At 36.0% G+C, this 144179-nt stretch overlaps 1 protein-coding gene across 1 annotated transcript; it reads left to right on the plus strand.

Annotated features, from left to right (window-relative positions):
• The first annotated feature begins 8352 nt into the window (after positions 1–8352).
• Positions 8353–59696, plus strand: LOC145681187 (E3 ubiquitin-protein ligase SIAH1B-like). Its single transcript, XM_081752670.1, has 3 exons — positions 8353–8469; positions 46308–46359; positions 57125–59696. The coding sequence occupies exons 2-3, from the start codon at positions 46336–46338 to the stop codon at positions 57956–57958; spliced, it is 858 nt and encodes a 285-aa protein (XP_081608796.1). The 5' UTR covers positions 8353–8469; positions 46308–46335; the 3' UTR covers positions 57959–59696.
• The last annotated feature ends 84483 nt before the right edge of the window (positions 59697–144179 follow it).

The following is a 144179-nucleotide window of genomic DNA, read 5'->3' on the forward strand; positions in this document are numbered from 1 at the left end:
GTTTCTCTAAACAAGAAAAGGAGAAAAGCGTGAGGTCTGCAACTCTGGATCATGACGCATTTCTGAAGACGGAAATGGATTGGTAGTCACGTGACGTGTTCGCGCACAGCCGGCATTAGTTCAAGGCTACCAGTTCGCTGCTCTTGACAATAAACAAGTCTAGAGCGTAAAAAAATCGGGAAATTCCCGACTTAGTCTGCGTTTAACACCACATAATGAAACGAGAGAGAAAAAGTATTGTATGTTCAAAGTAGATAACGGATGTACCTAAAATAATATTAAAATAAAAGAATATTTATAATGTATTAACTCTACGAACATTCAGAGGCAATTTGAGACCAGTCGCAGTGCTACAGGGGGCGAGGAGGGGCAACCGCCACCCCAATTTGTTTCTCGCTCCCCATATTTTTGCATGTACAATCGGTGAATAATAACGATAATAACATATATAACCATAATAATATTCAAAGGGAAACAACTGTTGTTGCCTTGTCTCCCCAAATTTTTTCTTGCCTCCCTACTATTACAAGCCTAGCGCCGCCACTGTTTGAGACTTATTTGTGCTAAGAGTGGAGACCGAGCGGTCAAGTGGTACAACGCTCTCCTGTGGTGCAAGATGTCTCTAGTTCGATTCTACGCCATACAATTTTGAAAAAAATGAAATCAAATCTTTAAGTTTTACATCCAACGGTTATGCCGGTTAGGCTAAAGAAATGAAGAAAGTGGGAGGAAACGGGAGAACCCCGAGAAAACCAACGAGCACGGTGAACCCCCCCCCACAAGGTCCACACGGCGGGGGCTGGGATCGAACCAAGGACCCGGAGATGAACGCTCTACCACTGAACCATCGCGCCCCCACCATGCAATTTTGAGGTAGACATAATCGTGTCTATTAACTTTCTCAGATTCACGTTCCTCTTACATTTTCATTCTACCGATTCTTACACTATTACTCCCTTTCGTCAATTATTCTTTTCCTTTAGCCTAAGGGGCATAAACGTGGGACATTAAATGAGAAAATTAATTTAATTTTCCATTTTTTCAATTAAGAGTAGAAAACTCCATTTTAGAAAACCACAAATAACGGCAATGCATGGCTATGTTCTGACCACATAATCACCGAACCAATGACCACATCCAACTGTATAACTGAGAGTCATTTTCGAGAAAAAATCAATTTCAAAAGAGAAACGAATGTATCTTTTCTCGGAAGATTTCATTTTATTCGAAAGTGGGAAATTCATCTGTACTGTTCGCTATAGCCTAGAACAGCCGTGTGCAAAAGCCGGCCCGCGGGCCATATGCGGCCCGTCTAAGCCTGTCTTCCGGCCCGGTGGTCAGTTATTGAAAACAACAATAATAATAATAATAATAATAATAATAATAATAATAATAATAATAATAATAATAATAATAATAATAATAATAATAATAATATTACAAAACATGTTAAGAGTGAACTGGAAATTTTCCATCGATCACACAGTGCAAAACGTGGTAACGCCCTAAAGACAAGTACTTGGCAAGCGCAGGTACTTGCGGGAAATTTCCTTCGGTATAAGGATTGCTAGATGTACCAACAAAGTTCTAACTACATTATTCTGCTCCTCTTTAGTGAGTAAATATTTTGGTTACCAGCATAACAGTAATTTTGTGTTATTGTGATGTAAATTACGATGAACATATTCCAACATTTAATATTATACTATTCAATTGTCGTAAAAATGATATACGTACAGTGAGGCCCCCGACGGCATTTAGTGCTCTGTGGTTGGCCTTCCCACTGTTCGAAGTTGCACACCCCTGGCGTAGACCCATTTAAAAGGCAAGCTAAAAGGCTTCAGTTCTACGCCCTAAGATATGTCTTTACGTTTTATTAGGAAGTCATAAGTATTTTGCTTTTAGCTTTAGTTTTTTTTCGACTTTTCAGCTGTGCTAGTTATAGAAAAAAGAAAGAAAGAAAGGAAAGGGAAACACTTGATATACATTTTTAATTTAACAACAAATCATCCTACCCTTTTCACTTTCGGTAGAGAGCATCATCGATATGGGGCCGAGATATTTTGATTAATTCTTGTTGTAATCGACCAGACAAACATAACGATAGCAAGAATTTTGAACTCGGAGCTCAGAAACACAGAGCAAATCGATTTTAAATGTGGGGAGCGGGGAGGAAAGGAATCCATATGGGGCTCGTGATGTTTTGATTGATTCTTGTGGTATTCCACGAGACAAACACAGTAGCATGCTTTGGAAATTTGTGCTTGGGAACGTAAGAAACATCGGTGTTGAATATGGGCAGGAGCAAAGGGATATACAGTATACAATGACTCTACCATACAATGACTTTTTTTGAGAAGTCCAATCGCTTCCTTTAGCGTCTTCTATTTATTTATTTATTTATTTATTTTTAGCAACATTTAAAAAAAATGAAATGTGCAAGTCTTATGTTGAACTCTCTCCCGCTCCTTTTTACCTCAAAGAAAGCATCTTTTAAAACTGAAATCTTTCAGTTTAACGTCCCACGATTATGCCCATTAGGCTAAGGGAGATGATGATTAAAGGAAGTGAATGATGATAGAAGAATTGTCGGGATAAGAGAATGGGATTTTATGATTTATGATTTAGATTTCTGGGTTTTTGGCATCTATGACCATTTAGCCCGTCACATACGAGGGATGACGTCACTCGGCGGGCACACTATCTAGGGAAAGGGAAGAAGAGAGGATTGAGAGGCCTGGGAACTTTAAGTTAGATACCACCCCAGCATTTGCCTGGTGTGAATGAGGAAATCCCAGGAAACCTAATTCAGGACGGCTGGCCTGAAAAAAGCGTTTTTTAACACTTTTTCGACAGATTGCCCCATCGGGAATCGAAGATGAGAAACTGGGAGGAAACGGGAGTACCCCGAGAAAACTCACGGACACGATGTTGTCAACCACACATTTACTTGGCAAAGGATCGAACCAGGGATCTTACGCACCAGAGGGAAGCGCTCTACCACTGAGCCACCGTGCCCCTCAAAAGCGTTGAAGTTTCTCTTAGTCACTGGGGAAGGGAGGGGAAAAATGCCCATTTTATTAGAATTTTACTTAGTACCGGTACCGCCATACAATAGGGCATGCGCAAAGAAAAATACAGCAAGTGAAAGATACTTCAATGTTGTTGGCTTAAAGTTAGAGATGCATGTATAATAACGGATTATTCGAAAATTATATAATCGGTTAAAACTGAGCAAATCACTCTAGTGTGTGGGAAAAACGCCTACGTCACGAAGGTTAAATGCCAACTATAATACACATAGGGCCTTTGCGACCAAGACAAAATTTCGACCCGATCAAAGTGACTTTTTGGCGACCCTCTAGTCCTAGCCTATAATTTATTTTACATTTTATTACAGTGACTTTAATATTTTAAATCCATTTTTCCAAAAGGAAAATTAATACTCAAATATATGATATAGGTATATTTAGTATTTAAAAGTTTTACGTCCCACGGTTATGCCGGCTAGGCTAAAGAAGAAGACGGTGATGATGAGAAATGAATGAAGTGGTGGCATGAAGAGAGTGGGACGAAAGGGGAGAACCCCGAGCAAACCCACGCAACGGTGTTTGTCCACCACAAAATTTACTTGGCGCGAGCTGGGATCGAACTAAGGACACCATGTACCAGAGGTGAACACTCTACCACTGAACGACCCGCAATTTGTTACAGAAAATCTTGAAGTGTAATGGAAAGGGAAAATAGTGTACAGCAGGGGCGGATCCAGAGGGTCGATCGCTCCGCCCCCTCAGAAGAGGAAACTTTCTTATTTTATATATATAAATAAAACCCATCCCAGAGTTTGGAGCTCTTAAAAGTAACTCTAAGTAGCAGTATCACAAACCACCGCTCTCCCATAAGTCCATCCTGGATCCGCCCCTGGTGTGCAGGAGGTTTTCAGCCCTTGTAATTCAAGAAAATGTGGTAAAAATTTGGGAATTTTGAGCTGAAAAGTCCATCCCAGGATTTCGTAAAATAATAATGTAGAGGAAAGGTCTTTGGATCGAGATCTGGATTGCTTTGAGAAGTGAGATTACGACACTTTTATAGAATACAAATTCTCATGTTTGTACGTTGAATAGAAGATGAAGAAGAAAGAAATCTCATAAGGAAATTGATCTGTACAGAGTCTACCAGGCTTGAATGACGATCTTTCATCCATGTTCCTCTCAGCATATTGATATCCATCCTCTGGAATATGAAATCTTTGCTATAGACAGCCTTTGAACAAAACTCGGCGCGGAGGGAATCCAATCAAAATAAACTTACTGTAGCTCTATAGTGGGAACTCTATGAATTTATTGAATACGGATACTTTCAAATAATATAATCATTGTTGCCATTTGAAAAAGAGAAGCCTACACAAACTTACAATGTGCTGCTCTTTCACCTGGAACGGTCTATGCGTCAAAAATCGTGTACCTTTCTACATCGTAGTCGTCGTCGAAAGTACATCTGAGGCGACGTGTCCTGTGGATCTGTTAAAGAACATAGGTCACTGAATTCCTAGTTCATTGCATCTATGACAAGCTGGTGAAATGATGTTCGTGTAGATTGACAAGATGGAAAGTGATCTTAGTAATGTGGATAGGGTTGCCAGATTTGTAAAATCAGAAAGGAGGACACTGTGACTTAAAAAAAAATCCCTAAACATATAACTTATACTGAAACTTAAATTAGCTTCCAGATTATATCAAACAGCACATTTTAAAGAATAAGAAAAAAATATAGAGATTAATACATTATTAAAGTAAACATACAAAATGTAAACTAGAAAACGATGACTCACTAGCAGGCAGCAATACTAATGATAGAGACCTGCACGGGCCGAAGTTTTCGGCCCGAGCCCAATCCAGCCCGAATGTGCCTAGGCACGTTCCAGCCCGGGCCCGAAAAGTTTTGGAGATTTTCGGCCCGAGCCCGGCCCGGCCCGATAATGTTTTTTTTTTTTTTTAATTCTTGCCCAAGCCCGGCCAGGGCCGATAAACCTTAAAAGTTTCATTTCTAACATTTTTCATGAGCACACTTCTTCAACGTTTGCTTTTATTCTAATTATCTTTTAACGAAAGTCAATAATTATTAAAGAATTGCAATTAATCGGCCCCAGCCCAACCCGACCTGAAAAGAAATCAGTGTCGGCCCTCCCATGTGCGGCCCGGCCCAAAGAAATAATAGAGTCGGCTCGCGGGCCGGTCCGGGCTTCGGGCCTCGGGCCGAGCCCGGCCCGTGCAGGTCTCTAACTATTGATACTTTTTGTCCGTTCGATCTGCTTCTATCAATGATTTGTCAATTAAGAAACTATTATACATTGTGGCACACAAACATGTTCCAGAATCACCATCACTGTTATAATTCATACAGATTTGAATTTCAGCCTTCACAGTACCAACACTAAGTCTATTTCTAACATCCGTCCAAAGCAATTTCTTTCTGGAGAATATTCTGTCACATTCTGAATTACAATTCGATATGGAGAAAATGTAAGATAGTACGAGTTTGAAATTCCTCAAATTTGTAGGAGACGAACAATCCTTAGAAATTTGTGCATACTTTTCTTCATTAGATACAAGTTCTCGAAGATTTTCAGACGAAATTATTTCCTTCGTATGGAAGAAAATATACATTAGGTTCACCAAATACGTTAGTGTAGTGCCTCGCGATCAAGTATTTAATAAAGTCATTGTACTAATAACTTACTTATCCTATCTCAATTCTGGCAACGTTTCATGCATCTTGAAACTTCGTTGACCAGTTTTATTAATTAGTCTCCAAACTCGAAACGGAGGACAAAAGTGCGTCCGGCTTCGGTACAAAGCCGGACGTCTGGCAACCCTCAATGTGGATGGAGAGAAACGATCTGCAAGCAAGGGCGCTGATTTCTCTGTAAATTTGGAGGGGGGCCATTCAGATGCGGAAGGTATATATATATGAGGATTTTAAGACAAATTGCACTCAAATTATGCCAAATATTGTATATTCATAAATACAATAGGGGGCCCACATGAGCTTTGGAGGAAGGGCGGCCCCCCAGGATCGGCGTCCTTGTCTGTAAGTTTATTTAGAAGTAAAAGGAAGAGAAAAGTTAATATAATGGAAAAGAGCTGTTAATCGTTTTGGAAAGAAAGTAATATATAAATTAATATTGGTCAGGTTTAAAATAATGCAATGTGTATCACACCAAATTCATAATGTTTCTTGATTCTGAATAAATTCATTCCGGTATGTCACAAGTCTAGACTTCTTCTTCTTCTTCTTCTTCTTCTTCTTATTATTATTATTATTATTATTATTATTATTATTATTATTATTATTATTATTATTATTATTATTATTGATTCACAAATCACATCATTTATCGTATTTAACCCGGTCTTCATAATAGTATCACTAAATGCGGTGCATCTATTATAGCTAATAGCTGAGTGGTTAATCCCCTTGAAAACTCGACGTGTCTGTTTAGGTGTCTGTTCGGGTCTTTAAAGGCTAAGAATCAAATTACTGGAAACTGGACGTAGAATTGACATATTGACAACAGAAACTATATCGTCTTCAATATTTTACTTTATCTGTTAAATGTCTCAATGGACTCTCAATAATAATACTAATACTAATACTACTACTACTAATTAGGGATGCGCACGAGACAAGATTTGAGGCTGTCTCGTCTCGAAAATGTGCTGTAAAAGTGAGGTCTCGACTCGAAAAATGTATTCTTTTCTATTGGAAGAGCTGTCTCGACTCGAAATTTGTCAGGAAAATTCTGTCTCGACTCGTCTCGTGCGCATCCCTACTACTACTACTACTACTACTACTAATAATAATAATAATAATAATAATAATAATTATTATTATTATTATTATTATTATTATTATTATTATTATTATTATTATTATTATTATTATTATTATTATTATTATTATTATATTTGGTTTCATTGCAAGTTGAAAATTATTATATAGCTAATGCATTTGTCAAAGAATTGGATACAAAACTTCGCGGTCAGAACGTCGCGGACCAAAACGTTGCTTTGCCAGATACTCGCCGCCCAAAATCTCGCAAGGCGATAAACCTCGTCTTGGCAAAACCTCGCTCCACAAAACTTGGCCGGTGAAAATCTCGCCAGACCAATATTTGGCCTGACTAAAATCATCGCTGCCGAATACCTCGCGTCCCAAAATATCGCCTGATCAAAACTTCGCCGTCCAAAACCTCTTTGCCTTACTCAAAATCTCGCCCGCCAAAACCTCGCGGTCCTAAATCTCGCCTGGCCTAAATTAAGCCTTTTCTACCAAAGCCAAAGATAATTGTTGTTCTTGTATTGAGGTGGGGGGCACGGTGGCTCAGTGATAGAGCACCTGCCTCTGGTGCTTGGGGTCCCTGGGTCGATCCCCGGTCAAGTAAGTTTGTGATAGACAATATCGTGCTCGTGCGTTTTCTCGGAGTAGGCTATTTCCTTTTCTTTCCACTTTCTCATTCCACCAATTCTTCTATCATTATTCAATATTGCTTTAATCATCGTCTCCCTTACCCTAAAGAGCATTATCGTGGGACGCTAAACGTATATAAAGTTTGTCGGTTATTTTATTCAGTGTAGTCACCCAAATTTCAAATCCAAGGATTTGAAAAAAAAAATTGGAATCTTTGAGTTTTACGTCCGACGATTATGCCGGTTAGGCTAAAGGAGACGGTGATGATGAGAAATGAATGAAATGGTGGAATGAAGAAAGTGGGAGGAAACGAGAGAACCCCGAAAAAACCCACGCATACGGTGTTTGTCCACCACAAAGTTCACTTGGCGGGAGCAGGGTTTGAACACGGGACCCCACATACCAGAGGTGATCCAAGGATTTGAGATTATGGATTTATTTTACATATATATGTTCATTCATGTTAAACCTCTCAATATTTTTACGCTTCTAACCTCTAAAGTAAACATGCTACTCAAACTTTCTTCTTCTTCTTCTTCTTCTTCTTCTTCTTCTTATTATTATTATTATTATTATTATTATTATTATTATTATTATTATTATTATTATTATTATTTGTAATAGGGAATTGAATATTAAGGAACTTATTGGGTAAATTTTATGGAGAGGTTTCGTTCCGCAAAATTTTGGCCAAGCGAGGTTTGGGCCAGGCGAGGTTTTTGGCCAACGAGATTTTGGCCAACGAGATTTTGGCCACGCGTGGTTTTGGCTTGCGAGATTTTGTCCGTATCGCTTTGCCAATACTCAATACGAGAAAAAAAAATCTGTCGCTAAATTTGTAGGTTCTTGCAACGCTGAACCTTTTATCAACTTCCAAAACGCTCGCGTCCCCGTTGTGACCTGAGAACTTCGTCTGTGCACGTGCAAGCAACGACAGTGCAGTTGGAGGCAACCGTACCAAAGTGTTGGGAGTTCCTACTGGTGCTTGTCTAAACTAAGGTAAGATTATGTTCGTGTATTACCATATTCTTCTGCTATACACAATAATTTAACGTTTGTGCGTGTGCTTTCTGTCTGCAGTACGTATAGTTTCTGTTCTATGTATGTTTTATGGACTGAATCCTCTTTAATTCAATGCATAGTGTAGATAAGTTGAAATACATAGCGGCAATCGAGAAAGACAGGGAAAAATCAGTGTGTGCTGGTTACGTAGCGGACGCACATGACCGTGAGTGGGGGAGTCTCTCAAATTCCGATTTTTCTTTTACAGTTTGTATGATTTTATGGCATCTTACTTTACTGCCGTTTATACCATAGGCCTACTTGCTGTCCGAATTCGATCATTGTAGATTCTTGTTTTCATAACGACTGCTGCAGTGAGAAATCTTAGTGTGCATTGCTCGTTAACCTGGAAGTACTATTTTATACGTATGTTTAGTTGGCTGATTTGGGATTTAACGTTCTGTTCAGCACCGAGGCTATATGAAAAATGAAATCTTTGAGTTTTACGTCCCACGTTTATGCCGGTTAGGCTAAAGGAGACAGTGATCATGAGTAATGAATGAAGAAAGTGGGAGAACCCCGAGAAAACCAACGCACACGGTGTTTGTCCACCACAAAGTTCACTTGGGGGGGGGGTGCTGGGATCGAACCCGGGACTCCAAGCACCAGAGGTGAACGCTCTACCACTGAGCCACCGCGGCCCCTCTGAGGCTATATGAGACGTGGACTTATACCTATCGGGTTCCGCACCACATAATTTCCAACGGAGATTCGAACCCGGATCACTCTTAAGCATTCTATTTTTGTGTTTTCTACTAACATGACAAGATTTCAAGCAAATCGGAACTTCTAGATACAGTATATGCTATAATTTTTATTTATTTAGTTGTTATCAGTATTTAAGGCAGGGATGCAAATAAGCAACAAAATTTTACTAGCCCACGAAAAAAGCTACTAGGCCACATCCCACTCCTTACAGTTTGAAAAAAATAACAGTGATATTAAATACTCGCCCGCACCGATGAACCACTCGGAGTGGTTATTTGCATCCCTGATTTAAGGCCTACCAAGTAATTTTTCTATCCGACAAGATGGTGTAACAGTTAACGTTTTAGTCAAACGCTAAGGACGGTCACGCCATGGACGTCTGTGGCGGGGGATCGAGGGGGACGCATCACTCCAATATTATGAGGTTGAAAATATTCAATATTTTATTCTAATTTAAAGTAATTACTAACGACAGAATAACATATAAATGACAGTCTAATAATCATGGGCGTCTCTGGCGGGGGGGGGACGAGGGGGAACACGTCCCCCCAATATTTTGAAGTACAAAATATTCAATATTTTATTCTAATTTAATTTATTTAATAACGACAAAGTGATATATAAATAAAATTATGTTTATTTGGAATATAATATTCAGGCTGTGAAATGATTATAACAATAGTTCTTAATATTACTGAGGGGGTCCGTGAAGGTAAGCAGAAAGGTAACAAATAAAATCGAAAATAATAAGCAGGTTGGGCTAGGTAATACCATTTAAATAACTTTCTTTGATGTCCTCCCCAAATTTTACATGCCAGAGACGCCAGTGCTAATAATTATATTTATTTGGAATGTAATATTCAGGCGGTTATGTGAAACGATTATAACAGAGTACGTGATACACCTTAGGAGGTGCGTAAAGATAAGCAGATAGGTAACAAATGGAATCGATGATGATAAACAGGTTGGGCTAGGTAGTACCATTTAAATTACTTTCTTTGATGCCCTCCCCCCAAATTTTACATATGAAAAACGCCAGTGGGTCACACAATGGATGATTTATTTATTTATACATATTTGTAGGCATTTTCAGCATCTATGGCCTATAAGCCCGTCACCGTCACGTATGAAGGAGACATCCCGCTCACGTGTTCCTTGCCACGACTCGATTTTGTTGTTGTTTCCGACGGTATTGTTCTTTCTGATTTATTTTACAATCATGAAGATTTACACAAAATCGACTCATAAGCTGAGGGTTGCCAGATGACCACAGGGCCGGATTAACCCATCTGGAGGCCCGGGGCTAGAAAAAATATGTGGCCCCTTCTGACTTCGTCTAATAGGCTACATTTCTCGTGGGTTTTCTCGGGGTTCTCCCGTTTCCTCCCACTTTCTTCATTCCACCATTTTCACTCATCTCTCATCATCACCGTCTCCTTTAGCCTAACCGGCATAATCGTGGGACGTAAAACTCAAAGATTTCATTTCATTTTTTTCCTAATACATTTCTGTAAAAATAAAGTAGGAAAGTTGAGGGAATATGTTTCATATTTTTGGTCATTATTTTACTTTACGATGATGATTCCATCTTTTTGAGTTTTTGTTTAGACACCAGTTGAGATTTTGATCAGAGTGGAGGCTCCTGTCCACCTCGAAACCCAGGGCTACAACCCCCTAAGCCCCGCCGTTAATCCGGCCCTGGATGGCCATATTATAACAATCAAATATATTTATCTATCTAAATAGAATACATAACAGTCTCAAACACATTATTCGGTTACTGTGGTATCGGCTGTTAACGCCACAGTTAAATTTATTCAAGTTCAAGCATTCAAGGGAATCATTTGTGCGCTTACAAACTACCCAAATGCATGTTGACAATTGATGACGTATAATGTGTGGGTTGGAATGTGTAGCTGGTTTAAAAAAAAAAACTGGTTTAAACCAAAAAACGAAAAATGCTCGTAACAGTGTAAGTGTTCGTAAAATCTTGATGAACACACATTTGTGGGTTATCACGTATTATATTCAGACCTAAATTTCCCATTCATTACTCAAAGAGATTATAATACAAAAGCAACTTTTTTTTATAAGTTTATGAATGTTTCTTTTGTGATTTTTAAAATAGTTTGTTATTATTGTTGTGCAATTGCAAAGAAAAATTCTACATATTGTTTCGTTTTAATAATGTTTACTATTGATAAAATACATGGAAATACCATACTTTTTGGGGGAGGGGTCATATCAACACCACGAGAGGCATTTATTGAAATCAGAAGTATCTTTGGTATATCTAGACCCTATGTGTAAATGGGTCAGAACCAAAGTGGACTCAAATAATTCTTATCTTTATTCACTTTTCTTACTGATATGCACATTCAATAACTTGGACTAATAAAAGTCGTAGTCAAGTAACTTGGATTCAATTAGTACTTCTGTACTCTGCAGTATTTTGAAATTGCCATATGTAATTCTTTATAATGGTTTCACTTGTGCAACTGTTTATCTTTGTGTCCTTTTCAAATGACTCTTGACATTTAGACAATATATTAAAAGTATGTAAAAATCAGTACAGCGTATCAGGAGTCCTTCGTGAGTGAGTCGGCAGACGTATCGCATTTGTTGCCAATTAGTCCCGGTTTCGAGTTCACATGGAGGACAATTTGTTTCGGATATAAGTCGAGAAACGGTTTGGACTCCGTTTTAAGCTTATGTGAGCCCTTCCAGCATTACCCGGTTGTTGCATAATAAGACGAAGGTGAAACAAACTTATTTCTGTCCATATGTGATATAAATACATAAAGCAAATTATTTAAACAAAACAAAACAAAAAAAAGGGTTTAAACAAAATAAACCGTTTTTTTGGCTTTCTCAATAAAAACCATGGTTTTTGCCAACCCTGGTGTAGCCAACATTGAAATGAAATGAAATGAAATTTTTAAGTTTTACGTCCCACGGTTATGCTAAAAGAGAGGGTGATGATGAGAGATGAGTGAAATGGTGGAATGTAGAAAGTGGGAGGAAACGGGAGAACCCCGAGAAAACCCACGAGCACGGTGTTTATCCACCACAAAGTCCACACGGCGCGAGCTGGGATAGAACCAAGGACCCCAAGCACCGGAGGTGAACGCTATGCCACCAAGCCATTGAATGTATGTATATCGTCAGAACCACGCATAAGTGGGTGGTAATAATCTCGGCAAATGTGGACCCGGACCTTCGGAAGGGTCGTGATTTTTTTTCTTTTAATATTTCCTAACTTTCCTAGAGATTAAATTAAACAAAATTAGATTGAAATATATGGATATGGATTTAGCAATGTTGTAAACAAATTTGGTGACAGGAAGGAAATTTAGTCTATTGGTAATACAAAAATTTAGTGACTATTGTATTGTTGTTTGGCTACTATTAAGCCCACAAAAATTATTAAAATACACGAGTGGGCTATTGCTCCATAGTCTTTCTGAAACAAGATGGAGTGTGCACGAATTGGAGTGAATTTGAGTTAAGCGTTTCGTTGAGTAGCAGGCTATACGAAACCTAGACCTAGAGCCAGGTCCGTAGCCAGGGAGGGGCTAGAGTGGGCACTGCCCCTAAACAATTTTTTGCCCCCTCTAAAAAATGACGCTAAAGAAAAGTTTCAAACTGACTCAAAAGCAATGAAATTCTTGCAATTTCGCAAATTAAATTTAACTTTGCGAATTCTACTCATTTCTGTGAAAAATTATATGTTTCTTGCTAGATGCACCAAACATCTTCTATCGCCTTTAACCATTTCAAGAATTTCAAACTGTATCCTATTACTGCAACCATTACAAACATCCCAAGATACCAGGTGCACTACCAAACAACAATATTATAGCCCACAATAGTGAATATAAATAAATTGTAGTGCCTCGCTTATTTTAGAAGTTAGAAAATTGAGTGCAAACATTGAATAAAGCATGTTGTAATATGCAACACACAAAAATGAAACAAAAGTTTACGCATTCGATAATTCAAAAATAAAATACATATTATGTAAATAATAAATAAATATACAATTTTATGGTGTTTTTTGATGTCTTTAGTAGTTATGGGGCATCTTTTCGACATTCATAAATATTCATGAGTTCATGAGAAGTGAAATTTCTCGAGTTGCTACTCGCCAAATTTCACAAGTTTCGTGGATACGAGTTTCTTCTTTTCTGGCTTGAGAGCAAAGCGAAAACACTTATTCTGGCAAGTAGATCTTTTTTTCTGGCCTGAGAGCAAAGAGAAAACATTTTGTTCTGGCATGAGTCTTATATACTCATCTACTCGAGAAATTTTACAAGTAGGCAACGTTGAATGGTTAATGATTGTAAAAATGTTGAATATGAAGAAAGTGGTAGGAAATGGAGAACCCCGAGAATATCCACAGGGTGTTGTCCATCACAAATTGTCACGGTCTTGGGATTGAACTAGGGATCTTCGTGCCAGATGGGTGCACTCTACCAATGGATCAAACTTTTTCCATTTAAAGAAGTATTCCGTACAGTGATAATTATGAATGTTGTCTAATATTTTTCTTGTAGGTTTTCGTGCTCATGTTGTTAAATAAAACATTTTTTTCTACTAACATTACAATGGACAAATGATGAAAGCGAATATGTATAAGAAATAATAAAATATTAAATGGTCGTATAAAATAATCTCTAATATTAAAAGTTAAATAAAATTGAATTACTCGCACACAACTCGTATTCAAAAATCAATACATAAACTTTTCATCCACACCCGTATCGCCCTCCTATAATGCAACTAGATAGTTCGTTCGTTTATTATAGTTTAAGTTGAATGCTTGTTCCGATGAAATTTCAAAAAAGTATTAACAGTCCAGATAAATAAACATTTCGTCTTTTGAAAGTTCATGTATCGTTAATTTTAATACCAACAGATATTTCGTGAAGTTGTTGTTGTCCACCAGCCCCACTACCCATGGAATTTTTGTCCATCACAATTGCACATGTTCTGAGATTAAGTCACACCAGTGGACAAATGTGTTGATGGCTGGCTGCATTAGTCTGTTGATACGTTGGATAGTACGAGCCGTTGTTAGAAATCCTGTGTCGTCAGCGAATTGATAGACTTGGACGTGAGGAGATACATTTTGCAAACACTACCTGGTTCACTTTTCCAGTTTTAGCTACTGGCATAAGCATACAAACTCATCATCTGAGAAAAATAATCGTTATATTTGGTGGTCAATCTCAACCATGGATAGTCTCAGCTTGAAAACAGAGGCTGTTTTCCTTAATTCTTTTGCACGGTGGGAGTTTTCAAGTTTATTTCACCTCAGTATGTTCTTACTTTCTTCATTATGTTTAAAGTTTTACATTAAATTTTAAAAAAGGTTCCAGCGAAAACATTTATTCCAACAAAAGTCTACCCAGGTTCGATTCCCGGCGGGAGCTCATGTGGTTCGGATTCCACGTTAATCAGTAGGTCCACGTCTCATATAGCTTCGCTGATGAAAAGAGACGTTAAACTCAAATCAAATCAAGTCCAACAAGAATCTTATACAACCATCTAATGGCCATATAATTTTGAATGCATGTGTATAAAGCTGTAAAATTAAAACTGTAATCCTTGAACCATAGGTGGTTCTTGAAATCTATCCTTCTGGTCCTCTTAAACATTAGTTCAAAAAGAACAAAATAAAATTCGTGTAACCTGTGTATCACATAGTATACTAAGAATCTCAAACAATTATTAATACTACTGTGGGATTATAAAATATTCTTCATCGCCTTCAAATCGTTCACCTCTGGCGCGTGATGGGTCCATGGTTCGATCTTAGCCCGCCAAGGGCTTATTATGTTTGGCACACAGCATGTAAGCAAGTTCTCATGATTCTAACGTTTCCTCCCTGAGAAAACAATCCATCTCAAGCAAAAAATTTTTATTGTTCCAAAGAAATCATGAAGTAAATTAAACCTTCAATAAGGATTATTTAATAATAATTATAAGGTATGATCATAGCCTTGCAATGATTCTATTACAAGAGAGAAAGATCGGATAAGCTATTTAAGCCAATAAATAAATGTAGGAAATGGAAGTACCAGGAGAAAAGAGATGTTGTCCACCACAAAGTTCACTTGCTCGGTTTTTAAATCACAAACATCAAAATCTCTTCTACCACTGAGTCACCGTGCCCTCCCCCATATCCGACTATACTTCACTGTGGGTCTACAAGTTTCAAGAGGTTACCGTACAATGTTTATTCTTTTTAAAATCATATACCAAGTAAGGGTCTGCTCATCCTGAAAATTGTTGGAGGGTGGATTCTGCACTAACAGTGACTGCGTTTAAGCATTATTGAAGTAACATTATTCTAGTTGCAATAAAACGGCACGTAATTTTACAATATTGTCATCTATATTCTCAGCAAAAGAGTACACTAACTTCTTTTTATAAGACATAAAGAGTACAAGGGTACTGTAATATCGAGTTTTCTACAGTATATCACACATTTCTCTCCTACTGCAACCATAATTCTCTTAAGAAAGTGTTGAAATGTTTGTTGGGTTATAAAGTTTTAAATGTGATCCGCATCCAATGAATCCCTCGCGTAAGTATGCCCTTAATTCAATCCATTCTGCATACAAGATTATATGTAGTATTCATTTAAAAGTAACTGTGTAAAGAAAAATGTTACAAGTCTTCATATCATAAACTAAACACAAGGTATCAACCTCAGTGATTCCCGTTCAATCGACAATAGTTCATCATTTACTTACGTTGGTAATGTCTCTAAAAAAATCTAAAATAAAGTATTAAATAGTTTAAGTTTTCTACCATATTCTTCTTAAACACTAGTTTCTTCATATAGCATACAAACAACTAAAATTATTTTTTCTAATATCAGTTTATTTCTTTAAAATACATTACTCTCACTGACAATTCAGTTGCTAGTAATTCAGTATTTTAGCTCTAACTATTATTTACATGTGTTAGTCCAATGTTTGTAATCTATTAAATTCTTAATATTACAATACTACAAATTGATCCATTTATAAAATAATATAGATAACAGTTCAATTCTCTGTAACAATTTGTAATTTCTCAACTTACATCAAAGTATTTAGCCCTAATATATATATATATGAGGTTAAATATGTTCTTCTATTCATACACAATCAAATGCATATGCTACAGTGTCTCAGTGTTCATTTACAGAATTAAATAATTGTTTATCTTTCTCTAAAAACATTTCTACTATTTCTTTGATATAACAATCACACTCTGTAATGTATTCATATACCAGATGAAATTTTTTCTCCAAAGTATAAGTGTTCTTAATATTATAACATTTAAAATGTTTCTTTAAATAAAGTTTATAGATTTTCTCTCTCATTTCACGTTTAATTAAGATCGTCCACACCTTTTGCAATAATTCGTAATCATACTGTAGCAAACAGTTGTGATCTTTTTCATTTTCATTATGTTCAACACATGCTTCACATAATAATACTGAATTTGGTGTGTACTCATTAAATAATTGTATAACACATGTATCACTAATAGTTTCACTAGTACACTCGCAGTCATTAGCTTCCAGTTCAAAACAGTTAATATTTAAAACACTGTCATCATCATCACTTTCCGGGAGTATTTCATCATTATATCTATTATAGCGTCTAAAATAATACACTTCTTCTATTTCTTGTGATGGATATATAATTCTCACTTTATCACGTAATTCATCTGGCAAATCGGGGTCAGACGGGTGAATTAACAGTATAGGTTTTTCGTTTTCACGCTGAATTTCTTTTTCTCTAGGTGAAACATAAACAGTCTCCATGTTACTCATTTTTTCTGCTCTTCAGCAAAAACAAAACACATAAATACTTTTTTCAAGTGTGATACATCTATTTATATACCTACAATAAAAGCTTCTGCGCATGTGTAAAACACATTTTTTTCCTTACATTTAATAAAGTGTTCTATGCATTCTGTGTCTTATATTACAATCAAATAATATTTTATTCGAATTTTCTGTTTAATAATATGTTTCAAGGCAATACAAAATAAATCTTTTCCAAGAAACAATTCGTTAATATAACATCATGATGTGTGTTCTATTATTTTCCAAATATACTCCATAAACTTATATTCCATTATAATAAAATACATAAATGCAAAATATATATTTGTCTTATTGTTATTGGCAATATATTCTACACTCTGCTTCAATATAAAAATCTTTTACTCACACTAAGCTTACTTTTAACGTACTTTCGTACATTCTTCTTGTACATTTTTTACACCATATCAGTATATTTCCCAAAATCTTTTTCTAGTAAAATTTTTAATAGAGTGGGCCTGTATTCAAAGTCACACACAAGATCTCGGAAACGTTCAATAAAGTTCCATGTAATCAAAAACAAATGTCCATGCTTTTTTCTGTAAATTGATAATAATTCTTTACGAACCTCAAGTTTTGTTATGGTTTCTATAGCTTTCCGTTCAAGACATTCCGTATTCAACATCAAACAATCATGCTTTAACTGTCCACCTTCCAAAAAACCGCATGCAATACAAATACAAGTATCGTCTGGTTTCCAATATATTATATACTCTTTTATACAATCCAATGATGTACGTTCCACAGTACACTCACATGGTAACTTCAAAAATTCTTCCAACTCCCAATTCTGCACCGGGGAATTACTCACTGTTGGTGAAGGTGTAGGGGGATATTCTTCTATTTCGTTTTCAACATCAAGTAACGGAAAAACTTCTGTTTCCAGTGGCGGAGGTTGCGGGCTCACCATCGGTTGGGATGAAAATTCTGTTCCCGATAATACATCCAAGTTGGCCGGGGTAACTTCTGTTTCCAATGGCGGAAAGTGCGAAATCACCACCGGTTGGGATAAAACCTCTGTCCCCGGCAAAGATGATAATTCTGCGAGATCACTTTCACCTCTTGTACTAAGATCCAACGGTTTCATTGAATCCATGCTTTAAAACCAATCTATAACTCCTTTTCACTAAAAACACCGCTATATTTCAACAGCAAACAATTCAGGAAAATAAGGTTTGTTCTCCAGTGTTTCTATTAAGATTTTTTATTTCCTTCACCACCTAAAACAATAAAAGAAATTAAGAATTAGTTATTTGATGTATTACGACTTCCAATTACAAAATATAAGTTCCCTTTCAACTTCACTACTACATTTCGTCCTGGGTAATATGTTCAAACAATCTCGGATCTCTTTTTATTGCATTAGTTTTCAACATGAAAAACCCGTAAGTTCAATCTGCGGTAACGTTAAACGTTCTGTCGCCATATATCCTCATTGTTACACTAGCGTTTATGAAATAAAACACAAAAGTTTACAATGATAATTATAATAATAATAATAATAATAATAATAATAATAATAATAATAATAATAATAATACTTACCGAATATTAATTTATCTCTGTTTAAGTGATAATTCAATTCAAATCCACGCCTTTCGTGCTCTCTGCTTTTTCTCGCTCCTATCACTTTATTATTTGCTTCAGCACCTAAAACAGAAAAGAAAAAATGCAATTAGTTACCGTATTACGACTTTTCAAATTACAAAATATGATATTCAACGTAACAATAACGTTCCCAACCATATTGGCTTTGCATGTAAGAGAGCCATGGTTCGATTCGCGATGCAGATTCTGTTAACTACCTATCCAATATAAGTTTGTTCATACACAGTAAAAAATATACCATTTATAACTGAAAAAAGTCTACAATGCAAGCAAGCGTGCGGTTCTCCACGTAAGATAGCCCTGGTTCGATTCCCGGGGGCGCATTCTGCTAACTTTCTGTACAATATAATTTATATATACCTGTTATATCTTACACAATTCATAGCTACATATAAGTAACAACATCTGCTAAGCAAAATGTTTGTCGTACGGCTTTCACGTGGAAGAGTTCTGGTTCGATTCCCGGGGGCGCATTCTGCTAACTTTCTGTACAATATAATTTATATATACCTGTTATGTCATACACAATTCATAGCTATATATAAGTAACAAGTTCACACTGCAAGCATAAAATTTAGCGTACGGTTCTCCACCTGGGAGAATACTCATTCGATTCCTGGGGGCGCATTCTGCTAACTTCCTGTACAATATAATTTATATATACCTGTCATGTCTTACACAATTCATAACTATATATAAGTAACAAGTTCGCACTGCAAGCAAAATGTTTGTCGTACGGTTCTCCACGTGGGAGAATAGTAATTCGAGTCCCAGGGGCGCATTCTGCTAACTTTCTGTACAATATATTTTTATATACCTGTTATGTCTTACACAATTCATAGCTACATATAAGTAACAACATCTGCTAAGCAAAATGTTTGTCGTACGGCTTTTCACGTGGAAAAGCTCTGGTTCGATTCCCGGGGGCGCATTCTGCTAACTTTCTGTACAATATAATTTATATATACCTGTTATGTCATACACAATTCATAGCTATATATAAGTAACAAGTTCACACTGCAAGCATAAAATTTAGCGTACGGTTCTCCAACTGGGAGAATACTCATTCGATTCCTGGGGGCGCATTCTGCTAACTTCCTGTACAATATAATTTATATATACCTGTCATGTCTTACACAATTCATAACTATATATAAGTAACAAGTTCGCACTGCAAGCAAAATGTTTGTCGTACGGTTCTCCACGTGGGAGAATAGTAATTCGAGTCTCAGGGGCGCATTCTGCTAACTTTCTGTACAATATATTTTTATATACCTGTTATGTCTTACACAATTCATAGCTACATATAAGTAACAACATCTGCTAAGCAAAATGTTTGTCGTACGGCTTTTCACGTGGAAAAGCTCTGGTTCGATTCCCGGTGCAATCATTAAAGATGATTCCCTCTACCCTCCATATTACATTATACTATATCTTAGTCACGTTATAATTCCATAAAAGTACACCGAGTCATATCATTTTCAATGCCGGAAAATCCGCAATCAATTCCCGATAAAACCAAACAGTTCCGTCCCCCTTATACTCCAAACAATTACAATATGTCCCTTTCTCATATAAAAGTAAACAAGTATAATACAAGAAAACTACAACGTTATTACTTACCAATCTTCCAATCTCTCCTAGTAGTAAAATATCTTCTTCGCAAACTTAACACTTGATGTTCCTGCTGTATTCTTTCTAAATATACACATCATGCAAATGCATCAGTATTTTTTTATACCCTTCAATCTTTCCAGAAGTTTCGAGTGTGTTCTTTCCCCTATTCCAACGATAATAAGCGTAAAAAAAGATCTGGAAGTTTCCAGTGCTTTCTTTCACTCATTCCAACGATCACAATTTCTAGAATATTCTCCAGCAGCTGCCGCGTTACATGTGCTGCATATTAATGAATTACCTTGTTCTACGTGTGTGATCTGCATATTTTATTTCCGAAAGGTCTTTTCTGTATTCTGCTTGTACAATTAACATTTCTTTTAACCGGAAACATTTATTATGTGTCATGTTACCTCCGGCCGCACCTGGATACATTATGTGTCATTAATATGCGGGGAAAAAAGGGTGTATCCATTTTTTTTCAAACGTGCATTAGGAACTGCTAAAATGTCAGAAATATCGACACTCATGAATATTTATGAATGTCGAAAAGATGCCCCATAACTACTGTCTTTGTCATTGCCCCCTCAGTCTTCATTTCTGCCCCTCCCCCCACTAATAAACCAGGCTGGCTACGGGCTTGCCTAGAGCTTAACATGAAATCCGAATCACATCAGTTTCTGCCAGTAATCGAGCCGCCTAGGAGTATGAACCAATTATGATGTGGTGTTATAGTCATTACTTTAAAATGAAATGAAATGAAATCTTTGAGTTTAACGTCTCACTATTATCCCTGTTAGGCTAAGTGAAACGATGATTAAAGCAAGTAAATGATAACGGAAAAATTGGTGGAATGATAAAGTTGGAGGATTCGGGAATACCCCGAAAAAACCCACAAGCACGATATTGTGCACAGAAACTTACTTGGCAGAGGATCGAACCACGAACTGCATGCACCAGAGGTAAACGCTCTTCCACTGAGCCACCGTCATTTCTTTATTTCATGCTTCTGTGCGCATAAATTCGATTCTATTGTATGTAATCTCTGTAGAAACCCTACTGAGGGATATTAGGAACGAGTTAGAAATAGTAAAAGGGCTATATGATATCAACTTTGAGCTTCGTATACGTGTTACAGTAACACGTAACATATATGTTACACGTGTGTTACAGTTGACATTTCATACCGTTTTCTATTATTGGGACCACATGGACTAATATTTATACAGGATCTACAATTCTTAAGTATGTAGGGACAAAGGTGGCTCAGTGGTAAAGCATTCACCTCTGGTGCTTCGGATCTCTGGTTAGAGTCTTGCTCGCGACCCTAACAGCACAAGATGTGTTAGTCATGTGCCATTTAAGTCTCTCAGCTACGTTTTAGGTACCCGACACTTGGCACATATGGTATTCATGTGCTAAGTATGTACTTCAGCTATTTAAAGTTTTAGGTACTTGTTATACTTAATTGATATTTGCGACTATGTACCACAAACGTAGCATTTATATACCTGGTTCAGTTTCGCACTGTGACAGTCATTTGTTTTTCTATGTCATTACTTGGGACATATATCTTTCATGTTCGAGGCACTTCCTTTAGGTGCATACTCTTTCGGATACTTGACACATAATTGATATCTGCAACGACGTACGAATGACAGTCAACTGTTTGCATTTGCTCATGCGCAGTAACATGCAACGGTTTCTCGCGCTTTCTGGCCAATTTCGTGTGCCTGTTTCAAATGGGAAGTGATAATACGTATCTGCAGTAGTTATGTACACTCATGTCCAAAATGATTGTCGCATATCTATAACTGTCTTCTTGTAAGAATATAATTTGATAATGAATTTGCAGTGTACTTTTAATACTGATACTATGTGTGTAATCGGGAAATGTATATTTGTGGTAAATTTCATAGGAAAAGAATTATAAATACGAAAATTAGAATGAGTAAAAGAAAATGTCACTAAATGGACAAAAAAGTTTTATTTTCGTTTTATTCTTATTCAGGGGAAAGTTGTACAAAATGGGGACCCTTATATATTTTAGTACATAAAACCAAAACTATCAATGATAAAATTGCTAGATGTAAATCAAAACATTTAGTGGAATGTTGGCTACCATGAAACGGGCCTTTTTGTATCATAAGAACGTTTATTTTAACAAAAAGTAAGGGAAACTGAAAAACGGTGAAAGTCCCCGTTTTATACTACCAGTCGGGTAAAATGGGGTTGCCTTTAAAAACTTACCAAATACTTTCAAAACTTACAAATATCTTGCTCAAAACTTTTTACATCTTGTTTACAACTTGTTTATATCTTATACACATATCTAGTTTACAAATATCTTGATTATAATTAATCCAAAAAGAAATAAAAGTGAGATTTTCGTACTAAATAAAACTAATTAGAAATAAAATACTTTTGTCTAGTAAGCAACAATTTAAACTTTACGTGCTACAAAAGTCACAAACAGATATATCTTCCTTTTCGTCCACGTTAGAACAGGCATCGTGTGCCCACCCATTGCAGCCAGAACACCTAATGCATCCTTCTTTTGCTTTTGAATGACTATAGAGTCCGTTGCAAAAACACAAGCCACGTCAGAATTCTCTTCCTCTTCTGACGATGAAGATAGTATTGTTTCCGTCTTGAGTTTAATTTTCTTTGATTTCGGATCTCTAAGAGTATAACCCTTATCAGACAAGATCTCACTTTTCATTCCAATACACTTGCTCACTTTTTGTTCTTTACTTGTAGATCCTAGGATTAGCCTTATTTAGCAAACTTTCTGTAGATTTTTCTTATTCTCTTCCTTTCGTTTTTCTTCTGCTTCTAATTCAACTTTGTATGGTGAGGAAGTGAGAACTACCGTCTTACCCCTTCTTTTATTATTTTTATGTTTCTTAACTCTGTTCAGCTCTTTAGGTGAAGGTATGAGCAATTTTGATGAAATGCGAAAACTTGAAAAACTTTCCACCGGATCCCAATTAATCCCAGATATTGAAGGTTGAGAAGGTTTAACATTTTTATGTCGGAGAAATTGCAGCCGCATACGTGGAGTGTTGAGATAGTTCTGCAGCTGGTGGCAGGACACAAATGTGCACAGAGGTAGAAAGTTGAGAAAGCTCAGCAGTTGTTGTGGATCCGCGTGGTCTTTCGCCCTTTCGGTCTTCTCAGATAGAGTGAATAAATGATCAGTAAATGCATCTCTGTTTAAGGGGTATATTCCAGTTTTCTTAAAGCAATTTACTGCCGTTTGCACTGAAGCTGCTTTACGAAAGCTACATTGAAAAGTTTTTCCGACTTGATAAATGGTTACTTTCCGGCCAGGATGATTTATCAACCATTTCCTTACTTCTCCAGAATAGTAGTTACTTAGAGGTGCCATGAAACTAACATCCAGAGGTTGTAATCTGTGGGATGTGTAGTGGAAAGCAGAACAAAATTACATTTCCTTTTCTTTGCTAGATTTGATCAGTTATAAGCTCTTGACATGTTCATTGTGACCGTCTAATAGAAGTAGCACAGGTTTCTCAGAAGTAGGATTTGCGAACTCTAAATATTTATTAAACCAAACCAAAAATTTTTCTTAATTATCCAGCCACTCTCGTGATACACAACAAATAAACCAAGAGATGCATCATCCATCAACATATGATATTTCCTTTTCCTGGGGAAAACAAACATGACAGGCACAAAATTATCAGTCGCGTTTATACATATTTTTTTAGTCATTAAAACCCCTTTTTCAGATGTCAAAGCACCTACTTTTATTTTCTTTCAAAGAGCGCAAGCACTTTAGACGGCTTATTCGGTACCATCATGATACCTGTCTCGTTAATATTATAAATATCATTTGGAGATATTGTTCATAAAAATACTAAAATAGATCAAAAACTTTTTGACAATCTCTTTAAATCCCTTTGACCTAACCATAGATGTCTTCTCAGGATCACGCGAAGAAAGGGTAGGGTGCATCAGAGAAAACCGTAAGCCAGTGTTTTCCAGCAATTTTCTTATCCCTGTTAAACGAGTGGGAAATACGGTTCACTTCAGTTAACTCGAATGCAAGAGAACGTAAATCGGTTAGTGTCAGGCCAAAAATACTTTCTTCTAGTGTTAGTATGTGCTGGACTAATACGCAGCCTCAAGCGGACTGTAATACGCGAACTACAAGTAAATTGTAATGATGTTACATGTCGTCTAAAATGGGGACATCCCCAATTTGTACTATCTTCTATGTCTCCGTTTTCGCAGAATGTGACATACATGGAAAAACATGGCGCCCATATGCTCATAGGTTATATAATCAAATAAGTGAAACGTGTAAACAATAGCTTAAACCTAATGAATACATATTAGTGTATTTACCAAATTTATTTCTACACGTAATCAGGGAGTAAGTCAAATAGTAGAAAGGCGACTCATCGAAAAATATCTCGCCAAAAACTTGATGTTTTTATTCCTGCCCAAAATAGTGTAATCGTTGTCTTGAACAATAATGCGTAGCGTTGCCGCTGTAAGCAGCGCCAACCATGTGGAAACACCATGTCCCCGTTTGAACCGCCGTCCCCGACTTATACAACTCTCCCCTACTGCTCTTTTGACATGAAATTTACTACATACATGTCTATGCCGATTATACACATACTAACATTATAAAACATACCACGCGAATTCGTTATCAAATTATATTCATACAACAACATATTTATAGACATGCGACAATAATTTTGGACATGAGTGTACATATACGGCATGTTAACTGTTCTATTTTTTTTTTTAATATTGTTAGGTGGTATAATTTGTCGATGAGATGCGATGGCGAAATTTTATTTGGGACTATTGAATACACTGTGAATGGCCTTTGCGCCGTTGTTTCTCTGTTTTATTTTTGCAATGTCAACTTAAATTACTCTTACACTCAGGTACGTAATTGGGGGCGCCGTGGCTCAGTGGTAGAGCGTTCACCTCCGATCATTGGGGTCCCTGGTTCGATCCCAGCTCGCGCCGTGTGGACTTTGTGGTGGACAAACACCGTGCTCGTGGGTTTTCTCGGGGTTCTCTCGTTTCCTCCCACTTCCTTCACTCCACCATTTCATTCATTTCTCATCATCACCGTCTACTTTAGCCTAACCGGCATAATCGTGAGACATAAAACGCAAAGATTTCATTTCATTTTTATTTTTAGGTACGCAATTTCTACAACCATCTAAACCACCCGAACCCCTTTCCTTACATAAGCAGTGCTCTTGATGAAATTGATAATTTTGAGTATGTTCATATTCTTTATCCCTAACTTACGTAAATAATTAATTGATCATATATGCATGAAAGATTCATCGTAATTTTTCATCATCAGTTATTTCATGTCTTTCTTCTAAATTCATCTCCCAAATTTGATGCATTTGTTGCATTTTCTTTTCTAAGCGATTGTGTAGTAAAAGCAACAAACACATCAAATTTGGGAGATGAATTTAGAAGAAAGAGATTACATAACTGATGAATTAAAATGAAGATGAACCTTTCATACATATCTTATCAGTTAATTATTTACATATGTTAAGGATAAAGAATAAGAACGTACTCAAAATTATTAGTTTTACCAAGGTTACTGATTATCTAAGGGGGTATGATATGCAGGTGCCAAGTATATTCCTTTGAGGTACTTGAGGTACATAAGTACATGCCAGACACATGTATAGCATGTACTAAACAGAACCAACACATGCTCTGTAGGTGACTGGAATGTGCCTAAACCTATGGACGATATTCGCTTCTGCCAAGAACATACCTAGAACATACTAAGCCCGTCCTCCAAATACATGTCAGGCATGTGCCTAGGGGCGGACATAGATTGTGACTATCACTTGCCATTTATTTGATTTCCCTCTCATAGATACATAAGATATTAGGGATATTTCCATGTACCTGAGGGTACATGATAGGCATATCCGTGTAATGTAATTGTGCTGTTAGGGGAGAAGTGGGCTTTGTGGTGGACAAACACCATCTGCGTAAATTTTCTCGAATTTTTCTGTTTTCTCCCACTTTCTTCATTACACTATTTTTTATACATTCTCATAATCACTATATCCTTTAGCTTACACGGCGTAACCGTGGGACGTATAACTGAAATATTTCATTTTATTTTCTTAAGTATATAAAATGCTGTTCTTTAATGGCGTAGCATAACGGAAAATCGAACGTTATAGGCCTATAACAGGAGATCAGTGGCGGCTAATGTTAGTGTTGCAGCGTTGCGCAACGACCGAAGTGTGGAGTCGCCCCTTGTCGGTCTGAGAGCTCAGATGATGTGTTAGTAATTGACGTGTTTGGGGATGTCAGATCCGACAAGTTGCGCCCAGGATTTCGTAAATATAGAACTTAACAAAACATGAGGTACGGGATCCAACCTGGGTTGCATTTAAATGAAATCCAACACGTACAAAAGAAACAGACTGTGATGTTAAAGGGGGTGAAAAGGGGCAAGAAGGGAGTAACTTTCGGGATAGGGTAATCTACTCGCACTTACTTGCAGGTCTGATCGTTGTCCTCTCGACGATTCCTCCAATAGGCTGATGTCCATCCATCTCTCTGCTTGGCTGGCCGTTCATCCAAGTAACCAAGGTTAAGGGTCGGCGAAACCCGAACTGAGAAACCAACTTTGCGAAGACCGCAAATTTAGATAAACTTAAAAGTAATACATCGTCGTTGAATCAAAGGTGCTCTCTAAGACAGAGCAAGGCTATCAATCGTAAATTTCAAAATGAAGCTCGCGGTTTACATTCTAACTCGTCCCTCGCTCCATGTCGACTGTCCCTTCCAATAGTCTCTCAATCGATTTTGTATGGCGTTCTTTCCGGGTTCATGTCCTGGGTTATTCACTCTGATTTGCGTCTCGATGAAAAAAGTGCATGCTCGTAGATTAACCAAGGTAAGGTGATGATAGGAATGCTGACGGGGAAGCAATCTGTTATTTTATTAATTAAGAAATTACAACGTAAGAAATGAATGACAGACAGCAAAGGCAAATGAACTTAGAAAAAAAAAGTCGATAGGTGATTTAACTTGAAACGAATGATGATTCTTTTGACTGAAATGTTCTTTTAAAATAAAATGTCCCATTGCTCAAAATAAGAAACTTTTCCATATGTCAAAATACACATATCTTCACATCCCCCCCCTGAAATCAAAGTCCCGAATGAAAACATTTCGGAGACAAACAAAAAAAAATCACTTTTTAGAATTTCTGTTTAAAAAAAAGTTAAGCATCTTTGTAGTTTCATTCAATGTTCATGATAAAAACACAGCAGCAAATATAGTCTGGAAAGAATCATATGATAAGAAATGATGAGTACAGCAGAAATTTTTACACACTAACACAGTTGATAGCAGAACAGTCAATGCCAAATGACGTAAGCACAGCAACGTCGATGTTGTAAACACAGCATCACTAAGCACAAGATGTAGGTCTGGAAATCACAGGTACAATGTCCTTATACATCACATAACTGGAAAGTTCATTCAGTACAAGTAGATTATAGGAGTAGGGTAGACAGGTATATGATAGTAACATCACAAAATTTAGGGGATACAGTCAATGACTGCCCAAAACACGGAAGATATGAGAATAGGGACAATAATTGGATAAAATGATGGAATGAATAAAAATCGACGAAAAATCAGGGAAAAAAAGCAAAAGTAATAACTAAACCATAATCCATACGTATATATCTATATATAGTAAATAAAAACTCCAATTCCAATAAAATTGTAACTCTATAATCAAAATAATCATTACGCGGTAGAAGAAAAATTAATCTAGCTACCCATAGAAAGAACAGATAAAACAACATAAAAGAATGTTGATTTCAGGTTTTAGAAAAACGAATTGTGGAGAATTTAGTTCCACAATGACCGACGTATTGGCAGAGTTATAGCCCTCTGCACTGGCTATTAAAACCTTAAAAGAAATCAACATGACAGACTATTACCAAACATATTCCTAAATCCAATAACTAAATATGCGCGAAAAGAAAAAAAAAACTTCTTTCTTCTTACATGAAAGTACAAGTACGTATACCCACAGGAAAATGTGGAATCAAGTCAAATCTACAAATATACAAAAGTATATATCAAATAAGCACAAATCTTCGTCATACATAAATCCCAAGTCATCTTCATGATGAAATACGCAAGTTTACTATATACACTGCAGGCGAAAAAGATCACTAAAATCACACAAGAGGTTATAACAGTGTATATTCCTTTGAAAAGAATACATTGACTGAGTATGTTCCCAATAACTAATAACAAATCGTAGTATCGAATCAAAAATCCAGGGAAAGGAAAACTTCATTCTTCTTTACATCCACATTTGGGTTATAAAATGCATCTTGAAAAATGAAAAAAAAAACGTAGGAATTCCTTCTTCATCACTATCATAACATAGATAGTATACAAATATCAATTCATAGTCGCGTCTATCTCCCTAGTTTTCTTCTGCAAAACATAATGTATCAATAAGATGTTGATCTGGCGCCTAGATACTAATTTATACAGTTTATAAGCTGTTGATAAAATGACTAGGAAAAAGAACGTGTTCTACAAAGTTAACCAAGAGTTCTAAGTAACTAAAGAAACAATGATGTCTATATGAGTACTCCTTTTTCTTCTTCCTCTTCGTTGTAATAGTTATTGCCGGCAAGACTTAGAAATACAAACAAACCAAAACAAATTCCATAATGACATGGCCAGTGTCAAAACAAAATTCGTCACCAACTTCACAGATGTTCCTAATCCATCAAATCTTCCTTTGAGAACCGTCTTCTTTTTCCTTTTTTTTCTAAAAAAGTAAACTTCATTGCAGAGAAAAAGCTTCCACTTCTTTTCCTTCTTCCAAGGGAAAATACACAGGTAAAAAATACTGATAGAGATCCCAATTCTCCTTGTCGAAAATACACAATACAATACGGTCTACGTTGTCCACATGATCCTCTAAAAATTTTCGTGTACTCAACAATGCAATTCTCGCAGCAGGTTCCTTAGGGAAATGAAATGCACCAGCAGCGATGCAAGGAAAAGCCACAGTTGCAAACTGATTTTTCAACACAAAATCAAAACAATTGTTATAACAATTTTCCAAAGTCTTCTTGTTCGCATCTCTGGGACCACACGTCAATAATACATGATCAGCGGGGAGATTATAGCCTGGAGCAATCTTCACTTGTCCTGCTTTTAAAGAACGTATTTTCTCGCAATCTTTACGAAATTCTTCTCCTGCAGCTTCTTGGATACTTCTGTCTGCTCCTCCTAATGGAATGAGTAATTCATTCGTGGGGTTGACAACGGCGTCAGCTTTAACCATAGCGATATCTCCACGAAAAACACTGATTTTCTTGTTGATTGCAGAATTGGCACCAAACTTCGGTTTCAAACCGGAACAATTCTTCCCTGTTTCAGCCCAAGTAGGTAATTGGTTGGCAATCACAACTTCACGAAGATTCACAGATGGAATATTTACTTCTTTTTCTATCATGTTCACCGCAGGATTAAAAATAATCTCATAGTGTTCTTCTTTTTCTTTCTCTCTCTTATTTCTTCTTTTCTGTTCTTCGGCACAGCAGGCATTCGCAGTAGCATCCTCGACAACGTCTTGTATATCCAAGTCAACATCATCTTCTTCCTCGCCCTCGTTTTCCTTCTCCTGTCTCTCGTAATACTTCTTCAATCTCTGTACTGCAATGGAATCAACCTTAAATCTTCCTCGCGCAGTTCTGAACTTAACAAAATAGGAATTTGGGTGGTCAATATCCTGAATTATTCCTGGACCAAAATAACGTCCACTGAAAGCTCTGGTGGATCCTTTCTTCATGGTGCTGTCCAAAATCCATACCTTGTCTCCGACTTTGAAATTGGGTTTCGAATGACGTTTGTCATAAAATTTCGTTGCCGTCTTATGTCTCTGGAACCATTTATCATGGGCTTTGTCTCGTATTTCTCCAAGTTGCTGTAAACGTTCAGCATTGTCCTGAAATTGACAAGGGGTGTCCAAAATTGCTTCGTGTAGCATTATACATCTGAATCCATGCAAAAGTTCAAAAGGGCTGTATCCAGAGGATAAGTTAACAGTTAAATTGTGGGCTAACACAATAGATGGAAGCAGTTCGACCCATTTTCCTTGATCTTTATTACACAACGCAGATTTCAGTCTCTGTTCAATGTTTCGGATAGCTATCTCAGAAGTCCCGTTAGCGTAATGAGCTTGAACATTTACAAATCGAATCTTAGCTCCAATCATTGCACACAACTCCTTGAATAGGTTACTTGTAAAACATGGACCTTTGTCTGTGACTAATTCTTTGAAAATACCGTATTTCAAAATTACATTTTCATAGAGAAAACTACTTACAGAAGACGCTGTTATATCTGCTAATGAACCACAAATACTATACCGAGTAGCTGCATCGACTACGACAATCAAATATTTGTGTCTCAAAATATTACTCGAGGAGTACACCCCTCCAATGTCTACGAAAATGCGATAGAAGGGCGGCACTTGAGGATACGTTTGCAATGTACCATAAGCAGAACCAGGTTTATTTTTGCTGGACTGGCAAATTAAACATTCTTTGCCTTTCTGATAAATATATTGTTTCATATTAGGGAAATACACAGATTTCACTAAAAGATCATATGTCTTAGAAAAGCCTCCGTGACTTGAACCAATGGCAGAAGTATGACCCGCATCAAAAACTTTATAGCGTAATGAAACAGGTACAGCAACTAAAAATTTCATACCACTAGATGTTTTTTGTTTTCTATACAAGATTCCTTCTTTAACCGTAAAATAAAATGCTTGTCTTTCAATTTTGGGATTTTTCTTTTCCTTGTTTTCTAACCAATCAAAAATATCCTTATAAAACGGGTCCTTCATTTGTTCATCTCTAAGAGAAGGCTCGTCACTTAGCATATTGTTACACTCTGTAACAGTGGAAGAAAATACTCGAGGGTCTTCCTCATTTTGTTGCTCATCTGAAATGTCCCTGGGGGCACGAGAAAAACGTGAAAGTGCATCGGCTTCTATGTTAGATACCCCAGATATGTGTGTCACAGTAAAGTTATACTGTTCAATAAAACTAAGCCACCTAGCAAATTTGCCTACATTTTTTGTCTGCTTTAAGAACAAAAGACTCTTACAATCGGTTTTCAAAAAAAAAAATGACGTCCTAGTAAAAAGTAACGAAAGGATCTAAAGGCATATATGATACTCAAAAGTTGAAGTTCATAAGGGTGTCTAGACTTCTCGCTTTTATTTAAGCTACGGCTACAATAAGCAATGGGTGCTAACTCTGGGTCATCTGGAGAAGATATAGGTTGTTTGAGCACGGCAGCAAGACCACGAGTTGATGCATCACAGAACAAGTATACAGGGTGTTTCGGATTATAATGCATCAAATATGGCGATTTTATGATAAGATCTTTAATTTTCTCAAAAGCATCTTGTTGTTTTTGTGTCCACTTAAACGGTACATCCTTTCTGAGAAGTGAATTCAAAGGCTTCGCAATTTCAGAAAAATTAGGTAAGAATCGTCTTACAAAGCTAGCTAATCCTAGAAAACTTTTCACATGTTTTTTCGTCTTCGGACGTTCATAATTAATAATGGAGTCAGTTATTTTCTTGGAAATTCGCAAGCCATCGTACGAAATATCGTGTCCCAAAACTGTTAATGAAAAATAAGCCAATTTCGTTTTTTCTGGTGCAAGTTTAAGACCACGTTCTCTAATTCGTTGAAATAACTTCTTGGTGAGATTGATAACATCCTCAAAAGTGTTCCCACCCCCAAAAAAATCATCAAGGTACCCGAAAATTTGTTCAGATTCTAATCCTTCCAATGTCATTTTCACTAATCTGTTTAAACCAGCGGAACTAGTGATAAGGCCTTGAGGAAGTGCTGTAAAACAAAAAGAACCCGCTCCTGGGATTGAAAAGGCAGTGACGTGTTGGTATTCTTCCGCGATTTTCACTTGAAAAAAACCACTGAGCAAGTCCGAGCAGCACAGGTAGCGACGCTTACTAAGACGCGAAAGAATGTCTTCTATCGACGGTACAGGAAAACTGTCTGGTGCAATGTGTAGGTTAATAGCTCTACAATCCAAACAAAATCTATAAGATCCAGACTTCTTTTTCACGAGAAGAATAGGCGAGTTATAACTCGAGATGCACCTCCTAATAACCTTTTGTTTGAGCAAAGTATCAATCTGTTTTTTAACTTCTTCTCTTAAGTGGAAGGGGATAGGAAACTTATTGGTGTGAACTGCGACGTTATCTAGCATTTTAATTTCATGTACGTAGCCCTTGGCCACTCCAAAATCATCCTCTGACCAAGAAAAACAATCCTTATACTCCTCTATAACAGAATAAAACATTTGCTTCTGATCGTCCGAAAGTTGAGGGTTAATGTCCACACGCTTGACATCAAAACCAGCAGGAAAGTTATCGTTGTCTTGTTTACTGGCTAAACCATTATTTTGAACACTATCTGTATCATTTGGATAATGTGCACCCGGCCTAATGTCAATGGCTTCACCTAAATGAAGATTTTTCTCTAAACACAACTTTTTATTGGTTGGGTTGACTACTCTAATGACAGGATTAACAGAATCCACTCTAGACTCATTAACAAAAATTTCGGCTTTAGAACAGATTTTCTCATTGGGTTGCAAAACATTTTTAACTCCCACTAAATCATTAATTTTACGAACAGGTACTGAAACACTGGAATTTGGTGGTAAAGTAACAGATTTCGCCGTTATGAAATACGCTTGCATAAGGTTCGCTGTTTGTTCGGAAACTGTGCCTATCGCATGACTTTCAGGTAAAGCGTGATCAGTAGGCTTCCCAAACCTAACTATGTGAACTACGTGAATATCCTGGTTAATAGTGACATGTTGAGGAAGTAACCAATCATTCCCCAACAAAACAGAAGATGCAAATTTGTCAACAACTCTAAAAGTATGCGTAAATGAATAGCCGTCAATTTTGAACTTCAGCACAGCTAACGTGTTAGTTTCAAGTCCTTTACCCGAGATGCCACGGATAATAGTACGTCTTTTAACAAGTCTAGTGTTCGGAGGAAGGAGCTCTCTAGTGCAAATTGAAATTTGACTCCCAGAGTCCAACAACGCTTTATACTCTTTGTTTCCAATAGTAATTTTGATACAAGGCAGAATCCTATCCCTAACAATAGGCGTAGTTATCGTGTGAGTCTTAAAAGCAGGTCTCTCACCATTCCCTGAACTATTTCCGCTATGTAAAACATTACAATTATTACTTCCCTTGAATTGTGCCATGTTGCACACTAATGCTTTGGCCGGACAGTGTATTTTATTATTCACGTGAGACGTACTATGATTCTGTTTGCGCTTGTTCTGTTCGTTCTTAACCATAACAGAAGTATTCGTCGCAGAGCCCATTCTATCATGCATATTATTATTATTCTCGGCACTTTTACATTCAGAGGAACAAAAAGAAAAAAAAAGAGTTACATTTCTGTTGATGAGACGGAATAGAATCTACTGACTGTTGATCACCGCATTCTTTCTCAGCGGATAAGATGTCATAATGCAAACATGCAAGCATTTCTTTTTTTTCCCGTTGTTCTTCGAGAGGAAATGAAACATGAGAATTATCGCGCAATGAAACATCAGCTATCTTAGCGATAAATTCCGGTGTACTATACAGCAAGATTTGTTCTTTCGAATTAGATTTAATGAGCGTCTTGTAATTTACTATTAACTCAGCTGACTGTTCTTGTAATAAAAACTCACATAATGCATCAACAGATGGAAACGATTTGTTGCATGTAAGCTTAAAATACTGAGGCAATAACCCTTCAATAAGGAAATTAATTTGTTGTTGAATAGGCATGGCTTTATCAAAACTAAGTATGAGATCTAGCTTCTCATAAATATATGTCATAATAGGTTCCCCCTCTTTTTGATCTCTAGAACGAATGGTGTATTCCGTCACCTTCTTAACTACAAAACCACAAAATAATGTGATCATTCGTCTCTTTATGTCTACATACGACAAGTTCACAAATTCGTCTGTCCTAGAAACCACGCTAAGGCTCCGTCCCTTAATAGATATGGGAGCAAATGACGCTTCTTTACTGCATTGAACTCATAAATGACGCAGTAAGATTCGAAATACTCAAAAAAACGAATAACGTCTTCCCCATACTTGCCGTGAAAAAATGTGGGGCGCACAATAGAATCTAGAGACGTAAGACGAGCTTGTGCCATAATGCTAGTATTCACCATTTTCACTAAATATCTCTAAATAATATAACTAAAAGCACATAAAACAAAATAATACAACAAATTGAGAGGGTGGAGGGAGGGTGGTAAAACAAATAGAATTTCATCAAATTCTAACAGTGGGCGGCAAACAAATTAATGCAAAGTGAATCGAGGGTCGCAGACATGTGTGCATTCACACAAGTTAAAACCACATCTCCGCCATGTGGAGTCGCCCCTTGTCGGTCTGAGAGCTCAGATGATGTGTTAGTAATTGACGTGTTTGGGGATGTCAGATCCGACAAGTTGCGCCCAGGATTTCGTAAATATAGAACTTAACAAAACATGAGGTACGGGATCCAACCTGGGTTGCATTTAAATGAAATCCAACACGTACAAAAGAAACAGACTGTGATGTTAAAGGGGGTGAAAAGGGGCAAGAAGGGAGTAACTTTCGGGATAGGGTAATCTACTCGCACTTACTTGCAGGTCTGATCGTTGTCCTCTCGACGATTCCTCCAATAGGCTGATGTCCATCCATCTCTCTGCTTGGCTGGCCGTTCATCCAAGTAACCAAGGTTAAGGGTCGGCGAAACCCGAACTGAGAAACCAACTTTGCGAAGACCGCAATTTTAGATAAACTTAAAATTTCTTCTTAAAAAGTAATACATCGTCGTTGAATCAAAGGTGCTCTCTAAGACAGAGCAAGGCTATCAATCGTAAATTTCAAAATGAAGCTCGCGGTTTACACTCTAACTCGTCCCTCGCTCCATGTCGACTGTCCCTTCCAATAGTCTCTCAATCGATTTTGTATGGCGTTCTTTCCGGGTTCATGTCCTGGGTTATTCACTCTGATTTGCGTCTCGATGAAAAAAGTGCATGCTCGTAGATTAACCAAGGTAAGGTGATGATAGGAATGCTGACGGGGAAGCAATCTGTTATTTTATTAATTAAGAAATTACAACGTAAGAAATGAATGACAGACAGCAAAGGCAAATGAACTTAGAAAAAAAAGTCGATAGGTGATTTAACTTGAAACGAATGATGATTCTTTTGACTGAAATGTTCTTTTAAAATAAAATGTCCCATTGCTCAAAATAAGAAACTTTTCCATATGTCAAAATACACATATCTTCACAGAAGTATTTCAAGAAAAAAATATTATTAGCAATAGTAGTAAAGAACAGAAAAAAATACTTTCTAACACTCCCATATATATACTTTAAATAACATATTTTTTTTTACTTCTGTAACTGTCCGTTTCGTTAATCCGTTTTAAAAAGCGAAAAATAATCCGTCACAGAGTCTCTAATTTATATTGTGTTGCAGCGAGCATACAACGACCAGATTCCTTCAGCGCGGGAATTGGAGCAAATGTTAAGTCTCCTTTCCCCTATCTCAGAAGTTAAAGGGTCTGGTCGTTGCAGTGCTTGTGCAACACAGCACGGTTTCCAGTGAATGAGAAGATTTTTCGCGCTAAATGAGCTTTCTGAATTTCTTCATTAGCAATTAACAAATGAAATTTGTTTTTATGCATTCATATTTTTAAATTACGGTACTTGTACTGAAGCAAATCAATATAATGACAAAAAAGTGGTAACAGAATTACAAAATAAGAAAGAAAATACGTATGTAGTAGAGCAGAAATCAAATTTAAGTAGATCCGCATTTACAAGTTAATTCTTAGCTTATATATATAATGAAGGTTTCTTCTACAGTAATTTGTGAACCAAATATTAATAAGTAAATATGCAGAATTTCCCCCCTGTCTGTGGATAGTATTTTAGTATATACATATTTCTTTTATAAAATAAGTATATTTTATACTCTTGATAAAACTGTATGGTCGGGAACGCCACATTGAATTTGGGACTATTGCAGATTTCAGATGAGAAACAACATGGCCTTGAGTTGGCTTCACACGGCGTCCAATTGGCATTGAGCGGTGTCGACAGTTCGCGACAAGCAGTTCTGCACGCTGTCTTCTCGCGCTACTGCGAATCTTGACAATATCACAGGCTCTACTTAGAAATATTGTACTAGCACATTAACTGCTCACTTTACCAAGTAGAGAAAAGTATTACGAACAAATACGTGAAAACTACATCTTTCTATGTCAACTGGTTGTCATGATAGACGCTTTGAAAGGTTTCCATATAAAACAATTAGTAAAACGAGCGTTGAGTCCCACGTCTAATTTCCAGTGGATTTTGTTTCGATTTGCAAATAGAACTCACAACTTTTATTACAGGATAATCAGGGGTGTAGCCAGCAGGTTGTTCTAGGAGAACATTACTTTCAGGGGGAGGAAAGCTTTTCACATATTAAAAGCAGAACAAATTACGTGTTTCACAACATGAAAGCATTTTAACTCACCATATATACCTACATACTATGCGCATATTATATTTTCACAATGCTTTCTTATCAAAAGACGGATCTTGACAGTACTGAAGTTAAAAACCGGAGTGTAAAAGATGAATCAATAAGCTATTCATAAGAAAATAAATGCTGTTTATAGCAGTCTGTTTATCTGACTTTGTGTTTATGTAGGTTAAAATGCAAAAGGGAAAAAACTCGAAAAAACTCCGATATTATTATGCAATAATATAGTAGTGAGTTCACAGTGCACCCAGTCAGGGAAATCAGAATATAAAGCATATGATTAATTTTAGTTGCTTCAAGTAGGTATAGAAACCGTATTGATGATGATTATTTTTTTTTTAAATTTTCATATTTTATTATAAAGTCCTTCATTTGCATTAACTGTTAAATAAGTTTATTAAACATATATCAGACGAACCTCATTTTGGAGCTGGAAATAGTTCGGAAAGATAGAGCCCCCTTTTCCCCCTTCGCTACATACCTTTGCAATCTGATTCATATACTATATATACGCCTAACATCGTAAGAATAAAGCATGGGAAGTTTGTAATTTGTTTTGAAATTTACTTCAAGATAGACCCTTTCTTATTCGATAGAAGGAACGCAGTATGTTTTCTGTTTCTTTTTTTCTTTCACGTTTCACTGCCTTATTATGTGCGACTTTTAACACCCTCTTTTCTCCTCTATAAGGGAATCAAAAGCATCAGGCGTCTGTATGGTGTCATAAATTATCGTAACCCAAAACAAACTCGAGCATATCGAGTTGCTTAGGAATCATATGGATTACTTTCGTGGCACCTACACCAAGCACAAGCGTGCTACTTGTTATGAAAACGGAGAAGGAAACAAAGATGCTAGTTGTGTAGGAACTAACTTAAGAGAATTCATCAGTGTCTCGTTGCTTTCTTTCGTGGTAGTTCGTTTATTCTCCAAAATTGTAGTTAACAATGTCTTTAAGCAAACCGAGTACAGCAAAAGTTTTATTTTCTGTTTTCGTTTTTTTCTTTTTCTTTCAAGTACTACGAAGTCAAGCTCGAAGAATTATTTTTTGTGTTTACAGTTTTTGAAACCCATAAAAATAAATTTACAAGACAGATTCAGATAAAGACGAAATATTAACTGACATAGATGATAGTAAAAGTAGTGTTGAAGACAAGTGTTTAGCATTTCCACTGGAAAAGTTAACATGTAAGTAATTTAGTTGCTATATATACTTCTAGGATGCACAGTCAAAATTCTTGAGTTTGCTGGAATAGTACATTTACATTGTGAATCATGTTGCCAATGTATGTGTCATAATCTCAACTGGAGGAAGAGCGAGAAGGGAAAGGGGAGCCCGAAATCCGGCAACACCGCGCGGAATAACGTGCTCCATTGGCCACTGCCCGTGATGCTATACATTTGAAACACACAGTGGTTAGCAATGCTCAGAGGCGTAGCCACGTGGGGAGTCCACCGGGTCCGGACCTCCCAAAAATTTCGAAACTCGACTAGCATTTGTAGACTTTCTTAACGAACTGTACTTGTTTAACAGAGAAATGATTGATGAAGCTAAATATTTTATTTTACGCCTCATCATGTACTCTTTCTTTTCTTATAGAAATAATCGTTCTATCATTTTAAAAAAAATAAAGGTGACAGTAATTAAGAATTACGTATCTTTCCGGGTACAGTATAAGACAGGTTCGTTATTACGTACATGTATTGGACCTTCCTCAAATAGTTTGAACCCCTCCCAGCTAACATGTTGTTCCTATATCTGGTGGGTTTTAAGTTTGCTTTCCAAAACGTATGACATTGATAAACATTATTACGCCTCATGTGGAAGCTGGTCCGTATCCACGGGGGGCAAGAGGGGGCCGGCCACCCTAATTTTTTCTCCCCCCCCCCCGTAAAATTTTCATGGAAGGCTTGCAAAAAATCTCGATTAATTCTATGTGTAAACAGTAAGAATAAAATGCAATGTAAAAGAGATTATTCCAAGAATTTTTCCATTTTAACTATTTGACGAACACTTCTAAACAGATTTTAAAGAAGTTAAAGTAAAGTTTATCAGTCTTCTCGAATCTCGATATGAAATGACACAATACATATTGAAGCAAGTTTTTACGAAAAGAAGGAATACGTTCATAATACTTCATGCCACAGTTGTAGCGATCTGGGAGGTAGAAGACGAAGTGTGAAGTGCTTGCTTCAAGCCAAATCATAAAAACAGGAACAGGAACAAAGCGTTTATCTTTTGTCGATTGCAGTAACGGCGGTAGGTTATTGTTATTCTATTGTGTAGTTGTAGTACTTAAATGCATTGCAAAATCCTCGTCAACAGCTAACCTTATATTAAAAAATGAAATGAAATCTTGGAATTTTACGTCCCACGATTATGCCGGTTAAGCTAAAGGAGACGGTGATGATGAGTAATGAATGAAATTTTGGAATGAAGAAAGTGGGAGGAAACGGGATAACCCCGAAAAAACCCACGCACACGGTGTTTGTCCTCCACAAAGTTTACTTGGCGGGGGCTGCACTGTAAAAAATTTCGCCTTAAATTTACTAACCGATTACCATCAACTCTCGCTGCCATCCGATTGCCCTAAATTTTACGGACCACCGTTTTTTCATAAAAACGGTAGACCGTAATTTAGAAGCAAAATAATATTGACCGTGTTTAGAAACAAATTTGGTACCGTATATTTTACGGTAATTTACCGTAAAATTTAGGGATCGTTTTTTTTTTAAAAAAAAGCACAGGTGTGTTATTACCGTACAAGATTTACGGTAATTATCACACCGATTTCCTATCTAGAGGTCCTTGCCGGTCCAGCGTGCCCTGTTGCTAGATCCAGTAAGAATTCTTGCTGGGCAATATATATTGACCCAAGTTTCATCGAGTTGCTGGAACTGTATCAGTACACACACTAGCTAGCAATAATTTTTCCTGGATGGATGCAACTAGAGTGCACGCTGGTCCACTGGTGTTAAAGACTACTTAACTAAAGAAAACACAAAAGTGAACGAAAGAAGCGTTGCACCTACGACGTGCATAATATCCATAAGAATAAAAGTTGAAATTAATTCTTAGTTTGTAATGTCGAACCCTTGTTCTGATATCATCTTGAACATACATTGCTTTTTCTTTTCAAAATTACCAATTTTGTCATGTATTGAACAAAACACCAAAAGAGAATTCGATATTACATACCAAAAAAAAAAAAAAACTACTTGAATTTTATAGCTGAGTTTTCGCACGCTTTGAAAATGTAGTTGGAACAAACATCCATGTCCATATTCATAAATCGATATTTTGTTGCAGTGTTAAGACTCGCTTTATCGCATGTATTTTCGCTATGAGTACCAGTAGACTAATATACCTCAAATATTCTAATCAGCGATTTATTCGATTAGTCGCATTATTAGGGTTTCAGATAACCAAGCAGGCACCCGACAACATAGCTTAGAATGACCAGAACTACGACTAAACAAGTGTAAAACCATATGACTTCTCACAACACTGCCTACAGTATCCAGTATCCGCTATCCCAAATTAATAAATACGTGTTTGCATAATTATGTAACAGTGGCATCAATGCTCAAAAAAAAAAAAAAAAAAAAAAAAACTTCCAGAGTATCGAACTTTTTCATATTTATTAAACGCTCAAATGTATCAACAAGACACCAGAACAGATTATAGGTACTCAGAACAAAACTAAAGATAAAAACATTTACAGAAATATTTTTCAAATCTAACAATTCATTTATCCAGAAAAAATAATGACAGCATGGGCGCCCGATGAAAATTTTCTAGGGGACTCATCTCCCTGGTTACTATATACCCTATTACATTTGATATTTTTTATTTGTATTAAGAAATTTAATACGTTTTCATTATCTAGGGGAGCGACCCCCTGCTCCTCCTTCGGGCACACATGAGTGACAGTATTCTTTTATTTCTGTAACATGAAAAATTGCAACACAATTTGCGTAATGCTGTACTAAGTATGGTAAACTACGAAGCACTTTTCCTATTTTTTTCTTTTCTTTTTCTTTTTTTTTTAAGTATTTCAACAGTGTGATTCTAATTCTAGCTTCACCACCACTCGTAGTTGGCTACATTATCATAAGACTTTAGTTTATACATCGAGCAGCTTCTTGGTTTCGAATCGTTGCGCTTTGGAGCGATCTGCTTGCCACGATAGCCAACTAAAGTTTTGTTTGTCACAGAAAAAAGTTCAAATATTAACATGGTGCTTTCCCATACATTACCTTGCTTAATGTTGAATTTCCAGGATATCTTCAATAGCACACTACTGTATATATCACACCAGAAAACCACACACTAAACAAACAAATAAACAAACAAAAGAAAGAGACAAAACAAAACAAAGCACAACACATCCGAACCTACGCGCCATCAATCCTCGCTTCGAACATGTGCTTTTTCTCTCCAATGCGCATGCCCGACACAAGCATCTGACAGGAAAACGGTCTCCTACCATTATTTTAGAAAAACGGTAAACCGTATATTTTTCATGGTAGGAGGCACTTATTTTCACGGTTATTGGTTACAGTGTGGGATCGAACCCGGGACCCCAAGCACCAGAGGTGAACGCTCTACCCCTGAGAAACCTTATATTAACTATGGAACAATTAGTAGTGAATTGAATTATGAGCTCCGAGTTCCGTTAAAGGCGACTGATTCTAGTAGGGTCCAAATTATTGTAAAACAAGAACTGCAGTGGAACAGTCACCGAAAAAGTAATGGTTGCAAACACTTTCATATGTTTGTTCTCGTAGAAGAATAAAAACTAAATTACCTTAATTAGATGAGTAACTGAACAAGTGAACATATTTTAACGTTTAAGTTAAGAATTAAATTCCGGGTTGTGGAGCCAGGACTAGTAAAAATTTGCAAGGTTTAGAGGAGAAATTAAGTAGCAAAATGTTTTGTATTGTACTTGGGGTGGGGGATCCCGTGGAAGTAGCTAGTTTTCATATAAAAACGTTGTAAATTGGAATTATTTCTTAATCGCGTACGCGTAATAATGTTGTAATTCAACATGAAAGAAGCAGTGATGCTTTTACTCGATAGTAGATGGCCCGGCGGGAGCTCATGTGGTTCGGATTCCACGTTAATCAGTATGTCCACGTCTCATAAAGCCTCGCTGCTGAACGGGACGTTAAACTCAAAATCAACTCAAATCGATACTAGATGGGTGTAGCGTTTAATTACATTGAGAAAAATCCGTTCTCCAGGCACTGCCCTTAGGTGTTATATCATGTCATTGCAGGATGTCTGATGTCTAACAGCCTTCCTTATATTATACATATATGTTTACCTTCGTCACCTATATGTTATATACGTCCATTTGTATGTGAGATCCTGACCGCCTCTATTGTTTCATGCGGAAGGTATGTATAGATGGAACACGTACACACAGTGGCGTATTTAGCGGGGTGGCTTCCGGGCTTAAGCCCCCCCGAAATCTTACCTAGTATAGTAAAGTAAATGAAATATCATGCAGAATTTTCACATTTCCAGGCAAAGCCCCCCCCGAAAGTTAGCAAAGCCCCTCCCGAAACAAAATCGTAAATACACCACTGCTTACACAGAAAGTATTATAAAACATGCATTTTCAGTTATACGCTTGCTGTACGTTAAGTCCAAGAACTACAGGATTTACAAATGTAACATACTATATTATGTATGCCGCATACATTTTTTTCTCAGTGTAGCTTTGAATAACATTATATATTTTTTTTTAGCTGTTTTGGTATGTGTCTTCTTCGTATAGTGTGCAGGTGGTTCATTTATATTAAACTAATTTAATTTAAGATTTTCAATAAGAACTTAGTATAAGTATTTTTTAAAAAATACAAGTGTAATTGTAAACAAGGGAATTACTTCGAAGTTTCCCGTCCACCTAATTTTCAAAAAAAAAAAAAAAAAAAAAAAAAACAATAAAATCTACAATCATCAATTTCTACTTAAACTTTACTCATTTTATGCTCTGTTACGCTCGAGGTGTGAGTACGGAACAACAATTACGCTATCTCGAGGGGGGAGGAACAACAATTACATATGGAAATCCATTATTAACCTAAAGGGGAGACTGGCGGGCCGCGCGGAGCACGGTTGTGGGTAGTTAATGGGGAGTGCGGAGGTGAGAGGGAAGAACGAGCGAAGCGAGAAGCCGAAGTAAGGGATAACGCACTAGTTTTAGGTTAGGTTATGTCTACTTCGCACTTAACTTAGTACCTACTTAGGTTTGTTGAGCTCTCTCATCTCAAGCAGAAACTCCTGAACGATTGTTGGTGGTCTTTGTTCTTTCATTCTTTAAGCCATGAATATTCAAAAGATTAATCTCATTATCAACATCATGTTTTACAAATGTTCGTACTGTCAATTCACATCCAGCGCAAAGGCCCTGTACACTTGCAGGCATGTTTACTCGAATATTGTACACAATTCAACCGTCCTGAACCTAGAGACAAGTAGTTCCCTCTACTTGCGAATTAGTCCCGTTTTTATAACCGCTTATCAAAAGATATTACATATAAATTACGCTTCACTTACATGTTATCAAGCACACAAGCAATCAAATTATCAATTTCTTCTAGGTAAATTTTCAAAATTTTGATAAAAACGGAAGGGCAACTTCGCAAGTTAACCCTAAACAAGAGCCTAAGTAAAGTTGAATTTCCTTATTTCACAGTAGATCATCTCTCGTTCTTCATCTTAATGTTAGTACACATGTGGGACTATTAAAACATTTATATTTTAATTCTAATTCGTGCAGTTAGTAATACCCATTTAATAAAATTCACCTTTTTTCATGTATATTACAGAATGTTAATGTGTGTGTGTAGAGGGGGGATAATAGAATTAAGTAGAAGCAAAATACTTAAACATTCAAGAGCAGATATGATGAATTGCTGATGTTACTATTTGATGAACTATAATATGGGTGGCTCGAGCCCCCCTTAACTTCTACCGGGCCCCTCTACATTTTTGGGCTGGCTACTGGCCTGTGTGGAAGTATATTGTGTTCGTCGTGCATTGAGTAACAACCAAGACGGATGACTTGGAATGTAGTTTTTTTTTCTTTTATGCACATGTGTGTGTGTGTTGTGTGTTGATGTATGAATAGGGTTGCCAACTCTGTAAAATAATAATAAAAAAAACGGCACTTCCTCAAAACTCTCTATGATATAGGTCTCAGCGTGAAGTATCTCTGTTCGGACCTATCCATGGAAATGAAATGTACTATCGTGAACAAAAGTGCATTAACACATATATTCTGTATGTCCTTAAAACATTCACTAATAAGCTTAATAGATACATTGTGCTATTAATGAGAAACTGAAATTGATCAATCGGCATTGATCAACTTATTGTATTTACCAGTAAGTACCATTTCTTTAAAATTATCGAAACACATGAACAAAAGTATAATAATCTTTACAATTTTGGGTTTGGAAAAATGAAATTCACTCTTTAAACATATAGTCTCTACTTTAACTATAGGATATTGCTTTAAGAAGTCCTTTTCCACTCTTAATAAATGTATAAAATTCCTTGAAAGTAAATTTCAAATTTTCCCTGATACAGTCCCTGTCATCTCTCTAAAATTTTCTAAACAGGTGAACAAAATATATTAATCGTTGATAGATGGTGAAAGGTAACAGTTTTGAGTTTACGGAATGACAGCTACTTTTCAATATCTATACTTCGAACTAGATACAAATTTGAAAAAAAAAACGGTTATAAAGGGGCTGGTGAGAAGTTTGTACTCGTCCCCGGCTTTAATCAAAATAACAGCAATTCTTCCGGCCAGACTAATCAAAAGCCGGACAGTTGACACCCCTATGTATGAATATGTGGCATTCGCAATTCATATACCAGTATCTCTTTTGTATCAGCTGTTTTGGTTATTAGTTATTAGATTTAATTTTATTGTGTGTGCTTTAATTCTGTACATAACTTACAAATTCTGAATGAATTGCATACCATGACTTCTGTAAATAACTTACCAAAAAAAAAAAAAAAAGCCCAGCTTTCAACTGAGGAAAAGCTTACAATTAAGGCTTAGACTAAACAAGCAAAGTGCAATTCAGTAGAATGTTCGAAAAAAAAAATGATTTAAATGTGCAGGACATCTTATGGCAGTAATGTTGTATGCACTAGATACATTTCCACAATTTATTTTAAATTTTCCTAATAAATTGTGAATAAAGCGTGTTCAATGTACATTTTTTTATATATAACATTAATCTTTGCTACGAACTCTCTTCAGTCTACACTGAAGAGGAATTCGGATTACTGTCAGGGACTGAGTTTGCTAGAATGAATTGTTCACAATAATCTAGAAAAAATATTCAGTGAATCTACAAAGCTTCTGAAATTAATATTAACTGTTCCTATGGCGTCAGTAAAAGAAGAAAAGTTCTTTTTCACATTAAAAAGAATTGACACTTTCAAGAAATTGAATGTCCCAAGAAAGGTTATCACCATTGGTTATGCTTTCCATCGAAAAAGACCTGACAATAAGAATACTAGAATTCAACCAGCATGTATTAGGCAGATTTGCTCCCATCAAAGAGAGAAGAATGAACTTACTAATTAAATAAGGTGATTAATCGGATTAAATGTTCCGCGTTTTTTATTTTTTAAAAAATAAAATTTTATTTAATTTAACATGTCACATGGCATTTGCATCTAAAGTTATGCTGATTAGTCAATGAATCCACTTTATATCTTCTGTCTCCGATCGTTCCTACAGCAACAGCCGAAACCTCAATCCACTGGCCGCCACTGGAATCATGTGTATTAAAATCACGTTAGTATGATACTAAACCAACCAGAGGGATAGAGTTCAGTGATAACAAAGAGAAGAGTGTACCAGCTAAAAATGTTGACAATTTTTAAATAGGTCATTCGATAGGACAACATGTTTTTCACTCTTAGCTGCCACGCTGCACAAATTTGACTTTCGCAATGCAATAATAATTAATGGAAGTATAAAGCCAGAAATGTTTGGGGTATATAATTTAGTATTTTGTAATCGTTTCATTATTAAAGCTAACTCATTTTTTTCATTATTCTTATAATGTCTATCAGATGGATTGACATGAAATGTTTTATCTGCCGAAAGTATTATGTAATAACAATCCAAACTTTATCAATCTCATACAGAGTAGAATATGTTTTGTTATTTTATACACTGTAATTGATGATAGTTATTGATTTGCTTCTTCTCGTTTCTTACAGGTTATTATAAAATCTAAGGCCTATCATCATGGATACGTTTTCTTCCTCAGAGGTATTTTTTTATTTTCAATTTGTTTAATTATTTTAGAATTTAATAATCGAATATTATTCACTGTTTCAGACGTTCTTTCCTCAGAGACATGTTTTCATTTTTAATTTGTTTTAACCACTTCTGGAATATTCCTCTGGCTTCCCTCACATTAAGGTGAGAGACGCCAGAGGAATATTCCAGAAACTTTCATGCTCTATTTTCCCGCTAACCTTTTCGTCTTCAATTACAATTTTTCTACTTTGATATCGTCTATCAATTGTAGTTTTTTCGGCCCCTCTTTCTCTTCTGCCATCATATCTTCTAGCACGTACTTCATGATACAATTTGTTCTTAATAGTAGGGGAGCTTAAGGCAAAAAATGGCCAAACCCTGCACTTTGTGTTAAAAAGATGGCACTCGGATATGTTGTTCTCCTGATCCAACTAAGCAGGAATCGAAGTGGCCCCACTCCGACAGGTGGCCAGAATCCAATGTGGCGTCTATCAAAGATGGCCGCCTCTGCGAATTCATAGTGTTGGATTTAGAGGCCTATATCTCATTAACTAATAGTCCAATCTTCACGATTCAAAAACTAAACGATGAAGAAGATAATAGGGTCTATTAAATTAGCAAAAGGTTTCACCTAACACTGAAATTAACACCTACAGAAATTATTTAATTTGGAACTTTGCATTTCTTATGATGGAGTTTACTCATATTTTTTAAAATAACAAGTAAACGGTTGGGATTATCGAAAAAGATGTCGTATAACGTACTAGCATCGTTCACCCCGCTTCGCTGGGGTCACCCCGGAACGCAATAAACTTTGTTACTTAGATAATTTTTACTTTTTCGCTTTCAAGTGATATGATAAAAACCATAGAAGATTGCAGTAAATGTTAACATTATATCGCCTGTCATTTATGTTAACCCGCCGAGTGACACGGTCATGTGGGTTGCATATAAATACGGTTAGATTTAGCTATGATGAGCTAACAAAGGATTTCTACGTTATGGACACTTCAATGGTCAATTATCTCAAGACACTGGTAATTGAAAATTAAAGTGATATGATAAAAACCATCTAGGGTCCAAATCTTAATAACCCCCCAAAAATGAAAGAAATTGGTTCAGCCGTATTAGCGTGATGAGCTAACAAAGGATTTGTACGTTCTCTTTTATATATATAGATTAAAGAGTGTTAAATTATATTTCGTTTGGTGTATAGATCATTCAGATTGGTTAATAAACAACGAAGTTATGAAAATTTAAAGATTCACGTTGAGTCGATTGATTTTCCCAAATTTCGAACAAGAGTTCATTTACCGTAATAAAACATCACTGGATGCTGCATTGTACGAAACAAATCATTCTCTTATGATGTGTTCTTCATAAGTCCCATTTTCACCAGAGCACAAGACAGCCTGACCCAGTCCGCTTATATGAATCCAATATGGCGGCAATTAATTATGATCCATAAAGATAAGTCTTTTTCGAAATATTGATTGAAGTATCTAGATCAGGGATGCAAATAAGCAAGAAAATTTTACTCGCCCAAGATGAAAGGTACTAGCTACATCTTAAAATAGAAATAATTTACGTACTTTCTGTGTGATATTAAATATTCGCCCCGGGCGAGTGGTTATTTTCATCCCTGATATAGATTTATAATGAAGTACGACAAAGTAATAACAAACGTTTTTCTCTCCCCCATTCTGCTGAGTAAGTATGGGAAGGAATGAACTCCAAATCATGTTTCGAAATACATCAAAGAATCTGATAGAACTGAGTGTTTAAAAAGCTTGAAGTATTAACAACAGCACTATTCTCGAAGTATTTCTATTGAAAGTAACAATGACGTCTCTGGCATGTAAAATTTGGGGGGGGGGGGAGGAGAACTCAAAGAAAGTTGTGTAAATGGTACTACCTAGCCCAACCTGTGTATTATCTTCGATTCCATTTCTTACCTCTCTGCTTACCTTCACGGATCCCTTGAGGTAAATCAAGAACTATCGTTTCACAGTCTGAATATTATATTCCAAATAAATATAATTATTATTATTTATATGTTATTCTGTCGTTAGTATATAAATTAAATTAGAATAAAATATTGAATATTTTCTACTTCAAAATATTGGGGGGACGCGTCCCCTCCGCCAGAAACGCCCATGGACGTAAATCTTGTGTAATGTTTCGGCGAGAATAGTTCAGAATCACACAAAAAGGCAAAGTTTGGGGCGCCTACGCAATTCTTGTGTTACCAAGAAGTCGCCGATTAGCCTATTGTTTTGTCTCGATGAGTGGACTGACATCTTCGGCTGCAGTCAGATTAATTTAGTTGATGACAGTGAGTGTGTTGAAACTGCATTTGATCAGTACAAAGAAGTAAGAAGTAAAGCTGTTCCTGCCTATTCTAGTTCTAATAGATTGGTTATTCAGGAAATTTTATCACTGTAGATAATACAGATTGTTATTATCTAATGTACCGGTAATTAAGATTTCTTTTACTTTGTGTGATTTCTTGATGCTTGGTGATTGAAAACGTCGTTGGGTAATAATACATAGACTGACTGGAGATCGAACCCGGCGTTTTCCAAACAAATTTATTTTCTTTAGTATTGAAAGCGAAAGCACTTCACTGCAAGAAATAAATCTCTTCGACAGTCTTAATTCTCTTATAAATATCGCTTTCAGTTTAGTTTTCTAATGTAGGTATTGTGCCAAATATTTTGATAAACTAGTAATTTAATATTAATTTTGATAGTACTAAGTGTACTTTTTGTTTATTTGAGTTTAACGTCCCACGTGTACGACTTGGTGGCTAAAGAAGACGTGGACCTAGGGAATCCGATTATAGTAGAACCACTTTCGTTCAACCCTACCCGCACTGGGAATCGAACTCGGAATTACGTGCACAGAAGACAAGCGCGCAAGCCACTAGACTAAGCATGGGTCCTAAATGCACTTTTCTATGTAGGTATAAAATATCATAATTATTGTAATTAAAGCATTGTAAATTAATTTATTGACTATGTAAGATAAATAGTCTCAAATCAAGTGGGTCTAAATTGATCATGTTTAATGATCGTAGGAAAATGACAACTTCCTCGAAAAAGGTAAAACTTGTTGGAAGTAGTTCAATGGAGATGAGTTTTGTAATAGATTGGAATAAGTGTGTACTCTGTCAAAAGGATGATACCAAGTCTCTTGTAGTTCCCAAAGACAATAAGGATCCAAGCAGACGAAACTCAGCATATTCTACCTTAGGTAGGAATCTGGAAGCCTTTTCAAAATTAACTACTTTACCAACTTATTTGCACCCTTTCATAACGGAATCCACAAGTGGTGATGATGTGGCAAACATTTTCGAGAAATTCCAGGCAAAATATCACAAAATATGTTATAAACATTACAGTAAGGACAAATTAGACAGACTTGAGCACAAGATTTTATCATCCACGGAGAACAGAAGAATAAGAGTCATCTCCCTTAAAGAAAAGGACGCGTAAGTCCGAAAATAAATCACTGAAAGATGAAATCTGTTTTTTTTTTTTTCTGTGAGCGTGGTGCTAAACTTGCGACAAAATTGTGCTTAGTTGCCACAAAGAGAACTTCTATTCATGTCGCAGAGTGCGCTGAGAAATTAAGCGATGAAAGAATTATAGGAATTTGTAGTGCCGGGGATTTGATTGCTCAAGAGGCTTGTATCACGCAAACTGTTTATCTAGCTTTCATAATAAGGCAGAAAGAAAAACACACAGAAGATGAACTAGAGAACGATCGGACATTATGTAAAAGTTTTGCTTTTGCCGATGTACTTACATATATTATTGAATCTATTCGAGAAAGCGATTCCAAAGGACTTGTTTTCAAAATGAGCGATCTTCTTAACCTGTACGAAACACGGTTAATGACGATTATGAAGAAGCCTGAATCAGAAGAAATAGAATTTCATAGTACAAGATTTCGTGAAAGGATTCTTCATTACAGGCCACAGGTAACAGCTCATCTGTCCGGCAGAGAATATGTTTTACTTTCAGAAGGATCTGACATAATAAGTGAGCTGGAGAAAGACATTGATGAAGATGCTATGGCACTAAGTCGTGTTGTTAAGATGCTTCGAAAGGATATCGCAAACCACAAGAGTCATTTTGTAGGAAGATTTGAGAATCACTGCCAGGAAGATTCTGTTCCTCCTTCACTAATAGCTGCTCTGCTGTTAATATGTTACTTTATGGTTCATCTGTCTCATCTGATAGCAACGCAAGTCAAGCAACTTCAACTATTAGTCAACTTATATTTTATAACTTCAATCAGAAAGCAGGCGATATTGAAACAGAAGCAGCCAGACATAAACACAATTGCGAGCCACCTCTTCCTCTCTATGTTGGACTGATCGTTTATGCTAAAACTCGTAAAAAAAATTCTCGTAAATGAATTGCATTCACTAGGCATTTGTATATCGTCTACACGTGTACCGGAAATATCTTTATTATATTTTTGAAAATTCAGTTGATCCACAGTAAATTTACACCACGCGAACCAAATGTTTGCGTTGTGTTTCTGTTCTTACAATACAAAAGAAATTATTTACATTCCAATTTATAACAATACTAGCAGCGTTCACCCCGCTTCGCTGCGGTCACCCCGGAACGCAATAAACTTTGTTACTTAGATAATTTTTACTTTTTCGCTTTCAAGTGATATGATAAAAACCATAGAAGATTGCAGTAAATGTTAACATTATATCGCCTGTCATTTATGTTAACCCGCCCCGCTTCGCTGCGGTCACCCCGGAACGCAATAAACTTTGTTACTTAGATAATTTTTACTTTTTCGCTTTCAATTGATATGATAAAAACCATAGAAGATTGCATTAATGTTAACATTATAGCGCCTGTCATTTATGTTAACCCGCCGAGTGACACGGTCATGCGGGTTGCATATAAATACGTTTATTTTTACCTATGATGAACTAACAAAGGATTTGTACGTTATGGACACTTGAATGGTCAATTATCTCAAGACACTGGTAATTAAAAATTAAAGTGATATGAAAAAAACCATCTAGGGTCCAAATCCTAATAACCCCCCAAAAATAAAAGAAATTGGTTCAGCCGTATTAGCGTGATGAGGGAACAAAGGATTTGTACGTTCTCTTTTATAATATAGATATTGCTTCATGTAATTTTCTTATAATATTGTAAAGGATATAAAGCCAATGTCTATGGTTTAAAGACATGAACTTACTTGTTAGCCTTCCTGTGCAGTTCTCTTTTAATTCAGATGATAGGCCTACCATAAATCTTTTCTATCGTGAAGCTACGCATGTAATTTCTTAAGATATTCTTAAACTTGATTCATGTGTAAAACTAAATGGTAAATTCATGTGTAAAAGTGAATGGTAACAGAGTAGGTGATATTGCTTTGTCCGTATTCGTTTACAAATCTAGATACTTCAATCAATATTTCGAAAGAAACAAATGTTTCTTTATGTTTCATAATTAATGATAGCCATATTGGATTCATAACTGGGCTTGGTCAGGCTACTTTGTGCTTCTGGTGAAAGTGGGACTTATAAAGAACACATCACAAGAGAATGATTTGTTTCGTACAATGCAGCATCCATCAGTGATGTTTTATTATGGTAAATGAACTCTCGTTCGAAATTTGGGAAAATCAATTGACTCAACGTGAATCTTTAAGTTGTCATAACTTCGTTGTTTATTAACCAATTTGAGTGAACTATACACCAAACGAAATATAATGTAACACACTTTAAAAAGTTATACGACATCTTTTTCGATAATCCCAACCGTTTACTTGTTATTTTAAAAAATATATGAGTAAACTCGATCATAAGAAATGCAAAGTTCCAAATTAAATAATTTCTGTAGGTGTTAATTTCAGTGTTAGGTAAAACCTTTTGCTAATGTGTTAGACCCTATTATCTCCTTCGTCGTTTAGTTTTTGAATCGTGAAGATTGGACTATTAGTTAAGGAGATATAGACCTCTAAATCCAACACTATGAATTCGCAGAGGCGGCCATTTTTGATAGACGCCATATTGGATTCTGGCCACCTGTCGGAGTGGGGCCACTTCGATTCCTGCTTAGTTGAATCAGGGGAACAACATATCCGAGTGCCACCTTTTTAACATAAAGTGCAGGATACTTCCCGTTAGCTCCCCTACTATAATCAATGTCCCCACCAGTTCTTTTTTTCAAAAGTTTTATGTCCGTTAGTTCTTTTTATGTCTTTAAAAGTGAATCTCATTTGTCAATTTCAAAACCATTCGTCTGTTAAAATCCTACGTGTATTGTCATATCCATTTATAGTATGTCAACTTCTTTTACTTATATCTCTCAAGTCTCTAAAATGTACTATATGTATTAGAAAATAAGGAAAAGTTTGTATCACGAATTTGCCAACTCTGTCCCCTGTTGTGTAAGTTTTGAAAGACGTAATCGCTCCAAACACTTACCATACATTGTGAGGCATACCGATTTTCCTTTGAGTTTTTCCGTGATGTATCTTCACTTACACATTGAGGATACGCTGTCTTTCGATTTTACTGGCGTTTTTCCCTTTCGGTAGGTCTGCCCATCACTCTTTCTCTGTAGCACATGATTCGGTGTCTGGGGTTTTCTCATTTTCTCTCAAGCTGCGTCAACGCTTATATGGCGGATGCATCTTGGGTTTCCGTTCCTCTTGCTGTAGTTGAGTTTTTAAATTGCAAGATTTTGCAGTTGGGGAAAAAAAAAGCTTTCACAATTTTTGTTTAAGAATTTGTTTCAATATTTGTTGTAAAATTTTTAGAATGTATAATATCAGAACCCGCTAGACTCTATCAAAATCGGAAGTGTGTGAAAAAAACTAGTTGTTGTGGTTTCAAATCTGCTTTCTATGGAGCAAAACTGGTTAAAGATATCGAGAAAGTTTCTTGCAGTCGATTCAGCTTTCCTAGAATAGATATCTTCTCCTTTAAACCTTTGTTGAAACGAAAGTGGTAGAACAAGTCAACCATTTCCGGTTCCAACGTTTGTTCCATATTGAAAGAACGGTAACAGATAGATACTAGTGCTCTTTCTTTCTTCTTTTCCTCCTATTGCTTTCTTTCTTTGCTATTTCAATTGAATCAGAGTCTCTGGAAACATATCGAGGACATTCACAACACTCTATTAAATTAAAATTTAGAAATAGTTTCTTTTCAAAATTGACTCCCAGAGAGCATAAATGATAAGAGACATCGAGTATTGGGAATAGTAGAAACAATTATTTCATTTGAAGTAAAATATTCCGAAATGTCTATAAAATATTGCGCTTCTTTACCAGCAATATAGAGTCCATGAAGGAGTGAAAGAAATTGAACAAAATCTAATACTGAAATTGGATAAAAATCAATTACTCAATTTATATACAACAAACTTATAAAGGTAACCAACAAAGTTCTGTCGCTTATTCACCACCACTTTTTAACATCGATATGTGCCCTAAGACGTACCTGGAAAAGTCAAAAATAGTCCCCCATCAGCATTGACAACCTTCTGCCAACGTTCTGGAAGTCCATGGATTCCATCGCGGTAGAACTTGGTGGACCGTGAAGCGAAGAAGGTATCAAGTACATTTTGCAACTCTACTAGGGATTTGGACTGGCCTACTCTAAGGTGATTGTCCAAGGAATGGAACAGGTGATAATCGGATGGTGCAATGTGCGGAGAGTATGGCGGATGCAATAGTGTTTCCCATCCAAGGCGTAGAATGGTGTTCCAGGTCATCCTAACCACGTGGGGCTTAGCGTTATCCTGTTATAGGAGAACCCCTTTGCGATTCAGAAGTGTTCGCTCCAGTTTTGAGTTTTTCTTGAACAAGGATCAACTGCTGACAGTACACAAGCGTATTGATACTCTGACCAGCTGGTAGCAGTTCCCAATGCACGATGTCGCGAGCAGTCCACCAAACACACAGGAGGACCTTCTGCTGTAGTTCTAGTTTTGGCTGTTTTGGAACCGGTTCATGGGATGCAAAAAAATGTTTATGGGATGTTTCTTTCTCAGACGAGACAGCAAAGAAACACAAGTTTCTTCTCACTTTATCTTCTGGCACGGAGTCAAATTATGTGGTACCCATCGACCCAACTTGTAGTGCTTTCCAAGGTGATGGTGCTGCTGCGGAATGGTTTCTCCACTCACACTGAATTGTAGTCCCAGTTCTGCAGATGTCTGGCCACTGTTCGCCTCAATTGCTGTATGAAGATCTTCATTTTGTACATGTGTTGGTCTTCCAGCACGTAGCGAGTCTTCGAGTTTTTCATCATCGTCCTTAAACTTGTTTAAGCACCATCACACTGTCCGCGTATAGTCACATTGCCCTCAGCGAAGACCTGGCATATCTTCTGCAACGGCGTTATATGCTGGCTTGACCTTCGACTTATCTCCATTCACATTCAACTCACGGTGTGAGGGTCAATTGAACACAGAAGTCCACAAAAACTTTCTTGGTTACGTTTATTAATCTTGAGGACATATTGTCATTTATATATTGGATTTCAGAAGGATTTAGGATTTAGATTTCTGGGCTCTTGGCATCTAAGGCCATTTAGTCCTTCACGATTTAAGGGATGACGTCACTCGGTGAGCACACAATCCGGGGAAAGGGAAGAATGGATAGGGGAAGGAAGGAAGCGGCCTGGGACCTATAACTTAGGTACCACCCCGGCATTTGCCTGGTGTGAATGCGGAAAAACCAGGAAAACCATTCAGGGTGGCTGGCCTGAGAAATCGTGTTACACTTTTTCGACCGAGTGACCACCGGGAATATATTGGATTTCACTTTCATAGTCAGGTAATTAGAAATTTTGAAATATAATAATTTATATTATTTGGGTAGGATGGGTTAATCCATTTTATTGGAATATTACTAAAGAATTCATTATTATATTATTTATTAATGTCAGTAGTAGTAGTTCTATTTTATTTTTAAAAATAGTAGTAAATTCACAACTGTGTGCACCCAATTAGGCAAATAAGAATATAAACTTCACGATTTGTTTACTGTTCTACCCGTTTATTCTTAGTTCAAACTTTTCTTCTACCTGATAAGCACACAAAAATGCCACTCAGTAGAAGGATTATTCAAATAATTTAGTGATAAATAGAGTAAAGTAAAGTTTAAAAGAAGGTATTGATTTTAATTTAATGACGTAATGGGATTTAATATAAAAATATCTTCATTTCTTTCTGTAAAATATTATTTCCTAATTGTTTTACTATTAAAAAGTCTTCAGAAAAATGTGAATATATTGTAATGTCCCACGTGGTATTGTGTACAAACAACTCTTCACGACCATGTTTACAAACATCACCACATGGTTTTACGAGAGGATACTACATACCACGTGGATCCACTACGACCTGCAGACGACGGGCTTCTGGCTCCTCCTGCGAAGCAGACGACGACAACGGAGCAGCAGCGCCACCGCAATCTCGGGACCCTATAAATTTGATGGCCAACAGCGGATCTGTACCAGTTCTCTGATGCCCCTCCTATTGTTTGCTTCGGAACATTAGGAGTAACCTAACCCCAAGCCTCTAGTCTGCTTCAGGACTCTTGGCTTTTCCTTTCTCCTGGCCTAGCCTGATTCAGGGCTTTGTCGGGAATCCTAACGTCACTCGCTTAGCCTGCTTCTGGGCTCTGTGACCACTTAACCAACCCACTGCTTGCATCGGAGCTTTGGGCCCCTTATCGCCACCCTGCCTAGCGTGCTTCGGGGCTTTGTAGAGACCCTGTCTGCGACTTCACGGTCAAAGACTACGTATATTTAATCTTACAAACTTAGATAAATTATCTTTGTAGTATTTTTGTAAAATACAGTTTTTAGGGCAATTTTATAAAACCCGGTAGTGGGAGTCGATTCCCGACGCTCTTTTTATTAACGCTCTACCTACAACCTATATGGGACAGAGTTTTACAATATAGAATGAAAGTAAAACATTTATTTCAGAAACAAAGTACGAGATTACTTTTCATTTGAAGTTAAAATAATAAAGATTAGAATAAAACTTCAAGACCATCCTCAGTTTTTGTTCACAGTACGTTGGCGTATCTGTTCTGAGTTGTTCACATTACGTGACTAAATTGTACAATTCAAGTAAGAGTGTTTTATGGTTCCTGCAATATCTGCAGCATCTTTCCTTCTTAGTCCATTGATTGATGGTAATAATAATAATAATAATAATAATAATAATAATAATAATAATAATAATAATAATAATAATAATAATAATAATAATAATTATTATTATTATTATTATTATTATTATTATTATTATTATATGTATGCTTTGAAATGAATTGTGACTGTAGTGTTTTGATTGTACTGATTATCCCCCCCTGAAATCTATTTAAATATTTATTTCTTGATCATTCAAATTTTGGTATCTATATTTTAAATATATTATAATCAAATTTACTGCATTTCTGCAAACTTTACAGATAGCATAGAATCAATTTGAAAAAATGCAAGGGGTATTTACGTAACAAGTAGAAATCAGAAATAATATATATAATAAAAATTCTAGTTCATTCAAATGAAAAATAAAAATTCACACATACATGTAAAGGATAAAAAGTAAAGTTAGTGTAGATACCCAATGTCGATAGTGCAATAATAAAATTAGAACTCAAATATTAAAACCACAATTTGAAAATTATTTTCACGCTAACAATGGCCGAATATATTTTCAGTTTAAATGTATTTCTCTTCTTTCCTTTCATTTCTTTGAAGGAAGAGGAAACAAGTTCAGAGGAGGAAGAATCAGAGGATTCAATGACTATGGATGAATTATTACAAATACTATGGAAGGAACTAGAATGTCCAGTATGTCTTGATACACCATCGCCTCCCATAATACAATGTGTGAATGGCCACCATATATGCAGCAAGTGTAAACCTAGGATAGCTACTTGTCCAGTGTGCCGAGGGCAACTCTCAAAAATAAGAACACACATTAGTGAATCTCTTGTAAACAAAATACCATTCCCATGTCAGTATAAGGATAAAGGATGTCGAGCTGCAATGATCAGTACGAAGAAAGCGAAACATGAGAAGAACTGTAATTTCAGACCATACGCATGTCCTGTAACAAATTGTAATTCTCTATTATTTTCTGACGAAATAGTAGAACATATCAGGGCACGTCACAAAGACGTTGAGATTAGATCATTTACTAATAAAGTTGAATTTGGTTATAATTTATTAAGACCTATAAGACCAAATCTATATATATTTGAACTACATTCTGTAGATGGTCCGTTTGTGTTAAGTTCTCAACGACGTACCGATGGAAATATGTGTTTTATAGTTCAAACAGCGAAACCACAAGCAGAGGCGAAGAAATTTTCCTTTACAGCTAGGCTTTGCATTGGTCACAGTAAGGAAATCTCTTATAAAGGGCCAGTTTTATCTCTTCACGTTGATACCAATACAATAATTGCAAAATCAGAATGTCTAGTGTTAGAAAAATCTTTGGAACGAAACAAGACTTATAGTTTCCATTTAGGTATTACAAGTACACAAACATCACAAGACAGTTATGACTCTGAAAACTCTGGTTTTTAGTAAATGTTTTTCTTTCTTTCCTCTTTTCCCAAAATTCTCCCCAATAATATCATATGCAAATCGTGCTCTAAACCTAGTTGTGTGCGCCCCGACTCGAGAACATTCTTGGAGAACCACCCGAGCTTACCAATCATCACATATTCCACTCAAAACTGTTAGAAGGATTGCCAGGTACTTGGATTGGCCCAAGATAAGAATAGAACTAAGAAATATATAAACAGTGATGTGTTTGCTGTGAATTATAATACAACAAAGCATATTATGAAGTACATTCACATGAAATATATAACGTTTTGAAAAGTTACATGAAATCGTATGACGTGATACCTAGAACTTATGATAACGTACAATGTATGATATAATATCTGACTGCGTTTATCAATAAATCACAAGGACATTTAAAACATTTTGTAAGGTCATTGTAAAATTTGTTTAGGCTATTGTAGCACTTATTATGCAATGCATGTTGGAGGTAATTATTATTTCTGACGTAGAAATAAGTGACACATTATATCAGATGTTACAAAAAGTATCCGATAATTTCAGTACTCTGAGCAAACAAGCAAACTCCCTCCGTTGCTTGTGTCTTGATATGTATTTCAACTGGCAGTCTGTTAAGTAGCATTGTTATGAGGGAACGCGTTTGTTAGTCACTGTTTCCTTACAACGTGTTCCGTTGTATCTACGATTTTGCGAGCATGAATTTATCATTAACCACAACAAAAGCATATAATCTATGATGTTTATAAGAGAATTGAACTATGTACTGAACATAAGAAGAATTGCAAGGATGTTTATTCGTCTTCTTTTGAACGACATCGACGAAACTATCGTGTCCAGGTCAAAATGCAGTGGTGGAATGGAGGGTATAGGGGGTATACAATGTACACCACCTAATGATTTTATAGTTCAGCGTATATCCACTTTAAACCATAAACATAATTGAGAATACACAAGTTTGGGAATACGCTGTATTTTTGAAACAGGTTGAACATATATCTACTTATCAAATATTCTGACGATATGTCACCGTCAAAAGTAAACTAATCATTGTTTCTCACCCACCCTACCCGTCCGACCTACCCCATTGTGGTTTCTAGCTCTTCTCTAAAACAGAAGTTGCAATGGTTGCGTTTTAACTTCATCGAAGAGATCCAAGTGGAATAGTAACAGTTCTTCAACACGTTACAGGCAGTGAACTTCAAGCAATACTTCCAACAAAATGGTTAGAATCGTTATATGAAATCTCGAGATAACCTCTTTGCATGCGACCCTGGAAGTTTAGGATTCAAGATAAGCATTCTGATTTCTAAGAAGAAATCAGAAATTTTGGGTAGCATCTCATACATAACATTAATATTTGATTTGTAATAAAATTTATAATCTGGATCCACAGACTTAAGCAGCACTGAACAAGTGAGGAGTATGCTCAAAACGACCGCTTAAATCACACGTAATTACATAGTATTAATTTTTTACAAGCGTCATTCCAATGTTTATATGAAGTTGGTATTAAAGCTTACGTATTCTCTTGGTACAAAAATATATGCGACACCTTTCAGTCACTACAATTGAACTCATATTTATTGAGTTTAGTTTATGATTATTTTTTAGTACAACAATCTTATTTTTTTCAATATTGTACATTTCCAGATGTATGTTGCAATGTATAACTTCTGTTATCTAGTATGTTATCAGATTCACTTGTGTTTTTTAATAAATTTATATGTTCAATTTATTTTAAATATTTCATTTCAGATATGCGAGGAACTGATGAAAAGTTCGTAGCTAACCCAAAGGAAATGCACATGGAACGATGAAAATTAACAGTTGTTCTACATACTACCTCCGAAGTTTAATATCTTTCTCACACAGTTCTCCAATTTTTGCAGATCAGCTAAAAGAAATTCTGAAAATTGTTCTTTATACCACTGTTCAGTAGCACTAATTTCCTCCTTGTCAGATTCAAAATGTCGTAATTCAAGTGTTGTTGGGGAATAAGTAATAGTCTGAGATAGCTAGATCTGGGAAATAAGGAGGAGGATATAGACCCTGAAATCCTAAATCGTGAAATATCAGTTGTGCTTTCAGTGTCCAATGAACAGGACCATTGTCCTGAACGAAAGTATTTTTCGTTTTTGAATTTTCCGATACGTTGAACTTCCAATGTGAGTACTGCAGAGTTATATTCTGCATTCAATGTCTGATCCTTGAGCAGATTGTCTATAAGTATCATTCCATCTTTATCGCACAAGAATGTTGCACACACCTTTCCACTCGACTTCTGTTCTTTGAATTCCTGAGTATCCACTCCACTGACTCTTGTTTTGTTTCAGAATAATAGTGGTACAGTCCGCAGCAAAAAACCTGCAACATGCGCATGTAAGTTTATTGTGAAACTACGCCTAACAACCCAGGAAATCAACATAACGTCTAAGTGGCACGAATCACGCCAGAGAAACTTCTTCGTCCTCCCCTGCATACTTATTTTGGAACAAAAGACTTCGTCGTTTCATAATAAACTTACCTGCTCATGTTGCAGCTTTTTGCTGCGAACTGTACAACCATGTTTTGTCCATGGTTATTATTCGTGACAAAAATTGGTGATCATTACGGTGAAATTGAGAGATGACTTCAGTTGATGCATTCTCTCTCTCTTACACTTTCGATTTGGTTAAAGGTTTTTGGAAACTCATTCTGCCGAAAACTTGAACATGCCTAAGTCGTTATAAATTATGTTACAATAGGACCGACGCATTCCCGAGATACACTCACTATCTTTGTCACACATTTTGTTGAGACTGCGATTTTCAGGAATGGTGTCATGGAACTACACCCAGGATTTGGATGCAGTCACTGTTCTTGTTTTTTCAGCACGTGGAACATCATGTGTTGAGAAATCGCCACGATTAAATTGTGCCACCCGTTCTTCACCACTGTATATGACGGAGAAGAGTCTCGTAGTATTTCCCTGATTTCCTCATAAATTGGTTTCGGTCACTTTCCTTAGTGGAATAAATATTTGATCTCAACGTTCGTGAAATTCAATGGTTGGGAAACACATAATCACTTCAGAGGCCTGAAAAACATCACAAAAATTTCGTTAATAATATGAAATATGTATTTGTGCATACAAAGATCTTGTCTTTAAAACTGTAGAATTTAATTATTTTACCCGCCCTTCTTCTGGGTTGGGCTACGAATTTTTCAGCAGCCCCTCGTATTATTTTATAACGTAGACTCATTTTATTTGTTTAGTTTTGGATATCAGTCGCACTAAATTTTATCAAACCACAAGCATGTCAATCATTGATAGAAACTATGTGAATTTTTGATTACGTATTAAAATGATTATTAATTTGTGTACGTTGCTTATTTTGCACTGCCAGTTTCTGCTTTAATTCTAATTAGTTACTAAAATTTGTTTTATTGCGCATCTGATTACAGATATAAGCAGTCTTGGGAATTAATGTACCGCAAGTAACGCGTTACTTGTAACGCGTTACTTTTAAAGTAACGTTTCCTAGTAACGCGTTACATTTTTTCCAAAGTAACTGTAACGGTAACGCGTTACAAATTTTTAAGTAACGTACCTAGTTTGCGTTACTTTTTCGCGTTACATTTCGGATGAGTAACTACAATATATGTATATTTTTTTTCGGAAACAAATGTTTCTTTCCTGTAAGTGAATTTCTCAGAATGGAACAATGGAGCATGAACGATGTCAGTGACCGACAGTTCCTGCACTGTTCGCCTTTTGCCGTTTCCCCTTAGGACCTCTAGCAATGAAATTAGCATGTAAAACCTGTTATCACTTTTCATCTTAATGCAAGGCGGAACGGGAAATCTCGATGTGCATTTTCCCGTTTCGCCTTACGAACTTTACGTTGGTAGGCTTGCAAATACATTCATAGATACAATTTGATTTGTTTATTTACATAACAAAATATAGTGCCACTTGCTGCTTTTGGAAGATGAGGACAGCCTCAGAGAAATCACGTGTACTGATTGCAAGCACCTGGAAGATTTTGTCTTAGATTTTGGCAGCTCCAAATCAATGCATTCAGTGGATGAACTACGAGTGCAATGGTACTGGTATTGTCTTTTACTTTGAATGGTGTTGTTTTTATAAAGATGGAGAACGAAAATATTTTATCGTTCGAACATTTGAAAGAATACTTTTTCTTAAAAGCTGAAGATGATGGTGAACAGCAGTGGCGTATTTAGGGGTGGGCTTCCGGACTTAAGCCCCCCCCCCCCGAAATCTTACTATAGTAAAGTATATAAAATATCTTGCAGAATTTTCACATTTTCAGGCAAAGCCCCACCGAAACAAAATCGTAAATTCACCACTGCTGAACAGAATTTAAAAGTAAAGAGGTGCGCCGGCGGGAAATATTTATCAACAATTAGGGTGCCATAATGAACGACAGTAAGGGTTTAATATGATAAACTGTGTTCTGATGAGCAGGCCTACTTTATTGATGTAATGTTGATGGTATGTAATATTAGGGTTCTTTTAGATTCAGTTTGCATATCCTAAAATCCCGTTGATTATAGAGTTTGGAACAACTAGCTTTAAAAAGCATGTATCAGTTTTAGAGTTATTGGCAATTTTGATTCACCCCCAGTTCATGTGTTCTCATTTCGCAAGTTGTAGTGTAATGTTTCTCTATATTCTGTATTTTTAATTTTACATAGCAACATTGTTATTATTATATAATTAGTTTAGCAGAATAATAATAAGCAACCATTTTTTCTAACGCATAGGGATGGGCACGAGTCAAGCTAAAACTCGACTCGAATACAAGTCGAGTTTCGAGTCTAGTCAAAAGTAATATTCTCGAGTCGAGTTCCGAGCCGATTCACTGTTTTTGGCGTCGAGTTTCGAGTCGAGTCGAGTTTGATAAATGTCTCGCTCGTTTTAACTCGTTTTGAAATCATGGGTTGATTACACTGGAAAGCGAAAGGCATGAGAAATGTAAGCTAAGCAGTAATATGCAATACTTTTAGTGTTGCTCACGAGAGGGGACATTGCTCGCATCTCGTCTCGTCTCGATAGCGAGACTACAAGAGATTTTTCATAAGCTTAGGTCGGCTCGCCTTAACTAAGCCGATGGCTCGAGCCGGCTCGCTTGAGATGACCATCGGCTCGAGCCTGGGATAAGCCATCTGCTCGGTTCGACTCAACTGAGCGAAGGGCTCTAGCCGACTCGGTTGGGTGAGTTGTTGGCTCAGCTCACTTCTCGGTTTGAGTCGATAGTGAATGAGCTGATCTGCTCGAGTCGTTGACAATTCTAAACCCGGGCCGAGCAGTTTTGAAGATATTTGGCCAGTGCCCTATAACTTTTAACAACGTTTGGTTCGAGCCCGAATACTCAACCTAGACCCTCAACCCAAATTCAGAAGCTCGTGAACAATGTCCTTAACTCCTAGACTTCACGACTACCAAGGTTGGCAATCAACTACTTTTTTAGTATTCATATATAAACCGCCTATCTTTCATGTTTATACACAGAGTTGTTATAATAATAATAATAATAATAATAATAATAATAATAATAATAATAATAATAATAATAATAAGTTGTAGTAGTAGTAGTACCATTGATAATAATTATATTGTCTATGTAAGATACTTGAAGAGAGTACTCGAAACTATACACCAGATTTGGCTCGACTCGATTAGAAACTCGACCCGAATTCGAGTCGAGTTGGAGGAAATTTTTCAAGCCGAGTTCTCGGGTCGAGCTCAAAGATGTCTGTTTCTAGTCGAATCGAGTTTCAAAGAAAACTTGCTCGAATTCACTCGTACCCATCCCTACGAGTAACACAGTATGGCATTTTAGTCAATGTTACATTACATTAAAATGTTCATATAGTTGTCAAGTAAAAATTTGTCCTTGCATTTACATAAATCGATTCAGAACGTGCAATAATAATAATAATAATAATAATAATAATAATAATAATAATAATAATAATAATAATAATAATAATAATAATAATAATAATAATAATAATAATAGCGGTAGTAATAGCAGTACGGAAAACTGAAGTAATAAGATTTTTTCCACATATTCAAAGTTTCGGACCTAAAAGTAACGCGTTTCTTTCGAAGTAAAGTAACAGTTACTTTTTTGAGGCAAGTAACGCGTTATTAACGCGTTACATTTTAAGAGAAAGTAAAGTAACTTGTAACGCGTTACATTTTTACAAGTAACTTACCCAACACTGGATAAAAGTCGCAGTTATAGACAGCCGTCTCAAGAAAACTTGTTGCCCCGTGCTGTATTATCATTTGCCATCTCTCCTATCCTAGACAGAACACTTCGTACACCCGGTGGAAGATTGTTACAAGTCAAAAAATACACATTTGTGGGAAAAAGACTTTTAAAGTATGTTACTCTATGAAAATCGCTCCCTGGAATACTGGTATTTCTGCCATCAAGGGGTTAATTTGTTACGTTTCTGCAAAAATACCACCAAGTAGAGTTCGCTTCTCTCCCCCTCTATTCTCTTTTGAGCGATGTTAACTCAAAATTTCCATTTTTATGTTGTAACACTCTTCCACCGGGTGTGCGACTTCTTCAAAGCCAATATTAGCGTACTTTACCAAGTCATACTTTTACTAACGATATAAAAAAAGAAGAATTCAAGCAAATAATAATAATAATAATAGTTGTACTGTAGGTAAGAACCTACTAAGTTACAGTATTGTTAGGAATTAAGTTTAAATTACAAATATATATATATATATATATATATATATATATATATATATATATATATATATATATATATATATATAATAAACCCGTTATTCTTGTTGAACCCTTATATTTAAAAATTACATTTAAAGTGGAACCCACCCTTTTATGATGACTGTATACGGTGGTCGTATCATTTTCTAAGCTTTTCCTACTCTTCATCCTTCAGACTGCAACCACCGCTTGTCTACAGTGAACTTACACGGTCGTCAGTTTAAATTCTGTTCCTCACGCTCCTCATGTGCCAAGTTATCAAAAAAAAAAAAAAAAAAAAAAAAAAAAAAAAAAAAAAAAAAAACGTACTTGAAAAAATTACACTGGTAACCATAAAACATACGAAATATGAAAAACGTATAAATTTTAAGTTCGAGTACATTCCCCTTCTAGCGTTTCGATCGGTAACTGTACACGTATATGGCAGACAGCGAATCCATAGCAGCGGCATTGTTGCAACCAACGCGACTGTTGGTACTCTTGCCTGGCTGCTTGAAACGGCTTTTAATTATTTCATTGGAGGAATAGCGAGAGCCAATTAAAAGCCTACCCAGGCACACATGATCTATGATTCTCTCTCTCTCTCTTCATCTGCCTTAGCCCGTGTGTGATTTCATTCCACAGGTTAATAGGTATTCGTGATGTCATACCGTGAAGAATGGAGGCTAACGAAAGACATCTTCCGTGCTAAAGAAAGACATAGTATTCGAGGTTGCAGAGCTCAATGGTGAAACTTAAGATCTCGTGTACTTTGAAAGTTAACTTTTATCTGCTAAGAAAATGGACCATAATAGAGGGATCATCAAGACATGTAAAACTAATTTTAAAAAATGACCGATATTAGTGTACATCCATTTAGACAACCCCCCACCTTTTCAGACTCAATCGGAAACGGTCACAATCGTTTGTACATCGTTTGTACACAAATGTGCAGGTGAAATTTTCGTTTGTACACAATTAGGGGCGCCGCCAGAACAAAAACAAAGTGGGGACTGTCTAATTGGTAGTCCCCCTCCATGTCGAATTGAACCACAAATTGTCGCAATCGTTTGTACATCGTTTGTACAGAAGTATGTAGGCGAAAGTTTTGTTTGTACACAATTAAAGGCGCCGCAAGAACGAAAACAAAGCGGGGGCTGTCTGAATTGACATGTTGGGGGGCTACAATTTAATCACAAATTGTTGCAATCGTTTGTACAGAACTGTGCAGGCGGAATTTTCGTGTGTACACACAATTATGGGCGCCGCCAGAACGAAAACAAACTTGAGTGCTGTCTAAATGGTAGCCCCCCCCACCATGTCCAATTCATTTACAAATTGTCGGAATCGTTTGTACAGAAATGTGCAGGCGAAATTTTCGTTTGTATAAAATTAGGGGCGCCGCTAGAACGAAAGCAAAGTGGGGACTGTCTAATTGGTAGTCCCCCTCCATGTCGAATTGAACCACAAATTGTCGCAATCGTTTGTACAACGTTTGTACAGAAATGTGTAGGCGAAAGTTTTGTTTGTACAAAATTAGGGGCGCCGCAAGAACAAAAAAAAAGCAGGGGCTGTCTAAATTGTAGCCCCCAAACATGTCAATTCAATCACAAATTGTTGCAATCGTTTGTACAGAAATGTGCAGGCGGAATTTTCGTTTGTACACACAATTAAGGGCACCACCAGAACGAAAACAAAGTGAGTGCTGTCTAAATGGTAGCCCCCCCCCACCATGTCCAATTCAATCACAAATTGTCGGAATCGTTTTTACAGAAATGTGCAGGCGAAATTTTCGTTTGTACACAATTAGGGCCGCCGCTAGAACGAAAACAAAGTGGGGGCTGTCTAAATTGTAGCCCCCAACATGTCAATTCAATCACAAATTCTTGCAATCGTTTGTACAGAAATGTGCAGGCAAAATTTTCGTTTGTACACACAATTAAGGGCACTGCCAAAACGAAAACAAAGTGGGGGCTGTGTAATTGGTAGTCCTCCCACCATGTCGAATTGAACCACAAACTGTCGCACTTGTTTGTACGTCTTTGTACAGAAATTTGCAGGTGAAATTTTCGTTTGTACACAATTTGGGGCGCTGATAAAACGATAAAGTATAGGCTGCCTAATTGGTAGCCTTTTCCCACGTCCGGTTGAAAAGAAAATAATCGTTTGTACATCGTCTGTATAGTAATGCGCAGGCGAACGTTTTGTTTCTGCGCTGTCAGGGGCGTCGACAGAACGAAAACAAAGGGGAGCTCTCTAAATGCTATCCCCACCATGTCCGATTGAACCACAAATTGTCGCGATCGTTTATACATCGTTTGTGCAGAAATGTGCACGTAAAATTTTCGTCTGTACTAAATTATATATGGAGGTAAATATTTTTAATATTTGAACTAGAATTGAAGAAAAGAGGTGGGGATTGCAATTATTATAATTATGTATATATATCTCGGGATTGCTCAAAGTTAGAGATATGAAAGTTATTATTTCGACTTCTCATTTCAAGTATATCGTCTTTTAACATTATTTGATACTTAACCTAGACAGTAAGAAAGGGGGTGGGGCTAAAGCTGTGTATTACCGTTTTTGCTGTTTAGCGATCAACGTTAACCGGTTTGAATAACAGTTGCTGAGATTGAAAATGGTATCTATTATTAGAACGCTAAATCGATTGCAAAACAGCAGTTCTCGCTGTCTCGTTGAATCTACTGTGAATGTACTAAGTGGAGTGGGTGAAACACGTACGAACTTAAAAAATACCGTAGTTGGGAAGAGTAGAAACCGAGGGACAGTCTGTGAACCGAACTCACAAGTAAACCTTACGTTTGGGTGAATCGAGTTGCTGACTGAGACACATATGAGAAAGTAGTACGAAATGTGGTCAGTATTTCAGTGAAGTTGTAGGTGCGAAGCTCCAGGGGTTTAGGAGATACATCTACCAGAACATCACATGGAAGTACAGAATAGTCTTCATACAGTTGGAAGTAATAGCTCTGTAAGACCTCTTGTAACGACAAAAGGTGAATAACAAATATAGGGGTACATATTAGGACTAGGGAGAAGTCATGTAGTAAGGGTATACCTGACGGCGGCCATCTTGAAATCCGCCATTTTGAATTAAGGTTAAGTTTTTAAAACAGAAATAGGGTCACGTGATACATGATTTAAGGCGCAAATTTAATCAGAAGAACAATGGTGACGTTAATTTTGATTTACGCGCAATTGGTAAAAAGTTACAGGGAAATTAAATATTGTTGCAGCATATGTATTAGTCCTTTACCCTATCTTGTAAATTTTGTATTAATGATAATAATTAAACAAAAAGCAGGTGGATAAATATTAGGTCTATGGTAAGAGTTGCCTTGATGGTGGCCATGTTCAAATCCGCCATTTTGAATTAGACAAAAGTTTTAAACAAAACGCATAACAGTGACACCTTATTAGTAGCAAATTTTACCATAAATCCAACGGTTTAACCATTTTTGCTTTATCATTAACCAGCACAAAATTAAATGGGAATAGATAATGCAATGGATGACTTCGGGCTAGAAGTTAATCAGAAATACAATGGTGGCGTTACAATTAGTTTTCTGATGCTGTACTTGCACGCCATTTCGTTGTTTTTCTTGTATCCTGTTCACATCTATTTCTCGCTCACTATTTAAAACTTTTGTCTGATTCAAAATGGCGGATTTGAACAGGGCCGCCATCAAGGCAACTCTTACCATAGACCTAATATTTACCACCCTGATTTTTATTTAATTATTATCATTAACACAAAATTTACAAGGTGGGGTAAAGGACTAATACATATGCTGCAACAATATTTAATTTCCCTGTAACTTTTTACCAATTGCGCGTAAATCAAAATTAACGCCACCATTGTTCTTCTGATTAAATTTGCGCCTTAAATCATGTATCACATGACCCTATTCCTATTTTAAAAACTTAACCTTAATTCAAAATGGCGGATTTCAAGATGGCCGCCGTCAGGTATACCCTTACTATATGACTTCCTCCTAGTCCTAATATGTACCCATATATTTGTTATTCACCTTTTGTCGTTACAAGAGGTCTTTCAGAGCTATTACTTCCAACTGTATGAAGACTATTCTGTACTCCCATGTGATGTTCTGGTAGCTGTATCTCCTAAACCCCTGGAGCTTCGCACCTACAACTTCACTGAAATACTGACCACATTTCGTACTACTTTCTCATATGTGTCTCAGTCAGCAACTCGATTCACCCAAACGTAAGGTTTACTTGTCAGAAGCTTTCGATTTGCAAAGCGTGAAACACAAACTCTGTGGGTCCTTATTATACCCATCTAAACATTAATTTGATTATTTCTATATGCCACTCTATGTCGATAAGGGCTTAACTTGGACTTAAAATGCCATTGGGCCTGTCACTATTCATCTCAGTCATCCCGGAAAGTATTCCTTCGACACTAATATCGTCTGTTTTCGATTATACCTCCCTCTGAACCCACATGATGATGGGGGCTAAAATGGTATTTAAATGGCATCAAAAGTATTACTATTCTTCTCAGGCCCAATGAACTATGGATTCGACACATTACTTTTACATTTAACTCCCATCACTCCTAGGAGGTCACAGAGGGTTCGCAAAATGTAGCGATCTTTATTAATTAGACGATGGGCTACTTATTCACCGAATTTGATTTAGATCTGAGCAGAAGTTACCAAGAAATAGAGTATCGCATACACACATATCAGCACCCATAGGAAGGTCAGAGGGGGTACAATTTACAGTAAAATTTATTTTGTGTGGTTTAGCGTACTTTAGGCCTACCATATTTTTTTGAAAACAGAAAAAACGGGACATCTTACTAATTAGTAGTAAATATTGCATTTTGTATTAATTTTATCTTTCGAATTTTACTACAGCATCTCACTAATTACACAACTTAAAATAATGCATTAATATAGTCCATACTTAACCAACAGTGCTAAAAATTATTATACAAGCTGTTATACAATATAAACGCAATCAGTGAACATACAATATTTAGGCCAAAACTATATTTTCAATATTATTACACATACCACCTCACATGCTCTACATGTCTATAAAGAAAAAAAATCCAGATTTACGAAATTGTTTCCAAATTTCAATGGACTGATTTATTTTTGTTAACCTAAAATGCGAACTAAAAGAAAGCCATTTGCATAATTGTTTTTCTGAAGCAGAAAAAAAATGTTTTCGGGGCTGGTCTGCAACGTCACAAGAATTTGTAGCCACCTAGGGGTATACATTCTTACTTTTGGTGGTAAGAGTGCCAGTTAGGAGGACTTAAACATTGCATGCTATATCAAGGGAAGCAGCAATTGGAATAATAATAATAAAGATTAGAATGTATTTGTTCCTATAATATTGTCGGAATCGAAAGCAAAAGGAATAAGTCGATTTCATTCTCTTTTCAGAGCTTTTGATATGTAATTAATAATAATAATAATAATAATAATAATAATAATAATAATAATAATAATAATAAACAGGACAAGAAGGAAAATTTCTGGACACCGGGACAAATTTTCAGAAACCGGGACGTATGGTAGCGTTACAAACTTATTTGCAGGCGGAGTATCAGTACGGAGCCACTACGTAGCAGAGTTGAAACTAAACATCGTAAATAGGTTGCCAACTCAGGAAAACAAAATTACCGGCACACCCTCAAAATTCTCTGTACAAATGAGAAACTGAAGACTATTGATCATTATTGTTTTTACCAGCAATTGACACTTCTTTAAAATTATCCAAACAGATGAATAATACTGGATATTAATCTTTACGTAACATAAAATGAAATTTACTCTATAAACTTACACTTCAAACAAAGGAAATTGCTTTAAAAAGTCGTTTTCTACTCTCAATAAATGTAAAAAATTCTTTTACAATGGAATCTAAGTCTTATCAAATTTCTTATGTTAAATAAATAAATAAGAAAAAACTGCCATAGATTAGAAAAAATATCGATGATGTATTAAAAAACGGAAATTTGTTTGTAAAGGCACTGTTGAAAAATTTCGATGTTCAATGTTATATTCTGGATTGCAGATTCCAAAATACCGGTCAGAAGGGGCCTAATAAGAAGTTTGTACCGGTCACCGGCCTAATCAAAATCACAGTAATATTCCCGGCCAGGCCGGTGAAATACCGGCCAATTAGCAACCCTACTCGTAAATCAGAATGCTGAATGCACCGAAATACTTCACCATGCATTCTATAGTTTTTGCAAAATGAGTTTAATGAAGATGTTCAAATAAAACAAGATACTGTGTTATAGTTTTCCCTTTAACAGTGTACTTTGTGAATATGTTATATCTTCCACATATCAATTTCCTGTACGAGTGGCTCAATGGTAGAGCGTTCACTTCCGGTGCTTGGGGTCCCTGGTTCGATGCCACCTCGCGCCGTGTGGACTTTGTGGTGGACAAACACCGTGCTCCTGGGTTTTTTCGGTGTTCTCACATTTCCTTCCACTTACTTCATTCCATCATTTTCATTCATCTTTCATCGTCAATGTCTCCTTTAGATTAACCGGCATAAACGTGGGACGTAAAACTTGAAGATTTCATTGTTTTCGGTTGCATTAACTTCTAAAATTACCTCATTCGGCTGCGGGAAGCGGTCACCGGGGAGAATACCGAGACATGTAAAAACACTGGCGTCTCTGGCATATAAAATTTGGGAGGGGGGGGGACATCAAAGAAAGTTATTTAAATGGTAGTACCTAGCCCAACTTTTTTATCTTTGATTCCATTTGTTCCCTTTTAGCTTACCGTCACAGACCCCCTGAGACATATCAAGAACTGTTATAATCGTTTCACAGCCTGAATATTACATTCTAAATAAATATAATTATTAATATTTATATCATATTCTGTCGTTAGTAAATAAATTAAATTAGAATATCGAATATTTTGTACTCCAAAATATTGGGGGGAAGCGTCCCCCTCTTCCCCCCGCCAGAGACGCCCATGTGTAAAAATAATCCAAAGTGACCGTGATTAGTGTCAAATCCATAGTTTTCGCGGTGATTGAGATTAGTGGTAAAACTGGGATCGCATTAACTTGCAAATTCACCCGATTGGGTTACAGACAGAGGGTCATTGGTCATTGGGGGGGGGGGGGGAGGAAGCATACCGAGACGTGTAAAAATAATCAAATATGACCGATATTAGTGTCAAATCCATAGTTTTCGAGGTTGCTGAGCTCAATGGTGAAACTTAAGATCTCGTGTACTTTGAAATTTAGCCCTCATTAGCTAAGAAAAGGCGTCATAATAGAGGGATCATCGAGACAAGTAAAAATAGCTCAAAAAATGACCGATATTATTGTCAAATACATAGTTTTGGCGGTTGCTGAAATAAATGCTGATACTCCGATCGCATTAACACTAGAACGACTGTGTTTTTGATACTCTCTAGAACGGCGGGAGTGGGTCGAAAATGACCCATTTCATTTTTATTAAATATTCGTATTCTAAACCACTAATATTTATTGCATAATAAAACGTCTTTCATTCAATAACACAAAAAACTTCTTTGAACTCTAGCTTAATATTTATTGATCAATGTGTTTTTTGCCAATAATACAAATTTAAGAAATATGCTATTTTTTATGAATATAATATTGTTAGAATTATATTATTAAATGTATTATATACAATTTCAGTTTATTATATAGTATTGTTATATATCATTCTAATTCCTAGATAGTTATTATTCTTAGATAGTTTGTTCAAGTGCATGACCTAACTGAACTAAACTAACCTGATCTACACACATCTAAACTTGCAGTCTTACACAGAACAAAGTTCATTCACTCATCTACAAGGAGAAGGGTCATACAAAAACATTGTTCACAAACAAAAATGTGACGTATTGCACAAAAAATATTTTACTAATATGGTTGTAATATGCATCTATGCATTTCTATAACTTTCCTATCCCTATGTAGAATTTGTGGAAACACATAACCTGACATAACCTAAAATAGCATACATAGTCTTAAACTTGCAGTAGTTCAAACCAGAAAAAGTCAGTATAGGGTGATTGTTTTCTAAATAAGATATGCTAAGTTCTAATCATGAAAGCTCTGACATAAAAAGAATGGTAAACTACCTGTTCTTTCGAACAACTCCTTTACATATTCTACTTCTTTGGTTGAAATATAATTTATCCAAATATACGAGAAAGTAAATAGTCTTGCATTTAGACCTCTAAAGTTTTTGGTTTCAGTAGCTTTGAAATTTCTGGTTACGCCACAGGCTAGTAGTCTAAGAATTCTTGGAAGCGCAGGAAATCGAACTCGAGATCCCTCAGTCCGTAGTCAGCCACGTTCACCACTAGACCAGCGGGGCGGTCATATAGTGGCGATCACAGTGAGAGCTTCAGCTTTCTTCTTCCAACCTGTCTGGTATATAGGAACCTTGTCCCAACACGTCTGCTCAGCGTGGGAGCAGCAGACAAAGTCCTCCGTCCGGGGAGAGGCCTCATCCAATAGTGGATCGAATATGGCTGTGGTTTATTTATTATTATTAATTTGTGCTATGAACGTCTTCTCATGAAACATTTCAACATAGTGATACCAAAAAAAAACAAGAAAAAAAAAGAAAAAAAACACACACACATACATTAGCTTTATATTTTCACAATAGCATGCAAATTGTTTGCAAATTTTTTGTTAAAATGATTGAAATTATTATATTTTGTTACGATGTAAGACATATAATTTGTGTTTAATAATAATAATAATAATAATAATAATAATAATAATAATAATAATAATAATAATAATAATAATAATAATAATAATAATAATAATAATAATAATAGTTTTACCTATTTTACGACGCTTATTTGCAGAAGTATGGTTTTCGGTGCTTATCTCTTCCTCTTCCAATATTTCATCCGAAATCATTATATTCGTTGTTATTCGGCAGGTACTCTTCATCTGAAGAAATATCAACGCATTCAGCGATGGACTCGGCCTCACTTATGTCATCGAAATTTGCAAGTATTTCATCCAGTGTCATCAGTTTCTTGCTCATAATGAGTGTTTGAAATAGCACAACAGTCCGAAAGTAATGAGATTCTTCTAATCAACAGACTCTCTAAAGTATTACTAACTCCAACCAAACTGACAAAATTGCTGAGAAGCTTGTCTCGAACACGAGGTGGATTGGGAGAGTATTATGAGAAAGAACGGTCGCAAGATAAAGACGCTAGCCAGCAGTGTTGCTACAATGCAACAAAATATCACTAACAAAAGAGTTGGGTCAAAATTGACCCACGCCGCCGTTCTAGTATAATTGTTTGGTATTTCAAAAGGCAAAGTGATAAGAGTGATACTTAGTACAAATATTTCTTGAAGAGAACGAGTAAAAGTCACAAAAATTCGATCCGATTCGTAAGAAAATAGAAAAGTTGTTAAAACATAAAGTTCGAAATGGGTCAAAAATGACCCAGCCGCCGTTCTAGTGTTAACTTCTAAATTTACCCGCATTTGGCTGCGGGATGGGGTTACTGGAGAGGATACCGAGACATGCAAAAATAATCCAAAATGACCTATATTAATGTCAAATCCATAGTCGTCGAGGTCGCTGAGCTCAATAGTGAAAACTCAAGATCGCGTTTACTTTGAAATTTAGCCCCCGTCAGCTAAGGAACGGGGGCAACAATAGAGGGGTCATCGAGACATGTAAAGATAATCCAAAATAACCAATATCAGTGCCAAATACTGTACATAGTTTCTGCGGTGGCTGAGATCAATGGTGAAACTCTGATCGCATTAACTTTCAAATTCACTGCATTCGGCTGCGGGCCGCAGATCACCGGGGGCGGGAGATACCGAGACATATAAAAATAATCCAAAATGACCGACATTAGTGTAAAATCCATAGTTTTAGGGGTCGCTGACGTAAATGGTGATACTCCCACAGGCGCTGACTTCCAAATATAGCCCCCATTAGCTGGGGGCGATGCGTCAAGGGTCTCATGGAGCGTTTACCAGGATATATAAGGGTAGTAAAAAATGACCGATATTTTTTTTCCTTTTGTTGTGTTGTTTCTTTATATAGATATTGTATCTGACCAATGCGAAGAACGGGTATTTCAGCTTGTTATATGTAAGAAATTTTTAGAAACTACTGAACATATTTCAAAAATTGTTTTGCTGTAGGAAAACTTATCTAATGACAGTAATGATACACTATATTTTATCCCGAAAAATGAGTAGGGCTGTTCCTAATTCCGGAATTCCGGAACTTTTCGGAACGGAAATTCCAATTCCGGAATCGGAACACAGTTTCAAGACGTTCCGGAATTTCGGAACATTCCGGAATTTCGAAACGTTCCGGAATTTCGGAACATTCTGGAATTTCGAAACATTCCGGAACTTCTTATTGAAAAAATAATTTTTTCTGTTACCTCGAACTGAGAGGTGTGCGCAAAGCTTAGCTTTGAAACTGGATATTGATTCCGTTGTGCTGAAGGAAGGAGTTTTGTTCCACGGCAACTGGTTTGTTTCATTCTCTAGATCCGTTCACTGTGAACGATTGCGCATAAGATTTGGAACTTTGTCTGGTTATCCATAAAGTCTCAATCATAAGTGATTCAGTGTAAATTCCGTGATTTTGTTGCCGAAATCGGAACATAGAAATTCGAGCTAGTTCTTCCCTTTAGTTTGGTTTATCTTCCAAGAAACACCTTTTTTATAAACCACTTTGTATATTCTTTTTTAAATGAATACCGACTGTACCTTTTCCGTTTATACGAGGCAACCCTAACAAGAAATTGAACTGCATATCTTTTAATGTATGGCCATTGTTAAGTATAAGTACCTGAAGGAGGGGCAGAGAATCATTTAAAAGAAAATATGATTTTCAGTAATTAAAGGGATAGGATAGTCTGAAATATTTGAAAAAAAATTGACCAGTATTTCCGGTGGCCCCACACCCCTGCTTACCGGGAGGGAAGTAGAAATTATTTGTCAATAATCTAAAGAGGAACATGATTCCCAACCCACCGACGTCCGTGCTTTGTTGCTAGATTTTTTTTCTTGATAGTTGGTTGATGGCTTGGCATTTTAATTTGTGATAATCTGCAATAGTGCACAGAATATTATTTTGCTGTCAGGTGTTTCCGTTTTGTGAACAAATAGATCATTTCATTGACTAAAGCTTGATGTGCATATGTAACATGACGTGAACACTAGAGTATAGTTTCCGTGGCATTTCAGTATGCCATAGCATAGCATACGCTATGAAGCAGTGTCCTTTTGGAAATAGGACGCTTTTGTATTAAACAATCTGAAATAATATCCTACAAGGGATAAAAGCGAATTTACATGACGTACCCAAAGCACCGAATTTATCGCGCCAAAATCAAAGCTTGGCTTGTGAGCTTGTTTTTAATGTTTGGTAGGTCTATGTGAATCGGTACAATATCTTATAATTATTCACATGTACGCGCTACTCTTTTCTTGTCCTGCGACACTTATTTGAATAACTAACTAAATAAAGGTGTCTACCAGTTAAATACTAAGCATTGGAATCTACGCATGAAGATTAGTTCTAACTCTACTAATCAAAATTTTATGCAAGGTGATAAATGAATTGTGTGAGTGAAAAACATTTAAAATTGGTTTGTTGAGAAATTGTATTAATCACCAATATATTATCAACGTTGTGAAATTCTAATGTAAAAGCATGTTACTTTCTTTAAACAATTACATTGATACAAGCCAACAGAATATGTACATTTTCATACAAAGCTGCAATATGAAGGGTAGTTATGCATTCAGATGAAAGGGTCTGCACCGATGACTAACTAACAACAAGAAAGGTAAATGTTCAATTAGTATACCCGATATTGTGAGTAGCGATGGTAAAAGTTAAAAATGAAAGAAATCATTTCGTAAATGTTAATATTCACATTAAAAGTATTAGCCTAATGTTCATATTTCGCTCTGACGAAATAATTAATTTGTATCAAAAACTATTCGTACTTCGCGTAAATTGATCTTTACAAAAATTGATGTCTTACTTTCCGTGAGTAGAAAAGTTGGCGAAAACTTTCTTTCTCCTGATTTCTCAAATAAATCAGATAAAAAAGATCAATGAGATAAAAGAAGTTTGTTAAGCTAAAAGTCCCTAAAGCCCATTTTATGCGATGCAATTTTCTATGCAATCTTGCATGCTAAGAGTCATGCGTTCAAATTATTTCGTGTAATAATAATTAACATTCAACTTTCCATAGTAAATTGCACGTATTTCACCTTGTTCGGAGATAGAACATGTGCAATCTACCATGGAAAGTTGAATTCTAATTTTTATTACAGGAAATAATTTGAATGCATCTCTCCTAATTTTGCATACATAATTGCCTTGTCTAATATCGTCTAAAGTCTACTTTCCCCTAATTTTTAAAAAAAAATCATCTGGGCATTTATATGAAAATTGACATTTAATACATGATCTTATAATATTTTATCCACATAATTGTTCTCTAACAGTATTATTTTGTAGCACAGAAATTTTGCTTTTTCTTTCAATAGTAATTTACATTTACATTTTTGTTGCATTATTTGATGATGTCTCAGGTAGCATTAGTTATACCATTTCAGGGTTTCAGTTGTCAAAATTTTCACAATTATGTATTACTCATGTGTACTCCTTGTACTTTAGATTAAAAGTTCATTAATATAATTCCAAATGACATGACTACAAATGTTTCGTGTGCTCTTGTATTGTTTGCTTAATAGTAAAACAAATATTTTGGAATTAAAATGCCAAACATGTAAACTGTTTTCTTGTTGGTACTTCAAAATACAAAATGGCAATGATTGAAAAAAATGTAAAAGATAAAGATAAAATGCTGTACTTTATTCCAATAATTGTAAATACGAGAATGCATAACTGTTTAAGACATGTTGCTACTATATTCCATAGATACCAAAGTGAAAACGAGAAAGTATTTACGAGTAAACTTGTGGGATTAAAGCCTTGTAATAATGTTTGAGAACCATTGCCTCAGGACTGTTTCGAACTTTTATATTCAAACTTCGAACTAATATTAATATTACGATTCCAGAATCAACAGTAAGCTTCAAAATTTCAGTCTTGAAAACAGTTCCGAAATTCATACTTTTGAGCATTCCACAATTCCAAACTTTTGGAATGTTACGGAATTTGCCGAACATTCCGGAATTTCGGAACATTCCGGACTTTCGAAACGTTCCGGAATTTCGGAACATTCCGGAATTTCGAAACATTCCGGAATTTCGAAACGTTCCGGAATTCCGAAATTCCGGAATTAGATGAGTTCCGAATTCCGGAATACGAAATCGAATTCCGAACACCCCTAAAAATGAGCCACTGACGCTGGGGGCGTTGTTTTTTTTCAATATATATAAAAGAAATTTTCATAAACTAATGAATCATTTTCGAAAATTCTTTCGCTGTTGCAAAACTTGTCTAACGCCACTGATGATAAGCTACTTTTTTTTCCGGAAAATGGGTCCTCGGGCACTGGAAGCGCCATTTGTGATTTATTGTATACCTAGGTATATATGATTTTTTAAAAAAACTATTCAATCGATTTTAACAATACAGAAAAACACGAACACTAAGCATTAACACGAAGTTAAAAAATGTGTTTGGTTGGTCTAATCGATGTTTTACAGTTCCGTGCGTCCTTTCACTACTTACGGTAGTATACAATCTGGGCTAGTTATATTTTTCGCTGACTTATTTATTATTACTTGTTCTCTCTCATATCTATCTGAGAAACCGATAGGCTATCCACGCAGTTATCAAAATTACTAATTCCCATTCCTATAGGTATGCATTGTTTATACTCCTTCTTATGTACACCCAACTAAAATAGTCTGCAAAACAGTTGGCTGTCTCTTCGACAGACATCTGGATATCAAAATTCTTTGGCAATGAAAATCATTTTCATTCCCCTTCCTTGTTATTGAATAATATATTGGAAATCAAGAGAAGTAAAGCTGCTGAAAGTAGCTGATACATTGTCTCACAATATTTAAAGATAAGTGCTGTATGAAGACTCAATCTTAATACATGACGGCCATATTGGTAAAGTTAACAGAACTATTAAGCGCTTCGATTTGCTAAAAAGTTTATTTGATGATTTATCAATGATTAAAATAAAATTCTACAAAATTCCCATATGGAATGAATTATTAGTCTGAAACCTATGCAAAGAAGTATCTACTTCAACAACGGCCATTTTAAGAAATCGTGGTCATATTTGTTAACCATATATATGTGGGTTTGTTTACGTTTGAAACGTTATTTTATTCTTAACCAATTGCAGCAGAAGAAAAAGAAAACCCTATGTCGAGGGCCATTTTGGAAATGGCGATCATATTTCAATTCTATCGAGAAATTCGAGTGGCTTCATATCAGTTTATTTTTACCTGCATTTTCATACCTATTGTGTCCAAAAGGATTTATTTGCTTCATTAAGCGTTGTATTTTAACATTCTCATATGAGAATGCCGCTCTAATAAATCTCCATATTAAGAAGTGGCGGCTATACATACGTAGGTTTCAAGTCGTTGGAAAGCCTTTTTTATTCTCTGCCAATACTTACAGAGAAACGTTAGAGAACTCTGACGTAAATTAGGTTATATGCAAAAATGTATGAAGGAAGTCTCAGGAAGGATGTTATTTTGAAGATAGTGGCCATTTTGGATTTCTAGTAAGAAATTCGAGTGGCTTTATTTCAATTTTTGACCGACATGTTTGGATACTTACTTATATGTGAAAAGATTTAATTGTTTTATTGAACGTAGTATTTTGATTTTTTCTTATGAGAAAGCCACTTCATTAAAACGTCTGTGTTAGGAAATGACAGCCACATTTTTAAGCATACGTGTGTGAGTTTGCATTCGTAATAAACTTATTTGATTTTCTACCAAGATCAGGAGAAAGAAGTTAGAAAAATTCTTATATAAATCGGAGTATTGCCGGTGCTGTGCTGTCAATCGTAGCTCAAAATACTTATTGAATGAACACAACAAATTTGGGATAAAACTGTTGCACAACACGGTACTTAACTCTAAAATTATGATTAAATTTAAATGAAATTCAAATGTTTTAATTTTGAAAAATGACTAGCTTGGGAAATAGGTGTGAGAGAGAGATAGGTTATGATTAAAAGATAAAGGATGGGCACTAGCCTGACAAGTCCAATTAGACTGGTGTCGTCCTGGTCATCTGGATGATGAATGGTTCTCCCCGGAGGAGCCTGGATGTTCTGGAATCAGCCAACAACTGGATTTTAATCTCCTGGACTGTTAGGGGCGTAGAGTTCTCTCTGCGATGACGCGCCTTTTACGATGATACTCTTCAACACCTTCATGCCACTACTTAGATGTCAAACTCAAAATGTGTCTGCGGCGATGAACCGGCAGAATGGTATTCTCGGGATATGGCGTCGGTCGTCCTCCAATGGTGGGATTTGCTTGCCTCCGATGATCCTGCACCTTCCTAAACTTCGTGGCGAATACCCCTAGTTGATGTGTCCTCCGTGGTTTTGTCTGGCTGCAAAATGATGACTTGGGAGTTCAATGAATGGGGAAGTGTCAGGCTGTGCGTAAGGTATGCGGAAAGTGAAGAAGGAAACTAGTCGTGTTTATTAACAAATATGTGATTACAGAAGCTGTCTGCAAATGTACAATCTTAATAAAAGGTTTTTACTCCTTTGGATTTTAAAGAGAGTTCATGATTCTGTAGAACGTAGCCGCAATTTAATAAATAATTGAATTTGGTGAAGTAATTTAAAAGTTTACACAGTTATCTCACAATCATGTCACTATGATTACACTGATACTTCACAGTGTATGCAAAAATGTGAGAAGTAAGCCTGAAGAAAGATGCAATTTTGGAAATGGCTGCCATATTAGATTTCGAGTAAGAAATTCAGCTAGCTTCATATCAATTTTTGAGCAGCATTTGGGTACCTACTTGTATGCAAAAAGAATTATTTGCTTTAATAAACCAGTATTTCGGTCCTTTCTTATGGGAAACCCGCTGTATTACAACAGTCATATTAGAAAATGGCGGCCATAATTGTTACGTATACAAAGACCTACGTGGATTTATATTCGTTGGAGAGTTTATTTCATTCTCTACCAATACATAAAGAAAAAAAGTTTTAAAATTCTGATATAAATTAGGTATTTGAATAAATGTGTGAAAAAAAAATTGGAAGAAGAGACCATTTTGGAACTGGCGGTCCTATTGGATTTCTAGTGAGAAATTCGGGTGGCTCCTTTTCAATTTTGACTGGCATTTGGATAGCTACTTTTGGGCAAATGGATTTGTTTCATTAAATGCAGTATTTTGATCCTGTTGTACGGAAATGTCGCTGTACTACTTTGCACTTCCTTCAATTGCCTCTCTGCGAAAATGTTAGAGAAGTAAGACAGAACTTAGAAATAAAGAAGTTGGGGTAGGTGCTTCTTGGCCGGTATGGAGGCAACATTTTTCGTGTAGTTTTTAACGTTTCATTTCGTTCAGTGGATTACAGATGACGTGACATTATACGTAAGAAAACTGTTTATTTCACCTTTATTTTTGGAAGAGCATAATGTGTCATGAGAAAGTCCGCGGCTACAAGAGGGCAGGACAATGGCATGGACAGCACCACGTTTTCACTGTGACAGGAACTATCACTCAACCAATCATCGGAAGGGCCACGGTGGCTTAGTGGTAGAGCATTCACCTCTGGTGCATGAGGTACTTGGTTCGATCCCAGCTCACACCAAGTGAACTTAGTGGTAGACACTTTGTGTGCGTGGGTTTTCTCGGGGTTCTCCCATTTCCTACCACTTTCTTCATTCCAACATATCATTCGTTTCTCATCTCCGTCTCCTTTAGCCTAGTCGGCATAACCTTGGGACGTAAAACTTAAAAATTTCGTTTCATTTCATTTCAACAAATCATTGGCTCCCAAGTGGGTTCTGTTCCAAAAACGAGTCAGACTCGCCTCGGCCGTACCACAAACTGTACGCGGCCATATGGAGAGGCTCGCCGTCAGCACCTGTAGTTTTACTCATGGGGTTGTTGAAAAGATATTTTCATATGTGGTATTCATACTTTCATATATAAACATATGAGGGGAGGGTGGTTTGTGTTAGATGGATATATTATATAGAAACTTTCCGGAATGTCCTACATTCGGCTTTGGCGGATCCACATGGGGGCGGAAGGGACCCCCCCGAAGGTCTATTTGTCTATTTTTTTTATCATCCAGCATTTATCTTTGGGAAATACAAATATGGTGTTTTAGCGACCTATCCAATCTGTGTGACAAGTCTAGCGGAGTCTAATAAAATAGGTGGTACTTAATAGTACTTAATACAGACATATTTGAATTGTGAATACTTCTGTCCCTAGTTCCTTGAGGTAGCCACCATAACCCTCAAAGGAGCAAGAATATGATTCATTCGTTGAATGAACAGCTGTAGGAAGGAGGACAAGTCGCCTCACTCTTTGAACTAAAAATGTATATTTTAAAATTGTGTCCTAAAAAAATGGATATATAAATGGAACTCAAAATTAAGAAAGACGAACTCAAAAAAGTTGTTGAAATTGCTTTTTTAAAGCTATATACTCTATTATACATGATATTTGATATGTTTGTTTAACATCAAACGATTTTGGCAGGATGGCGAAAGGAGACGGGGACCTACAGTTTATGTTGGAATCCGAACCACTTTATTCGTTCAACTGAACCCCGATTGGGAATCGAACGCGGGATCACGCGCACCAAAGGTAAAGTGTGTTAGCCAGTGGGCCAAACGGGGGTCCATATTATATCTGAGATGAAAATAAAAGAACTAGTTAAACGTACATTTTTCTCAATTGGTAATTTCGTTGAAAGATGATAATTTTTCAAAATTAAATTTTAATTAGCATTTTTTCCCCCAAACATCTGATATTATCAAATAATATTGCCAGTCGGTATGTTAAAGGAAATATAGTTTATGTGCAGTAATGAACGGAAACAACACTTTGCTTTTACATTTCTGATATTTCGTTCATTTAATTGCATACTTTATGAATTGTTCAGTGGATTTCATTTTCTTTTTAATTCTTATGCATTATAATGGCTGATATTTGATTCTATATAATTTTAATTCATGTAAAAATTTATGCGCATTTCGTGCTAGGTCTGACAAGATTTCTATTGCGTTTGTGTAACAGAAAGTATAGTATTGATATTTTTGTATTACATTATTTGCCGTATTTTATTGAATAAATTGTGCATTTACTTTCACAGTGACTAGTGATTTATATGGATAAGAAACACTGCAATATATTATATTCATACATAATATAGGAATATGTAATATGTTGCTTTCGGCAAGGTTTGCAATATACTACAGCGTTTCTCAATCTGTTTCAGTTTTCGGTATAGTGTAGCTCTGTAATTTAAAATCCTACGGCAGAACTACACATTTAACCTTTATACATATATGTATATATCAACATTTTTCATTTTGTTTGTTTATTTGCTTTTGCGTAGCAAAACGTGAAACAAATTTAAATTTGCATCACCAGTGTCGGCTTTAGCAGGTAGGTCGGGTAAGCACGGAAATACACAAAAATTAGAAAAAAATATAAACGCTAAAAGGTACAATAAAGAATAATTTCCAGTATTTATATTAATGGTAGACAATTATTTAACAAATAGCATCAACCACTATTGTAATATTAATTTCCTACTGTCATTAATCAATCAAATATGTATATGTATCCGTAAGCGAGGGAGCGGGCCTACCTAAAATTAAAATCCTAAAGCCGCCTCTGTGCATCACAATGTATAAGTTTTATATCACAGTTTCGGCAGCGAAGGACAACTATTATTGCACTGGCTAACAAGGATTTTGTTACATAAACAAGTTTGGACGTTTCTCATGTATTTTCATCTGCTGATTCCAAAAATGAAATCAGAAATTTTCCATCATCCACCATTTTTGGTTGTTGTAATTTTGAAAATATATTTTTCCTGTTTATTAGCCTTTGTAGTATATAACATGGTGATTAGCAGGGCCGGATTAAGGGGGGCTTAGGGGGGCTGTAGGTGGACAGGGACCTCTACTCTGATCAAAATCTCAACTGGCAATCTAAAAAGAATCATAAAGAAACAATCATCATCATGAAATAAATGTGACCAAAAATATGGAACATATTCTCTCAACTTCCCTACTGTACTTTCATAGAAAAGTATTAGGCGATGTCAGCGGGGTCACATATTTCTTCTAGCTCCTGGCCTACAAATCGGTTAATCCGGTCCTGCTGGTTAGTAGGAGTATGTTAGTTATATTTCATTACATTGTGCCGACAATTGACTTATATAACCTTTTGTGATTTTGCCTTGAATTCACGAGTTACAACAATGACATTTCCCTACTGAACTGTGATTGTAAGATAAGGTTCGCAGATAGATAGAAGCTTTCTTAGAATAAAGAAGCTAATTCTGTGCTCTCTTCCATTGTCAATTGAACTGTGATAGAAGTGTGTAATACTGTTCATACTAGTGCATTATAAGGAGTAAAATGAAATGAAACCTTTAAGTTTCACGTCCAACGGTTATGCCGGTTAAGCTAAAGGAGACGGTAATAATGAGAAATGAATGAAATGGTGTAATGAAGGAAGTGGGGGGAAATGGGAGAACCCCGAGATAACCCACGAGCACAATGTTTGTCCACCACAAAGTCCACACGGCGCTAGCTGGGATCGAACCAGCGACTCCAAACACCGGACGTGAAAGCTCTACCACTGAGCCACCGCGAACCCATTATAAAGGGTAGTTAAAAAAGTGCATAGTGTATAAGATACATGTCTCGAAAATGATACAAATAACTTTTGTTACGTGTGTGGTAAGCAGACTTTAAAACCGAAGATGCGAAGGTTTACTCCTCCAATAAGAAGAGCTTATGATTGTTAATTTAACAACAAAATGGACTAGAACAAGACATAGGCTCTGGAAATCTGTTGTGTTGAATGTGTAACACTACTAACTGGCTGGTTGAAAGGATCCCATCATATGCCTTTTGCAGTTTCTATGATATGGCGCGAAACTAAGAATCATTTGAGAGATTGCTACTTCTGCTTGACAAATATATATCTGGAATAACTTCGAAGTGCAAACACACTGTTAAACATCCATCTTTTGATTCAGCAATTCGACTCGTGCTTCATGGGCCAGGACATCCCATACCAACGACTGGAGATTTTTTTTATGATGTTCAGGATGAAATACAAAGTGATTCAGGTTTTGCGGAAGTTGATGCTATAAACGAACCTTACTTTATAACACAGGAGCATTTAAATGATTTGGTTCGGAATCTTGGTTTAAGTAAAAGCAAAGCAGAATTATTCTCCAGGAGATTGGAAGGATGGACAGTACTGCAGGTGACACCAAAGTAAGTTTTTCCTCCTAAGTCAAAAGTAATTTGAGTATTTATTTTCTAAAGAGAAGGACCTAGTTTTGAGGAATAATGTTGAGAATTTGTTCTAGTCACTGGGTATTGAACATACATCTGAGGATTGGCGTTTGTTCACAGACTCCTCGAAAACAAGTTTGAAAAGAGTATTACTACATAATGGAAACATGTATTAATCCATTCCTTTAGCCTATGCATCTGGTTTCAAAGAAAAATACGAGAATATGAAGCTCTTACTAACCGCTGTCAAGTATGATAATTTTCCTTGGCAGATATGTGGAGATTTGAAAGTTTCAGCTATCTTACTTGGGTTAAAGCTTGGCTATACTAAATTTTCCACCAGGAGATTGCGCAAATGGAAAGGTGCTACCAGGGTAAATATCCAAATATGTATAAAATACAAATACTACAGCATAGAGGGAATAAAACAAAAGAAAAAGGGGACAAGTTTCAAAAGGATTAAAACATATTGTTCAATTTACTCTTACTATGGTAATAGTACTATCGTTAACAATACATAAGTATAAAAGATTTATAAGATGGTCCACTGCAAAATTTATGAAATGGTCCATTCTTAAAAAATGTTATTTACAAGACAGTGGCATCATATTTTCGAAACTTCTTAAAAGTAACATTATTCGACTTTACAGACTTCTGTCTCCTAATAGTGACTTACACGTCCTCCTATCTCTGGGAGGAAGTACCTAGTACTTCAACGTATTCGTGTATAAATCAGCACCGAAAACTGAGGTAGACAAGAGATTGTGTCCCAATTGCGGACCATACTAGGCGCATGGCCTTCTTTATCCTTACAAATAGTCAATAAACACTTGTCTAGATTTGGAGATTAGTGTGTGGCCTCTGAAGACTTTTGAAAGCACTGAGGAAGTTCACTTCGTCTCATACCGGGAGCACGTAGCTCCCAAATAACCATGTCTGTACTCAGACAGTCCAAATTAGTCACCAGGTCTGTTCATGTATGGGCACCAGTGTCGCAGTTAGAGTTAGGCGGATAGTCAAAAGAAGCACCGCCTACAATACCGAGGGAGATTTTCTTATCTCCCAAATGACATCGACGACTGCAAAATAAGTCCGACCTGCATCAATCACTGGTTCCGTTAATGTGCGGTGTACCTCAACCATGGTTTGAGATAGATACGGTTTAAAGCCCTTTTGCCCCTGCCGAGGAGGGCCTATCAATGATGACTGGTACTAGAAGGATGCCTAGTGTCTTCATGTGTAGGTATAACTCACCAAGAAAGCTTAAGGTAATCCCGTATCGCTTGTAGATCCTTACCAGGAGAAAAATGTTTAGATCTTCTTCTAAATAGCGACTTACAAGTGCATTGTTTCCAGGAAGTAGTGGAATGTTGTATACATGTTATGGAATATCACAAAATTGAGATACTTCGATATTGCTTCGTCGACTCTACCGGGGAAGAGCAATAGTTACGACCCTTCTCCTAATGGCAACCTACACTTGTCGTTGAATCCTGGAGGAAGTACTTAGTACTTCAAAGTGTACATGATAACTCATCAAGAGTTTAAACGACATGAGGTAGGCGGGGATGGAAAATACCAAACAACTGGGGCTCCTGGATTTGAGCTGGACTCCTTTGGAATATGATCACAATACATTGTTGTTTCGGCAACAGGAGGGAGGTGAACTTACCTTAAAGCTCGAGTATCAACACTGTAGATGTTTGTAGGGTCCTGCTCGATGCTGATTTCAACTTAAAAAATAGGTAATTCTGAGACAGAGACTTGGGCTTCTTTTGACTTTGGTCATCAGACGTATCCCATTGCCTATTTGGTTTCAAGCCGTACGCAGAAAAAACGTTTGAGAGGCTGGCCTAAAACCCACATTACCTGCTAATGATTACGATACATTTAGTGATAGCACGGGTCTTTCTTAAATAATGAATCACGGGCCCAGAAGTAGGATGTGTGAACGACTGTCTTTGAAGGGAGAATAGGCCATTAACTGAACATATTACCAACTATATTCACAGTAGTACGATAAACAATATGAAAGTTATATTCAAAAGTTAAAAAAAAAAAAAAAGAGTTTAGAGGAGGTTTTATTTACAGCTGAGAAAGATACACGGAATAAATATGTTATATTAATATTTATTGTAAAATATTTTAGTGAATTTTACCATACAAAATTAAAGTTATACGAACATTTTTAATCGGAAAAATGAAGGAAAAAAAGTACAAACATAATTCTAAGTATGCGATTGATATTCCACATTATTTCATAAAACTTTTAGTAAGATATAACGAAGAAATTAGTCTTGATTTCTTGCTTTACAAAAAACATACTTAGACACAATACAGTATACACACGGAGTGACTACATTGATAGTTCAGAATTAAAAATTCATTTAAAACTTACTTTTTACTTTACAACAGTTCAAATTGAAATATCTTAATTGTCTGATGTACATCAGTGGTTTTCAACGTTTTTCTTGGGGGGGGGGGCTGACAGCACATTTTTCTGAACACTCACAACTCGTGACTAACTTATTTGATTTTTAATTAATAATAATATAAATTAGAGGAGTGTAAGAAAGCAAATTTCTATCAAGTATTCTATCTATATAGCATTGAACTATGCTGCTTCTGTTGGAGGCATTGACTGGTACAGTCTGTTGTAAATTTTACTTTAACTAATTATTAAATGGTTCATGGTTTTCAGATTTAAATTTTGCAACATATCCTATCGGACTCCATGATATACCACTGTGACGCGATATGCCGGTTGGTGACCACTGATCAATAACATTCAATATTTTATGTGAAGCCAAAATCAGCTTGGTTGAAATATATTTACTTGTCTGATACACTATATTTTTCACATTTTCTACAATGCAGTGATGTGAATTGCAATATTTTAACATCCAGTGAATGCACCTGAAAACTTCAGGCGATAACTAAAAAAATCACAACCTTTTAATTTTTAATATAGCACAGGAACACAATAACTTCACTCTCCACTCTAACCTGACTCTATTTTGTGCATTTACCTCAAGAGTTAAAGTAACAGGTGAATTGGGTGTCATTTTAAGATGTTTTATAATAGATTTCGAAAGTACCAAACAATCCTCTGAAGCCATTATTTCTGCAATAGGAGTGTACAAAGTTGCAACTGGCATCGTAAAACATAATTCACGCTTTTGGAATTTTAGGGTAGCTCTGCACACTCCTGCAAACGGTAAGAATGATGCTATTTGCATTGCAAAGCACACATTTCCATAAACATTGTTGTCAATTCTGAGCGTAAATATACCGAACCATATATGAAAGATTTTTAATTGGGCAGCCAAATTCGTAGAATAGTCATCAAATAATACATATACATATACAGAATCACCATCGCTGCGGATTTTGGAACGCTTCAAATTCACCAAACAATTAGAAGTATCAGATAAATAAAAAAACATTAGCTTCTCCATGTTGTAACGTAAATGATGCAGTATTTCACTGGGAAGTATTAAATGAGTGCAACCCTTTGCAGGACAAGCGAAAGGTCGAAGTTTGCATGTCTTCTCGTGTTGTCTTAAATTTAATCTAATATTTACATACCCACATCCTTTGTGTTTATATTTACATGGAACTGGTATTCTGTTAGTAAGTGACTCAATATTACGTGGTCTGATATTTGAAAATTCGTCGCGACACAAAGGACATCTATTTGTCTCTGGCTTACATTTACTGCAAATGTGATGGCCATTCATACATTGAATTATCGGAGGATTCAGTACATCAAGGCACACGGGACATTTTAGTTCTTCCCAAACTACATCCAGCACTTTATCGTTTTTTATTCCTAAACCTTGGTTGTCTTCCTTCTGAAGAAGATAAAACAAAGTGATTAGAATATTAAATTATGGCAGTTATCTCATAGATTTTTTATTATTATGATATAAAACGATTATGAAATACTTACGTAAGGGTAAGGTAAGGATAGGCAATAAGCATGAAAAGTAAAATATCTAATGTCAAATACTGTGTTCATGTTATGACTAATTTTAAATATATATGAATAAAATCACGATTATCAATATTTCGCTTTTTTCGAAATCTCTTGTTTCGAAAATCTGCTATCATACTACGTCACGTAGATGGTTATATATCGACGTATATACCATAATGTCGTCTACACCAATTTCACGTCTGAAACAGTCTCGAATATGTAGTAAGTCCTGCTAAAGTTTGCAACATTGTTTAAAATTATGTAATTACAATAACTGGTAATTAAAAGATGTTTACGTAATGTTACAGAAGAAAAGGAAAACAATTATTACGACAATGTTTCAAAAATACTATAGGAACTTCAGTGAACCAGAATGTTCAAGACATTGCATCTCAACTTATATTCAAAATACGTGGTGTAATTGAGAGATTCCTACTATTAGTATATTTCTCAGAATTGATCTTTCATCTCGCGGTCTTCACAAAAAGAGCACTGTATAGTATCTTAAATCCAATTGTTAATATTATTACTAAATGATAACCAGGTTTTTCCAGTGATTGGGGCTTATAAAGAAATGATATGTTGTTTATCTACATTGACAAATTAATTTCATAAGTAATGATTAACTTACAGAAGCGTAGTAAATTACTCGACCCTAGCACTAATTATACAAAAATTTCAATCTTATAATACTTAATTGTGTAAGGGCTGCCATACATAAATTTGTCTCTTTGTTACTATTTTTCACTTTAGAACTAATTAGTTAGTCGTAGGTTAGCAAAAAATCATTAGCGAAAGCTTACAAAGACACTTCAGTGTGTCCTTAGTGACAAAATTGTAGGGATTCCTAGCAGATCTCTTCAGCAGCAGACACCTCAGACAGTACTTTACAAACAAATAATTTACGACAACTCTAGTGCCGACAATGACAATGGGGTGCAATGGCCTAGATATCTAATATTTAACTTTTAAATAGAAGAATTTAGGGATTTGGAATTTAGATTTCTGGGCTTTCGGCATCTATGGCCATTTAGCCCGTCACGATTTGAGGGATGACGTCCCTCGGCGAGCACACAATCCGGGGAAAGGGAAGGAACAAAGGATTGGGGAAGGAAGGAAGCGGCCTGGAACCTAGAAGTTAGGTACCACCCCGGCATTTGCCTGGTATGAATGAGGAAAACCCAGGAAAACCTCATTCAAGGTGGCTGGCCTGAAAAAGCGTTACAATTTTTCGACCGAGTGACCCCACCGGGAATTGAACCCGGGACCACTCGCACCGAAGGCGAGAGCGTTAGCGGCTGCGCTACGCGGGGCCACAATAGAATAATTTAATTCTCATATTTACGTAAGTGAGGTGCACATTTGGGGGAGTGAAACTACTAGGATTAAATAAAAGAATAGAATACACACGTTTCACAAAATAACACTCACTGAAAAAATATTTCATGAATCAAAACAGCAACTTCGGAATACAAGCGACAAGAAAACAAACTTCACATAACGGTATGTTCAGAAAAGTTCTAACCCATTTGAGAGCTTCTCTCTTACCATGTTGTGTCTCGATATTTCTTCAGAACTTCTGGTTCTAGGTTAAGGTCGTAATCGATGCGAGGCACTTCACTTGACACTTATGGTAGCACTGACAATGATAAGGATTTTTACACATTTTTTGTCGGAATCCGTAAGGGGCTACAAATGGCGAGACGGATTGTATGTAGAGTGGGTTAAGATAGCCACACTCTGGTAGATCCCCCTCGAAGTCTTCCTAATAGACAATACAACCTCTTGGGGTGTTAAAAAGAATCAAGAAATAGAAAATTGCGTCAACAAATGAAAGAGTAGACCTTGCAGACAAAACTATGTTCTGGAGTACTCCTACTCCTAGGAAACAAAAGGCATTACTATAGCGGAGCATCCTAATTAGCAAGATGGCAGCAGATACGTGGTGGACCTAAAACGACGAAATGACTTATCGTGGGCTGCTGCTTATGGCGCGTCTCTAATAAAATTACACTTATACCGCCGGCGATCCCCCACTCTGAATCCGCGATTATCCTACTAATGCTCTCTGTCTCCTTGAGTAATATATCTACAAAAGTAAATAAGTATATAAATATATTTTTATATTTTATAATTTTCTTAGGTATGTTTTTACTTGTTAACCACACATTATTTCACAGTGTACAAGAAATACATATCTCTTAAAGTTTAAAAGTTATAAATGCAGATGTTACAATATCATGATAACAGCAGAAGTAGTATTGAACAGGCATAACTTAAACATTGGTAATATTAATAAGCATCATTCATATAATTAGCAAAACATTTATTTGGATAATTATTTGGAGATAAAGACATTTATTGTATTACGGTATGTATTAGAAGTTAAATGCACATAAGCTCAACGTAAAACGTCCACCTAGACTATGGAACTACAAGCATATGTCAATTCTTGCTGTTGGTAAATAATTGGAATCTTGAAGGCATAACATAATCGTACCCTTAGTATGCGATACATAATTGATACATAACTTCCAAGTAATGTCACCATAAACACACAGCTTGATTCGGTATTCCAAGGTCTTAGTCTGTCCAGATTTTACACAGGCTGCTGTACTTCTGTTTCCTATCTCATTCTTACGGGCATTTATCAAGAAAATATTTCATATAATTTTGTACCACAAACTTCATACATTTATAATACTGATTGGGCGGCACCAGAGATGGACATTGAACAATTATATAGCTTACGTCAGTGGATCTATAGTCTTCAAACATCTATTAATTTCTATTCACTGATTACTTGGGCGAGTATGTGCGAAAAGTTTTGACCAGGAGTTTGATCTCCACTATGGCTAATAGTGTTAAAGTTTCCGGCATATATTATATGACAATGACTGTACGCAGAGCCGTTGCTGTATCTGTGGAGAAGAAATTATTTCATACATTTTCCCTGTGAGAGTCAGATTCCACACAGTCATTGCAATAGTGAAATATTCCTAATTTGTTATAAGTTTTCCTTTCGGGTGCAAACTAAAATTGAAATGCTTTCAAAATAGGTATGCCTGTACTTGCACCTTGAGGAGTATTATTTAACGAACAGTAATGGTTGAGTCTAGTGAATTGCACTTCTTGCACTAGAGGAATATCAATCGAACATTGACAAATGAAATCATATAAGGCATGCAATTTTGTAAGAGTATGTAATTCATTAAGATTATATTGTATCTATATTAATAAGTTAATTTATAACATCAAAGTGGATATATATGCTAAGTCGATCTTCAAATGCTCTTCTTTGTAAGCGAAAAGAAGCTATTATTTTTCTCTGTATTTTTCCAGAAAAATATGAAGGAAGTATTTATGGGGTATAGCTGGCTTCACAAGTAGACGTATGAAACAGAGGGGAATGTGTAGATGACTTTGCATCTTGGCCAAGAATGCATTGCAAAATTTTTGTAGCCACTACGTATCATAATGTTGTAAACGGCATTATGAGATTTATATATTTTGAAAATCGTCAATTTCAGTGTGCGCGATACTTTTCTAAACACTTTTCGGGAACAAGGCTGTTCAAAAAACAATTGAAATATTCAGTCGCTTGTAATTTCAATGTTATTCACTCGAGCATATCATGATCATAGTATTCAATTCACAGTTTTAGGTAATTCAGATATTCATTGCTCTGTAAGTCTCACTTGAAACAATACTGCTATACAAGCCTCATAAATTTGGGCTCCTCACCATAGTTTTCACGGGGAATCGAACCGGAGTCTGGCAGAGAAGGCGTTCATACTAACAGTATAGACACAAGGGAGTTCTGTGTAAATACACTGATACGTACTGTTTTGTGAATGAAGTCAATAGGTGTTGTACCTAAAATAATAGTAACCAGACTATTGAAAGTAATAGCAAAAAGTTTCGAATGTTTATATTTTGAAGTTTTAGTTATATAAGGAAATATTCTAATTTAAAAAAAATCTGCAGAAGTTTTAGAACACTTTGCTGACCGTGAATTTTAATAAACAACCCTCATTTGTAATATTTTGCGCATTTTTTGGAAACTACTATCGCAAATCATTATTATCTTAATATATAAAATATAGCAATGTAGTTGCAAAAACGACAATAATAAATTTAAACTCTGTTATTAACATTTATATATATGTCTGTATTTTCATTAATTTCGATCGTGTCTGAAGAAGGATATGCTAGATATCCGAAACAGTTACAAATTATAATTTAAAATAAAGTAAAGTTTTAAGCTTTGGTCAGTGTCTCTTTTGTTAAGACAATAATATATATCGTAAAATGCAATGCACCTATGATCATAATTTATTATCAAAATTAGCTATTTCTACAAGAAAAGAGTATAATGCAATTATCTTTAGATTTCACATATTTGATAATTACCTCTTCGAAAGCCTGAACACACACACTAACCCACTACGAATCACTTACCATATTACTGGAGACTGATGATGAAATGAAAGAGTCTAAATTTACTTCGATATTTTATAGCATTTGGAAATGAAGGACCTCATTGTGATTTCGAAATGCAAGACCTCAGCTAACTTTTTTCGAAATTAGATAAGTAATGGAACCACAGGACTCTAGCAGTACTCCTTTTCTGTCCTTCCTTTTTAGAGCTCTGAGATAATAAGAGTTCATAATGAGATATTTGGTCAGATCTGGGTTAGAGTCCCGATGGAATCTCATGAGTTTGGGATCGCACGTTACGCTGTAGATTCATGTTTAATAGTAGGCTTTCACCGCTGAAACGGGCATTAAATTCATATTAAACAAAAATGAGACATTTTCAGAGTTCTTTCATAGAACTAACCTAGAGAAAATTTTCTGTTATGCCCTTTTGTATTTCACGGAAATGGTGAGTGCTCAGTTTACAATTTTTAAAAGTGAAGAATAAAACTTTATCTGGGCATCATTTGACAACAATATGAGTAAGAAACTTAGCAGTTGTTTGAAATTAAAGTATGTGTTTGTTATGAAAATATAGATTCACTTCGTGGGCTGCATAATCCCAATACCTCATTTCTTCACGACATTACGGATTAAGAACTTATTAAAAAAATCCAGATGGGCACATTCAAAAGTAGATACCGTCTTAGGCGCGCTTAAAAAAGATAACTACTTCCCGATTATTTTGTTCCACACTAACATACGTTTTGTTATGTACATTTCTCCAATATATAATTGCAAGCCTGGATTTTTCTAAGTCCCTTAAAATGATGAGCTAAGCAACAACGCGCTCAAAGTTATATAGGATTTCAAGGAGTTGCCTCTGTCAATACAACTGAAAGAAATGTTTACAGTGTATTTCGGTACTCGTGCATGTTTAGTTCTTTCTTTCTATTGGAATTCAAAGCTTTTGAAGCTGGTTCGAACCCCACTGGGTGCTTTCACTTTTTTAAAACAAACGTTTCTCCTCTTCTTAGTTGAAAGTTTCTGATCTTGGGGTTACTTTAATTCTTTCTTTCTTCAGGAGAAAGTGGCTCACTTCTATTACCGTTTGTATCCGAATATTTCTAAAACACCAAAGAAATGAAATTTCTTTTTCTTTAAGGTTACATAGATGCTACTAAATTGTTACTAAAATGAATTGAAGCGTTTTTTTCAGTGTGCGTGTCGGCGGTGAAATGCAAGGGATTTCACCCTGACAAAATGTGTTGCGCCTTGAAGAAGAATTTTTTTTTATCCCTGGAACGGTTAACTCCCACCCCTTCTAGATTGAATCTTCAGGAGGATAGAAATAGCTAACAAATTTTACTTTGTAGGCAAAAGTATTACAATTAGGAACAGATCTTGTTACGAAGATTGGTTTACTAAAACCCCGTTATATATTTACCCTGTCCGTGTGGCCGTCCGTCCGCAAAAGGAAAACATATTACTTGATTACTTGATGGGTCACCACCAAATTTGTTTAGTAAGTTATAAGTCAAAAGGTAGGAATCGAGTTAGATTACCTAGACAATAATCAAACCGATAATAAAAATAAACATTATCATTTTATAGGGTCATCACTGTAGACCAAAAACGTAACATATGCATATGGATAAACGGTTTTTCTGCTATTAATTAGGCACACCAAGAGCACGTTTCATCTATATCCTTTAGTCTCTTCTAAAACCAGAAATAGTAGAAATACACAAAAATTTTTGGCTTCAGTACTGATTTTGTGCAGATCAAAATTAATGAGATAGCGAGACACATTTGTTTAAAAATCGATTTTGCGTTCTAAGAATATGAAATATTTTCTGTTTTAATCTACTATTCAAAACGGAAGTTTCAGATATATATATAAATTGGTTTTGACTGTGACCGTCATACAACAAAAATGTAATAGATACCGAGAAGCGATTTCTTGTAACAGAAAGTCGACCACTTTCGGTTTTAACGTTGATCGCTTTAGAGTAAAACAATTCTGCATTCAATTAAGTCTCCCAAGATTATATTCCGTCTTCACTCTAATCGACTACCACCAGAAGTCGTAGAAATCTAGTAGAACTTCCGGCTACATTATTGAGAAAATATTACGCCATACAAACAACTCATTCACGTGTTATACTCCTACTGTATATGGATGGGAGAAGTAATTGCATGCTTGTCCGTCACGCTCAATATGACCATAATTACAAAACAAATAGAAGTGACATGTGCATACTACCCGGAGTAATTTGTGATGCCATATATACGTGGGTTGTTCAACGTATAAGTTTCCCTAAGCTGTAAAAAAATATTTTTTAAAATACATTTTATATTATACATACATATGTAGGTGGGTCCTTCCTCATCTCCCTACATAATCCCAATTGAGATTCATACATTTGTGTCGCCGTTGCACTAATTTGTGTAAACGCTTTCCAAAAAATCAGGGTTCTGGCTATTTGGCACTCTTCATCACCAGTTGACAAGAAACCAGGTGGGTTATGTCGAATCTTTTTCCGGAAAATTCAATTGAACATAAGCTACCTGGTCTCTTCTTGACGATAACGCCTACCCCCACTCAGCACGCAAATAAGACACAAAATTGAAGAATTAGGTGGGAAAGGCTACCCCACTCACCATACAACCTCAATTTAGAGCCGAATTCCTTCCATCTTTTCCAAGTGTTAAAAGTCTACATTGCAAGGTGAACGTTTGAAAACAGATGCAGTGAAGCTGAATGTGATTTTTTTTTTACAAACGGTTTGGAAAAATTGGTGCAACGGTGAGACAATACCTGAATCTCAATGGGGATTATGTGGAGAGGTGAGGACGTACCCACTTACACACACACACACACACACACACACATTATATATATATATATATATATATATATATATATATATATATATATATATATATATATATATATATATATATATATAGATATATAGATATCAAAAATAAATATTTGATAGCTTAGGGAAACGTATATATTGAACGACACACGTATAATATGTGATTGTTGAGTATGTATATGTGTGAATTTATCCCCCCTGTGGATAAATTATTCAATTAATATACTGATTCGTCCTCATTTTTAAGTTCTGGGGAGTTTTGCCAGGTAGTTGAACTTCCAGCGAGTGCTTCATCATCATCTCATTCTTTTTCATGTTTCAATGCCACAGTCATAGCTGCTGCATTATTTCCTTTTGTTCGTGAAATTTATGTCGCTATTGCCTAGTGCTCCTTGACAAGTGTCAATAGACACCGAGAATTATTTAATGATTTAATTACACACTGATAACTTGGTCTTAATATTTTTGACAGAAAGTATTTCAGTATTTTAACTAGTACTCATTTATACTTATTTTCAAAATTTTAACCAAAACAACCCATACCCTACAATAGGTAGACCTACTCTATGTTCTGATTTTTGCCCAGTGACAAAATCTAAGCGCGTTTGCCAAGGATGACGATGTTCCTCATACGCTGCCTAGGAGTCCCGCAGAAAGATCAAATGCACTAACAATGAACCTACACAGCAAAAAATGAGGTATTGAAACAACACAAAATTACTACAACTTCAGCGTGTTACTTGTGTGTTAATTCAACACCAAGCACATCACCTTCCGAGTATATCAGAAATAGCTCGTTACTACCTGAGAGAATTTGCATTGGTAATTATCGTTTAATATAAGCAAAGCTTTGCGAAATACATCTGGCACTTATGCCAAGTAACGAATAATGTTCTATGTTTTCTGTAATCGGTCACAATAATATTGTTGTAGACCTGTGAATCGTCTGACGAAAGTTACATAGGTAACAGTTCTGCCATCTTCTGTTCATACGTGCTAAGACGCAAGAATAACATATAAATAAAATAGATGACTGATAGTGATTTCTTAAACACTAGAACTTTTTTTTAAGGGTTACGAACATTTTGTGGGACGATGCAAGAAGTGACTTGCGCTTAGAAGGAATTACGTTCGGAAATACAGAAACGGGTTAACGCCTGTGCGACTTGTTATTTTGGTTAAGTTATAAAGTTGTCAATCACTATAGCGTAATAAAACTGTTTGACATAAATAATAGAAACGTTAGGAAAAAAAACCAAAGTTACCCAGTGGGATTCGATCCAGTTTCAAAAGTATTACATCACATAAAAACAAACCACTTAAAAAGGGTGGCTATCAAAAGAACTGTAGAGGTCTTCTATTGATAGAGAACGAACTCCTTAACAACCCTTCTTTTTTTCACGATCTTTTCCTCTGGGTAGAAAAAGCATGTGTATTTCTTTAACAAAATTTTCTGCATTTGCAAAGGTGCTATTTTGTGCTAAAAGTATCATTACGTTAAGAGAAGAGTAGCTGAATATGTCAAACGTCAAACCGTAAACTATGTTCGTAAGTCTCGCTATTCTTCCCCGTCATTTCTCCTGCTCTTACTTGGAATGCGTTATTGCCAAACAGACAACTTTAAGGGGCTTAGACAAATTTACACATGCAATCATATATTGGAGAATTGTATAAAACAAGTTTATTTATTTTATGACCACGTAATACAGTATAACAAATAAATATTTTCCATGGTCCCTTCTGCTGTATATGCTTTAGAAATTATAAAAGTGCGATGTACATTTAAATTTATTTCTCAAATTCTTACGCAAAAATTAAAATCTGTCAAACGCTGATATAGATACAGATAGATAAAGATAGACAGATATTTGTAGACAAAAGTCATACCTGTACTAACAAAATAATAATAATAAAATAGTTTCTTACCAATAGTCTCTACTAAACTGTGGGATGAACTTAATGTCGTATGGTCTAAGCGAATGAATTGGGATGCAACGTTGCCATCTATTAAAGGACTGTGGTTTAGCAGGCACATTACAACGCGAGCAGACAAGAAATTGCGAAATAGATTGATGTCGATGCGTACAAAGAGGTGGCAATACCGCCGCAATCGCATTTGTTAATTGTATTTAAAGGTCACTTCCTTCAAATGCCATCAAGTTTGTTTTACGCTTTAGCACTGGTCGAAGTGAGATGGTATGCAGTGGTATGCCATACCGCCTCTGTTTTTTTTTTCGTGATGAAGGCATATCGCCTCTGGTTTTTTAATGAACAAGACATATCATCATTGGAGAGTAGATGCTAGATACCTTTAATAAATCCATTTTTATATACAGTAATTAACGAATAGCTTTGCACGAAATAGATTTTCTTTCTTCTGTAGAACTAATTTCTAGGATGACAACACCGATATTTTTATTTATTTCCCTTCTTTTGTTCTTAAAATGAGGTGTCTTCAAAGAAGTTAATCCAGTTTATAGTTTGAGTGCCATATTTCTTTCTTATCTTCTTGTCTTAATGCATATAAATGTCGTGTTTTGATCATGGGCGGATCTTCCGGGGGTTTGGAATACCCCTCAGTCGAGTGGAGAGTCATGCAGTTTTCCAGCAGGAAATTGCTATTATAAAAACTCGGTTTTTGAGCATTTTCCTGAATAATTCTCTATAATGCAACATAAGGGGATATTTTTTTTCTTTAGAGAGTTGTTGTCGGGGGATAAAAGTCTCTTCGTGTCCTTCCCTCCAGTTGGTTTTTAGTCATTATATGAATTGAAATGCAATCTTTTAGGCAACGTACCCTCACCGCATTTCAACATTTAGATAACTGGTATGTCGAATCAAAGTCGAAATAAAACATACCACCTCTGCTTTTTTTCCACTTCAATGGCTGCGCTTTACTAAAGCTTTCGTAATATATTGAGCAATCTATATTATTTAAATGTAAACGAGAAACATCCGTGGTCGCTCTAGAGTATTGTTATTAAAACAGAAGTTCTAATATATTCGTAGTTTTATAAATAGATAATGCTTTACGTAATTAGACACTGACTATAAGCTGATGAATCAGAATTAGTTGTACATATATGAATGAGTTCCTAGCTGTATAATGGTGCAGAAGAAGTATATAGGAATTGAAAAACTGTTAAAATTCATAAATGTTAATCGATTTAGAGTATTCTCGAATTAAATTGCATTCTCCTATTTTTTTCTCTTCAAAAGCACTACATCCTTAGAAAACCTCGCTCGTCGCCACAAGCTCAGATAATACTAACTACACACTTAACAGGTAAGTGCCGCGTGAGACCATGTTGGTCTCACATAAAATCTTGCAGTTATATAGGTGGCACTTAACCTAAATTGTACCACATTCTCTCCTCATAGCAAAACATGCTGTTTACTTTCACTATAGTGTAACGTACCCAAAATCCTTACATGTATCTTGTAACTTTATTTTGTTTATTATAAAACAAGGAAGCGATATTCAAACTGCTTAGGAAAATAAAAACAGATAATGTAGGCATCACACCACAATTATAGGAAGTTTTCCTATACGGAAATAACAAAGTAAGACATTTCATAAGGAGACCTGAGTTAAGCTCTACGCTACAACCAGGAAGCACCTGAATCCCGGAAAGGGGTTGTGCTGGTTGAGAACAGAGAATAGACTGCAGAGTTGTAATTAAGATCTCATAGTGTAAAGACATCGATTGGAGATTATCAGAGCTGAACTATCTGTGAGTATTACATCTATTTACGATGTTGGATAATCATAATGGTTAAGTTTCTGTGCCATTACGATTTAGTAGATTTTTCTAGCCAAAACCATTTCGAGTCCTGATAGCTTGTGGTGTGATGTCGCAAATATCCAAAAGAAATTGATTATTTCATTTCTTATCCTAAGTAGATAAACTAAATTCATTCTTGAGTTGTTTAAATACACGGTGTTACAAATTTCAGATGAGCTACGCTCTGCTCCCATGTATAAAAAGTTTCTAAGATACTAAATCATTCCAGTTAGAAATTTGTAGGATATGTTAATAGGAAGGTTTTAACCCACTATAAATTAACAAAGGATTATGAATCATAGATACCTGTGAAGATGCCATTGCTTCTTTTTGGAGTACTGTCGTACAATATTGACCTAAAATTAAACGAAATATAAATAAATTCACAGCAAAAACTACATTTGTAATTTGAGTTTACAATAAAATTATGGTTTTCACTTTTCAAAACTACAGGTACCACTTATTCTTTCTGTACCACGATATTTTCCAACTTCTTGCTTAGATAAAGAACAATTTTCAGAAATTTGGAAAGTAAAGGCTATCCCTATCTTGATAGCCTACATGACGTTCAAGTGCTGCGTGGAAATGAGTATCCACACTTACTCGAGATCGGCACAAACAGGGAAGGGTGCTCGGATATAACATCAAATAACATTTCGGAATGATTCCTCACACGTTGATTAAAAAAAAAAAAAAAAAAAAAAACAGATGGACAATGTGGGTGCAGAGATGCGTTAATTCGTGACTGTGATTTGCAAAAAGTTCGGCGCAACAATTGGAGAATAGCTTAAGAACGAAGTGAACGACCAAGGTTGAGTAGAAAAGGTTTCGAGATCCTCTTCATCCCTACGTGCCACTAATGTAACAGTAGATGTAGAACAGGAATGGTGCAAGGGTTAATCACAAAGATATGGTGAAATGTTATGAGATCTTCTTTAAAGGGACCACCACTGCTGGCTAATTGCGGACCGTTTTCGGTGCACTTCATAGAGTTCAGCATTGTAACATTACGCACCACCATCAACGCTTCTGCGAGTGAAAGCGTGGTTTTGGGATACATCCTGTTGTTTCATCGTGGTCAGTCACTGCTCTGACCATTTTCACCTGTCTTACCTGGACCATTTATTTCCATCAGGAATGATAATCCTATGCAGGAGTCTGTCCCAGCTATTCTGTACACTCAGACAACTGCACACCTCCAAACGATCACTCTTATTGGCTCACGTAACTCAAGTGGCTCCTATAAGTCCCGCTATACCATCTTGCACAGATTACTAAACAGTTATAAGGTATAGCCTATGCTTAATTGGAAGAACAGCTTCCTTAATCTATTTGTGGAGACCACTAGAATATATTGTTGGTAGGTGGTCACGAAGTTTATTTCTCAGTGGTGTTTCACCGACTGTAAATTTTAGAAACCAACGGCCACGGCGTGCAGTGCGTTCATTCATCACCACACAAGACATGCTGAATGTTCTAGTTTGAACTGACAAAGGAAACTGACTAGCAATCGTGAATTCTCCATGCAACCATCAAACATCCTTGTCAAACACTCCTTGACTTACTGGAGACCTCAATTCTTTAAACGTTCTTAAATACAATTGTATCAAGTATACCAGAAGAAAAAATGGTTGCTTAATAATTTTATAATCTAGTGCTTCTTTGTGAATTGCTACATGATTACAGAGTCCAATATATATATCTAATATATAATATCGTTTTCATTCATTTTAGTTTGACAACATTCGCTGATTCCTAGGTTTGTAGGGACCAGCGTTAATTTATATTACTAGGTATTGAATCCTAGGTTGGTGGAACAGAAACCAAATTATTTAGAAAAGAATAGCCTATGTTATGTCTAGTACATATTTAACGAAATATGTATGCATAACTGTTCAAATCTACCTAAAATTCTGACATCGAAATTGAGAAATCTGCAATATTCGAGGGTATATCACTCAAGAAGCAATGTATCTCAGACTTAACTCTTTGGAAGGAGTGTGTAGCTGCCCAAAAGTGTTCTTTGGTAAAGAAAAAATAAACGCTGGGCGTTGCTTTGTTTACAAGTTACGATGTTTCCGAAAACGGGAAATGAAAAAATAGGACCCTCTGTATCTTTGTTACAAGATGTTAAAATCATACCAAAAAACGTATTTATAGTTAGCTGAAGACAGCAAAATGGAAAATGGAGGAGCAAGTTCAAGAGATGTACCGGGTTCTTAATTTAATTGTAGATTGTTGTTGTTAAGTTTAAAATGAGTTTGACCTTGAAAATACATATATTAGTGTTCAATGTTTCAATTATGGTATGGGACAGGGTGGCTTAGTGGTCTGGTATTTGATGTCCCTAGTTCGATCTCCGGCCAATAAGTTTGTGGTGGACCATATCGTGTCCATGGGTTTTCTCGGGGTACTCCCATTTCCTCCCACAATCTCATTTAAGCAATTCTTCCATCATCATTCACTTGGCTTAATTATTCGTATCCTTTACCCTAAAGATCACAGACGTTGGATTTATTCAATTATGGTAGTATTTTAATGTTGTGACCAATGCTAATAAAATATCTCACCAGTAACGCAGTCGGTAGGATAAACAGTTATTACTATTTGCCTATTAATAATGTTACACAACACTGACTAGATCAATCTACAATGATACAACTAAAGCAAACAATTGTAAACTAATAGTGAGAATCTAATACATGTATTTACACTGGATACACGACAAGTCAACTAATAACATTTTGGTACATTGTGTGAGAACGTAATATTTCTTCTTTTAAGAACCAAGTCACAGGCACAAAGAGCTTTCATTTTGTCCCATTGTGAGAGAGGAACTTTTAAGTGTTTCATTTCTTTACAAAACACATAAGATGAACTTCAGCCATCTACAAATTACAGTTCACAGAAGAGATTCTATCACATGTGTACATGATAGTCAGTAGTACCTGGCAGAGCTGGAGGACACAAGTGATGAGCAAAAATATGCGGTTGTAACATTTTATCATAATGCAGCACTAAGGCCTACTTTTACGAGAGATACGAAAGACCAGATTTCAGTGCTCCTGAAGGATGTCCTATGAAAATTAAGTGCTTAGAAATTACAAAGTCTATTGGTAGGGCACACAACACAATTCCCGAATTAAGCTAAGAAATGTCAAAACCTTTTTAATAAGGTAGGTGCAAGTAAATACGCCATGTTAAGGGTGATGTATTTTTTATGACCTTAATTCTCATGAAACAAAAAACAAGACATGTGCGTTGCAGAGTAGCCTCTTCCCTATGTAGAAAAAAATGTGGCAAGTATGCGATTCATATCTATTTGTACCCAACGTAAAAGAAAAAAAGTGTTAAAAAGTGGCGTATTTACCAATACGTGCAGGTAATTATGGCAAGTCTAGAACACTATTTAAAAACCTGTAATAAATCTTGCAACTGCTTACGTAGTCTGATTTGTACGAACTCAAATGGCTGAGTTCGTATAATACAACACAACATGGCTGAAACAAAAAATAGAATAACCAAAGCTCGAGATGAACATAAAAAGATAAAATGTAAAAACGATAATCTTCAAAGTTGAAATGAAGTTCCAAAGTGAAAAGTTTTAGTCCATAAGAAGATAAACAAAGTGTCACTGAACTGTGACTTCAAAAAGACTACACCGATATTACATGGAACATGTGAGACAAATGAAAACGTCTTTGTCTTCTACAGTCAATCCCGCACAAGCCCTGGTGTATTTCACTGCACTATGCTCGGTATTGATTTAGTGGTCACAGAATCACAAATACTGAAATTATATTTACAAAACAGTGTTCTTAGATGGATACGAAATAAGGCGTGCATAGCTGTAAACAATGGGCAATGTTCTGAGTTAGCACGGTACTAATAAAGGATTCTTACCTCCATTGAAATAACATTCTTCCACGGGACCTTCCCGAAACAAATAACACTGCATGGCGTGGCTGCCTCAGCGCTATCTCCCGGAGTATTTATCAAATCGGACTTCTCCAAGACCGCGGCACATGTTGGAGGCACATTTGAGCGGATTCCGTCGAAAACGTCCCAGCACTAAACACTTGGCGTATTTAGCTGCACTGGCGTATATACCAGCAATCATATAAAATAATTAGTCAGAAAATAAAGAGGCCAACAACTGTCTCAACCTTAAGAAAAGATGACGGAAGTTGTACTGAAGAATGGGAAAGCGACATAAATTTTTTAATGGAAAAACGTTTAATTAAGGACGGAAAAGAAGACGATAACGAGGTGTACAAACAAATGAGGGAAGAAATGAAAATTTTACCAATAAACGACGAAATTGTGGAAGAAACAACCAATCAAGAAATAAGTAATTACATAAACATGTTTAAAAAAAGCAGCAGGTCAACACATGATAAAATCAGAAATTTTCCTGGAAAATGCAGATACATGGCCACCATATCTATCAAGATTCTACAATTTATGCCTCAAGACTTAAAGAATTCCTAAAATATGGAAATACTCAAACTTAGTAATAATTAAAAAAGAGTGAAGATAAAGGAAATGATGACCCTAAGGCGTATAGACCGATCTGTCTCTTAAATATAATAGGAAAAATATTCGAAAGAGTAATCACTACCAGACTAAGCAAATATCAAAACATAGAAAGAGATAAGCTACATCATGGCTTTAGAAGAAGAAAAGTACGGAGACAGCTATAAGGAGGCTTTTAGAATTAATAGTAAATGGAAAAATAGACAAGTACCAGGTAGTAATCTATATTGATAGCAGTGGAGCTTTTGACAATTTGTGGTGACTATCACTCTTCAAACAATTAAAAAAATGAAAATACCTAAATCACTATACCAACTAATGTTAGAACACTGCAACGAAATACATGTCACTTACAAGGCACCAAATAATAACATTACCACATATACAACAAAGGGATGTTCACAGGGATCCATATGCGGCCCAACGATGTGGGACATCGTTATCGAAGCCTGCTAAAAACACTGGAAATTACGGAAGACACGGAAGTCGGCTATGCAGACGCTATCGCAATAGTCGTATCAGCACGATCAAGAGACAAAATTGAGAGGAAAAGGAACCAATTCTTACACACGCTTCAAAAATGGTGCGAAATAAATAAACTGAAACTATCAGGAAATAAAACTAAATACACGATATTCGGGCAATCTATACAAAGAGATTCAATATTAAAGATTAACAACCAAAAAATTGAACGAGTGAAAGAATTCAAGTATTTGGGAGTATGGATTGACAATAATCTGAACTATGCTAAACATGTCGAAAACGTAACTCACAAAGGAAAGAAAGTAGAACATAAAATACTCACAATTACAAGGAAAGACTATAAGATACCCAAAAAGACCCTACAAACGTACAACAATGCTGTAATAATGCCAACAATAAAATACTGTGCCAGCATCTGGGCTCACAGAATATTTGCAAATAAAAAATTAAGGGAACAAATAAACAGAGTTCAGAGAGGAGTTTTAATTAGAACAATAGGAATAATCAAAACACTACCGATAGAATCCTTACAGGTGCTTGCACTAGAAGAACCAATCCACTACCAAATACTAAGAGAAGCTATAAAACGATGGAAAACAAATAATGAAACTATAAAAATAATAGAGATTCTAGGTACAAATCCGAACAACGAAGACGAACTAAACATGTTGATAGAAAGAAGATGGCAGGAGGAATGGTACACCACAACAAAAGGAGAAAAGCTCAAAGAATACATACCAACTATCAAAGTAAGGAAAGAAATTGCTGAAATAAAGTAGGAAAGTATGGAAGCGCTGTCGGGACATGGACCCTTCAAAACACATTTGGAAAGATTAAATATTGAAAATGACGAAATGTGCCCATGTGGAGAAATCCAAACACCTAAACATGTAATATGGAATTGTGAAAATTACGTAGCTAGTGAAGAAATAAGGATTCTCAGAGATGAACTTAGTGATGAAGATTGGACTAGCTTATGGCAGGATAGAACAAAATTCGATAACTTTCACAAAATAACAGAGCATGTAGTGAGAAACCTATGGAATGAACGAACCCAATGAAGAAGGTAATTGAACGAATAGCACTTTGACAAGACACAAATAAAACAAATCTAATAGAAACAAATTTAAAGTTCTGCCAAACACTCAGAGCTATAGTACAAACTTACGTTTCTTTTTATTTATTTATTAATGTCGTTTTTATTTCTATAACCTCTGTTAACATTGTGTTTTTGTCAGTGTTGTGAGTGTTAGTGTAATAAACGAGTTAAAATATACGCACACATCAGCCAGAACAGTATGACTACCTACCTAATTGTCAGTATGTCTACCTTTGGCACGGATAACAACGGCGACGCGTCTTGGCAATGACGCAATGATCCTTGTAGGTCGCTGGAGAGAGTTGGTACCATATGTGCACACACAGGTCACCTAATTCCCATAAATTCTGGGAAGGGAGCGATGCGCTGTGACGTCACGTTAAATTACATCCCAGATGTGTTCAGATCCGGCTAGTTGGGAGGCCAAGCACACAGGCCCGTATCCACGGCGGGCTAGGGAGTTCGGGCCTCCTCTAAACTTTGGCTAGTCCGCTAAAATTTTCACAGTAGGCTTGCAAATGAACTATAATATGGTGATAAAGTATAATATGATTTGGTCGGCCCTCCTAACTTCTACCCCCCCTAAATTTTGGGGCTGGCTACGAGCCTCCAAGCACATCACTTGGAACTCGCCCTTGTGTTTTGTCGAACCACTCCATCACACTCCTGACCTTGTGGCATGGTGCATTATCTTGTCCAAAAATGCCAATACCGTTGGGAAACGTGGTCGTCATGAAGAGGTGTACGTATTTTGCAATCAGTGTGCCATACGCCTCGGCCGTCACGGTGCCTTGCTCGAGCTCCACTAGAGCGTGGATGATCATATGAATGTTCCCTAGAGCATAATTAAGCCCCCACTAGCTTGTCCCCGTCCCGCAGTACAGGTGTCAAGATGCTGCTCCCTTGGAACAGGGCGGATTCGCACCCTCCCATCTTCATAATAAAGGTATGGGGATTCATGAGACAATGCAACATTGCCATTGCGCCAAGGTCCAGTGGCGATGGTCACGTGTTCATTTCAGTCGTAGCTGCCTATGTCATGGTGTTAACATTCGCTCATGGATGGGTCGTCGGCTAAGGACCGTTGTTAGGAGTATTCGATGCACTGTGTGTTCAGACACACGTGTACTTTGCCCAGTATTGTAAGTTTTATGTTAGTTCCACCACAGTTCGCTGCCAGTCCTGTTTTACCAGTCTGCTCAGCCTCCGACGTCCGACATTTGTAATGAGGTGGGGGCACCCAACCTACCTAGAAATCACTTTAGGGTAGAGGCATGCTGATTCAAGATGTGCGTCAGCGTTTCTTGATTTTTTCTTTAGAAGGAAAGAAAAAATGGTGGAGGTTGCAGTTGTTGATTTAAGGTGGCCATATTTCGAAATCCCTTATAATATGAAATGATATATTTCAGAAGGCAAGTGAATGATGATGGAAGAATTGGTGGAATGAGAGAGTGGCAGGAAAGTACCCCGAGAAAACCCAAGGACACGAGGTTGTTCACAATAGATTTACTTGGCTTCGCATCTAACCTAGGATCCCATGCATTCGAAGTAAGCGCTCTACAACTGTGTCACCATTTAACCTTCCTTTAAGATTAAATAAGTGAGAAGTACGAGGGCGTAAGTCGAGCAAGATAATGTGAGGTTTATGGCGGCGAATTTTCCAGCTAGCAGAAAACTAGTGATAATAAAAAGTTAAAATTCGCAGAAAGTAATTGTAATCATAATGAAAATCTAGTCCTCCGATTTCACCGTGAGTGTTAAATCTTCGAATTTCATTTAAATGTAAATATATATATATATATATATATATATATATATATATATATATATATATATATATATATATATATTACAAGAATGACCATTTTGTTTGTAGATCTCATGAATATTATTAGCACTTCGCAGGATAAAGAAATGTAAAGTCACACGTACATCAAGTGAGGAGTTTGCTGCAATAAGGGCGTAAGTCTCAAAAATGCAGTTGGAGAAAAACGATGTAGAAAATTTAAGCAGTGCTTTTTTCTTATATAAAACAATGTAGTTTGGAGCACTTTATTCCGATATTGAATTGAAATGTTACCAGGATTCTAAACAAGCATGGCAAAAGTCACAAATGCGTTTGATGGAAAAAGCCCGTAAACTCGCTTACGCTCTTATTACATCAAACTCCTCAATTGACGACTTCATCGACTGGAACAAAATGAGTTCTGATTGTAAGTCACTATTCTTAGTTTATAATGAGTCCAGAAAAAGTTATTTTTGTATACCTAGAAATTTATACTATACGATAACCACAGTATCTATTAAAGTAAAATGCATAGTGACACAATATAATTACGATATTAATTATGACAGCAGCTATGGCATATTGGTAGGGAAGGTACCATGTGCGCATCCAGAAATTTTTTGTTGAGTGGAGTTCAAAGATTTTTGAGGGGGGAGAGGAGTCCAATAATACAAGTCACTATGTTCGTATAGTATCGATCGTATATTATTCTACAGCCGGAAAAAGTAACTTTTAAGAACTGACAGCTATATTCTGACGAAAAATCTTAAAATTAGAAATGTTTTTATCCGAAATGAAACAGTACAAATAATGAGTAAGATCAAATCTTTAATCTCTGTCAAGTATCTCTCTCCTATAAGAGTGCAGTTTTATTAAGAAAGTATAGAAATGCATGTGGAGTTACGAAGATTCGGGTGCCGGACTCGGTAGACCTCCCGTGCGTGTGCCCCTAATAGGTACATTCCGCATCAAAAAAATTGCGACAGCTAACGCCGTGCAGCTTGGTCACCCAATATACACCTTCTTATCCCATAATCGTGTCGTGTAAAGAGACCCCCTCTCTTTCTTCCTTTCTTCCCTCCCATACTAAAATTAGCTAACAACATGAACGCAATTCTAATTTCAAACTATACATGTAGTATCGATAAAACGAAATAATAAAACCGAGACGAAACAAGATTCATAACTTAATTTAGGGAGAAACTGAAACACACACAATGAAAAATTGAAATCAATGGACATCTATTACACAGAGGTTCAGAAATGAGTCAGAAAAAGAGAGAGAGAGAGAGAGACAGAAAGCGAGAAAAGGAAAAAAAGAAAAGGGAGAACACATAAAAAAGGGGAAAATTTAAACTTAATAAGAAAAGAATCTAACATTATAAAGTTCCGTTATCAGAAATCGAACAGTAATATAGAAATAACGTTTGCTTTTATATATTTTTCAGGACTATTCGAATATATAGAGGAGTTTTATTATTTCCGTACAGAAATTACAAGCTGAGCACACAACCACAGGAGCCAAACACGATTAAGTACAAAAGGAGGCTGTAGCCTGTTTACTATATTACATCATAACACATATACTATACATCACAAAAGAAAATTTAAAAAAAGGAAAAAAATGTACTAAAGGGGCGGAAGCCTGTTTACTGTATTATATAATAATACTTATACTAAACATCACAATGGAATATTCTATGATATTAAAAAAAAAACTATTCCTAAAGAGAGGGATGTGCGTTATTGCAAAACCACTTCCAAAAACCGGCTGAAAAGTTGCCGGTCCCTGAGTATCATGCCACCTAAAACTAGAAGCCAAATATTACGTACTTTAGCCGTGATCATTGGAACGATCAAGCTTCTTCCTGTAAGGTTATGTGCACCTAAGTGCACAACGAAATTAATTTATTCGATGACCTAGAGAGAATTTAGTGCCCACTTATAAAGGAAACCACATTCAATCCAAGAAAACATACAGAAATAAAAACATATGCAGTAATTTCACCGTGCGAATTCGAAAGCACGCGAATAATAATAATAATAATAATAATAATAATAATAATAATAATAATAATAATAATAATAATAATAATAATAACCTATATTATAAAATTGAAAGTGTCTATGTTAATGAGTTAATAAGTCTTGAACCACCGGACAGGACTGCATTAAATTTTCAACATGTATGAAGTTCGGGTCTGGAGTGGTTTTCATCGCATCACTTTGACGGTAAAGTTTAGGGGAGTGGATTGGAGGGGAAAGATATATAAAAATAAATAAAACTCTTGAATCACGCGACCTATCTGGATCAAATTTTTAACATAGATGAGGTTTGGGCCTGATATGTTTTTTATTATTTCACATTGACGCTAGAACTTAGAGAATGGGAATAGGTGAAGGAGATATATAAATATAAATAAAATTTAATAAGTCTTGAACCACCATGCAAATCACGATAACATTTTCAACCTATATGAAGTTCGAACCCGAGATGGTTTTCTCATATATTTTTGATGGTGTAATTAAAGGAAGAGGAAAGGATAATAACATTTTAAAGAGAACGAAAAATGACCGATATTAGTATCGAATCTATAATTTTTGGAGTCACTGAGATGAACACTGACACACCTGATGCCGATTAAATCCAAATTCAGACCGCAACATGGAGGGGGGAGACATATAAAAACGATCAAAATAACCAATATAATTGAGGAACTCAGTTTTCCGGGTGGCTAACATGAACAATGACACTGAAGATGCCGTGCTCCGCAACATGGGAAATGACGGGATATTTAAAACTCATCGAAAATGACCGATATCAAAGAGCGCTTTAGTAATAGTAAAAAGTGACTGAATAACGGAGAGTATTATTATTTTTTCTCAATTTAGCCCACTAATGCTGCCAAATGGTGCTTGCAGTAATAATAATAATAATAATAATAATAATAATAATAATAATAATAATAATAATAATTATTATTATTATTATTATTATTATTATTATTATTATTATTATTATTATTCGCGTACTTTTGAACTTGCAGGGCGAAATTAATTCATAACATGTTTTTATTTCTGTAATTTTTCCTGGATTGTATGTTGTTTCCTTTATTAGTGGGCGATAATTTCTCTCTAGGTCGTCGAATAAATGAATTTCATTGTGCACTTACGTGCAAATAACCTTACGGGAAGAAGCTTGATCGTTCCAATGATCATGGCTAAATTGAGTAATATTTGGCTTCTACTTTCAGGTGGTGTGATAGCGTAATGAAGTTACGAATAATACAACTGTCCATCATGGGTTCGTGTCCTGTTCACGCCAAAGCTGCATTTTTACAAAGTCATAGTGAAGAATCGATTTCTCATATTAGACGTGCAATACTTATAAATGTGGAAGCAAACACCTATATCATGATAGAGACGATTTACGAATGTTGGTTGGGAAACGGCAAGGGATTTACCAGGACATTCGAAACACTTCATTAATCTCCAGTAAACACTTTTCGTGTTATCGTTCTCAGAAAGAAATATTTGATAAAATTTTAATTCTGGGGAGATTTTATAGCTAAACCTTTTATTGCAATTTATAACTGTTAATATTTGTGGCTTCTTTTTATATTATTGCCATAGGAACATTGTATTTATCACTGTTCAAAGGTACAAGAGGGTCTGTTCAAAGTTACACGACTATAATGTACCTGTGAACAAAACGGATTTGTTCTTATCTTATCTTATAAAAGCTATTGTAATTATGTAACACGTTTAAAATTCATCCTATATGATAGCAAAGAGATGACACTTCAAATGTAGGACAAAAATTAGGGAAAAAGTGCTAAATATTAGCACCAAAATTTCGAAGACTCTAAAAGTGTTCACAGGTACGACGCCTTCCCCTAATGATATCTAGAGTCCAAAATGGTAATTAACTCTTAAAATTTGGTATTGCATTTAACTATATTCTTGTCCAAAGATAAAACCCTTACCAATTTATATTCACAATGTAATGACGATCTAAACGAAACGACATATTTGGGGATACATCCTTATACAGAGTGCTTCAAAAGTAGATATACAGTCGTAGTATTACCATAACTTGTTATTTGTAAGTTCTGTTCCCTTTGTCTTTTCAAATTTCTTGGTCTCATGAATGATGGCTGGTATGAAAAACAAAGAAATTGAATCTTGAATCTTAAAACCTATTGGAAAATTGCTGAACATGTTCGTACATTATGAGCATGCACCGACATGTTTAAGACTTTACTGCATCAGGGACAAAATTCGATAAATTCGATTCAGACACATGTACGATACTGATTCGTACAAACGTTTCCATTGTGATGTGTTTGCTATCTTCTGGGTAGGTTTGAAAAACACTGAAATGTTGATTGAGGACATTTCTAATACTTGCGCGGTTAATAAGATTTAGGCAGTACTGTATACACAATTTTGGTCCACCGTGTATATAGTTTGAGATAAATGTAAGAAAATCGCGGCGGTGCTTAATTTGTGGTTTAGTACGTAAGAAAAAAATTCTGGATACTGCCAATTTGTATCCTTTGTTTGCTTTCTTCTAATAATGTTGACAAACTTCTAAGTTTGACATATAGATAAGTTACCTGTAATGTTTAATATTTATCTAATAAATTTAATGTTACATACCTTGCAAACTGTTATTGGCAGGACCAATTTCTTTGTAATCAACTCTAAACTTCCTCTTCTTGCAATGTTTGAGCATTCTCTGACAAATAGTGCATTTGTGCTGCAGTATTTTCTTTGTTCAATTGATTTCTCTAATCAATAGTATGTTTCCGTAAAACTTCTGTTTGATTGGCTGCGTGTAAACCAACTGAAGGTCACATTGATTTTTAATGTCTTCATATACACTAACATAAAGTAAAGTGTTCGCTAGTGTACTCAGTGGCGTAACTATGACTTAGTAACTAACATTTCAAACAATGAGAATACATATTGATATTGATTTAGTCGTCATTTGGCCTAATTCACATTTTGCCTAACACATCTTCAGCTGTCAATCACACATAAAAATCACATCCGCCATTTTAGATGAAATGACAATTCCCATCTGGCCAAATTTCCAACATGCGTACCAATCTTTTTAAAAACGAAATACCTCCTATATAGAAGATCTGACACTGTTTTCATACCTATACTTTAATAAGTGAAAGAAACGTACATACAAAAGCCTCGTTTATTTCAAATAATTATCCAGTGCAATTCGTGCCGCTGTCTGACATGATCGTCCTCTGTAAATACAAATATGCCTCGCTGTCTCTTTCAAGATGAACAAGTGGAAGAGCTCCAGCACATCGTATCCACTTTTTAACCACTAGATCACTCCTACTTAACACTGATAATGTTCTCGTTGCCGTTTTTGTACGCCAATCAGAGCCATTACTGTATTTGTAATCTTCCATGCCATTTTTCTTTGTATGGTAGATTCTCCCGTACTTATTTTGTGTTGTTGTCACTCTATAACATATGTAATTTGTATTTACAACTTCCGTCTCTCTTAAGCGTGTACTTCAAACGTTTATTGCTCTCCCTATCAAAAATACAAATCTGAATGATTTCATTCTTGTATTCTTCACAATAGTCGGTGGCAGGCTTAAAAACAAGTGTACATTTAATTTTTTATAGGTGGCTTATAACAAGGTCAATACTTTAAGAAATTTCAATACTACTTGTAAACTTTAAACATCTTAGTGTGTCTGGTAATTCTAACAAGTAGCACTTCCCAAGTGTAACACTCCGATTTGATAAAATTCGGCAGGTAGATACTACACATGAAATAAATAAAATATGTATTTTTTTTATTTTCTGCGTGATAACGGTTTTATGGGGCAAAAGCCCCCACCCAAAGTTTTAGAATTTGACGCACGAAACGCAAATACAAGTTTAGAGAAGTGAACGAAATTGTGCATAGATATTATAGACGTAAAATGAGGGATATGAGTTTCGTATTTTCCTGGAAAAAAACGGTTCGGTGGGGCACGGACGATTGCAAAAGTATGATCACCAAATATCGAAAGTGCTAATAATTGTATGTCAGATGTGAGTAAAGGACATGAAGAATTCGAACGGAATTTCATGTAGGGACAATACGCAAAAAATAAACGAATACATTTTTGTTCTGTGGATAAAAGGTTTCAGGAGGCAAAGACCCCCGCCAAAATTTTGGAATTTGATTTGAAAGTGAAAAGTAAGTGAAGCGAAGTGAACGAAAGTTTCCACACATAATGTAGACGCAAAACGAGGGAATGCGTGTTTGATATATTCCTGGAAATAATAATAGGTGGGGCACGAACCCCTCCAAAGCTTTGATTATGAAATATCAAAAGTGCTAATAACATTATGTGAAAAGTGCCTAAAGGACATGAAGAATTGGAACAAAACTTTGTGTAGAGACAATAAGCAAAAAATAAACGAATGCGGTTTTCTCTATTTTCTGCGGAAGAACATTTTTAGGGGGCAAAGGCTCCAAAATTTTGAAATTTGAGGCCCAAAAGGCAAGAAGTAGTGCACCGAATTGAATTCCATAGTGAGGTAAATGGGTATTTTCCTGGGAAATATCGGTTGAGTGTGGTACGCACCTTCCAAACCATTGATTACGAAATATCTAATGTGCAAATAAGTATACGTCAGAAGGTCCTAAAGAGTATGGGGAATTGCAACGAAACATCGTATACCGACAATCTGCAAAACAATGAATGAAACTGTTTTAATTTGTGCGGAAAAAATGTTGGGGCCTAGACCTCCTCCGGAAAAAAGTAAATATTACCGTTGTATCACAGGAAGGCGTGTAGCAAATGAAATTTTGTGTAGATATTGTATAGACCTTATGTAAAATAACGCCTTTCGTGTTTCTCAAGTGTCCCTACCCATTTTGTTTCAAATTTGTCACATCAACAACAAACAGGAAATTAATCGAAACGTGTTTTTGCCTATGCGGAAAAGCATTATATGTTTCAAAGGTACCTCCTAAAATAGTATAAAATACGCTATACTGGTTGTGCTTCTTGCTAATCTGCCAAACGTGAAGAAATCGGATGGAAACACAACAATTATAAAAACGAAAGGCTTTATTTTACATATTCAATATATATACATACAACTTCGTTCCACTTTCTCTTGCATTTCGGGCATCCAATTCCAAAATTCTGGGTGGGGGCTTTGGCCCCTAAACGGTTTTTCCGCAGAAATTAAAAAAAAACGCATTAGTTTACTTTTTAGTTTATGTCGCTATACAAAGTTTTGTTTCAATTCTTCATGTCTTTTAGGCACTTTTCACATATTTTAGCACTTTTGACATTTCATGATCAAAGCTTTGGAGGGGTACCTGCCCCACCCAACAATTTTTTCCAGGACAATACGAAACCCGTGTTCCCTCATTTTACGTTTTCAATACCTGTGCACAGTTTCATTCAGTTCGGTTCACTTCTTGCCTTTCGGGCCTCAAGTTTCATAATTTTGAATGGCGGCTTTTGCCCAATAGAACCGTTTTTAAACGGAAAAAAGTATTCGCTTATTTTTTGCTTATTGTCCCTACACAAAGTTTCGTTGCAATTCTTCATGCCCTTTACACACGTCAGAAATACTGTTATTAGCACTTTAGATATTCCTTAATCAGTTATGGAGGGGTCCGTGCTCCACCCAATCGTTATTTGAAGAAAAATACGAAACCCGTATTCCCTTATTTTATGTCTACAATATGTGTGCACAATTTCATTCACTTTGGTTCACTTCTTGTTGCCTTTTGGGCGTCAACGTTGAAAATTTTGGGGTGCGTGTTTCTACCTCTTAGAACCGTTTCTTCCCAGAAATTAAAAAACGTACTGTTCTATTTTTGCGTATTGTTCATACAAACAGTCCTGTTGCAATTCTTCATGTTCTTTACAGACATCTGACATACCGTACTCTTACTAGTACTTTTGTATTTGGTGATCAAAGTTTTGGAGGGGTCCGTGCCCCACCTAATAGTGTTCTCCAGTTAAATACGAAACATGTATTCCCTCATTTTACGATTGCAATATCTGTGCACAATATCGTTCCCTTCGGTCCACTTGTTTTTGCGTTTCTTACATCAACTTTCAAAATTTTAAGTGGGGGTTTTTGCCTTCCTAAAACCGTTTTTCCCCAGAAAATAATAAAAAACCCTATCCATCTGTTGTTTGTGTAGTATCTACCTGAAACATTTTATCAAAATCGCTGTGTTACACTTGGGAAGTGTTATTTGTTAATAGTAAATACTCATGCTGATATATCCCTTTCAATGGTAAATCTACTTTCGTGGACAAAGAAACACTTATTGTTCTTTCTGGAGTGTTTGTGAGTCATAAATGAACCGAAAAAAAAAAGAATCCAAATAGGAAAAGCGATGGAGCACATCGAATGGTATTGTCCAGGGCCGCCCTTCACGGAGGCTCAGGACCCAACTTTGATATTTAAATTGGCATTAGTCAAGTGATATCTTTTTGATAGATCTTTTAAAACTAAAAAACGTTGCGGTAAAGGATTTTTCATAAAGGCAGTCACCGTATTCAAAATGCATGCCAAGATATGATATCTAATCAGCACTTGCTCGTAGAAAATGTTGTGCATGTTTGGGAAAAGGTAGAATGAAGAAGGTGTGAGGTCAAGAGAACAAATACGAACAATGACGGATTTCATACCCAGGGCCGGTGCATCTCACTGGCCAGTGGCGGATAATGTTAGTGTTGCAGCGTTGCGCAACGACCAAAGTATTTCAAGAAAAAAACATTATTAGCAATAGTAGTAAAGAACAGAAAAAATACTTTCTAATACTCGCATATATACTTTAAATAACATATTTTTTTTTACTTCTCTAGCTGTCCGTTTCGTTGATCCGTTTTAAAAAGCGAAAAATAATCCGCCACAGAGTCTCTAATTTATATTGTGTTGCAGCGAGCATGCAACGACCAGATTTGTTCAGCGCAGGAATTGGAGCAAATGTTAAGTCTCCTTTCCCCTATCTCAGAAGTTAAAGGGTCTGGTCGTTGCAGTGCTTCTGCAACACAGCACGGTTTACAGTGAACGAGAAGGTTTTTCGCGCTAAATAAGATTTCTGAATTTTTTTCACTAGCAATTAACAAATGGAATTTGTTTTTATGCATTCATATTTTTATATTACGGTACTAATACTGAAGCAAATCAATATAACGACAATTAAAAAAAGTGATAGCAGAATTACAAAATAAAAAAGAAAATATATAATAGAGCAGAAATAAAATGAAAGTACAAGTTAATGCATTTACAAGTTAATTCTTAGCTTATATAGAATGAAAATTTCTTCTACAGTAATTTGTGAACCAAATATTAATAAGTCAATATTCAGAATCCCCCCCCCCCTCTGTGAATAGTATTTTAGTATATACATATTTCTTTTGTAAAATAAGTATATTTTATACTCTTGATAGAACTGTATGGTGGGAAACGACACATTGAATTTGGGACTAGTTAGCAATGCTCAGAGGCGTAGCCACGAGGGGGGTCCACCGGGTCCGGACCTCCCCAAAATTTCTAAACTCGGCTAGCATTTGTAGACTTTCTTAGCGAACTATACTTGTTTAACAGAGAAATGATTGATTTAAGCTAAATATTTTATTTTACCCTCATCATGTACTCTTTCTTTTCTTATAGAAATAATCGTTCTATCATTCTTTCTAAAAATATAGGTAACAGTAATTAAGAATTACTTATCTTTTCGGGTACAGTAAAAGACAGGTTCGTTATTACGTAGATGTATTGGACCTTCCTCAAATACTTTGGACCCCTCCCAGCTAACATGTTCCTATATCTGGCGGGTTTCAAGGTTGCTTTCCAGAACGTTGATAAACATTGTTTCGCCTCATGTGGAAGTATATTGTGTTCATCGTGCATTGCGTAACAACCAAGACGGATGATTTGGAATGTAGTTCTTTTTTTCTTTTACGCACAAGTGTGTGTGTGTGTGTTGATATATGAATAGGGTTGCCAACTCTGTAAAATAAAAAGAACCGACACTTCCTCAAAATTCTCTGTGATATAGGTCTCAGTGTGAAGTATCTCTGTTCGGACCTATCCATGGAAAGGAAATGTACTATCGTGAACGAAAGTGCATTAACACATATATTCTGTATGTCCTTAGAACATTCACTAATAACCTTAATAGATACATTGTGCTATAAATGAGAAACTGAAATTGATCAATCGGCATTGATCAATTTATTGTATAATTACCATTCCTTTAAAATTATCGAAACAGATGAAGAAAAGTATAATAATCTTTACGTGACTATTTTGGATTTGGAAAATGAAATTCACTCTTTAAACATATAGTCTCTACTTCAACTATGGGAAATTGCTTTAAGAAGTCCTTTTCCACTCTTAATAAATGTATAAAATACCTTGAAAGTAAATTTCATATTTTCCCTGATACAGTCCCTGTTATCTCTCTAAAATTTTCTAAACAGGTGAACAAAATATATTAATCGTTGATACATAGTGAAAGGTAACAGTTTTGAGTTTACAGAATGACAACTACTTTTCAATATCTATACTTCGAACTAGATACAAATTTGAGAAAAAAAAAACGGTTATAAAGGGGCTGGTGAGAAATTTGTACCCGTCACCGGCTTTAATCAAAATAACATCAATTTTTCCGGCCAGGCCAATGAAAAGCCGGCCAGTTTACAGCCCTATGTATGAATATGTGACATTCGCAATTCATATACTGGTATCTCTTTTGTATCAGCTGTTTTGGTTATTAGTTATTAGATTTAATTTTATTGTGTGTGCTTTAATTCTGTGCATAACCTACAAATTCTGAATGAATTGCATATCATGACTTCTGTAAATAACTTACAAAAAAAAAAAAAAATGCCCAGCTTTCAACTAAGGAAAAACTTACAATTAAGGCTTAGACAAAAACAAGCAAAGTGCAATTCAGGAGAGTGTTCGAAAAAAAAATGTTTAAGTTTACAGGACACCTTATGGCAGTAATGTTGTATGTACTAGGTACATTTCCACAATTTATTTGAAATTTTCCTAGATAAATTGTGAATAAAGCGTGTTCAATGTACATTTTTTTAATAACATTAATCTCTGCTACGAACTCTCTTCAGTCTACACTGAAGAAGAATTCGGATCACTGTCAGGGACTGAGTTTGCTAGAATGAATTGTTCACAAAAATGTAGAAAAAATATTTAGTGAATCTACAAAGCTTCTGCAATTAATATTAACTGTACCTATGGCGTCAGTAAAAGAAGAAAAGTTCTTTTTCACATCAAAAAGAATTGACACTTTCAAGAAATTGAATGTCCCAAGAAAGGTTATCACCATTGGTTATGCTTTCCATCAAAAAGACCTGACAATAAGAATACTAGAGTTCAACCAGCATGTATTAGGCAGATTTGTTCCAATCAAAGAGAGAAGAATGAACTTGCTAATTAAATAAGGTGATTAATCGGATTAAATGTTCTGCATTTTTTATTTTTTAAAAACAGATTTTTATTTAATTTCACATGTCACATAGCATTTGCATCTAAATTTATGCTGATTAGTCAATGAATCCACTTTATATCTTCTATCTCCGATCGTTCGTACTGCAACACCCGAAACCACAAACCACCGGTCGCCACTGTCTCTGGCCAATTCAAAGATAGAATGGGTACGTTGCTTTCCAGAAGGTGGTCAATTTTTGTCATCATGCCACGCTCTAGGATTTCACAGAATTCCGCAATGCACGCAGCAGTGAGGCATAGTATATCCTGGTAGTTGTGGTATACTCTGCCTTTAAAGCAAGTAGTTTTATTCCATGCTAACCCCAAATAAACGTGATTATCACGTTGGTCGCCAAGAGTTGAACACGGACTTTGTTCGGTGGTGGTACGTCGGCACGCTGTCATTGATTTGACTAGGTTTCCCTTGGTTTTCTTCACCCCACTAGGCGAAGGAAGGGATGGTATCTTCTAGAAAGCGAGTCCAAGTTCCTGCCCAAATCCTAGACCCACGTAAAAAAAAAGATATGGCCCCGGAGTTGGAGGTCCGAGCTTTTTCTTGAGTCATTACGTTGCGTAAATACTTGAATAAATTAACAATGAACAAAATAACAATCGAATATATCCCTTTAATAACTCAAAACAAAATTTCGACCATTGCCGTACCAATTGCTATAATGAAAAAATAATGTTATAAGCTTTCTATAAAGGTAAAAATTTAAATCTTAGAAAGTCATAACAAAATAAAACATTTAGCACTGCAGCACTAGGAAAGCTTGTGAAGAAAAAAGATAGAGCGTGGCATGTTAACAAAAGGTATCCGCCTCCTGAAAAACAACGCACCCGTTCACCGTTTGAATGTTGGCCAGTTAGATGCACGGCCCTGAGTATGAAATACATCAGAGTTCGCGTTTTCTCTTGATCTCACACCAGCGTCATTTCACCTCTTCTCAACGTGCAGTCACTTCCTTCGGGCAAGTTCTTCTGCGAAGTTGCCATGCTGCTTTCTGAGGTGCAGTAATAGATTTTGGACCACTACACCTTTCTTCACGTTAGGACCTATAACAAAGCAACGGTGCAGAGTTACGAGGTGTACTACCATGAGCAAAATAAATGACGCGTCTCTTTATTTTGAAGTTTTTTGAAAATATCTCCGTTTTCTTTATATGTTCGAAATTTCGGAAGGTTTCCCCAGCAGGACAGGTTAATAACAAACCCGTTTTTAATATTTGTGTTAGATATTAGCTTAAAATAAATAAATTAGAAGCAAAAAACATTAAATCGACCGAAATCTCGAGAATTACCAACTCTGCTAAAGTGGGAAATTTTCAAGAACACGAGGGAATTCTGCATTTCAACACGAAGCAGCGACATCTATGTCATTGAGAGAAATGTGGATTAAATCTACAAACTAAACTTTTAACGAATATTTCTAGTATGTCTTATTATATGCATTATCTGCAAACTCCAAATATATGAATATATGCTAAGTATTAACATAAAGATAGAGCAAATAGTGGAAATTATCTATGGAAAAGGACGAATTGGTAGCACGATCGTAATGAAATATCGTCTTTACCGGAACAGGCTCAGTTCACGTAAAAAAAAAAAAAAAAAAAAAAAAAGAAAAAGAAAACAAATAGCTCAGTTAGTTAAAGCAACGAGTCTGTATGCTGAAGGTAGCGGGTTCGATCCCATGAAAGGGCCGTTGTCATTTTTATCACTACACTACGCTTATTTTATTTATTTTTTTATGTGGGAAAGAATCAAATTGTAACGTATGTGTAAAATTCATGACGATACAAAAAAAAAAAAAAAAGAAAAAATGCCGTTGTCGCACTTGCATTAGCGTCCCTAATTTTGTTTGCAAACAGTTTCGTAATTATTTCCCCTGTGCTCATTGCTCACCATATGCTCGCTGGCGCATAACGAATGTTTCCCAGTAAATGTTAATTCTAATTTGGAGAATTTTATAGTTTCACAATATTTCTCACTAGATAGTCTTCTATCTACGTGTTTGGATATTTTGATAACAGATGTCCCTATTAAATGTTTAATTTTCCCTAGATGTTTAATTACGGAAAAGTTTTACAATGTATTTGTATTGAATTGAAATTGTTTTGAATTTACTACATAAGGTAAGTAGACCGAAGGAGGAGAACTCAAGTGATTGATATTCTACGTAAAAGCAACCTATTGTAGAATGATGATGCTTCTTACCTTCAGCACATAATCTTTACGTTAGAGAGTCAGACAGAGAAAAATCCTGGTTTTTCCTCCTCTATGACCACCCATCTTAAACCTCTACATATCATTGTTCGTCTCACAAAATTTCGGTGCTCCAAAAATATTCAAATAATAATAATAATAATAATAATAATAATAATAATAATAATAATAATAATAATAATAATAATAATAATAATAATAATAATCCTGAATATGCCATCCTTACATAATGTAAGGATATATTAGTTTCCTAGTTTAAATCTTAAATATCTTAGTTTAAAATGCTTTCTTTAGCCTAGTACTTATTTGAGCAACCATGTAGGAGGGGGTACGACTTTTTATTTTGCCCCTCTCATTTCAGTACCCTTCCAACAGAAAGTAATTTTTGATAAGCAGGACAGACAAAACGAATAAGAAATATATTTACAGCATCCTCTCCCTTTTCATGATTGGAATGTCACGTTATATTTTTTATTCTACGAAAGATGGCCCTGTGCGGTTAGGGGTAGGTAACTAAAAAATACCAAATATATAGCGCCCCTTGATTGTAATATTACCGCTTCTTTATTTGTACGAGGGAGCCCCTACACAATTAAGGGTGACAAAAAGAATAGGAAGAGTGTCTATTGATTCCAGTGGTGGATCCAGCACGAACTCCTGGGGGAGGGGAGGGGAGGGGAAGTGAAACATTATTTTGATGATGTGAAGCTGTCACAAATTACCACTTAACTAAACTAAACAATAGTGGGGTGAACCGGAACCCAGTCAGTTTAAATTGATGTAAAAGTTTAATTTTTGGCTTCATATTAAAGTTTTGGTTTCAAATGAGAATTTCAGTCCAAGTGGTCAATGATCAAATCTCGTGGGGCTCTTCAGTGTAGGCTAATACGGCCCCCTTATGAGAAAAGGCAAAAATATTAACATGTTTATAACTTTCGAATTTTTCGACTATTTTAAAGAAATATTTTGCTTCGTATTAAAGTGTTGGTTCCAAATGACAATTTCAGTCCGAGTGGACAATGATCAAATCTTCTGGGGGGGGGCTCTTCAGTATAGGGGGCTACGGCTCCCTTATGGGAAAAGGCAAAAGTATGAAAATGCTTATAACTTCCGAATTTTCCGTCTATTTTAAAGAAATTATTGGCTTCATATTAAAGTCTTGGCTTCAAATGACAATTTCAGTCCGTGTGGACAATGATCAAATCTCGGAGGGCTCTTCGGTGTAGGGGTTTCGGCTTCTCTATGGGACAAGATTCACGTAGTTGATATTGCAAAATTGTTTTGTATATATGAGTGGAAACTTGCACCATTTGGTTAATTTTACCTCTTATGTTTTGCAGATTCATATTCCAAGCAATAGTTACTTCGCAGAGCTAAAAGAAGGCACTTACTAGTTTCATTAAAATGAAATGTCTTTTATGAGAGGAGCAGACGAACGAACAGGCACCCAAACGTTGGTTGAGTCGTACAGTTGAAACTCGTTAAGCTCGCTTCAATTATTATTATTATTATTATTATTATTATTATTATTATTATTATTAATAATAATAATAATAATAATAATAATAATAATAATAATAATAATAATAATAATAATAATAATAATAATAATAATAATAATAAAGCATTGCAGGGACCTTTGGTGCAGGGGGTCCTTGGCTCGATTCCACTTCGTGCCAAGTGAAATTTGAGGTGGACAAATACCGTGTGCATGGGTATGTGTTTTCTTGAGATTTTCCATTTTCCTCCCACTTTCTTCATTTCACCATTTCATTCATCATCATTCTCCCTTAGCGTAGGTGCATAATCGTCCAACGTTAAACTAGATATTGCAATTTCAATAATAATAATAATAATAATAATAATAATAATAATAATAATAATAATAATAATAATAATAATAATAATAATAATAAATTCAACTGAAAGGACTGTAATTTATGTGGACAACAATTATCATAAATATGCAACCATTATAACAACAATGCTTTGAGTAGAAAGATAATCGTTTTCAAGTGTTAACGAATGCGCACGAGATAAGACATGTCTCGAGAAAGAGACGAGACACGCTTTGTGACATCCAAGATAATACAAGGCAAATGGTTTGGACACGAGATAGCTTGTAAAATGTCTCGTCTTGTCTGGAATGTCTCGGAAACAAAAGTCTAAGTTTTAAAATTATTTTTCAAGATCTATTCTCTCAGAAGTAGTTCTCTGCCTTAAAATTAATAACGGCATTTGTGATTTAAAAAAAGATAAACAATGTCTAAAGTTAATAGTTAACTTTTCGAAAAGAAGCTTCATTAAGGGTGAACCTGAAAGATGTCCACAATCTTCGGGAGGTGATTCGTGACATCAAAAGGAGACAAATGGTCCTCTTGCAGTTTTCGAATTCAGCTTCGTTGTCGAGATACAGGGTTGCCAACTGGTCGTGTTTGAGAAACTCACTGGGAATAAATTCAAGTCCAAGAATAAACTACTACTCATATATTTTTCACGTCAATTGACTTATACCATGTTGTAAGGTCAAATATTTATTTATGAAGTGTGTACAAAATTCGCCAGGGTCTTTTCTGAGAAAATCGTCGAGAAAAAAGTCACCTCCAAGAATAAACTACCCCTCGTAAATTTTTCTAAAAGAAATATCTGATACTGCAATATAGGGTTGTTAATTAAATATTGATTAATGAAAAATAAACAAAATTGTTGAAACCATTTTTGAGAAAATAGCGTTTTTCGATTTTCGGCTGTTGGTAAACCACACTTATTTTAGATGGTAGGAAAAAAATGGAAAAGCTCCTGTAAGAATACTAAGTAAACCCTAAGTTTAAAATTTGGTGTAGACAAGTTGAACGGTATGGCCTCTAGGCGAGTGCATATAAAAGTGTGCCGAACGGACGGACCGGAAGGACGGGTGTCGGAAACTCACATTTTCGGTATGTAGACGCCATGAAACATGTAAATCCGTTGAAATCTGAATTTGATATTATTTTCACAATCACTATATTTTCTTCTCTCTTTTGTCGCTCGAAAAAGAAAAGCCTGAGTTCACAACAAAAAGCTGGGGAGTTTCTAAAAAAATATTCAATTACAGGGCCACCGCACTTAACTTTTTCAATTCAATTTCTTAACTGTGTTAGGCCGCAGTTGTTACTGAAGTGTGTATTTGAATAATACGAATAAAATTTCGTACTATTCAAATACATCGAATGTCAGATTATCGAATAAAAAACTTCGATTGAAGAAAATCCACACTACAAAACTAACTCACACTTTGAGCACATTTTCATTAGACATATAATACACCAATTAATGCAATCATTGTTTATGAAATATGAAAAAAAATCAAATGAGTCACTTTGGGAAAGTCGTTTAAAAGGAACTCGTCAGGAGTAACCTACCTCTTGTGAATTGTTTCGAACAATGAGTTAAGATATACTTTTGGTTATTAATGAAATATTTATTTGCGAAATTTGAACAAAATCGCCTGTCGTTCGAGAAAATTGTCGGGGAAATAACCTTGACCCCAAAAATAAACTATCCGTTGTAATTGTTTTTCATAGAAATGACTTATACTAAAATATAGGGTTATTAATGAAATACTTATTTATGAATTATCAATAAAATTGTCCGAGTAATTTTTGAGAAAATCGCGAGGGAAAAATAACTCCCCGAATAAACTATCTGTTGAGGATTCTTTCAGGGTAAGCGAGTTATCCATATTACTAGGTTTTTAATGAAATATTTATTTCTGAGTACGAACAAAATTGCTTGACTCATTTTTGAGAAAACCGTGGAGGAAAAACACCCCCAAGAGTAAACTACCCTTCGCATATCTTTTCAGAACAAACGAGTTTTGCCATATTGTTCGGTTATTAACGAAATATTTATTTTTGAAATATGAATAAACTCTTTTGAGTCGTTTTTGAGAAAATCGCCCAGACAACACTTCACCAAGAATAAACTACCCCTCGCATTTTTTTTTAGGACAAACGAGTTATGCCATATTGATAAGTTATTAATGAAATCTTTATTTATGAAATATGAACGAAAACACTTGAGTCCATTTTGAGAAAATCACTGAGAAAAAACTCACACCCTTAGTATAAACTACCCCTTGTAGATTTTTCTCAGACAAATGCCTTATACCAGAAAATAGGGTTGCTAATTAAATATTGATTTATAAAAAAAAGAAACAAGATCGTTATAGTCAGTTATGAGAAAATATCTTTTTTCTATTTTCATCGTACAGGAAACTATCCTTGTTTTGGGAGTAGGAGGGAAATAAAAAAAAAAAAACTATAGGAAATACTATGAAAATCTTAAACTAAAATTTGGTGCAGATAAGTTAAACGGTATGGCCTCTAGGCGAGTGCACAGAAAAGTGTAGCGAACGGACGGATGAACAGATAGACATGTATCGAAAAATAACTTTTCGGTGTTAGGGGCTATAATACGTGTAAATTCGTTGAAATCTCAAATTTGATTTTTTTTCCAAACACCATACTTTCTTCTCTCATTTGTCACTTCAAAGTAAAAGGAACTCAGAACTACAGATAAGAGACACCTACTTTTACACATAGACATTTATTGATTTAAAACTGTTTTAGTTTGTGTCATTTCACTTCCAATTGAAAGGTTTTACAATGATTAACGGCATACCAATGACGAGACGGAAGTTTTCGGGAAGTAATTGCATTCAGAAGTCTAGACTACATTACAGCTATCAGCCTGTTTTACTTTTGCAATTGTTAACAGCTGTAATTTCGTCCAAACGCTACATGAAATAATTTTTGGTTGACGTCATTGTGTTACTATTTTAGTATTGTTCTCTTCAGACTTGGTTGAAGTTTTGTCTTAACGGTTATACATTTTTTTCTTATTTCATCGTTACACATAAGAATAAAATATTGTGGTGACTGGATAGATTCGAACCTATGAACATTGAGTTTCTATTCTCCAAACACTTTACCAATGGACCAAGCTTTGTCCTCACGTTAACGTACGGTTACAGGGTTTATTACGATTTAAATAAAATGGCTGGCTGTTAGAGTTTCCTGCTCACATATTTCGATAAAAAATTTTCATTGCTTCGTAGATACGTAGAGCAATGTTTAGATACACATTTTAGGAGAGTGCATTTTAATTTCATGCCAGACAAAAGCTGGATAAGTTTTAATAACATGTTTCATATGTAGTTCTCAATAACAGACTTGTTCGGGATGACGTTCCAAGGTTTAGCATTGACTAGCAGTTTTTGCTATTAATATCCCTTCTAGCAATATTGGCAGTGGACAAAAGTTAGCCCGTGTTGAAGCTTTTTGCTCCTAATTTAGTTATTTTACTTTATTATTTAACGAATATATTGAAAATTGTCAGAGACACGTATGCAGTAATTTATTTCGGGAGGGGTCCGACTTCAATATTAGGATAAATTATAATAAAATTTTAAAAGATAATCCCCAAAATTAGGCTAAATTTACAGAAAAGTTGGGGTTTCAGAGGGGGTCCGGAAGGGTGGGGTGCGTCCTTGTTTGTCAGTAACGTTTCCTCATTTTGAAACCCTCAAAAACTTCGGATAGACTATATAAAGGAAAACGAGTTATTTTCGATGAAATATCACTCCAAGGAGACGCGTCAGTTTTATTGCACATGGTGGTATCCCACGTTCACAATGGCAAGAATTCCTTTCCTCTGATTCTCTGTCATTGTGCTCTATCGAAAGGTTAGGTTTGTAACATATTACTCCTACGAACAAGCATGTCTGGCAGATAGGAATACTGAACACAACTCCAGAGAAATGCATGCTGAACTTACGTTTATAGCTACGCTTTGGTGATTTGCCCTCAAGGTCAATCGAGTGGTAATTCAGTTCCGTCTCTGTTCTTAAGCCATGTTCGTATTACTTCGAACAGTTTTGATAATGAAAAGCATGCCTCTTTATATAACAGACTTCTTTCGCGTAAGAAGTCGAAACTCAGTTGGTCAGAGCAACTAGTCTGTACGAATTAGGTTGTTAGTTAGTTAGGAGCCCAGTACGAGTAAGGGTTTTTATTACTATTGTTTTTATCTTTTTTATGTGAGGAAAAATCAAATTGTGACATCGCGATATCAAATGTATTTGATTAGGAGCTTTGTCTTAGCTAAACTTTAAACATCAGTAACCGTCGAAATTATTTCACTAACCGATCACTTACTAAACATTTCAAACACGTCAAACCAGTGGCATAACATGAAGGTTAACCTCTCCTCCGCAGTCCTTAGTTATGCGTCCGTACTTTCAAGGGCGGACTAAGGGCCGGGCGACTGCCCGGGACGCCAGAGAAAGAGGGGCACCAAAACGAGCCTCAAAAAGTAAATTTTATAATGTGCTTTCTACTGACGTTTTTGGTTTATATTCTTGTAAAGTAGTGGCAATTATATGATCTTTTTCCATTTCACTATGGAAGAGAGCTTCATAGTAGTAAGGGGGCTGTATCGAAAAATGGAGAGATGGCATGTAGAATAAAGAGTGCCGGGAATTAAGTATTGTTTGTTTGTTTGCTTGAGTTTAGCATTCCACGGTTATGCCTTAATGGGCAAGGGAGATGTGGATACTAATTATAGTGGAATTCGAATCACTTTTATCGTTCAACAGTAATCCACCGGGAATTGGACCCGGTACCACAGAAGGCAGGCGTGCTAGCCACTAGACCAGGGAGGTGGAGTTGGTATTGTTTATAGAGGGCCATATTCTTTGTGAAGTTTTCCTAGGTAATGGATTTCTTTTTGAAAATGGGTTTAAAACAGGGGCGTCATTTAGGGAGGGCAGGGAGGGGCATTTGCCCCCCTGAGTTTGAGATGTATATAGATTTTATCATTAGAATAGTAGTAAATCAGTGAAAAACGCGAAATTTTACTTATATCAAGAGGTCCCCCCCAAAGCAAAATCTGAAATGACGCTCCTGGTTTAAACTATTAAAAACACTATGATAAAATGTAAAATATAGGCTACTACTAGGGGAAGGGCGCCAAAAAGTCACTTTGCCCGTGTGAAAATTTGGCCTGCTCCGCCCCTGCGTACTTCTGTATTTTTTTGGCCTTGCAGCTTGTGCGGTCCCCACGCCGCATTGTTGCGGGGGCGCTATTTACGCCTACCCTTCGAACGTAATTCAATAACTGTTTAAGAAATTCTACCATCAGCGTGGAAACGGGAATATATTTTTCTAATAGTCCCATAGAACTTTCACTCAGAATGCCAGATGCAATTTTTCAGAGTGAGCTCTGGCTAAGTAGAAGGAAGATCTGTTTCCTAAGTAAGTTCCTTTCAGAAAGTTTGCTATTTCTTTAACAGTATAAATAAACATACTCATCGTTATTTGCTCGACACCAAACCATCCTGGACAAATCCCTCTAGAACAATGATCGGGAAAAGTTATTCTTCCTAATTTTATAAGCGACTCAAGGGTGAAACACTTGTTAACGAAAGCAATGTTGTGTATATACTGCCTTGTTTCTGACAAAATATAGTCTTTTGTAATCTTTAGACACTTTTCCTATTCTTTTTGTCACCCTTGGTTGTGTAGGGAAGCCTCGAACAAATAAAGAAGAGGTAATATTACAGTTAAGGGGCGCTATAAATATATTAGGTATTTCTTTTGTTACCTAACCATAACGGCCTAGGGTCGTCTTCAGTAGAATAAAAAATGCTACGTGATATTCCATTCACGAAGGAGGAAAGGATGCTCTAAATATATTTCTTATTCATTTTGTCTGCCCTGCTTCTCAGAAATTATATACCTTCTGTTGAAGGCTGCTGAAAAGAGAGGAGGGGAAATAAAACGTCGTGCCCCCTCATACATTTTAAATTTTGTGACGTGGTTGCTCAAATTATTACTAAAGAAAACACTTTAAACTAAGATGTCTAAAGTTACTACATTATGTAAGGGTGGCATATTCAGGAATAATAATAATAATAATAATAATAATAATAATAATAATAATAATAATAATAATAATAATAAATATGAATGTCTTTGGAGAGCCGAAATTATGTGACACGAATCATTATAGGTAGAGCTTTAAGATGAGTGGTCATAGGGGAGGAAAAACAGGATTTTTCTCTCTCTGACTCTCTAACGTTAAGATTATGGTAAGAAGCATCATCATTCTACAATAGGTTGCTTTTACGTAGAATATCTATTACTTGAGTTCTCCTCCTTCGGGCAACTTTGCTTATGTAGTAAATTCAAAACAATTTCAATTTAAGACAAATATTTATAGAGAAAATTAAACATTTAATAGAGAAATCTGTTATCAAAATATCCAAACACGTAGATAGAAGACTATGTAGTGAGAAACATTGTGAAACTATAAAATTCTCCAAATTAGAATTAACATTTACTGGAAAACATTCGTTATGCATCAGTGAGCAAAGGGGAAATAATTACGAATCTGTTTGCAAACAAAAATTAGAGACACTAATGCAAATGCGACGATATTTTCTCTCTCTCTCTCTTTTTTTTGGTATCGTCATGAGTTTTACACATATGTTACAATTTGATTCATTTCCAAATAAAAAAGAAATAAAATAACCTTAGTGATAAAAATGACAACAGTACTTTCACGGGATTCGAACCGTTTACCTTCGGTATACAGACTCGTTGCTTTATCTAACTGAGCTATTTACTTTCTTACGTAAGCTGAACCTATTCTACAGTAAAGACGATTTTTCATTACGATTGGGCTAACAATTCGTCTTTTTCCATAGGTAATTTCCACTATTTGCACTATCTATACGTTAATACTTAGCATAGATTCATATATTTGGACCGGCAGGAGCTCATGTGGTTCGGATTCCACGTTAATTAGTAGGTCCACGTCTCATATAGCGTCGCTGCTGAACGGGACGTAAAACTCAAAAATCAATCAATCAATCATATATTTGGAGTTCGCTGATAATGCATATAATAAGACATACTAGAACTATTCGTTAAAAGTTTAGTTTGTAGATTTAATCCACATTTCTCTCAATGACATAGATGTCGCTGCTTTGTGTTGAAATGCAGAATTCCCTCGTGTTCTTGAAAATTTCCCACTTTAGCAGAGTTGGTAATTCTCGAGATTTCGGTCAATTTAATGTTTTTTGCTTCTAATTTATTTATTTTAAGCTAATATCTAACACAAATATTAAAAACGGGTTTGTTATTAACCTGTCCTGCTGGGGAAACCTTCCGAAATTTCGAACATATAAAGAAAACGGAGATATTTTCAAAAAACTTCAAAATAAAGAGACGCGTCATTTATTTTGCTCATGGTAGTACATTACCACATGAACTATAAAGGAACTCAGGATTACACATGTAAAATTTCATTGCTCTCCGATATGTGCAAGTGGGTCAGGGTGACAGTTTCTTGCGCAACTCTCGTTAGCCGGCAAAGTTTGAAGAAATCACACATGTGCAAATTACTCAGAAACTCTTGATTTGCGACCCCCGGTTCATATGGGTGAAAATGTTCAAAAGTTATTGCAGAATATGCAGGTAATGCATCGAATTACCAATCACCCTACATACATACATATATATATATATATATATATATATATATATATATATATACGACTGGCAAGCTAGGTCGTCAGATAAAATAATTCTTCACTTTAGATTGAAAACATCACGTTTGGATATGTTTTTGCCTCTTACATTTTTTGCATCCTCCATACTTCCCGGACATTGCACCGTCCGATTATTACATGTTCCATTCCTTAGACAATCACCTTAGAGGACGCCAGTTGAAATCTCGGGTAGAGGTACAAAATGCACTTGATACTTTCGTCGCTTTACGGCCCACCAAGTTCTTCCGCGATGGAATCCATGGCCTTTCAGAATTTTGGCAGTAGTGCTCTCAACGGGTCGTGTCGGGTTGAAGACCGACCCGACCCGACTGACCCGAACCGTGATCCGACCTGATTGATCTGACCCGACAACCCGATCCGAGCTGACCCGGTTGACCCGACTCGACAACCCGACCCGAGCTGACCCAACTGACCCGACCCGAGTAGCCTGACCCGACATCCCTACCCGACCCGTTTGAGAGCACTATGGTCACGACACTGGGTGAACGCCAAAATGCACTCACATTGGGAATTAAACCCGGACCATGTGTACCGAAGACTTACACGTTAACCACTAGCTAGATCAAGCGGCGGATTTGTATATGCATCTTAATGAATATTTGGCACTTTTGAGGTTTAGTTATTTCTTTTTATAACTGATACTAATGTCCGACGTGGAAGAAATTAATTTTTTTCTTGTTTTAGTTCTATGTGACGAAATTTTTCTTCAAGGTCAGTGTTCTCACCTGCTCGGACGGCAGGGGATCTTCTCGGAAGCAAGTAGCAAGAGTCTCTTGGCGGAGACAAAAGGAAATCGTTTAACTACAATGATAAGGGTTGAGGAAACGGAAGAACACCTGTGATTTTTTTTCCAACCCTTCAACTTTCATTCCAAAATAGGTTCTTATGATTCCGGGACCCGTGCCACTTTGATTTTTCTTTCTCGGTAATTAAAACGTATTTTACAGTATATATAGTTGCACGTAAGAAGATACATAATATGAATTTTGTAATTTAAAATTTTAAAATACAGTATGATAATTAATTATAGAGTACTAATTTTATTTCATGACTTTCAGCCCAACAAATGAAATTCAAACAATTCGCACCCTGGGTCTTGGCCATCAATACTGTGTCTTATCCTTTGTCTTGCAGTCAAGTTTTGGTCCTACATTTCGTAGTCTTCGTGGTCTTTCATGCTATACAAGAGCCAAGAATGCTCGCCTCATCGGTACAAATGAAGACCAAGTGTGATTTTGATTATGATCTTTCATACTATACGGAAAGCAAGAAAATACGCTCCCCACTACTTGGTGTTCACCAAAACAAGGCCCAGAGAAAGATTATTATGCACTTCGTCTTGCATATCCAATCTTTATCTTGTTCTTGTATCGATGTCCTTGGGCTTGGGGAAATAAAATGAAATATTCAGTTTAAGGTCCCTCGATTCTGCACCGAGGCTAAGGGATATGATGACCATGAGAAATGAATGAAATGGTGGAATGAAGAAAGTGAGAGGAAACTGGAGAACCCCGAGAAAACCCACTACACGGCGTTTTTCCACCACAAAACCCACTTAGCACAAGCTGGGATCGAACCATGGATACCATCAGTGGCGGAGCCAAGGGAGAACCAAGGGGGGCCAGGCCCCCTTGCTCAAATTCTTGGCCCCCCTAGTGCCCCCCCAGACAAATGATGTTATTATACGTCGACAAACGGTGAGTTGACAGTGGCTACAAGTGAAACTACTTCCAAAACATCTCTCGACAACAAAGTTACGACCTGCAGAATACCGTTGCGTTCCGAATAAAATAGCTCCACTCGTTTTAGTTTGTAGTACGGGAAGATCTAATTTACGGAAATCTGTGGAATGCTTGCATTAACCTCACCACCTAGACATTCATTTTAACCTCTGTCCCATATCTAGTTATCTCCTTTGTTTTTGACAAACAACAAGAAAAATAGGAAATCAGTCGGCATTCTCATTCGCTTCAATGTTGAAAGTCATACTAAAATATGATATGCATACTTACAAAGAACATGCACTGCAGTAAAACATTACACTTGGGTTGGACGAAAAAAGTCTTCGTACACTAAGTAATTGATTTCCATTGATTATGGCGACATAGAACAAATGCATAGCATCCATTTAATAATTTGGTATTATTATTATTATTATTATTATTATTATTATTATTATTATTATTATTATTATTATTATTATTATTATCATGAGTTTATCTACCAAACAACTATTTATTGATTATTAATTGATTAATCAATTAATCAATTAAAAATGATTTAGTTACGTGTGGTAGATAACTTCAGATTATATTATTTACTAACCGACAGTATCCCACGATGTCGTATCTGTGCATAAGACGTAAGTTCTAATCTATTCTTTGTAGAAGTTAAGTAAAAGAACCTGTTTTACCTCGAAATGCTTAATTACAATTTTATTTACACAAAGACAATTCTAACATACAAGATGATATTAACGATGCTATTTGCATATACAAGTTACTTGTCACAAAAACTAATTACGCTAGGAAACTAAAACTATGCTCAAACTGTCTTTCTTAGCTAACTTTTACAAGTGGTAGCAATTGAAACTGACATGAGTATATGGTAACCTGTCACCCGAAGTCCAAGGTTAATCTCTTTGCACATGGCTAAAAAAAGAACGTCTCTGTTGCCTCCGTTTTCACTCTCCCCCTCTGCCAGCCTGAATCCCCATTATATTACCACATGTTATCAATCTTTAATTTCAAATTAAGTGCTTTATGATTTTTTTTGCAATTATAAAGTCTCATTACTTTCTATCACCGTTGTCCCTTAGGGCAAGTTATTATAACAAAGGAAAAACATATTAATGGTTCCTCTTGATTACTTTTCAAGGCTTTTTCTTATAATTCACTTAAGCACTATCACTTTTTTTTTTTACAAATTATCATATCCATTTACTTCTTTTTTTTATAAAATCTGTTTTCAACTCATTATATTATCATGCGGTATTAAAACAAATCTGGAACTTCTGATATTTATTTACCTCCATCATTTCATCCGGAAAATTAGTGTGATCTGTACATGAGGCAGTGTTTTCGGGCTCCTAAAATTAATATTACTGGTGTCATGCTATAACTTTGAGTTTCGCCTTATCTCAAGTAGATGCAGACATGTCAGAAGGTTTGATCCTTGTAGATACACTAGTTCAAACGCTGTCCAAGATGAGGTCTGGTGAATATGACTCTCAACGAACAATATTCGAGCAAATTTATCAAGAATGTTTGGAGATGTGCAAAGAAAATGCTCTCGAATTCCAGAGCCGGAAACAAATAGGGGTTCCTCGTGGAAACGAACTAGACATCCGCCATCGAAATATCACAAATTCATTTTGGATGAATCTTTTCCTTCATTGGATGCAGAAAACGAATTTTCTAAAATAATATATCTATCAAGAGACATTTTTCTTCTTACTATTGGTAGACAATCACTGATATGGGAAACCGCTTTGTATCATGTTGCAAACTCATCAGATTAATCACCACTCTACATCCAAAAAGTAAAAACTTTATTAAATTACAACATTGTCGAGCCTATAACCCAGCATTATGGAGTGATCTGCAAACATTAAAGTGAGAACTCAAAATCCTCCCAAACACAATTAATAGAGGAACCAAAAAGCATAAAAAGCATATAAAGCATAACAGCAATTTACACATATCGTTGGTACCTTGAACAAGATTGTGATTGTCTAAGGGTCCAGAAGAAACTAGTTTTAAAAGGATAATTTTAGAAAATAAAGCATAATTTAAAATATATAGCACAATTCTTGGAAAATTCTCTTTAACTTAAAGTTTAACATACTGTGTTAATATTTTTAAAACCAATATTTACAATGCAAAATCATTGAGAACATAACAATGCAACAATGAAAAGCTTATTTTTATTTCTGTAAACTTTTCGGTGTAATCCTTTGATGTGGAGAAAAGAAAAAAGTAAAAGAAGAAATGTTTCCTCCAACAATGAATAATACGCACGAACTCCATACTGTATTGTTATGTTTACGTTTTGAACTTAAGCACTTTCTGTACTTTTTGGTGGCATCTTTTACTTTCCCTTTCTGTATATATATGTACCTGTAAGGCGCACACAACTGATAGAAGAAATTTATTCGAGCAAAGCACATCTCTTTACAATGAATTAAGTAGAAAGTTCATTAAATATGAGAGAAACTAGTTGCACAAAAAATCAATAAATAGATCAAGATATTTAGAATATTTAATGTATAATAAATATTATATATTATACACGATTAATGTAAAATAATTATTGAAATTAACAATAAAGTATAATTTTTAAAAAAGCATAATTAAACAAGAAATAAAGCATAATGTGGGTTGGTCTAACAATTAAGTTGTATGAAGACGAGAAGAAAACCAAAGCTGATTCCTTAACGGATTTCGTTGATCTTCTTTGTGTCTACAAAAACGCATTCCTACAAACCTACAAGCTAGGTATCATCTCTGTAATTATATCAGTTTCTAGTGCTACATGTGAAAGGTCATTCTCTTCTTTGAAAAGATTAAAGACTTGTATACGCAATTCAATGACTAATGATGGGTTGAAAAACTTAGTATTACTTTATATTGAGAAGAAAATTGCTAAATCGTTAGATCTTTAACAAGTTGTGGATAAGTTTGCTGCTGCCCACACGAATAGAAAGATCCTCTTCAAGTAGAGGCATGAACCTATAAGTTATTTTCTTTACCTGTAAAAGTGTGTTTGCTTGCACTTAAGTCAACCAGCTACACATATTTTAAACGCCATGATTAAATAACTATTTACTTATATTAGAAATCAATTGCATTAATGAATCCTAGTTGTTTGAGGTACTATATTATATTTTCACTGTCTTCCAAAGAGTAAAATCATGAACAACAAAGATGGAAACATTCACCTTGAATACACACACACACACACACACACACATATATATATATATATATATATATATATATATATATATATATATACAGGCCCCCTGAAAAAACTCTAGCTACGCTACTGGACACCATGCACCAAAGATGAATTCTCTAGCATTGAGCCACCGCAGCCCTGCTTGGGCTTGGTCGTCCATGTCCAATCTTTCTGTTGGCCTTGCTTAAACAGCTTCTAGTTTTGTTCTAAATTCAGACTCCATATTGGCGTAGATATTAATATTACAGTCGATTGGTAAAATCAATCTTCCACCTTTAAAAATTAAAGTACACACAAGTACAAAAATAAACATTTACCATAAAAACACTAGCTGCAAGTGTTCAAAAAAGATTTGTTTTCTATAAAATCAATTGAAAATTGCTATTTTTAATTAGGCAGCTAGTGAAAAACAGCAGGTTTTGACTCCAGCCGAGTTTAAGCTCAACCTAAACTCAGTTGACCAAAGTGAACTGACCCGTCTGACCCGACGCGACAACCCGACCCGACCCGACCTGACCCGACTGACCTGACCCGTTTGAGAGCACTATTTGGCAGAAAGTCGTCGATGCTGATGGGGACTAGTTTTGATCTTCCAGGTACATGTTAGGTGACATATCGATGTTCGAAGGTGGTGGGTGAAAAAGCGATAGAACTTTCTTGGTTAGCTTTATAAATTGAAAAGTCTAAATTATCTTATTAAAGATCGTCTTATAATTTAGAAGCAAAGAAATGTAGAATAAACCCTTTCAGTGTATTATCAATATTAAAACAGTGTTATCGTTTATGACGATTTGATTTTAGTGTCTTTTTCAGCAGCAAGCTAGATGAGACGTGGTCCTACAGCTTAATATGGAATTCGAACCATATTCACTCCCTCCTGAACCCCGAGTCTCCCATGCCAAAGGCTTGCACTGTAACCGCTCAGGGACGAGAAAGCTCTTAAAACAGTGTGTCTTGACAAAGATACTATATGGTGGCATTTGTTTCTCAAGTAAAATAACTTTCTTTTATGACATAATGAAAGAGATAATACACGAGCTAGCATGATTTTTGCCCAACCTGAAGTACTTGCGAGGTTTCCCAACACTGTAGTTTCTTGATACCCTGACATAACTAATGAGGAATTTAGAGGAGTAGCGCAAAGTAGGATAATCGTGCGCGACGGGTAATCGTGCGCACCGCAATTTCTCATAATTGGAATATCATTAGCGACACCAGTGAGGTGTTGGCTCTTAGGTGCTTCCAGGTGAAACACTGCAGACATGACCCAGTGCCTTCATTGTTGTTGAGGAGTGAGCTAGACGAGACGGAAGAAAATTCCTACATTTTTTGTTATTTACGAGCTGTGTAAAATAAGGAGGTGAGCCTACATTTTGCAACTTATGACATTAAAGTAGGTAAATGCGAAAGGAAGTTCCCTCCTGCAGAACATACTATAATGAGCTTGCCCTGTCGCTCAATGTCCCATTGTTGACAATAAAGTTTATTTCGACGGCACGTATGGGGTAATGGTGCGCGCAAATGTGCATGATTCCTTTGCCCATTCATATATTGTGGAACAAATTCTAAATTCATTCTTCATCGTTTTGCATTACAGAAGCCGCGCAGGTACATTAGGAAAACAACAAAAGAATTCCTATTCGCAAGAAACTTTGCAAAATGCTGTCGATGCAATACGGAACGATGACGTAAAGAAATTAGAAAAATAGGAAGATGTTACAACACATTAGAATCAACATTGAGAAAATACTTGATACTAAACCGGCCATCAGTACCAAGATTAGGCACGCATTCAGTCCTTTCCAAAGAAATGGAGTTAGAACTAAGAGACTATCCGCCTTATGCAGAGTCGTTTTGACAAATATTAGCGTCATGCTAAACGCTCGACTTCTGCAGGAAGAAAATGTAAGTCGAACGCTTTAGTATGGCACTAATCACACGTCAGAAGGACTCTGCATATGGCCTTATGTGTTTACTCTCAGTAAAGTATTTTATGGCTTGACACCGAAAGAGCTTAGGTGTGTGGCATTTCGATATGCTGAAGAGATGAAAATAAAGAATAATTTTAGCAAAGACGTAGGGTTAGCAGGAAAGGACTGGCTATACGTGTTCCTATACAGTGACACCTTGATGTTAGAGCAAGGCAGCCTGAGGGAACAAGTTTGAACAGGATTACCGGAAGTTAGTGAAAGACTTTGTTAAAGAAAGACCTATTATCAATATATTTTTTTTTGTTTACTCGAATACTATTTCCGACTAATGTTATTAAAGTGTGAATTACATTTGTATTCGTGTTTTCATTAACCTTCGGATCTCTACATTTTCTGCGCACCATTACCCAACCTTCTGCGCCCAATTACCCTGTAGCGTGGAACTTTGCAAGCACACGCATGTCTTGTTTTATTGCAGTATAATTTCACTATGTATAATTATAGACCTAAACTAATATTACTGTATGACAGTGCAGTGGGGAAAGAACCTATTCAGGTAATTACTATTTCGCTGTCCTCATTGTAAATACCACACGAACCTATTTGGCTTAGGTCTGCACAATTCCCCCACTTTCCCTTACTTGAAATTGTACTCTGGAAAGTAGGGTTATCATGGAGTTAGACCCAAATACAGAACATTTTATCGAATTTTATCCTTTCTTTTTTCTGTCATGAAAGTATTACAAATATTAACTAGATAATCCTAACATTTCTATTTAAGCATTGATTTACATACTTATATACGACGTAAACGGGAAAAACTCATTGAAATGTGAGAACCGCAAACGTCTTTGATTATCTTCCTATTTAAGCCAGTTAAATCAACCTTACTAATAGCGGGACAGATAGACCAGTGGTAAAATAATAAGAAAAAGGAAATGAATTTAGTGAAAGATCGAGGGTACGAACTGCGCCAAAGAGGATTATTTTTTCTTCAGTAAAATTAGGAAAACAATAAAAAATAATAGCTGATAGCAACATGTGAAACACTTCAGAAAAAAGAAAAATAGAACATTGGAATAGCGATATAGCATCATCATGAATACCAAGAAATGCCTTGCCTCATGCGAAACTATCGCTTGTGTGAAACAATAACTATCAGTTTTCGTTATTAGTTGAAATAGAGATAATTCTATGTTAAGAATTCCAATGCCTTGAATACATTTCTTATTTCGTGAAAAAATATCGTTTCTTCATTGGTGTGCAACGTATTTTTATACGAGCCAATAAACGTTCAAAGTATGTATAATACCTTTGTGTATAAATAGGTGTTGATTATCTTGCAAATATATTGTAATTAATTGAAATTAATCGTATGATTTAAATTATGAGGAACGTGCTAGAACTTATGTTAGCAGGAAAAAGAGAGAGCTGGAGAAAGAGGTTACAGTTGATAGATGCACTAAAACTCAAATCATATGTGAAGACAAAGAAATTAGGTAAAGTATTAAGGTGCATGGAAGCTTCTGAGTTGTGGCAAGTGATCTGTCAATAGTGGCTGAATTGCTATGATGAAGATGATTATATTATTTCAGGTTTTAGAAGGATTATTGCCAAAGAAACAAAAACTCCTGAGTCAGTTTTGTACTACATTAAGCAATATATATTTGATAGTGATTATAATCTGTCGAATTATGACATCGATCTATACGTGACTCTCTGCCTATTTCACGGTAAATCAAAGCTTTCTTTTTTTTCCGAAGATTTCTCAACTAAAAAAAAGCATATCCTTTTCATACGAGTAACGCAGCAATATTAGCCTGCTATCGACCCATTAGCAGGAGAGAATTTTTGCGACGTTAGCATTCTTTACTTTTATTTGATAGTGACCCTTGTCTGCGGTTTGCAACTATGATTTTCACTGCGCAGCAAGAGAGTGTGTATTTCTTCACCCAGCATGCCGATGACAATATCCGCTCCTCAGGATGCAAAAGACTAAGCGCTGTTGTCATTCGTCTTTAACCAATCACCAGACACGTATCACACCCGCACTGTTTTCCTTTGTCTGCAAGTCCATGCGATGTGTGTACGAGAGAAAAAGAAGAAGAAGAAGAAAAGTAGTATTTGCTGGTTGATCATCCGGAGAATGATATGATTTGTGCTACGCAGAAACAATAATCCTATAGTCAATGGAATCCAAGGCTGTAAAAGTTAATATTGCCTAAATCCTGGGACAAGAGTGAATATAGTTGTTGTACTTGTGTTATTAGATCAATCGCAAATCATCTTCACAGCAATTACGTAGAATAGAAGTTCGTGCAGCATTACAGTGTAATCATCACTAGTGTTTTCTTTTTTTTAAAAAAAAGCAATAATAATAAGAGATTAAATGTATAAGTGAACGGTATTTCAGCTCTGCAGTGAAAGATTATAGTATTCAATTATTAAAGAGAAAAGGGGAAGAGTGATAATCAAAATATTAGATCACGTTGTACTATTATTTGCAGTTTATCCAAATGCATGGTGAAAATAGCAACTGAAAGCATAAACCGGTAAGTCATTCTATCGGTAAAGGTCACACAGTCATTGAGATTGTATTGTGTTTTTGATGTGAATTACTCGTTCGAGTTCAGACGTCTATGTGTAATAAAAGTTATACTTTTGCTATTCGTAATTGACGTTCCATTCTTTGTTTTATTGTGTGGTTACATAATCCCCGTAAGCTGGATTCAAGGGCACGGTTTGTGTCATTCAATGATAGTTTGACGATTGTGGTAAGTAATGAAAATGAAAAATACACTGTCCTAACGTGCCCTGACACGTCACGTCTGACAGTATCTTTGGATTAAGCCCAATAGCTCCAGTTACTGCCAGTATTGTGAGTTTGCTTATCGTATAGTAAGGTGTGATTGGGCGGAATTTTCTCATCTGTTGATGTACACATAACGATTATGGTGGTAAGTCGACGCAGTTCTGATCACTGATGTGTCTATTGTTTTAAAGGTGAGTAACCCCCAATACTAACGGTAGCAAACAATTGGTGTTTCCGCCCGGGAAGAAAGGAATATGTACATGTACGTACAGTGCTGACAAAATCTTTGAGAGATCAAAGTAAGACCGTATAGTCATATTCAAAAGGGGAAGAAGTATACTTATTACGAAGTGTGTGTGATTTGATATTTATTTCTTTGTTGTATTCACGCGTTACTACTTTTTGTCTTAGAAGGTATTATTTTGGTGACACATAACGTTCATGATGGCTGATTCAACTGAAATTATACAGATGTTGTCAAAGATAAATGCCAATCATACTGAAAATAATGACAGGGTTGCGTATGCGATTACGTGAACAGGTAGAGGAATTAAGTAAGAACGTTACCGAAACTAATAACACAGTAACAAACATAAGGGTACAGATTAACAATCTGGATGTCAAGATAGAGCAGACTAGGGAAGAATGCAAACGTAATTTTGAGCTTACAAAAATTGAGATAGCTAGTTGTAGAAACGAGTTAAAACATTACTGCCAAGCTAAGAAAATATTTTTTATTGCAACATCAGATCAGTCAATACCAAGAATCAAGCGGTGTTAGAATAGGCGAATTAGAAGCTATTATCTCAGTTAACGGCGGGTGTCTTAGAACAATTAAACAAGAGTGCGATATTTTGCAGAACGAAGTAAAGAACGTTCATGAAGTTTCCCTCAAAAATATTGATAATATTGAATTATTGCCACAGAAGGTTGATGATTTGGAAGGCCGAAATTAACAAGTAGTTCACAGGGTAACGCAGTTCGTTAAGCAGATTCCAGCACAAGTTAGTATTAAGTCGGAAGCGGAACAAGAGATTCGTGCCGAGATAAGGAAAATAAAAAGTGAGCAAATAGGTTTAAGTAAACAACTTTACGAATTAAAATACAAGACCTATAGTTCCATAATGGCTAGCCCTCGGAGTGCAACGAAATCAAACCTACCTAAACAAGCTTATAGTGAAGATCTGGAATCATCCGAAGGTTACGAATCGGACACCACCGAAATTCACCCTAACGACGAGAATTCATTATATGACCGAGATAAACCTCATAGGAGGATCACTCTCAATGAACTTAATATTCTGCCTAAGTACAATGGGATGTTAGATCAAGAAACTGCCAGATCATATTTACGCAAGCTCAGGCATAAAGCTGATCTTATAAATGTGCATGTCGACGCTCTGTTACCGGTGTTACCGTCTATATTAGAGGGTTGTGCCACCGAATGGTTGCGCAGCGAAAGAGCAACGTTCAGTAGTTTTGAGCAGTTCGAGAAGGCGTTAATAAAAGTATTCGAATTTGAGGTAGTGGTAGCTAGTCACATTACTGCCTGCAGGAATTTGCAATTCGATCCACGAATTCATAAATCTGTGTTAGAGTTCGCTACTAAGCAGTAAGCGACCTATCCAGAAAGTCCACCTGCAGCCATATTGGCCGATATCGTTCCTAATTTGCCGTATAAATACAAGGAAATGTTCACGATTCACCCATGTGTGAATTACCCTGAGTTTGTATCAAGTATCCGACGTCTAGAATCGTTGAAACGAATCGATTACAGAAATGATCGGCGTACCCCCAACCTAGATGATAACCGGTATAAGTCAGGACAAGCTATTAAGGTGCAATACAGTAAGAAAGTTGGAAATCGCCCCAGGAATGTAGGTAGACACTTTCCAAAAAATGGTCGTCGTGATTCAACGTCGACGCAGAATAGTAATCCTGGAGCAGGGCGTATAGCAGATATACGTAGTAATGAGGTTATCGAACCGACATGGGAAGAACAGAATAATAACGATTCCGTAGACGAAACGAATCGGACACACAATCATGGTCAACGTAATGTTTATCGTAGAAGACGAGGCTTCCGTAACAATGGACCTAATTCTCAAAACTGGAGGGACAGGAAGCCGGATGTTAATTTAAATGAAGGATCAGTTCCGGGAAACGAGACGTAGGCGACTTCGAAAGGGGTGTTGTCGCCAACAGTTCGGAAGAAATCCTCGTCAACGTCATACGCGTACGAAATTATATACTTGACTTGGATAGCAATGCCAGGAGTGATTCCGAAGAAAGTCAGGAAGAAAAAGACATTATTACTGCATACGATAGACAGTATAGTGCGTATATTCACGCTACTATGAATGGCGTATCCATTAAAACGCTTTGCGGTAGTGGCGCTGAAGCGTCTCTTATTTCATATAGTACATGGAAGACATCAGTAAAGAAATCACCGCTCCGAAGCTTCAACCTGCTGATGATGTCTTGATCATGGACTGTACTGGCAAATTTAAAACTAAGTGTCGAGGTAAAACTGTTATACCAGTAGAGATTGACACGTTGTCGTTCTTATTGGAAGTATACGTGCTACAGGAGTTAAATGAAGAACTTCTCCTTGGTCTTAACGCATTAACTCATTTACAGAGTGTGATTGACTTTCATCGTGGTACCGTTTCGCTTGAATATGATAATATTCGTATTATGGTATCTTTACTGCCTATGAAAGCCGAATCAGAAGTAAATGACGGTGATAACAGTGCCGTAATGAGCGATTGTGACGCTGAAGAGAGGATAAACGTAAATAAAGTGAAGGTCGATGAACCGCAACACTTTCAGAAACAATGCGCCACCAATGAACAAATTATTGCAGTCGTGCAAAGAGCAAATGGGATAGACGATTTCCAACGCAAGCAATTACTGGATGTTTTG

This window comes from Thermobia domestica, chromosome 3 (genome assembly GCF_964235325.1).
Source record: "Thermobia domestica chromosome 3, izTheDome1.hap1.1, whole genome shotgun sequence".
Classification (NCBI taxonomy): Eukaryota; Metazoa; Arthropoda; class Insecta; order Zygentoma; family Lepismatidae; genus Thermobia; species Thermobia domestica.

What these genes read in the sequence shown, in the direction of transcription:
- LOC145681187 (XM_081752670.1), top strand. Translation starts at nt 46,336, where the DNA reads ATGGATACGTTTTCTTCCTCAGAG. An exon ending in ATACGTTTTCTTCCTCAGAG is followed by an intron (nt 46,360 to 57,124) that starts GTATTTTTTTAT and finishes ATTTCTTTGAAG; the next exon opens with GAAGAGGAAACAAGTTCAGA.